Source organism: Patiria miniata, unplaced genomic scaffold (assembly GCF_015706575.1).
Source record: "Patiria miniata isolate m_02_andy unplaced genomic scaffold, ASM1570657v1 HiC_scaffold_7, whole genome shotgun sequence".
NCBI classification, from domain to species: Eukaryota; Metazoa; Echinodermata; class Asteroidea; order Valvatida; family Asterinidae; genus Patiria; species Patiria miniata.
The window spans coordinates 4,111,095-4,236,804 of NW_024037074.1; the positions used below are offsets into that span (position 1 = coordinate 4,111,095).

At 41.0% G+C, this 125,710-nt stretch overlaps 7 protein-coding genes and 1 long non-coding RNA gene across 11 annotated transcripts; 2 read left to right on the plus strand and 6 right to left on the minus strand.

The window, feature by feature from the left end:
- Window positions 1-865: 865 nt before the first annotated feature.
- On the minus strand, window positions 866-29,430 carry LOC119744652 (arginine-glutamic acid dipeptide repeats protein-like). Of its 2 annotated transcripts, none has more exons than XM_038220711.1 (18): window positions 29,272-29,430; window positions 26,122-26,395; window positions 21,112-21,182; window positions 20,268-20,373; window positions 19,371-19,467; window positions 17,059-17,163; window positions 15,825-16,001; window positions 14,785-14,884; window positions 13,968-14,066; window positions 13,251-13,331; window positions 11,978-12,122; window positions 11,753-11,845; window positions 11,111-11,310; window positions 8,987-9,148; window positions 8,309-8,509; window positions 4,676-7,227; window positions 4,176-4,416; window positions 866-3,524 (listed from the first exon to the last, which is right to left on the minus strand). In XM_038220711.1, exons 2-18 carry the CDS (start codon window positions 26,372-26,374, stop codon window positions 2,469-2,471), a joined length of 5,739 nt encoding a protein of 1,912 aa, XP_038076639.1. In that variant the 5' UTR covers window positions 26,375-26,395; window positions 29,272-29,430; the 3' UTR covers window positions 866-2,468. The 2 variants fall into 2 exon arrangements, with proteins under 2 accessions (XP_038076639.1, XP_038076638.1); XM_038220710.1 differs by having other exon boundaries at window positions 866-3,527.
- Window positions 29,431-38,416: 8,986 nt separating this feature from the next.
- Window positions 38,417-58,730, minus strand: LOC119744755 (putative uncharacterized protein DDB_G0274435). Of its 2 annotated transcripts, none has more exons than XM_038220859.1 (2): window positions 58,344-58,730; window positions 38,417-42,390 (listed from the first exon to the last, which is right to left on the minus strand). In XM_038220859.1, the coding sequence occupies exon 2, from the start codon at window positions 42,355-42,357 to the stop codon at window positions 40,702-40,704; it is 1,656 nt and encodes a 551-aa protein (XP_038076787.1). In that variant the 5' UTR covers window positions 42,358-42,390; window positions 58,344-58,730; the 3' UTR covers window positions 38,417-40,701. The 2 variants fall into 2 exon arrangements, with proteins under 2 accessions (XP_038076787.1, XP_038076786.1); XM_038220858.1 differs by lacking the exon at window positions 58,344-58,730 and adding an exon at window positions 50,114-50,652.
- A 6,917-nt stretch (window positions 58,731-65,647) lies between these two features.
- On the minus strand, window positions 65,648-79,457 carry LOC119745464. Its single transcript, XM_038221824.1, has 4 exons — window positions 79,353-79,457; window positions 78,977-79,056; window positions 67,309-67,368; window positions 65,648-66,008 (listed from the first exon to the last, which is right to left on the minus strand). The coding sequence occupies exons 1-4, from the start codon at window positions 79,455-79,457 to the stop codon at window positions 65,909-65,911; spliced, it is 345 nt and encodes a 114-aa protein (XP_038077752.1). The 3' UTR covers window positions 65,648-65,908.
- Window positions 79,458-79,634: 177 nt separating this feature from the next.
- Window positions 79,635-85,359, minus strand: LOC119745465. Of its 2 annotated transcripts, none has more exons than XR_005273628.1 (3): window positions 85,019-85,359; window positions 80,781-81,885; window positions 79,635-80,471 (listed from the first exon to the last, which is right to left on the minus strand). It is a non-coding gene; the product is annotated as an uncharacterized LOC119745465 (long non-coding RNA). The 2 variants fall into 2 exon arrangements; XR_005273627.1 differs by having other exon boundaries at window positions 80,768-81,885.
- Window positions 85,360-88,199: 2,840 nt separating this feature from the next.
- LOC119745466 (cationic amino acid transporter 2-like) lies at window positions 88,200-91,789 on the plus strand. Its single transcript, XM_038221825.1, has 3 exons — window positions 88,200-89,925; window positions 90,192-90,300; window positions 90,958-91,789. Exons 1-3 carry the CDS (start codon window positions 88,243-88,245, stop codon window positions 91,038-91,040), a joined length of 1,875 nt encoding a protein of 624 aa, XP_038077753.1. The 5' UTR covers window positions 88,200-88,242; the 3' UTR covers window positions 91,041-91,789.
- A 1,355-nt stretch (window positions 91,790-93,144) lies between these two features.
- On the plus strand, window positions 93,145-97,858 carry LOC119744530 (UDP-D-xylose:L-fucose alpha-1,3-D-xylosyltransferase MGP4-like). Its single transcript, XM_038220491.1, has 3 exons — window positions 93,145-93,276; window positions 94,662-94,750; window positions 95,999-97,858. Exons 2-3 carry the CDS (start codon window positions 94,681-94,683, stop codon window positions 96,829-96,831), a joined length of 903 nt encoding a protein of 300 aa, XP_038076419.1. The 5' UTR covers window positions 93,145-93,276; window positions 94,662-94,680; the 3' UTR covers window positions 96,832-97,858.
- A 2,460-nt stretch (window positions 97,859-100,318) lies between these two features.
- LOC119746227 (phospholipid scramblase 1-like) lies at window positions 100,319-106,405 on the minus strand. The gene is made up of 8 exons (XM_038223045.1): window positions 106,261-106,405; window positions 105,846-105,923; window positions 105,023-105,099; window positions 103,874-104,004; window positions 103,419-103,539; window positions 102,141-102,243; window positions 101,040-101,098; window positions 100,319-100,370 (listed from the first exon to the last, which is right to left on the minus strand). The coding sequence occupies exons 1-8, from the start codon at window positions 106,391-106,393 to the stop codon at window positions 100,326-100,328; spliced, it is 747 nt and encodes a 248-aa protein (XP_038078973.1). The 5' UTR covers window positions 106,394-106,405; the 3' UTR covers window positions 100,319-100,325.
- Window positions 106,406-111,272: 4,867 nt separating this feature from the next.
- LOC119744355 (phospholipid scramblase 1-like) lies at window positions 111,273-119,802 on the minus strand. Its single transcript, XM_038220236.1, has 9 exons — window positions 119,621-119,802; window positions 117,450-117,600; window positions 116,820-116,897; window positions 114,993-115,069; window positions 114,101-114,231; window positions 113,370-113,490; window positions 112,986-113,088; window positions 112,004-112,062; window positions 111,273-111,580 (listed from the first exon to the last, which is right to left on the minus strand). Exons 1-9 carry the CDS (start codon window positions 119,753-119,755, stop codon window positions 111,536-111,538), a joined length of 900 nt encoding a protein of 299 aa, XP_038076164.1. The 5' UTR covers window positions 119,756-119,802; the 3' UTR covers window positions 111,273-111,535.
- Between the last annotated feature and the right edge of the window lie 5,908 nt (window positions 119,803-125,710).

A 125,710-nucleotide genomic window follows, 5' to 3' on the forward strand; every position in this document is an offset into this window, starting at 1 on the left:
CCAAAAAAGCAAATAGTACCCCACCTTGTCTGTACAATCCAAGCTTGAAGAAAAAAAAAAAGCCGCGTGGCCGCGTCAATTCCGGAACTTTGGTCTGACCAGAGACCGAATATTATTTTTTTTGGCCTTAGCGTAGCATAACATAAACTCTCTATTAAAAACAGAGAGCCTGAACACGGGATTAGAAGAAAAACATTTCGAGAACGCAAGGACGAGGAAAGAGGAAAGCACTGTCTGGAGATGTTCCGAGGAGCTGGCTCAAGCCTCGTTGGCGAAACGAGTGTTTGTTTTAAATCTCCAACCGGAAAAGGTCGATGACCAAAAACGATGGTTCAATGGACGCCTTGCGCAGTACGGTCGTCTCCCGTTCAAGTGAGCAAAGCGTCCGCTTGGCGATAATTCCACGACTATCGATAGTACGTGTTGTGCATGATTCTGCTCATATTAGAATCGGCACCGCGGGGCTATAGGATTAGGCACGCTTTTTATTTCATCATGACAAATTGTTGACCTATCTGTATGCATAGGGCAGAAGTAATCTTCAGAGAAGCTGTACGTGCCTTTTGAGAGAAGACCTGAGACCGGCTGAGTTTTGAAGCACCTTCCATACTTCATACAACTTTGCGTCTGTTCTCCGACATGTATGATATAAGACGGTATCAAATTTTACAGAAAACAGAAGATTGTCGTCTGTTTTGATGTAATCCATGACGTGTTTTACGCCCGAAGGGTGCACATGGACAAGAGGCGAAGTTGTGCCGAGGGTATTGCCCCCAATGGTGTACCAAACGTCTGCATCTTTGAAAAGAAATTACATTGTATACGATAATCAAGTCATTATTCGGAAGCTTCCACAACAACACGCTATGATTTACTTCCATACTCTTTATTACAATTCCGTCTACAATAGTAACTTTGTGCTTAAAAACTAAGTATCATTAATGTACATGTACACGTGTTGTGTCGAGTTGTTGCATTCTTCAAGTAATTCATTCACGATCTTTATTCTATGATACTGTAACTTCCTGTTCCCGAACTTCAACTGCATGCATGGTGCGCGTGATTATGACTAGAGTGTGAATAATACAGGGTGAAATGCACGCACTTCATTGGGCACGGAGGTAGGGAATGGTCGACTACAAATCACTTTACACAAAAACCTAAACACTGAACACACTAACTTTCACAACCCTAATATCATTTTTGTCCGGGACCTTCATGAATACCGCTCATCCGTACGTTACTCGTACTGTGGCGGGTCTGCCTTCCTCATTCTTGCAAAATCCGCCAAAAACTATAAAAACTCTCTGAGGAGTTTGAAGGAAGGATGTAACGGGTGGAGGGGGGGGGGGGGGGTTCGAGGCAACATGGTGTATGTGTACGATATTTTCATTCACTACCAAGACCACCTAAAACACGAATGAAAACAATACATCCGATCGCGAGCGGTAACGTTCACCAATGATTTGGAGCTGCAGGTGATGTTTAGGAATTGAGTACAAGCACAACGTCTCATCACTCGAGGCCCAACAGAATCTGACAAGTGGAACCAGAACTTAACATAAGTACTATTTTCGAAGAGTTCCAGCGGGACAGCACCAGGGTTCAGAATCGTAATTCATTTCTAGAGTTCCAAATCAAATAATACTTCCGTCTAAACAATTTTATATGTATAAATATATATATATTATTCTAAGAATCTCTTTTACGCACTCTGTTAAATAACGAAAGAATTTGTTTTTTTTATGAGAACTGTATTACTATTTACACGTGTCATGAAAACAGTTGTTAAAAAAACCCACAACTTTTAAAAACTAGGGCAGTGCCTTTTTGTCTAATGCTTTCGCAGAACGCCCTTTGCTTCAGCTTAGTGTTTCAAAGAATCAGCACAATATCCACACTGTTTGAGCACTTAATGTGTTTGCACTTTGTTCACAATTTGTCAAACCTCACATCACACAATCATCACGTAATTCAGTAAACACTGCGTTAATGTGATGTTTACTCTACGGGTACACCATCCTCGGACAATTTTCACGCTGCAATTACACCGTGTCAACACAATATCGACACTACGTTTACACGAGGGACCAATACATGCAATTGAGATACGCAACCAGTTTATACCAGTACACTAACTGCATAGAGTTGTATTTTCTTAGAGACAGCTAGTCTGGTTCCCTGACCTGAAAATCTCCCGGCGCCCCCACGTCTAAACTGTAGGTCAGGCAGCCGCCACGGGGCTAAAAATAAACACGACTGTCTTTTTTTCACAGCTCGGCCTCATTTCTGTTTGAAAACACACACATAACGGTGGTTTGATGACTTGATAAACTGATCCCCTCCCAAGAAACTTAACTCATAGTTTGCAACTATTGTTAAAATACTGGCAATAACATTACTGCACCAAAACTAACCCAGACCTTCAGAAGGTCGGGTGAACCTATCAGGGAGCATGATAATCTAATTTATCTTGGCGGGGGTGGAGGTGGATAGGGGTGACGTTCTGACAACATCTGTCGCTGTATGTGCTCATGTTGTATCTGCTGGGCCAGTACGTCAGGTAATGGGGGCCTGTATAATCTGGCATGGGGTAAGGAGGGAGGGGGACCCCCTATAGCAGCAGCTGCAGCAGCCTGGTTGATCATCGGGTGCGGGGGCTGGGGTACGGAGAGAGGATTGGGAGGGAGGTGTAAGGTTGGTTGAAGGACCGCCGGGGCAGGCTGGTCTGGGAGGACCCCACCTTGAGAGAGGTAGGTATGGTGGATGTGCTCTTGGGGATGGAAGTGCACATGGGTGTGTGAGTGTGAGTGCGAGTGATGATGAGGGGTCGGGGGTCGCCCAGCTGCAGCAGCAGCAGCAGCAGCAGCAGCCCTTGGATCACCCATCAGGGCCATGCGCTCAAGATGGATGCGCTCCGATGTCAGACGGTCCACGGAAAAGGCAGAGTTCTCCGGGCCGTGCATTCGTAGGTGGTGCTCCGCATGCGCTCGCTCTAGATTGTGTGCATAGACAGCAGCGTTCAGCTGCTGTGGGGAGGGCAGCGGCTCACCGGGATGGTGAGGGTGGGGAGGGTAAGCCGCGAGGGGCGTCGCCGTTGAGGTGCGCGCTCCAGCGTACTGCTGCTCATAGCCCGGTTTCAATCCGCGATCGCGCATCTCCCGATCCCACAGCTCCATCTCGCGTTCCTGAAGCATCCTCTGGCGCATGTCCCTCTCCCTGAGCTCCCGCTCCACGAGGTCAATCTGGGCCTCCCGGCTGCCCAGGGCATAAACCTGCTCCAGCTGGTACTGCAGCATGGGGTCGGGTCCCATCAGGTTGCTGGCTGGGTTGCCCTGCACGATGACCGAGTGGGGCCGGGCGTACTCGCTCAAGGTGCGCATTGCTGGCATGTCCTGGCCGGGGTATCCTGCGAACCCTGGGGAACCTCTAGGTGGTGGCATAGAAACCTGGCCCTGCTGCAAGCCATACGAGCCAGTCACCTGTGCATCAGCTGTATTGTTCTCAGGGGGCGTATCAGGTTTCTTCTAGAAATATAATAAAACAAACACCATGTTTATTTTCACATATTTTAATAGTCATGTTAGAAATGATGGATGCATTATTTATCGACACTATGACTGCGCGAGCACTCTATGCTTGTATTGATTTTCAGTGATTAAGCACATTGTAATACAATGTAGTACAGGTGCTGATGGGTTAAGCTTAGAAACAAGAATAAATTATTATATTGGTAATCATTTGTCGCTACTAATGACCCTCTGTACAGCCTTAATACTTGCGTTGAGTTGTGTCACAAAGTCGACAAGTCATTCATATTTGACTTGCGCACAAAAGCTTTTCAACTGAGCTAGGACAAAGGCATTCCTTTGTCAATGTGCATTTCCGGCTTGACTTGTGATTCACTAGGATATTCTCCAAGTTAAAAATTGATCATATCCTTGACAGTCACAGGGGTGTGAGTGACCACTGATAAAACTAGCTGAAAACAGGTGAAAGAGGTGTAAAAACAGCTGAACTTTGGAAATATCATATACTTTTGTACACAGCAAGTGGGAAAAAAAAAGCTGAAATCCAAAACAAAAAAAGCTGAAATCAGCTTTAAAGCTGAGATTTCACACCCCTGCAGGCAAGAAACAGACAAACGAACGATGACTATCTGAGAAAAAACTCACTGTCGGCTTGTCAGTGCTGCTAGGCCTCCTCTGACGACCATCATCTTTGGCTTTGGCATCCTTCTCATCCTTGGAGGTAGGCTCCTTCTTAATGACGGTCTTCTTCCCCTCCTTCTCCTTTGCAGCTGCGGCTGCGGCATTTTTAGCCCTCTTGGCAGCCAGTTTGGAGCTGTCCAGTGGTGAGAAGATCATGTCCGTCCGACTGCAAGAGTTAACGCCCCGATGCCAGTGGCGAATGAACCTGCGAACATGACAAAAAAAGTCAGTGAACTGTTTCAGTGGTAACAATGTATCTGCTGGGCCAGTACCATGGAATTTGGGACTGTGGTTTAATAGCAATAGCGACGTGCTGCTCCAACGAAAAGAGAACAGACACTCAAAATATATCTCCTACAACTGAACAAATGGAAACATTTGATACTTTTTATAGCCACATTTCATATAAAAACAATTATCTATCGAAAAAGAGACTACTTAATATAAGGAACGGGTTTGTTTACCTTGCAGAAGAACTGACATAATCAGTTCGATCCACAACGACAGGATCAGGTGAAGGCATCCGGGGATATACACCCTTGTCTTCTTCCTCTTCTTCCTCACTGTTAGATTCTCTGGTGTCTTCCTCTGGCTTTTGGACCTCCGGATGAGGAGGAGCTTCCCCACCTATGACCGACTTTTCAGGTCCAGGCTCCTCATTTCTTTCTGTTTTCAGGAATACAGGATGGTATTTGGATAAGTCAGAAGGCTTCAGGGGCTCAGGAGGTGGCATGGGACTCTCTCTCGGAGGTTTCAAGACACGCTCATTAGACACCGTGTGCTCACTGTATCTGGAATATTCTCCAGACCTGTGACGATCATCAGCAAGTCTCAGAGGCTCTCCAACTTGCCCTAGCTCTCCGACTGTCTGAAGCTCTCCTGACCTTGGCAGTTCCCTTGATCTCTGCAACTCTCCTGATGCAGGGCACTCTGGTTGCCCAATATGTTCTCCTAATCTTTGGGGTTCTCCTGATCTTGGGGGTTCTCCTGATCTTGGGGGTTCTCCTAATCTAGGGGGTTCTCCAGGTCTGAGGAGCTCCCTGGATCCAATGTGGTCCCCGAAACTATGCCACTCGCGATATCTGGGATGCTCTCCTGGTCTAGGATGCTCAGCGGGTCGGATATGCTCCAGAGGTCTTGCTGGGTTGTCTACATGTCTGCAGAGCTTCCCTTGCTGCTCTCTAGGTCTTTGTTGAAGCTCAGGTCTATAATGCGCCATTTTGTGCACTTCTCCACATGAAGTCTCATCACTAAATCTAGGAAGTTTCTTCAATTCTCTGGTGTCTTCCCATCTTTCTCCGGACCTAGGGTAATCATCTTGTCTTGGGTGTCCTCCTGTTCTTGGATTATCAATAAAGGTTGGACGATCTCCTTGCTTGGGATGCTCGCCTAGTCTCAGATGGTCATGTAAATTCCCTTGCTTTGAATGATTTGCTGGTATGTCTTGATCTCCCGGTCTCGGGGTTTCACCAACACCAGGATGCTCTCCAGGCCGCACACTATCCACTGACCTCAAATGATCACCAGGCCTTACGTGCTGACTAGGCCTGAAATATTCACCATGTCTTGGGGGTTCTCCAGGTCGAAACAGTTCTGGCCTAAAATGCTCTCCAAATCGTATCTGATCCCTGGGATGACCTATATGACTCCCTAGAGGTTGACGTCTTGCTTGCTCCCCCAAAGACCTTAGATAATCTTCTGGTGGTTTGGGGGATTCCATTAAAGGCTTTGACCTATCCTCATGGCGTTTGAAATGGCTTCCTAAAGGTCTGCCACGCTCAAGTATGGGATATCGATGCTCTGCACTTGGTGTGTTTTTCTCCCCTGGTGATCTTGAGGGTTCGGCTGAGACTCTTGACTCAGGCTGAGCTCTGGAAAAATCAGGGGATGATTTTAACTTTGGAGATGACCTGTACTCTTCACGAGACTTTGCTTCTTTCTGCATATCAGAACGAGCAGCAAGAGGCTTGGGGCTATATCTAAAGTCAGGAGGCATGCTCGTGTTGCCAGAAGCTCTCAATCGTTCATCGAATACACCCGACTCCTCCTGACATGAACCCGAAGTTGCTTTCAGTTGCCTCATGCTGTCACTTGAGAGCTGCATGCGATCAGCTTGGCTTTTAAAGTAATCTATTGAATACCTTATCTGACCTTGATCTTCTTGTGCAAGCTTTTCCTTTTCAGAATTTTTCGAGTTAGCCTTTTGCGTTTTCAGGAGTTCTGGGGGAGGACCAAAGCCCTCTGACTGGAATCTAGATTTTTCAGCCGGAGGTTTCGAGGTGAAGCCTTCTGACGGAGGGCGTAGACTAGGGACTGGCGGTCTTAAACTGCCATCAGGGAAGTAAAATCTTTCGTTAGAACGAAGATAGTCAATGGGATGTCTGAAACGTTCATTAGGTTGCCTGAAAGACTCCGGCAGCATTCCTTGTTGGTTGCTCAAATTGGAAAGGCGATCTGGTGTCTGCATTCTTGGTGACTCCGAGTTAGAAAGTTCATCCCCTCTGTCCGGTCTCGGTTCTTTCTTTATCAATGGAAGAGGTTGATGCTGATAAGGGTCTTCCCGATCAACCTTTTCTTTTTTGATGAGAGGCATTGGAAGAGGGCGATAATATGTTTCTGGCTTGGCAAGGGATGGACTGCCTGAACTTGGGCGGCCTTCAAAGGACTGTCTTGCGGGCACCCGGTCAGGACTCTCAAAGCGTTGGATGACAGAAAATGCTTGAGACGAGGAGGTTGCATGGCGATTTGCTTCAATGTCACTGTCGTTGGTATCCGTATCAATCTTTTCCTCTTTGACTTTCACCACGGGTATGATGAGAGGTACTGATTCTGCCTGGTCCTGACTTTCGGACTCGGCCGTTGGAGAGGGCGATCGGGATGAAGAGCTGACGTCATCTGACATCCCTTCCCCTTCAGGGTGGCTTGACTCGTCGTTTGCATTTGTGGTGCTGTTGCTGTCTGTCGTTGTTGCGGCATCCTGGTCGTTGTCCGAGTTGGTTTCCATCTGTTCCAGCTCCTGTTGAAAGAAGGAGGTCGTATCATGTTATTCTCAAAACAAAAGTTATGACCCACATGTATTGTATCTGAAAAATAAAAGACCAAGAATTCAGTTCCTTAAGAGTATAGGCAATTTTCCATGTACAAAATGTATATAAATAAGACATGTGGGAACATTTTTTTTTGGGGGGGGGTGTTAGGAATGAGGCAAACGGAGGTTCTGGCCAATTACTTACACATGCAACTAAGTAAGTAAAAATTGCCAGATTTCAGCCACAGCATGTACTCTTATAACATAATTCCATAATTTCAGTGGCAATACATGTTTCTTGACAATAACACATATTTAACTCCATTCCATCTGACTAGGATACAAATCATATGAAAGGTGTTGTTGGTCCCTTTTATTTGATACCACATTTGACGTTGTGATGCTTGTAGTTCTGAAGTTATCATAAATTTTCCACTTTTCAGCCATGTCTATCTTCCGTGGAATTGCTCTAATCCATAATACCCTACCCCCAACCCTTCAACATCCAACTGCAGGTTTTGTTGGAATCTGTTGGAGTGAGTACTGCACTAGTAAACTAATTATGCTTTACATGGGGTCAGGCATACCACCATAAGGCAAAAAAAAAAAGGCTCCGGTTTCTGGTATGGAGCTTGCCCAAAAAGTGGTACGGCGACGCGGCTTTTTTTAACTGATTTTTTTTGCTTCAAATGTCGGCTGATGACTGCAATTGGTGCCCGAGTAAACTTAGTGCAAATATATGGGAGTCTAGAGAGGCCACATAAAGCTTATTCTCGACAATAACCCAATCTAAAAACACGTTAAAATTGTGCAGCAGCAGGATTCCAGTCAAACCAGTGAGTTTGGCGGTTTGAGACATCATCTTTCATTGAAAAAAAAACGTTTTCATTTTGCTGACGCGCATGGCTACGGCGACACGCGCGCATACCAGAAACCGGAGACTTTTTTTTTTGGGTCTAATAAGAATCCAATACTTTGGGTGTTGAGTTTACCATATGGTGTTAGATTTTGCGAGAGTGAGGAAGGTTCATAGTAAATCACTGAAGGGGTTAGGGTTATAGTAACTTACTGGTGCATCTACTTCAGGTGCTCCTGCTTCCTCTGTTTCCTGTTCCTCAGTCCTCATCCCGGATTCTTCCGTTGTCTCTCCTTCCTCGGCCTCATCTTCGTCTTCATCTTCCTCGTCTTCGTCTTCCTCATCTTCGCCGGCTGGTTCCTGCTTAATGGACGGCACTGACGGACTCCCTGGGTGATCTGTACCTGGCTCCTCCTGGTGAGACATGGCAAGTGCATTAGTTGACTGTTGACTGGACCTCGTGTACATATCGTCCAGGCTCCTGGCCAGCTCAAACGTACTTGTTTAAAACCGGCCAAGCACATAATTATTCTCTTATTCACAATCCCTTGAGTAAATTTCAATTCGTAAAATATCTCTTGAATGGAAAGTTTCATTGGCAACATAAATCTCAGAGAGCGTTCTACTTTACAGACTTCCAAGACAATTAAATAGCACCCGAAAATCCAATCCTCTTTAAAGTTTGTTTCTTTCTTTTCAGTCTTTGTGTGTATCTATATCAACTCTGGTATAATCTTTACATAATTCACAAAGCTTCCAAAATGGTTGATTTCCCATTGATGGTGAATTTATAAATCAACTTTGGACAAGGCATAAGCTATTACCGAGTCAGTACCTTTATCATTTTTGTAATTGCATTCTTCTGTGACCTATCCCAGGAGCTCTCCTTACCTTGATTTTCTTCTCGCTAGACTTGCTGCTGCTATCGCTGGAGGTGCTGAGAGAACACGGGGAGTGGCGATGCTTCTCCTGCTTCCGTTCGATGTTCACAGGGCTGCAGGGCTCGCTGACGCTGCCGTGCTTGTTGCGTCCACTACGGAGCGTTGAGCTTACCTGTACGGATGAATAGATGAGGCAGTGTACACAAGATGGTGTACAAAAGACGGCGACCAGTGTACACACCCTACAATTTGCTCTGATATTTTTACTCATTGTTCCTGGTTTCAGCCACATACGCACTCTGAATTTTACATTAGCTGAAAGAGCATTGCACACTAATAACTGTGGATCATTTTCCTGTGGAAATGCAACTCATAATTGTGAATTTCGCGACGATTTTGAGCCCGATGCCCAGCTTTCTACACAAGCAACTGTTCTGGATGGGTACACGCTCGACCGACCCCACAACCAGGATAGAGCCAGCTATTGTGCTTGTAGTCGGGGCCTTTGTCCACGCCATGCTTTCACTTGCTCATAGTGCTATACAAGTACATGTACAACAACATGGCTGATAAATCTCCGAAAGAATCTACAAAGGAAATCTAGAGCTGGAAGGAGCACCAGGTTTGGACGTGTCCCAGTCAGGTACTACCCTAATTATACAACATTCAACTGTGTACTATCTGCTTGTGACGACGTTCAAATCATACCTGTGAGCTGTGGAATACCATGCCAGTGTTCTAACAAATGCATTCTCAGTGTTTGTTTCTTTAAAGGTAGAAATGGACAATTCATCATTTGTGCATTTTCTTTTGTTTGAAGCAATATTGCTCAAAATCTAAAGACGGGTGCTTAACAACTAACCTGATGAAGTTTTAGCTCTGTGAATGCTGCATACTTTGAGAAAACACAATATTCTGGATTTTACTCGCAAAACTACTGCATGCTCTCTTCTTATGCATTTACGTTCATCAAGTTTCCAGAGAAATATCTACGCATGGAATTTCAGAGTACGCATCATGGATACGCAACTGATAAACCTCATGAAGCCAGAGTTGTAATGACTCGAGTCAATGACTCGACTCGACTTGAGGAAGGCTAATAAGACTCGAGTCCCAAAATAAAAGCAAAACTTACTTGCGAAAAATATTTGCAATGACTTACGCTGCGCCGTTCGCGTTGCCAGTTTTTGTTCACGTCACGTTAATGTTCGCGAATAATGTACGTTTATATACAGCGGCAGTCTGTTTCCTTCCTCCATAATGAAACAACAAACATACACCGTGTCGCGGACTCCCACCTTGTGGTTCTATAGCATGTAATGCTAAACCCGGAACCAGACTTAAAAGGCATTTCTCAATCCGTGGTTTCATCATTGGTTTCGGGCGATTTTGAAGTTCTTGGTGGAACGCTGGCTAAATTCATGTCCCGATTTCACACAAAAAAATGGATACGGACGGGCCCACCTTTAAATAATCAGAAACAGTTTTGTATAATGCAATTAGGTTTTAACGTTGTCAGCGATCAGCGAACAACAAAATCTAGACCCGAAGCCAAACCGGTTATAAGACCGAAGTTTCACATCTTCTTATCTGTGACGTGAGCTAGCAATGGAAACTGTTGGTTGGGTACCATACAGCATACTTTATGTCTTTGGATTTCCGTAATAGACTGGTGCCTTGTATTCTTTCTCTCTTGTGTTTGTTGCTTTTTATTGTAATTTAGTGTTCAAATATTTGTGACTCGATTTGACTCGAGCTAAATACTTGACTCGACTCGACTCGACCACACTTTGTGACTCGACTCGACTCGACTCGACCTTGTTGACCTAATGACTCGACTCGACTCGAGTCACTTCTTTAAAATGACTCGACTCGACTCGAGTCACAAAAATCAGTGACTCGTTACAACTCTGCATGAAGCTAATAGCCTATGTGTAATGTGTAGTTCAATCCGGCCACAGAATCATTGTACATTTACAGAGGCCCCAAGCTGTTAATCAGACTAGCTGTCACAGAGACGTAGCTTTGTGCAACAATTCTTTCGCTGTCACTGGGGGACCACCGCGAGTGCATATTTCATTCCTGGATTGATGTGCACAATACACTGAAAAGGGTTATGTCTCCTGATTCGTACCAAATCTCTCTGCCTTCGGCTCCTGAGTTTGTGGCGGACGACGTCGTAGGACTCCCCCTCCCTGACTGGCTTGAACATGAACGCCGGCGGCTCGCGGGGGTTCTCAATGGGCGGCAGCTCGCCGTACTTCTTGAAGCTGAGCCTGCAGTTGGTGCAGAGGAGGATCCGCTCTCGAGACCCGTGGTGCCAATCTTTAGATGCTGCACCAAAAATTCAGTTTATTCATATTTCGTGAAATATTCAAGGACAATTCGTGGAATGTTGCATCCTGGATGGACTGCGCTTGGTAGACGAAAAACAGCCATAAGTAACAGTATTTTTACAAAAATTAATTTTATTACTTTTTAAAACAGTAAGAATGGTGGCACGAAAATGAAGCCAGTAGTTCTGTGAATTTTTTTTCTCTTTTCCTCTGGCCATTATGTGCACGTTGTCCATCATTAACCCTCGCAGACTCCCAAGCTGATTAATCTGGTGAAAACACTCTCTTCTGACAATGAGGAGGCATGATAACATGACGTTAATTCTTTTTTTTAAATCTATCTCACAGAGTTGCAATCAAGGCAATCACAAGTCAGGTTGCAGAGTTGGTTTATAGTTTTATAGTTAATAGTTCTTAAACCTTCTCCAAACTCTACATACTTGTAGTGAAGCAGTGTCGGCAAGCGTAGCTACTGAAGTCTCTCTCGCTGTCATCACTATCCATGTCGCTCTCACACGCTGAGCTCAAATCCACTGTCAGAAAACAAAATGACATTTAAAAGTGGGCAACAATTTTCAGCAAGAAAATCCACTTTAATTCTTTGCATAAGGCAAGCCAATAATTATTTGTGAACTGTGTTTTTAGTTTTTTAAACTCGAACTCACAGAATTCATTAGAGGGAGGCCTGTTGGCTCGGGCACATGTCTTGATTCGGCGGAGGACGCTCTGTCTACGATGTCGACGATAAATCCTCTGGCCGGACGCCTCGGGGGACTTCTTCCAGTAGTAGTAAAACTCTACAAGATCACCCTGTGCGGAAAAACAAGATCGGGAAAGTCTAGTAAAGCCGGTCTTAGACCTAGTTGGTTTCTAGGTAATCATCTGAGTCACATTTTGGAGCCAATCTGAGGCTTACGCAGGTTTTCATCACCGTCCGCCTCGATTTTTACTCCTGTTACGACGTGTCTAGTGGTCATTGCAAAATACGAAGCATCCTTTTCTTTCAATAGCCAGTTTTATGCCATAAAAATACATGAACAAGACTATAATACCGAGACAATGTGTGTCAAATTGTAAGAAAATGCATTGAATTATTATGAATTAGCCTGGAATATTGCAGTTGAAATTTCAAAGTAGCTGTACAGTCCACTGAGTGCTTGTTTTCCTTTAAAATTGCATCACACGTCCGCCATTTTGTTTTACGGTTTAAAAATTTCAAGAGGAGATCTGACGACTCTTAGTTGAATATCAGACGAATATTTACTGTACGCTGACTAAATAAATAAAACAGTCACTGAATTGTGCTATAAATACACCTATGACGGGTCAAACTTACGACATATTCTGTGAAATTGATCGCAGGATGCGTTGCGGCTACGCATCGTAGGGATATGACGCGCCGCAGCGCTGCGATGCATTGTAGGGATATGATGCGTCGCAGCGCTGCGATGCATCGTAAGTTACCATGAGTTTCATGAAATCGGGTGCAGCAAATAAAATTCTTTCTTTTCATGTTCCTTTGAAAAATAAGTCTCAAGGAAACAGATTTTGGTCTGCTTTAACTGTAACCCTCGTAGATCCTTCAAAACCCTCCAGGAAGAGAATATTGCAGGGTTGCAGAGCGTACATAGCAGCAACTGCTGACTTTACATGCACATTTGACACGATGCATTTTTGAAAGTAAAAGTTGGAGTCTTCAGAAAGGTTTCAACAAATTGCTGAGGGAGTAAGGATTCACAGGAAGTTACGGAACAAAAAATGCTTGGGAAAAGTGTTACTAGCACAATCAATTTCGACTTGCAGAGTGTCATATTCTTTCCGTAACTAAACCTTTTTTGTGAAGTGGTCAGAAAATGTCTTTGTCTGATCTGACCGTTATTTCAATCTCTTAAAGACTGATACATTTTTCAGATGAACAAGAGGAAGTGAATGACATACCCGTTCTTTGTGTGGGAGAAGCTCCTTGCGGATGCGGAAGAAATTCTTGCCGTACTGGCGCAGCCCCTTCACAAACATTTTCTGCCAGGAGAAAAATAAAACTTGATCCGGTCAGATGGATCTACTGAGCAGGTAAGAAATTGCTTAACAAATTGTTGTGCTGGTTTATATGAAATGATGGGAAACACCGACCCGATATGAACCGAATGCAGTTTTAGGTCGGGTCGGTTTCGGGTCGGTTTGCACATTCGCTCCTATTGGAAAGCACACATGTAGACAAAGCATGACGACATAACATCACACGGCTTTTGGGCCTCTAACAATAATACCAAAGTATTGATAAAATGTAAATGAAAGTTAAAAGAAATTCTGTGCTATCGTAAAAAAAAAAGATTTAGGATTGAAAACATGTGGGTTAGGCCCCCCCCCCCCCAAATAGTTCTGCTTCCGGTTTCCCTACCTACCCTATTCTGACAGCCCCTACCCTAATTTTTTTTAATTGGAAAAGTGAGGAAAAACACCCAAAAACCATCAATTTGTACCTATTACCCTTCACTAAACGCTGACGCCTTCATATGGTCGTACACAAAAAATTGGCAAAAAAAAATCCCTACCTACCTACCCTATTTTCGAAACCATGTAATTGGAATCAGAACTTCTTTTTTTGGCCTTACTTCTGACAGATTAATTTAAAAATTAATAAATTAATTTCTTTACCGTTTCCTGCTCATTCCACTTCTTATCAACAGAGCGAGGGACACAGGTCTTGACTAGAGCCTGCAGAGCCTTGCCACAGTTGTAACTGTTCTCATGAAGCTGTGAGACAAAGAAAAACAATACAATATCAAATGGTATACAACGTAGATAGCAAACCAGCGAGGTAACAACTCCAATGACTATACCTCATACATATTCATGATCGAGAGCCGAGATCCCACTCATCCATTCACCATGTGTAAATTAGCTTTCATTCCCACTTGAAAAGAGGCTACAAAGCGCCCTCTGCATGTCGTGCACAGACCCTATAGTCTCACCACGGTGACCGGTTTAGCCGATTTTCAGCTAACTTTGACAGAATATTTTTTAAAAACCAAGTTTGACAGAAAATTTGACAATGATTTTTTTTGGCAGATTTCTGGCAGAATTCTGCAAAAATTGTTATTTGACAGAAAACAGCAAATTTGAAAAAAAAAGTGTACATTTGTTTAAAAAAGCTTCAATCCTTTCAAACAAACCCTTGCATAATGGGACAGAATGGCTGGTCTAGGTGCTGAGGTTCACTGGAAACAGACTTCGTCGTGTGGCCGCGGATCCGCGTTAAGCCCAAAATTTACCAATAATTTCACAATAACTTTATGTGACTAGATTGTTTATTATGTAATTTGAATCTCAATTAAGGCAATACTACCAATCTGCATGTGATTTTAAGGGTTTATACTGTATTTCGAGTAAATCTGGGGAATTTGGCAGATTTTTTGATATGCATTTAGCAGAATTTGGCTCTGACCTTACGGTCACCCTGAGTCTCACTTACACACTGCAGTGCATTGATAGTTGTATCATCCTTGGAGGCTACTTCGCATCCTTCCTCGGGTGAGCCTCCATCACACATACCAACAAAAGCTGCCATACTCCTGGATAAACCAAAGCAACGTAACAGGTTTCAAGATAAGCCAGTCTGCTTTTTTTTGCATGTGAATGTCATGATTTGGTGATTTTCATTTTGGGATGAACACAACAGATACATTTACACAGACTTTCATATGGGTTTGAGACTGACTATACTTCTAACGTACATGCGTACCTTGCAGTACATATGTATGTATTCAACACCATTTCTGTGACATTTCCAGACCTCTTGTTTTTGAGCAAGCATTTAAATTTTCAGAGACCAAGCCTAAAGGGTTCATTATTTGATGACGGTTCATTGTATACCGATATTTGAGTCAACACTCAATGTCAGGTAAAAATGTGTTTTTCAGGGCAAAAATCTCACAAGATTTTCTTGAAACCTTTTTAGAGACATTTAGAGACCCATTTCCCCAAAACGATAATTTGGAATCCTCCATTTATCCTAACCACCCCAACTCCATCAAAATCCATCCGCGCCCCCCCCCCCCCCACCCCCCCCATTTTGGTGGATTTTTGGGGACTTGGTCCAGAAGGCCTGGCGTGACTAAATACTGATGGAGTATGAGGGACTTGGGCCTAATGGCCTGAAGCAGTACTAGGGGTATCCGATTGATTTTGCCTAGCTTCCTGTACTGCTATAGTGATAAAAGCCATGTGTAGCAAGTCCTTGAATGTCAACCAGTGCGTCAGTGGTGGATTCCATCATGTCATGTACAGTTTTGTATTGGACGCACAGTGATTGGTGGATTTTAATGGACTTGGTCCAGTTCCTAGTAAAAGATGGTAGTGAGTTAGGTTTAACATAAAAACAACCCAAATGTTTTGTATTTTGAATGTCAAAAGCATTGAAAGGCTTTACTATTTCAAGCCAGACTTGAATCAAACGTGACGCTCCATTACGTGAGATTTGTGTGAGGTCTTGAAAAAGGTCTCGACTAATACCTTGCTGCCTGGAGATACATCTTGAGGTCAATGTCGTGGATGACAGGTCGCCAAGTCAGCTCCTCATGCTTGGTGATCAGCAGACCACTGGGCTGCTTCAGCTTGGGCCGGAGTTCAGGCAGGACGGCCTGGTGACTGGGCCCGACCCGTATCTCCCCCTGGGTGCTGGCAAGACGTCTGGTCAAAATACAAACGAAAGGAACAAATAAGAGCCTTGCTTGACCTATTCCACTTACAAATTTTAAAATGCGATCTTAAGGCTTTGCATGGCGGAGAGTACAGCTTGGGTAGACATTTGCAGATGAACCATATACGAAGAAACTAACTCTTAAACTGAATCAATGCCCAACAACAAGAGGTATTGACTTGTCATTGTGGTCTTTTGTCGGGAGAAAGGAATTGACCAGTTTCCATTTATACTCCAAGACACAATTCGTACACTACCCAGAATAACTCTGAAAGTCATTTTTCACTCCAAAAATATTTCTCCACTTTTTCAATACTACCCCTTCATAAAATGCTTGTACCCAACCCTGCAGTGCGTGGGAAGAATGCGTGCAACGTACACACTCGTACATGTACTTTGCTAAATGTCAAGTATTTTTTTTTTTAAGAGAGTCTTCTGTTGTATACATGTACACGTAGTCGTTAAGCTTTGCACAGAGAATATAGTTAGAAAATAGTGAATGCCATTTGAGTGCTCCTGGCAAATCAAGAGACAGAATATATGGGTGAGCTGAAGTTTAACCCTAACCTTCCCAAATCCTCCAAAAATGCTCTTTGCAAAATGGAGGATTTTGCAGGATTGAGGCTGTATGGCAGAAGTGTGTGGCTGATTTCGGAGGATGCACTGTGTCAAAGTCTATGGTCGGACCTCGAGTTTATGCTCTGCTGTGCATAAATGTAGGCTTAAACATGTATTATACTTGAAATCCTCCGCACTGCTCCAGGATGTCACTGGCTCTGCCTCAACATATTCACAGTGATTGCCGGAGGATTGTGCAGGATTGAGGCAGTGGTCACCTCTCCAAGGACCACATTCACGAAATAACGGAGGATTTTGGAGGGTTGAGGCTGTATTGTATTTTTACATGGAGGTAGTTGGATGATTTTGCAGGATTGAGGTTACATCCTGGCAACCATGCCTAAGGAGTTAGGGTTAATGGAGCTCCTCCTCCTTCTACAGCCTCACCCCTCCCCTTCCATCTATTCAAGTCGTCCACGCCAAACCCACCTTGTCTCCGGGTTATAGCCCAGGATGTAGAAGAAGGTATCCGGCCTGGCCTTGAAGTCCTTAGCATTCTGGATGTCCTTGAAGTGTTTCACATTCCCTTTACCCCTAGATAGGTCCAAAACAACAATGAAGAATAACTGCCTGCATGTCACTTAAAGATGAAGTCCATCATTTGTAATTTGTGGATTTTGTTCGTTTGAAGCAACAAACGTGCTCAAAATCTAAAGAAGGGTGCTTAACAACTAACCTGATGAAGTTTCAGCTCAGCTTCAGCTGTATATTCCGAGAAAACAGCACTCTAGGATCTCAACTTCAAGTCAAAAGTTGCCAAATCATGTTTTGAATTTGGCCTGAATTCAGCGTCCGAGACACGTTCTCACTGAGCCGATTGCAGCTACGCCATGTCGCGCACTGATCCGACGAATTATAGCAACCGCGCGTGCGTGTGTGTTGACCAATGCTTGCTGGCGCTTCGCCGAATATCAAAACGAACTACTATTTCAAATTTCCTACGGTGCGTCTTAAGAAGCACCGTTGGAAAGGCCTTCTTTCGTTGATTACTTCAAAATGACAGCTTGCCAGAAAGAATAATATCACAGGGAGTTTAGTCCACTTACTATCTTTCCACCAAGTATGTTTTTCAACAATAATTACGTCAGTTACTGTTCAGATAGCTGCAAATGATGGACTATAGCTTTAAAAATTCACTATGAACAAATTTCAATCTAAATGCTGGGGTTCTCCGCTCGGTATGTAAGCAATGTACCCGTAGGCCTTTTGGGAACTTTTCTTTTATTTCCAATCTTGCAACAAATTAGGGAGCACTGACATGACAACTGATAGCATGCACTAGTTAACCTCAGCACGGTGAGATTTTACAGGAACATGGTACTTCTGGGACATCGTATAGGAGGTAGATGTACGTGTGTACATGAACAATGTATACGTCCACGTACATACAGTGCATTTTTTGCCCTGGCTGCGCTGGGCTCTTCTAGTCAATGGTAAAACCGGGTTTACAGACACACCGTTGGAAATTTCTGTTAGTATTTTTTTTATCCGGCGAAGCGCGCGCACGGTTGCTATAATTCTTCGATCAGTGCCTGACATTGCGTAGCTCAATCGGCTCAGTGAGAACGTGTCTCGGACGCTGAATTCAGGCCCAATTCAAAACATGATTCAGCAACTTTTGATTTGAAATCGAGATCCTAGAATGCTGTTTTTCTTGAAATATACAGCTGAAGCTGAGCTGAAACTTCATCAGGTTAGTTGTTAAGCAATTTTAGGAAAACACTCCCTTTATGCAAAGTTGTTAGACATATGGGTTACATGTACGTCTGTGCATTTACGTTACGTGTATTTTGGAAACTGGGTATTTGAGAAATGCTGACGGGCATTTTTGGGGGATATGCGCTTATTGACTACGCTGGGCTCTTCTAGTCAATGGAAAAGCTGGGTTTACAGATAGTCTTAAAACGCACTGTTGGAAATTTCTGGTTTTTTTATTCGGCGAAGTGCGCGCAAGCGTTGACACGATGCCCACGCGCGCGGTTGCTATAATTCTTCGGATCAGTGCGTGACACTGCGTAGCTGAATCACCTCAGTGAGAACGTGTCTCAGACACTGAATTCAGGCCCAATTCAAAACATGATTAGCAACTTTTGATTTGAAATCGAGATCCTAGAATGCTGTTTTTCTCAAAATATACAGCTGAAGCTGAGCTGAAACTTCATCAGGTTAGTTGTTTAGTATCCTTCTTTAGGTTTTGAGCACGTTTGTTGCTTCAAACGAACAAAATGCACAATTTACAAATGATGGACTATACCACATACATGTACATGTATGGGGACTATGTTACAGTAAAAATGCACATGACCTCGTCCTGTTGTCAAGGAAGGGAGCCTACCTCGGGAGAAAGTGACCTCACACTTTGGAAGCGTGTAATAAGAAGCTGCAGCAACTTGCTTACTGATTGGACTGACTTGAAATACATCTTGTTAACCCTAACAGAACTCAACCCATCAAACCCCAACAGCATGTATTGTTGGAATCTGTCTGGATGGGTACAGTACCCCTAAACTGACAGTCTTTTACATTGGGTTGGCACACCTCCAGAAACTAAGTCAGAAATATGTGTGTGCAGTTTCCCATTATGGTGTTGGAATCTGCCAGGATGGGTATGGTTCCTAGTAAATCATGCTAGGGAGTTGGGATTAAGGTAAGCAGGCCTGACATTTCAATGCTAGTGGAATTGCTAGGGTTTGTTACGAATATTTCACTGGGGTCAAACCTTTTATGCTGTTTACACTCACCTGAGCAGAGACACGTGGTAGTTCTCTGTGGTGTCCGATACAAAGAGCTCCCTGCTCTTGATGATCGGGTCTTTGGTGACCAAGTCAATCCCAGAATCTAAAAGCAAGAAGAAAACAATATACATCCAATGGCAATAATGTTCACATCTCGTTGAACAAATGTGATGCGATCAAGCTGCATGAGTCGTTTGTCGGGAATTTTTGTGTGGAGATAGATACAGGCCAAAATAGGGCCACTTCATCACATCTCTTGGTGTTCCGACTTCCATAAATTTTGAACTAAAGATGGTATCAGCATGCGGTTTTCACAGCAGTAATGCTGAGATTGTGCTCTTTTGAAATCTGCAATAAATCTATTTTTGACCAGGGTCGACAAACGACTCATGTAGCTTGATCGCATCACAAACATGTTATTAATGCTCACTGATTAAAACATCAAAAGGGCAAACCCCGATATTGAGATATCAACAATGCAATTTTAGGAAAACACTCCCTTCAAGCAAAGTCATTAGACATATGGGCTACATGTAGGTCTGTGCAAATTTACGTTACGTGTATTTTGGAAATTGGGTATTTGAGAAATGCTGACGGGCATTTTGGGGGGATATCCGCTTATTTGAACAACATTTACAATGCTTGGGAAAGAGAGGGAAAAAAGAGGCCAGCTTAGTTCAATATCCAAGGATAAAAGTGGAAAAGTCCACACCTTTTTCTAAAACAAACACTTTGTGAAGGTTTTCTTTTTCGTTACTACAATGTAGTTGTCAACAAAATGCAAGTATACAATCAATAAACTGGAGGGTTAAAATAACCGGCAATATGTGCCTCTTTCAAAAACAAAAAAACACGCACAACCTAAGAAACCAACCAACATTCAAAACACAATAATACGGTTACCGTTTTCAGTGTGCCTGTCTTGGACCAGCAGCTGGTAGACGGAGTCTGGTACTTCAGACTGACGGTAGAACCACTTGACTCCGACGATCACATTGTCTCGCTTACTCTGCAAGATGAAGTGTCAAAAAAATACTTCAGAATTACGCGGATAGAGGATATGCATGTACGTGTACAATGTACTTCCTGTATTAAAAGATCCTATGCTGTCTGTCTGTCTGTCTGTCTGTGTGATGTCTGTGTGTCACGTTTTGTGCAACGGTTAATGGAGAGGCTAGATTATTGTATGGAGGTGCTCAACTGGTATATGCCCCGATTTCAATGTCCTCTGAAGTCACGGTTGGCACAGGAAAAAATGATTTCTTTGTTTTGTTTTGCATTTTTTTTTAGCAAATGTGAATCAAAGGGAGATATCCTCTGTTAGGGTTGAATCTCCTCTTTAAAATGACACAGATCATGTCCTTACATTCACGGTTGACTGAGCGGTGACCAATTTATGAAAGGATCTATTTAGAGACTTGCGCCACTTTTCATGGTGAAATCTCTTTTTTTTCCCCACCTGCCTTGATTGGCAATCATAGCCTTTCACTCTGTGATAAATGACACAGCAAAAACCACAATTGAAAAATGGCGCAATTCTCTAAATAGACCCTTTCTTAAAATTGGTCACTGCTCAGTCAATCGTGAATGTAATGACATGACCAGGGTGTCATTTTAAAGAGGAGATTCAACCCTAACAGAGGATATCTCCCATTGATTCCCATGTGCCCTACATGTACTTCTGTTCCAATTAGCAATAATATGTTGGTTTCGTTTTTTTTTATCCACCCTGAATAAAAACACTTACCACTCTGAAATCTTGTATCGTGCATATGAAATACGGCATATCCGGCCGCGGGCTTTCAACGTACACACTATCTGTAGATCAAGAAATCACACAGGAAATTGGGTGCTTGAAGTACCATGAATAGGACGTTTGCACAAGACACCAAGGAAGCATGTGGAATATGATTTCCACGAACTGACGCTGAACAACATGAACAGGTTCTCAAATGCGTATTTCTTTTTTGGCAAAATATTGAGAAAAAAACTGATTGTTTCATATGAATGGTTATTACAGGTCTTGTTTTCTACAGACATTTTGCATTTTTCAAATTAGCAGCTGTGGTGAGGAGTTATGCCATTTTCATTGAAGTGGCTCATTTTCCAGTCTGCACAGGGAATTGGTTTTGCCTTGTTTAAATGTGTCAATAACTTCAAGTGAGTCAGTTACCATCATGACTAGGTTTGTATTTGTTATTGCTCCACATCAGTATATGATATCAATAAATTTGTTGAACCATGAAACCATAAGAGTGTTTTTGTTAGCGTGTATTCTTTGCTAGCTCTTTTCTTCAAAATGGTGAAACTTTCACCAAATATGTCCAAAATACCAGCCTACAAAATATCTCATTTGCACTTGTTTATAATTGCTACCGGGTACATGTACATATATTTTTAATATTTTCTGTAATTTGGGTCCAGATCATTCTGAATCACCCTGTACATAACGGTACATGTATGACACTGTGTATGTAGGCCTTGGTAATGTTGTACAATGTACATGTTTTTGAAGGCCTACATGTACACACTTCAAGTCTACAAGATTCGGCTACGGTGCAAGAGGTACATACATGTACATGTATGTATAGTACAAATATAGTCGTACACATAAATTACACAAAGTGAGATTTAAGGATGTGACTTTGCATCTATTTTTGTACCGTTTAGCAAATATTTTAAATATCTTTTAAACGTATGAATGTGCATGAATGTACAGTCGACTCTCGTTATAACAAGGTCAATGGGACTAGCCAAATTACAATGTACCTCTTTATAACAGGAATGTTGTTATAAAAGGACAGCGAAACAAAGAAACACAAAGAGAACCCGAGATTTGGGACCTCAGACTTCGCTCTTTATAAGCAGAACCTCTTTATAAAAGCGCTCTTTATAATGAGAGTCAATGGTATGTAATATCATGTATAGCCCTTTCACAAAGGCTGATGTCTGCATGTTACATGTATACATGCATACGTACCGGTATGTCTGCAGAGTACAGGCAGGCATGATTGGCATCAACTATAAATCAACCATACTATACCGGTAGTTGATGATAAATAGCGGGCAGTCACTGACAAAGTAAAAACTTAACTACGTGTATACCCCAAATGTAATCAATCACTGCAATGCTCCTGAGGATTTGTAAATTAAATAGGTTTGAAAATATCGTTAATTAGGCCTATTTGTGCTACCAGTAGGTACATGTACATTCGTATGCACATGCATGCTTCACTCGAAAGGAAGATGTACATGGCATAAACATTATACACATGTACAAGTACAATGTAGGTCCCTTCTTTATTTTCGAGTTTCGTTTAAACGTTTTGGAAAATTTGTAAATAGACAGATTTTTTTTCATCACATCATGTTGTACATCACTGTATGAATGGAAAAAAACTGACAGACGTGTAGGCCTATATATATCAAAGTACCCTCCTTTTTTTTTAATTAAAAAAATTGAACTAATCTTTGAACATGAAGGTTTTTTATATGACAGGGCCATATTACAACACAACATCATAATACTGGTATTTTATATTTGTCAGTAAACATAAACCAATTTTCACCTTATAGTTATACCATTCTACCTCCATGGTTATACATACACAAGTACATTGTACAATGTATGCATGATCGAACTAATAATGCAAACAGTGATGCTCCATTACATGTACAATGTAAATGTATTCTACACAACACCTGGCATGGTAGTATTTTGATGGATTTTATTACTGTACATAAATTATATATGCAAGTCACTACTACATTTCATAATTTCATGAATGTGTAGGCCTATTATGGTGTTGGATTTTTCACACACAAACAGCTTTTGTTAATGCACGATTTATGAGAACCCTTCGGCAACTTCCTGTGGCAAGCCAAGCATTCACTGCACATCTTAACAGCCCCACTGATCTTGGGGGAGTCGGGCGGACAAAGAAAAAGGTTGCGTTTCTGACAAACATGTGCGATGCACACGTAACTGATATCAACAGGAATTTATTTTTTGTCTGGTGTGGATGCATGCAAATGCCTCCACGGATCATGAGGAGCAACAAATTTGTAAATTTATGCTGCAGATTTTGTAAATGTTGTTGAGCAGACACTTGTAATTTACACTGGTCAGGTGTACATGTACATGTAGTAACAGGGATACAATAAAAGTAAAGTAACACTATTGGAATATATGTACATTGTAATTTATGCACATGTATAGGTACCTACAATATATGTAACCCACTCCAGGAAAAGGTGATATCATTGTAAGTCGCAAAAAAATAAACTTCAAGTTATATACACGACTGGAAAGCCCACAACGTAAGCTTTCATTTGATATATATGACACAGCTGTATAGCCCTTCTCGTTGTGGAGATATAACGAATTTGCATATTAATTAGTTCCATGGAGTTCAAATCACACAACTGAGAAAACAGGCTTTGAAATAGCTGGCTCTGTTGTAGATTCGGGCAAGAAAAACTCACTTTTAATATCTTAGCAACAAACATGTTCCTTTTTACTATCACTTTTAAACTTCGGATATTGATTCTACAATGATTATTTTCAATGATTTTTGAAGAAAAAAAAACTTTTTGAAACCAGATTACTATCTTTTGGCTCATTTGCATAGTTTTGGGATGTAAAATACAGAGAAAAATGCACACAAAATAAGGTTATTTTTTTCCCTTTATTCATCGAAATCAACATTTCTGTGAATGAATCCTTAAACTTTAGGTATCAAAGATGTCATTTTAAGACAAAAAAAGGAATTTGGATTTTGACGGAAAATTTCACCCTCTCAACGTTCAGCGGGCCATTACACATAAAGGCATAGCGCGACTTATATCACCTTTTCCTGAAACGGGTCACATACATGTGTTCATGTACATGTACATGAAATGGAACAATAGTTTGTATCACATTCAATGTATACACATTATGAACATTGTAAGTAAAGTACATGTACATGTGTATGTAGTGTGTACATACATGTACTTACAACACGTTTCTGCAGTACACAAAAAAAGTGTATGTTAACAGTACAGTATGTACAGTACATCAAACTGCTTCGTTCATTTCAATTTTTTTTTTAATTCGACACGCTACATGTACAGTACATCTGTCAAACGGGTTAAAATATTTTGCAAGTCTAACCAAAAGTGAAAAAGCTCTAGGTTTAAAATTTTGCAGAGAGGTTCACCCAAAACAGAACCTTGTTTTTTATTCAGGTTCTTGATAATAAATCAGCTGAGGCCGGCTAAAATACTTAAAAGGCCATAGGACAATCTTGTTGCACTTGGCAAGGCAATATTAATACCTACACTACAGGTCATCCATATGACGGTGACTTTTCACACAAGTACACTGTAAATTACTTTTTTGTAATTTAATGTACATGTACAGTAATTCAATGTGGCAGGTGCATAGCACATTAGCAGGAATGCAATGTAGTCAGTGTACATCACGCAGGCATGCAACTGGGAACTTAGGAAAAAACGAGGAAATTATGAATCACACAAGACTTTGTACAGTGTTTTTCAATTTGTAATGGCATTCATGAGAAGTAAAAAACGAGGAAATCAGCGGATCCGAGGAAAAGTTTCATGCCTGTACTACTGGTACATGAATTCATTTTGGCTAAAATCAATTTAGTAATTTCCATTTTTTTTGTTCTGGGGTTCTTTTGTTTTTTCTCTGTTCCAAAATTCGGTTATTATTTTCTTTATTCTGTTTGGTTTACTGGTTGTTAATTTAAATATATTCAAAAATGAAATCCAGAAGTTTTTTATGCACTGTAAATTGTCAAATAACTGCTTACTTCACAAATACATGCACATGTGGTTCAGTACATGTACATGAAATAAAATTGGAACGCCATACGTGTTAATTATAGTTCATCGTGTGCAGTTTTGTCATGTTGACATTTTGTACTCGATACCTTCCAGGTGCCACTGTGATTGATACTTAAAGTAAACAGGAACATTGTAAATGAATGTATGCTGACCAAAAATCCACTTCCAGTCTCAGCAAATATTCAGAGTAATTGCAGAATTCCCCCGCCACTCGAAAATCATCCCCTAAAATTCAACGGATACATGATGGATACCAAAGATCCTATAGCGCCACGTAACGGCGCTAGATACGGAGTGGGATTGAGTCGGGAAGGGAGACAGAGGGCGCTATTTTCCCTTTTAAAAAATATCCTCCAAGGGGATGAATCAGTACATGTATGTGTGCATGTACAATGTAAACTGAATGGGGAGGATCGGAGTCCAATGTAGCTTCCAGGAAGTGGATACCCGGATACAGGGATACATAGTGGGAAGTGCACGCGTATTGTGTGTAGCTGGCCGAAGCTGAGGGTGTTTATTGTGGGAAAACATCTTTGACATCGTATCTGAGTATCAGGATACGAGGCGGATAGTCGAGTGGCGGGGTATTCTGCAATTGTGCTAAATATTCCAATTTTAATTGTGTTCTTAGTAAGTCGAATAGTCGATGGGGGCTATTTTTGCACAAAAAAAACCCTTATCATTCAGTACTCTCATTGGATACAGGGAACATGACTGAAATGGTGGTAGCTATCAGACGATCGTGCTGAGCTATCGGCTGATTGTGTCGCCATCTGTTGATTGCGCTGACGTCAGTCAATCACATTTCCTTTTTGATTCACGACTCTGGAGGATTCTTTTTTTAAAAAGGAAGTCAAGTTGATGATAGTGCATACATTATGTATGCATGTCAACCCTGACTTACCTCCCACAGCATACGTGGTGCTGTGATCCGTTGTCATGTAGGACATAATCTCCCCGTCGGGATTTCGTTTGACGCGCGAGGACAAGCTGTTCTTGCGGCCGCCCATAGGTTTCACAGAGTGAGTGCGCTGATGGGACGACGGGGTCTCATCAGCCTTGCTGGAGTCCACCGAGCGCTTGCGGCGCGGGTGGTGGTGGGTGTGGGGGTGGGCGTGGCCACCGCCCTCCTCTCCGCCTTCTCGTTTCTCCCCCATGACAGAATTACTGCTGAAATGCTGAAAATGAAAACAAAACAATCAAGTGCAGCACCTGTATCACACTCTTTATTGGCTTTACTATAACTTTACCGCTGGTTGCAAATACGCAAGAAAACGTCGATAACGTGAAAGTTGGGGTGTGATGTCGATAATTCACGCTGTCGATTTTCCCATCTCCTGAATACGAAGTCACAACGACAATGCTGGCCCCCAATACTTGCACTTGTACGCATGCACATACTATCATTTCGCTTGTACCGTACCCCCCGCGGCGCGCTCCAAGCGAACCGAAAAATCATCGCTGGATCATATGCATGCACGTTTCAAGTGTCAGGTTGGCTCAGTGCAGAAAGGGCATATTTTTCATCATTTTAGCCAAAAAAACCGACAAAATCCAGCGATGCTTGTTCTGCGCATATTACATGAGTATGTTATGAGATGTAGTATGAAGTTTGGGGGCAAACTGTGCAGCGGTTCTGTGGGAAATGTCTGCATTTTGATGGACGTTTTTGTACTTAATTAGTGTTTTGTGCAGAAAACAATTTTGCGGGGTCCTTAATCTATGAGGCTCCACTACTCCTAGAACTATGAGGCTCCACTACGTGGAGCCTCTTACAAATAGTTCTAGGACTACTAGTAGTATGGAACGCCGTATTATCGCGGTACTTATCACGTTTCTCATTCGGAATAGAGATTGCCCACTAACCTTCCAGAATTGTCCTGTCTTATGTGTAGTATAACTCTTCCTTTTTATATTAATATAAAAAAATCTGACGGGTGGTGTGGTTTATTCCGTGTACGATGCCTGTGAAAATAGACATGCGCGGCGTGTGTGAACGGAGGTGGACTCCCTATTATCGCGGTATGCGGGAAGTGGTTTTTATAATGATCCCAACTTTTTTGTTCATAGTTTATCTTTGACCAAAACACCCCCTGAATAAAGTCTGATATTTTCCCTGTAACGTTCAAGTTGATTAAAGACAAAATGTCTGCAGGATGATTTCTTAAGACCCTGCCCTTCCCCCGAAAGGAGAACACAAATCCCTGAGGCAAGTCTACTGATCTGCGATTGAGGGCGCCATTCACTTTACACGGTGTGCCGTTTTATTTTCGCTAAAGCGCGGTGCTTATTTTGATCCCGTAAAAGTTGTTACGATTTCGCGCTGCAAATATCGTCATTCGACTTCATTTTACATTTGCAGCTGAAGAATGGGAACCAGACAATGGAACTTTCATGGACAGAGCGCATTTAAAGAGTTATGTTAAAATATAAACGGTACCTTTTAGCAGACACGGTGAGGGAAAATTTTGCAAGTTTTGGAAAACGTTAATATTTATTAAAATCGTTAAAAGTCCCGAAAGACACAACATTTTTTAATCATTCTTTTTATACAACTCGGTAGAAAATCCTTGATGACTGGTGAACTGGATAAAAATCGCCACTTGAAGGAGTTTTGACACTGTAAAAAGAGAAATTTCCCATGCCGCGATAATAGGGATGCCGCGATAATAGGGAGTCCGACTATACATATACAGTCATGACAGTGGGCTTTTCACGGAGGAAGGAACATTAATGGCAAGGGGCCTACCCATATGCCTACGTACATTGTACACAGTCATGTACAATAATACATTGTACATGTAGCCTCCTCGTACATGTGGTGGGCCACAACATGAACATGATCGTACACACACCCGTCAGTACACACGCAAATTTACATGTACGCATGTAGTGATGTACAATGTACATGATGTACATGTACATGATGTAGGCCTACATGTACATGAGTAGGCCTATCACCCCTGCCTATGCCTACTGTCCTGTCGAATGTCGGACACTTCGCCCCATTTCCACGTCGCCCCATGTCACTTCGCCCCTAACCACTTCGCCCAATCCCCACTTCGCCCCATTCCCACATCGCCCCATCCCCACTTCGCCCCATTTCCACTTCGCCCCATTCCCACTTCGCCCCATCCCCACTTTGCCCCATCCCCACTTCGCCCCAGCCGTTACATGTAAAAAAAATTCTCATCTATTTTTTTGGCTTAAAAAACAATTTCAACAGATTCACTAATTGCTAACCAACGGAAAGAATTAGCCCATCACCAAATGAACAATTCATAACCAACCTTTCAAGCTAGGCTCTCCCCTACCAAGAAAAAAGCTTGAAGTAAAAGATCCAACTTTGTTCCCAACCCGGCTATACCAACCCGACTCCCACTTATCTGAGAACGACAATACCTTTGACATCCTAATTTCACTCTTGGAGGAACCAATCTCATCTAAATGAAGTTGTAAGTGTCGCATATCAGACAAATTTTGACGGAACATTTTCCTCAAGGCAGTGAGTTCCTTTTAACTCACTGACCCATACCTACGGATTCTTTTGAATCCAGCCGCTTCCAGCGGCTGATGATTCACAAGCCAATAGGAGAGGCGTCTCTGAATGGGATAGAGCCATCATTTCTCTCATCTGTGTCTCGAGCACCTCATCAGAGAGTTTGTATTTTTCCTAAGTTTCTAGAATTGGGAGCATTTATTATCTGGGGTCTTTGGCAGTTTATTTGGTCTGCACCCCTAGCCTTCACCTTTTTCATACTACATGGGGCGAAGTGGGGATGGGGCGAAGTGGGGATGGGGCGAAGCGGGGATGGGGCGAAGTGGGGATGGGGCGAAGCGGAGATGGGGCGATGTGGGGATGGGGCGAAGTGGGGATGGGGCGAAGTGGTTAGGGGCGAAGTGACATGGGGCGACGTGGAAATGGGGCGAAGCGTCCGACACCCGTCCTGTCTATGACTATGTAAACAGACGCGACCCTAATTTTACACAAAGACTACAGAATTTTTCAAGCAATTTATGAGACTTTAAAGGATAATTCGTAAAAAACACTTACTCTTTGCAATGCTATCTTATCGAACAATCATTCTTACATCTACTTTCTCCTTACGATCCCAAATTCTGAGAGAAAACGGCGAATTTTCACCTCATCTACATCGATCAGTTTGATGCTCGAATTTGATATCATTTCCGACAATCACAATGAACGCAAGAGGGCGCTATTTCAGAAGATGTAACGTGTAATGCACGTGGCGCCTTCAACCATTATACTATAGCTGCACTTGCAAGGAAGAAATTTAAAAAAGGGGAAAAAATATATCTCTTGTACGTGGTTATTACAATTATAAATTATTAAAAAATACAATTATAATTAACATTTACGGATTTGTGAATGCTGCGTACCCTGAGCTCTCTTTTTCTCCAAACGAAGTTTAACCATTCCTTGCTCTATGGTTTAACGAACGAATTTTCAATTTGAATGCTTTGTTTCAAAGGAAAAAACCTACTTTATTGCGATTTTGGGTGTCTGCAAGCCTCCAAAAAGGACTTTCATTTTGCGCACAAATGAACCCGCCCTGCGAAGTACTGTTGACTGTCAGTCAATAATTCGAATATTGGGAAGATACTACACATCGGTTGTCGTTCAATGTAAAGTGAATAACTATTGCTATATAGGCAAATAGCAATTGAAAAAAAAAACTGTTTCTGAGAGGAAGTTCCAAAACTGAAATAGCACGGGAATGCATCTCTAAAAAGAAAGAAATGAAAAAGGCTGGCTGGGGTGCTCAGCCCCCCCCCCCCTGAAAATTTGGTTCTGGATCCGCCCTTTCTTTGTGATAACGGAATCATTCGGGACGGACATCCAGTCGTCTAAAAGAAGAGAACCGCCATGAACACGAGTTACCGTTCAATGCCACGCAATTAATATTGGTCTGTCTAATTATTCAAACAAGCTTTATGTTATGTTGATAACTTGAGTTTCGTTAAGATACTTTAATTAAACAAAACACGAAGACACAGTCCAGTGGCGTATATCCGGGGAAGGGGGGGGGGGGGGGGAGGGGCAGACCTCCCTCCTGGCGGAATTTTTGGAAAGATATTTTTTCAGTAACTATTTCCATATAAATGGTTAGAGAGTTCCTGGACATAAAAAAGAAAAGAAAAATAAGCTCCAAAACCATTAGAATGCACCGTTTATTTTCCAGTATGCATAATAATGGTCAGTTTTGAGGATTAAGAGCGCCCCCATTTGGACGATGGGTACAAGAGTCCCCCCGGCTCTTTGATTTTACGGATGCCAAGCGTCCGGAGAAAAAAAAAAATGTCCACATTTCGGCGCGGAAGTGCGGTTCCCCCCGGACGGGTGTTAGTATGAACATACGCTTGGTCAACCCGTGTTCGAAAGGACGTGGCCCCGATCTTGTTCACGGTGAACCCCCGTGCTAAATTCAACGCTGGTAGGCGAGACGATAGCGTGAAAAGACACTTCGCAAAGGTGCAAAGGCTTTTGATTTGTTTTACTGTAAGACCTTCTTTAACACTTAGATTGGAACTGTTAGGTTTAACTGTAAGGTCATTTTACCACTCATTATATGATATCTTAATTGGTTTGAATTCGGATATTGCAAGGCGGTGTTATGGGACTTTCATGCACGACCACCCTCACCTTACCGAATATGACAGTATTTCAGTTGCCCTTCACACCATCTTGTCACAGCTAAATTCATGCATGAGACAGACACTATACTGGGTACAACAGCTGCTCTCCACTAGCTGGCAACTATATTATGCTGAAAAAAAGTGCAAATGGAGAGGTCTTCGGAATAATGAAACTCCCCAAAAACATTCATGGGGAGTGAAAAGAGTAGGTTTTTTTCTGAGCCTCAGGGGAACAAGAGGCGTTAAATCGACGTTTCGGTGCATATTCAAGTAAAAAAAAAAGGAAACCCAAATGTCGGGACCATTGTTTTTAGTGAAGTTCTGATGCAGCACTTTCAAAATCTAGGATATGAAAGCCCAATGAATAAGGCCCCAAAAAGTCTCCGGTTTCTAGTATGGAGCTTGTCCAAAAAGTGGTGCGGCGACGCGGCTTTTTTTTTTTTTTACCTGACTTTTTTGCTTCAAATGTCGACTGATGACTGCAAATGGCGCCCGACTAAACTTAGTGCAAATATATGGGAGTCCAGAGAGGCCACATAAAGCTTATTCTCGATCATAACCCCATCTAAAAACACGTTAAAATTGTGCAGCAGCAGGATTCCAGTCAAACCAGTGAGTTTGGCGGTTTTGAGACATCATCTTTCATTGAAAAAAAAATTTTCATTTTGCCGACGCGCATGGCTACGGCGACGCGCGCGCATACCAGAAACCGGAGACTTTTTTTTGGCCTAAGCTTTCTTTTTAGTACAAACATCATTCGAATCACTCATGCACTTTTCAAATAACGGAATTTTAAACACACCGTTTTTAAAGTTCTGTCCACGGATCTGTATCACAAAATTAAAGATAATTTCAGCAAAATGCCAACTCACATACATCCGTATGTGAAGTGTTTTCGTTTTGCTGAAAGAACACTCGGTTTTTTTGTGATCCGTGGACAGAACTTTCAAACGGTGTTTGTGTTCAAAATTCCGTAACTTGAAAAGTGATTGATTTGAATGATTCTTGTACTAAAATAAAGCTTATTAATGGTCTTTCATATCCTACATTTTGAAGTGTTAGGGGCCTACATGCAGAACTTCATTAAAGTAATTGGTCCTGTCATTTGGGTTTCCTTTTTTTGGACTCACCCGTACTCTTTCTCGTATTATTTCTCCACATTTTACATGTATATAAGGAACAAACTACCTGTAAACCACTAATACAATTATAATTATGGAGAAACAACTTGAGAAACGGGTGGACGTTTGCCTGTTGGCAAACAGGAGAGGCATTATGAAGTACGCCACATGTTAATTAGGTGACATGTGGTTTAAACAGTGTACGCCCTATTCGGTCCTTGCCGACTTTGTACTTCGCAATCTTCATGCGTGCCTACACTTGCGCAAGGTGACTATACCATGGAGCTATATGTTATAGCACAGAGTTTAGCTCATTCCGATTCGTCAGACGCCCTTCGAAGGGTGCTAGCCACAGACCGTTTACCCAGTCCTAATTTCACAGGTCATTTCGCCAGACGATTACGGATGATACGACGTGCATATCAATGACCGTCAAGGCGAACCCGTAAATGCCATTTCAGAGAAGGCGGTACAGCTGCATATTGAGCAAGTGTACTGTGTGAAGAATTAAATAAAGCAGGGACACCGATGTTAAAACAACACCAAACGCCGAATATTGGTTTGAGCCAGGAATGATATAATTTGTGTCAAGCGAGGGCGCTTCGCGTTTGCATGTGCTCAGTGCTTTAAAGTTTTAGCATCCCTGGGTTTCATTCATATTCCTTTACGTGCCAGCTTTTAAAACAATCTATACATGTATTTAATTAGAACGGCGCGAGCGTCTAGAGCAGAAAAGGGAAGCCTCACTTGTTTTCCCGTGGTGATGATGTGCGGCAGAGTTTGAGCATTAACTGATACAACGCAAGAGTGAGTGCCATGTAAACGCATGATTATACGCCAGCCAGCTTATGATCCCTCATGAAGTGAACATTTCTTAGGAACATTTTGTGCGCTACTTGCTAATCCTCTTAAGTGAATGAAAACTAATTGATATTCCTTTTTGGTTAACTTTGTTGAAAAGTGCACTTCTTAAAACATTTTTGTCCATGCTTTTTCGGGAAACTGAGGGTGCTGTTGTCGTGATGTCATTTCAAGGAGACACTATTCATAATCTGTTGAAATAGTGAACCCCCCCCCCCCAAACAAAATGCTCATTGAAAACATTTGTGAGAATGAACTGCCATGATCGTGAACTGACACAACAGCGAATCACTAATGAAAAGCAGGTTGACGACTCCAGCGAAATATCAAAAATTTTGGCAACTCTTTGTGCATATAAACTAATTGCAACATTGCGGTTTCTGCCTGATATGACATCACACTTTTGCTCATGAATATGGAAATTTTCCGGTGCAATGTGCCGTGACAAACTGCATTTTCCCATATACATCGTGTACACAGAGCCAAATTACAATTCGTACACATGAATAATTAATTAGCCATAATTCCAAAACCCTTTGACCTATATAGTCATGAAATTTCTTGGGTATGTTTATGATGAGTTGCTCTATGCATGTACCAAGTTTCATGGGGGAATCCACCCCCTGGCTGAGAGATGGTCAAAATAACCGGGACCTTTTAGGGTTAAACAACAACGGCTATCTTGCGCAAATGGTTTAGCTTCAAGAAACCTCTTCCCGTTGAGTAGTACACACTACTTTTGTCTCGAGTTTGAAATTTGGAGCAAAAAATTGGATGAATAATCCAAAAGAGAGACTGGAGTCAAGTCATGGCCGCGGCACAAGCAGACATGAATGTCGTCATGTTAACGCAATTCTCATGCATGTTTTATCGGTCCTCTGTGGCCACTGTCGCCAAGCATGCCGCTGGGGAATTCACACACGTTCGCACGCTGCGCAAACAACTTGCAACACGGTATTAAAATTTCAAGAAGTCTAAAGGTTTTCACTTTAGAAAGCCTGCAAGCAAGACATTGGGACTTTTCAGCATGCACACTGGCATTGTTATGGACGCTGGCTATGTTCTGCTTCCGTTTTATTTTCCGCCAACAATGCAGGTGTATTGTGATTGCCAGCTTAAAGCCCGGTTCGTACTTCACGCGAAATCATGTGCGAAGCGAAATTCATGTCGTCAACAATGGTGGACGCGCTTCGAACGTATTGTTGACGTCACGAATTTCGCTTCGCTTTCGCTTTCGCGTGAACTTTAAACCGGGCTTAAATCTGCTAACTTAATAAAAGCAGGTAAACGACTCCCCTCCAATTAAAGTATATTTTGTCTGACCCATAATATTCATGAGGCTTTGTATATAGCGTAACAGCCGTCTTTATTGGACCCTATACCTACAACACCCGGAAAAATCAATCAGTAACTACATGTACTAGATTTCTGCATGGTGATATAGGCCTATGGCAGCAAGAATGCAGTCTAGTACCACTAGCATGATTGATTCTTTCGATCTAATAAAACCAGCAATTATGCTTCTCAGTTGGGGGAAACTGGTGGTAAAATAAGAGCAATATCGTATAAATGCCCTCAATAGTGTCGGACTAGGGAAACATGATATGAAAACAGCAATCAAAACACGTGTTGTTGAACTCCTAAAAAAGTTTTATTAATTAACCAAAGCAATTTTGAAACCAGAAAACTTTCTCTAGAAAGGAGAGGACTCCCTTCACACGTTTACTCCTGATATTCCACGCTAGTTAGTCTGTTTGGAAAACAAAATAACATCTTTAATTCAGCTGAATTTTGTCGGCTACAGCCTAACCAGCTTTAATTTTGGCTATTTTGGCCGCCCATACCGTACTGGCACAGAAGGCTGTTGTTTGCAACAGAGGGTTTATACCAGATATCCAGTTTTAATGAGGAAAGGACAACTGACTAAACAGAACAAGTTTTGTGACGTCACCAAAAATCTGAAACAGTTGAATCTTTGTTGATATTTACCTCCTTTTAAATTAACAAAAAGCTGTAGGCATAAATATACTGTATTATTTCTTAGTAATTACATTGATCTTACACAGTGAAACTGATAACACGGATACCAGGGGTCTGAGTATACAATGTCCTTTGTAGTGATAGGCTATACACTCTGACTTCAGTGGTATTCGAATTGCATGGAAATCGATCGCTATTGAAACAACCAGTGCGCCAGGCTGCGTATTTATTTTCAAGGGATGATTTACGCTTCTGGCGCTAGAATAACAGATGATCTATACGATGGATTTCATCAAAGCACAAAGGAATTTACTGGCCCATCACCGAACAGTGTAGAGATGTTGATGGTGGCTTAGTGAACTCCAACAAGGCACGCGCAGCCGGCGTAATTTTTTTCCTAGGAGGGTTAGGGCTTAGGGGCAATGTCATGAATAATTCAGTTTTTCCTTTGAATCATTGCAAGACTTAGGTTCTCGTTTTATTTTCCCCTTAATTTAAAATTATCTCAGTGATAAATTTGGAGAAGAAAAATAGCTGACGAAAATGAGCAGCGACGACGTGGATTCGAACCAGGGATCTTTGTATCCATAAGCTCATCTCGCTATCCACTAGGCTACTGTGTGGTAGCTCGACGACAACCGTTCTTTAAAATGCTATAATGTATTGTAATTAGTTGAGTAACTAACAACAATGCTGTTGATGTCATTGTCCGTTCTCATGGATAAACATGAATTATTCATGACATTGCCCCTAACCCTCCTAGGAATAAAAATTACGCCGCCCGTTTGTGCTCCAAAAACCGAGCACGAGAAAGAACTCGCAGATCACAATGACCCGCACTCGGAGTTCAATCAAATATATTGCTGCAGTCCGAAATTCCCTTGCTGAAACCTGATGTAGTTTTCATCTTGTGTGCTTGGGGGATAGGCTGCCAGTTCAATAGCGTGTTCTATTTATTCCGATGTGATTTCACGAATTCACGCATATAGCTCCATGGTTTATTTGGGATTTCAATTGGAACTTCCTACTCATTAACCATTTACAGTTTGTAGGTTGGGTAAATGCATAACTGGGAAGTTCCAATTGCTGCGATAGTGTACAAACAGCACGGATGTACCCTTTCAACATGCCTTCAACTTGAACTGTTACGTTATGCTTTTGCTTTAACACAAGCTTGCTCTGTGGTTGGTTGAAGTCTCAAATTATGACCCCACGCGATAAAGGTTACCTTCAACATAATGTGCATGGACCAATCTAAAGGCAAATGATCATTTGGGCAATTCCACGGTTACTCACGTTACATTTTTGATGTACTTTTGAGATTCCTTGGGCTGTAATTACCTTACTGAAAAGGTTTAATAACTGTTATCCCCATGGTATAGATAGAGTAGACCTAGACCTACCTAAGCACCAAAGATGACATCCAGAAAAATATGTTATGTATGATAAACAAGACGCACAAAATCGGTTACTGCATGTCCGAAAATGTAACGTGAGTAACCGATTTTGTGCGTCCCGTTTATCATACACAACACATTTTTCTGGATGTCATCTTTGGTGCTTAGGTAGGTCTAACTCTACTCTATTCACCACGGGGATAACAGTTATTAAACCTTTTCAGTAAGGTAATTACAGCCCAAGGAAACTCAAAAGTACATCAAAAATGTAACGTGAGTAACCGTGGAATTGCCCATTTGCATTTATCCCATATAGTAACCTGCTGAATGATTAATTTGGATTAAAGATCGTACTGGTACTAAACACCCCGTGCAATTATTCCGTCTGGCTTGCTGTCATTTAGAAGGAATCAATAAATGTAGGTGAATTCCAACGATCAGTCAATATTATTGACTGATTTTTTTTCTACATGCATATGGAAGAATTGTGTTTCGTAATCAAAAGGTTGTGCATAATGTGTTTTTTCCACAGTTTTCTCGAAAGTGTAATATCCACTCGGAGCTGAAACTTCAACAAGTTAGCATTTTTGATCGTAAACTGCCAATAATGTACGTGCAATAGGATTGCGGTTCCGATTCCGGATTTAAATACAAGTCCATGTTTCCTATGACACCAGATTCATCATGTCAGCCATTCCTTGTATTCCTCTGGGTGAGTTTAAACACCCTATAATATTTAGCATCCCAAGCCCTGCTGCTATACGGCGGGATGGTTCATCAATTATTCATCACTCGACACCTGTGTATTGTACCTGCGTAGGTAGGACTAGACCACCTCAACAATCCCCGCGAGGTACAATTATCAATACATGTACACACCTCCCGCAAAAGGGTACCACGTTACCAGGAAGACGTGTTACGTAAGACGTCGGGCGCGTGGAAACATAACTTCCTGTAGTTTAAAAATAAATACATGTTCAGTCGAGTCTCGTTATAACAAACTAGTACAGACCTAGCCAAATTGTTTGTTATATCAGAATTTTGTATTAAGAGGAACATCAGTCCCATTCATTGTGCACATAAATGCACAGTCGGGACTCGGGAGCAAGGCTTTATGTTTGTTATAACCAGAATTTTGTATTAACAGAGTTTGTACTAACGAGAGTCGACTGTACATGCACTTTTTCAATGGAACATACATGTAATTTCATCACGCCGAAATCTCCATTGCACAGGACACAAATGACATTCCCTGTAAGCGTGTTATATTGGAATATCCCTGACATGATTATTCAAAACAAGGGTCACTGTCTGAGGTACAAACACAACAAAACACACTTAATATTTAAAATCATATAGGCCTACTTTATTTAAAATTATATTGGTACTAAAGCAATCGTTACACTTTGGACTTGGTTTAAAAGCATGCGATCGCATGAATTCGCATGAAATGAAAAACATGTACATGTAGTAACCACAGCATCGGGTTTTGGCAAAAGAAACAATAAAACAAACGACAATAACTAGAACTAATTAACTAATATCCACATCATCATGATTGATTTTTTAAGGGTTTCTCTGTACGGAACATGTAGGCCTATTAATAAAAACATATCAATATTGCTGATATTTTTCCTGCCTATCACTTCCATATACATGTATACATACTTGCAACAACAGATGGTGCACACAAACAAGATACATGTATTGTCATCCCAACTTACATTTTTAATGGGAGGAAAAGTTAAAACATGTCCACTGTCTTTGGTTGGATTTACTCTCTTCATTTAATAATAAATTTCAAATTTAAAAAGGTGATTTTTATGAACAATTAAAAAAAATCATAACAGTTTGTTCAAACTAAGCATTCTTGTCGGATGATTTATTTATGTATTCATATATTTTTAAAATCACAGCGACCTAGAAACATTCGTCCAATACATACTTATGAGCAATTCCGTAAATTTGGACGTACAAGTCATGTCAGACAGTTGAATGAGCTTCTGTTGGTTATGTGAATGTGATACTTTATGTGACATCTTACGAAGCGAAAGCAATTCCAGGTGAGACAAAATGTACTACGACCTTGTAAAATCATGTGATCCGGCGAAGAAAAAGAGCCGGAATTCACGGAGTGGCCCATATTCAGCCATTTCGGACATACGTTACAAAATGATTGATGTTAAGAAAATACCACGGTGTAGAAAATATAACCATAGTCACATGTATATAGGCACTGAGAATTACTTTCATTACGTTAGAACTTCTCCTCCCCTTAACACAACAATATGACATAACAACATAACAGTAACAACAAAAAATAATAATAGAAATAGAAATCAAATTAAACATCGCCTAAACCGACTTTCCTACTTAAATTTTTAAAAGTTATTATAAAATGGATAAGTCAGATCGCAATTGGGGCAGTCAAAACCCTGATTGTCAAGTGTCCGGAAACGCTAAGATCTCGCACGAAACTGTAATACTTCACGCACGACTACTTTACATATAAAATATAAAAATAAATAGCACAGGACGTGAGAGAATATCATTATTACTTACGAGCACACTAAATGGCACACCTGATCACAATTGAATCAAGAACCTAATAAAAACGAAACAGCTGTAATGAAAGTGAAATTTGAATGACAATGGGCTTTACCAGCTGGAGTAAATGTTAACCAGGAGATGTTATACACTGTTTGGCAACAGCTGGTCAAGCAGTCACGCAGCTGTAGCTGAATGACACCAAGGATGACTGCCTTTGTAAATGAACATCCACGCGCTGACAGGTGTCCACCTGCTGTCATTCAGGCATTTGTCGTCTATTAATTGTTCTCTGTGTCTCGCCTAACCAATCGACCCACAAACATGTTGGCTTCAGGCAGGTCAAGCATATTAATTTTCCACTGACTAGACCTTGGAGTCATACTGAATGACAGTAGATATTCCGACTTAAAAGTCGCTTTTAATACCGAATTCAAATCTAAGGCAGGATTTGATTCGGCACGCCGGTGTAAACCAATAATCTGAACCATTGTCATAAATTTTTAATACCCCAACTGACGCAAAATGATATGGTCAGGGCCTGCATTAAGTAAAGCGGGGTGCCATGTTTGCTGTAAAAAAAAACATGTCCTTGGTAAATTTGATATAGCTGTTACAGAGAATACACAACATTTGCAAACATAAAAACTACCCAATTACTATGAAATACCTCACTGGACTTTTAGTGGATGACAGTCTAATCCTGTAAAATTATGGTACCTGGTGTCCTGTCATTTTCCAGAAAAGTGGTATTTTTGTATCTATTTCCAACGCTGGTCGGCCAACCAGCGTTGGACAAAAACCTGGCTTTTTTCAAATACTGCCCCCAATTTACCATATACATGTACACCATTTTGGTTGCAATCGATTACACAATGAACGGGTACATGCCAGGTAGACTGGTTCCCTGAACTTACAATTTCCCGACGTCTACAAATCTTAAGTTGGTCAGGGATCCAGACTACAGGAACATGATTGTTTTTCTTAGTTTTTCCAGCATCTACGAACACAAAACTTCAAACAAGTCAGTGTAACAATATTGACTATAAAATACTAAACCCCCGAAACCATCTATTTCTGAAAATAACAGCAGAAGCAAATGCTGTATATTCCCTTTAAGAGATGAACTTTTAACACAAAACGTATGAGATTGATCAACTGGTGTTAGCACATCCACCATGCAAATATCAAATTTGGCAAACATGTTCATGTATTAGAAAACTGGTCTCTCATTTCTATGCAAGGGCTAAGCACAGATACGCAGGTGCTGAGAGTACGGGCCTTATTCACGAGTCAGCTATATTGAATTGAAAATGAGATAAAATCTTAATTTTTGAAACTTGTGAAGAGAAACGAAAGTGAGTTAGTTTTTAATTTAATTACTTCCAGTCTGCTTCAACGAGTAATTTAAAATGTGTAATTAAAAATAAGGCTGCATTGTGCCTACATAAATAGTCTGAGCCATTCCATTCAACAGTAAACAGTTTATGAAATGCGCGCAGGGAACTCGACACAAATGGCCAACTCGTGAATAAGGCACACAGCGGTAACTTCAATTATTGTCCGATCCAAGGATATCCGGACAGTAGCGTGGACATCCTTCGGGAAATAACTCGAGCGGTATAGCAAACGAACACCTACTAAAAGTAAAATCGATTAAGCTGCAGTTGGAACAAGGTCAAAATATGGGGCAGTAATTAGTACCGAGTTCGGGATTTTCTATAAATCCATCCATGTCCAGCGCATTTACTGAACTTTAATCAGTATTTATCAAAAGAAGTTCGTAAAAACGGCCACAAACTTGCAATAAAAACGCCAGACGAGACATATTTAAGGCATATCAATAAATAGGAGAGTACCATTTTGAATCCAGCAAGTTTTCCTTAAATCGTGAATGCTACAGTTCCCTTCTCATCTCTGCTATAGAGGCACGTCATTTAACTTTCGGACGTACCTCCAAACCTTGACAATATTCACCTTGTTTCTGTCTTTGTCCTCTCCTAAATGAAACGTAATGCTTCCACTTATTTTTCTGAGCGTGTCCTGCTCATTGGTGTAGTTGAGGTAAGTGTCGTACATGCCGTTGTATTTGGGCTCCACATTGATCTTCTTCATGATGATACCAACGAAGGCATCCTCCCAGGGCAGGAACTGCGTGGTAAAGGACGCCTGGTAGATACGCGGAGCTAAATCGGCGGAAATAAGGTAGGCTGGGCCGTTCAAGTACGGTGGGTAGGAGTTTTCCGGATACACGTCTTTGGACGTGTACCATTTGCTCTGTTTGTACCGGATGGGTTTCGTCACATCCTTCCGATTCCCCTCGGCTACACTGCCGGAAGGCGATTTCTCGATGCGGTCGACGAGATTGTACACATTGACGAACATGTCTATGTCCATTTTCACGATGAAGCGGGCGTTGGAGCAGTAATGGGAGGCCCACTTGAGACCCATGATGGTCTTGATTGTCAGGTTGTAGTAGGAGTCGGTAAAGTCCTCCTGGATAATGTCGTGGTAGAGGTTGTTCTCAAGCTCAATCAGTTGTTGGATTTCAAGGTTCCTCTGTCCCAGCAGGAACATGGTGACGATTCGCTTGCCCTTGACCTCCTTGGCACTAGCCCAGGTTTTCCGGATCAATGATCGCATGTAGCTGTCAGAAGGAGCCGTGTAGACAAGGCACAAGACGTCCACGTAGCCGTCTGGGTTGGCGCCTTTCACGCACGCGTCAGAATTTTTCATCATGAAGTTGTAGGGGTGGGGATTGATGACTTTCTCTGAGGGCGAGGGTTCCAGAGAACGTTGTTGCTGCTGTTGAATGCTCCTAGCTAGTTCCTGTGCAGTCCTCTGAAGTTGCTGCTGCTGCTGCTGCTGCTGCTGTTGCTGTTGCTGCTGTTGCTGCTGATACTGTTGGTCTGCCTCGTTCTGTTGAACCGATCGTGGTAGGTGCTGTTGTATGGCCTGCTGTGGCTGTTGTATGGCCTGCTGTGGCTGTTGTATGGCCTGTTGTGGCTGTCCTTGTGCATCCTCTTGCTGTTGACGCTGTTCGTGCTGTTGCTGCGTTTCCTGTTGTCGCTGCCGAGTTTCTAGTTGTTGATGTTGTGTTTCCTTCTGTTGCTGCTGCTGTTGATATGGTGCTTCCTCTTGCCGTTGTTGCGGCTGCTGTTGTGTATCCTGCAGCTGCCGCCCCTGTGGCTGCTCCACTGGTTTTTGTTCCACATGGTGAGTCCTTTCGTTCGTCGTTGCATCAGAGTGTTTTCTCAATTCATCTGTTTCGGAAACCACTTCGGGCTTTTTGAGTGGAGCGTCTGCCTTTTTGGAGTCACTCGGGGCACTCGTATTGCCGTCCTTGCAGTAATTCAACCACTTGACCACGGTCCGCGTCTTGACTTTGGTTGAGCTGCTCGCTGAGTCCTGCACGGCTGGGGTCCTGTTGGCAGCCACGGCGACGGCACATGGGCATTCGCCATCTTTGAGGATCTGGTGGGTGAAATTCACCCGGGTGTCCAAGACCCAGAGCATGGTGGCTGCCCACAGCACGAACAGGGCTGCTGCAATCTTCACCGATCGCTTCGTAATCATCTTGGAGTGGCTTCAGGTGGTCAGCTCCAGATCCTGCATTTGCCAGATCAAAATAAAAACAAAATTATGTCAGAGAGAGACCACACATTGGTTACATTCCTGTGACCGTGCTGGCAGGACCATGCAAAAGAACTTGAAACACATTTTGTTTGCGCCAGTCAGTCGGGTGCGTATCATGCAAATGCAGAACTGGGTATCATTCACTATCAGGGGTCAAGGTAAACGACCAGACTGCTTCTACATTTTCAGGATCCAGAGTTCAATGACTTTTCGGCCACCGTGTCTCTGCCCGTCGTGGCGGGATCCCAATTTGCATGTGTCGGATCTTTATTCGTAAAGCGAATCGAGTCGCTTACAGTCGCCTCAAAAGAAAAGTGCAGTTGACTCGAATGAAAGCGACCGGGAGGGGGGGGGGCAAGAAACCAAAACACGGCACTGCACCTTGTGTTATATTACTTCCCGATGAAATGGAACGATATAGGTGAAGTGTGCACGTACTAAATTGTAAACACTATGTTTAATCCTAATGCATATATTAAGGTACAAGTACAAAGTTCGCACATACGAACTTCAGGCATTTGGGATCGGCTAACGGTTTTCGATTTGCTCTTACGTCACAAACACTGCCAAAGAAGATCGAGGACTATAGAACTGACGACTACCTGTATGAATCAACGGATCATTGTACCAAAAAATTTAGTACAAAAAGACAAGCTCGCCAGATCAATAAGCGAGTTTTGGTGAGCGTATTGGTTATATGCGAATGTTTGGGCGGGACAACCTTCTTCAAAAGGCTATCGATCGTCGGGTTTAGAGAGAGCCAGTAAAGCATTCATGAGTGGGTAAAGCATTCATGCAGAGAGAATGGGGGAAGAAAATCCCCACACAATGAGAGGGATAATTTCCACCCAAACCTACTGACACGAAGGTCAGAGAACAACCATACCAATAATGCAAGCTATCCGTGACCTCGCGCAGTTATTTTCAGAAACCGGAGCAATGGGTCATCAACACGGATAAATTCATTTCAGTGAAAAATGGATCCATTATACTTTCTTTTATGTCGTGACTTTTTGGTTATTTGATATTATGTCGAGTTTCAAGCCATTATGAGTCCAACTTTTTTTATGTACCAAGACAAAGTCCCGGGTACATTCTGGCATCAAATTGCACCCCATAATCATGAAAGATGCAGGAATACAAGTCTAGCATCCTCTTCATTCTGTCGATCTGTATCGACAGCTACGCCACAATTATTTGACTCGTACCTTGACAGGATTTGACGTACATGTATAAACGATCCCAAGGCAGGCTCCGTTTATACGAATCTGTTGACACGCGTGCATAATTCATAAGTGAGTCACACGGGCTGGAACGTCAAATGCAGTGAATCCACTGTCTTTAAAAATAAGGCATTTTTTGTATGTCACACTTATTGCTTGAGACCTTATTAGTTACACGATCTCGTTTTTCCCTGAAAAAAAAAAATTAGATGATGTATTTTACGATCATGCCATATCTTAGTCATCTCGATCCGTCACAAACTCAAAACAATACAGATATATTTTATTTCTTCGGGTTTGTAAAGGAATCATTAGGAATGTCCACATTGATATGTAGGCCTATGGCGTTTTTGTGTGTATACATTTCAACCATGTTGAAACACAGTAGGGGCGCAAGATGCCCAGAGGAAGAAAAACTATGGGGTATTTTAATAAGTCATTAGAATCCATCCCTTGTTTATCGGAGGGATTGTAAACAACTCCCTTTGTATCCTCCGCACAGTTCGTTATTCCAAAATAGTCTGGTGTACGGCAAGATGCGACGATTTTTTGTGTGTCAATATAACCGCGGCAGATAAATGACGTGGTAAGCAAATTTGCATTCTGTGCAATTTTTCGTGCAATCGAAAAAAGTTTTAACACATGACACCTACACTGAAAAATTGCCTGGGCTAATTTTACCTAAGAAAGGGTGGAACGTATTGTATAACCAAATATTTCATTTGTTTGAGTTAGAATTTCTGTAAATTTCAAACAAATCTTGCGTCATACAAGACCAAGTTAAAATTGGTCTTGTATGACCACAATTGACCGCAATGTTTCAGTGTAAATATTCTTCGCTGTCGAAAGGCTTTTGTACAAAATGTTACACTTCAGAACATGATGATCTCTTCAATTGTGATGGTACCCGCTTTGCTTTTGTACGCATACGATGACATTTTCATCCCGAAAGAAAAATCGGCAAAAGTGATGTGCAACATGCGCAGTTGGAATGCCGAATTCAATTATTAGCACACGTATTATGCAATGAAGCTCTATTTATAGACCTCCCCTTTCGACCTGGAACTTCTGCTCTAGTGCTCGCTAAATGAGGCGTAAATCTGTGATAATACACGACCTCGCAATTGCCTTGCTCGTGCTTGACTTGAGTCCAGTCAACTTAGGCAAGCCTGGGTTAATTTTAAAATATATTTTCCGTGCTTATTCTCGGGCGAATATTAATATCTATAAGCAAACAAGAATTGACAGATTTGGGGGAAAAGTTCAGTGCGACATTAGTACTAGAACAACTTCTCGTTCATAACATAATACTAAAGATCTCCTAGGGCCGAACTACATTTGAAAAGAAAAGCTCATAAGCCTAAAGATAGTCTTCATAAAGCCGTTGAAAAGAGCACCTGACGAACCATAAGAGCGAAAATGGCATTACCATTAAAGGGAAGATACAACATTTGCAAACATCAAAAAACAAAATGATCAAATTATCACGAAATACCTTACTGAATTGTTAGGGATTGACAGTCTAAAGCATCCTGTAAAATCGTGGCTCCTGGTGTGCTGACATTTTCAAGAAAAACTGTATTTTTCCAACGCTGGTCGGCCGACCAGCGTTGGAAAACACTGGCTTTTTCAAAAACTGTTCCTTTTTTTTTCATATTTAGTTATTCCGCATTTTCTTTGCAATAGATTACACACCTGTGAAGGGGTACAAACCTGCTAGAGTGATTCTTTGACCTTACAATTCCCCAAAGTCTTTACGTTTCTCCGTTGTATCTTAAGTGGGGTCAGGGAACCAGACTACAAGAAAATGATTGGTTTTCTTGGTTTTTCCAGCATAAACAAGCCCAAAACGTGAAACAAGTCAGTTGAACAATATTTGCTATAACATACTAATCCTCCAAATCCATTTATTTCTGAAAATTGCAGCAAAAGCAAATGTTGTACATTCCCTTTAAAAATACATGTTATCGCACTCTCTCTTCAAATCGTACGTTGTCAACACACAGCAGACGACAGAATGTTTAGACGCACAGCGGGGGATCGGGTGATTTACAGTGCTGATTAAACTAGGACAGAGCATCATTGGAAAAGCAGGTCTGCATCGCCTACACAAGACCATGGAGCTAGGAACTCCATGACGAGACCATTTCTCTTGGGACAAGACTCAACAGTCGCAAAGGTCACGTCATTTTGTACTTCATAAAATTAATAATTCACTCCACAAAAAATATACAGTGTTGTTTCCCTGAAAACACAGGAGACATTTGTTAATAACACATGTTCTTTTCATTCGAGCAATGGCTCGTTCCAATGCAATTCCAACATATGGCGTCCAACATATATACACTTTTGCAAGAGGCCAACTCGCTGTACATGTACATCTGAACTTCTGAAGGCAGATAACAACCGGCAAACCAAAATCAGCAGAAATTACCATTACATCCGGCAACACGCATGACAAATTTTAAACGGTATTACACCAGGTACTAGGTCTCGGATAACCTTTCAATCTTAGTACGTGCAGGTCAGTGAACGTGGCATAGATTTCGGAGCTATTGTGGAGATATTGCATGAAGACTCGATACCATATTGTTCTGTAACATATACCCTACCTGTTTTTAAATATTGAATGTTCCCAACTTCCCACTTTTCAGGGCTTTGCATGTATTCATAACTCATAAGCATATAATGTAAATGAGGGTGAAATATTTACATATTACACAGACTGGATATACTTGTTTGTCATAATCAAAAGCAGAAAGGCTTGACGTTAATGTCTTCACGGCCTGGAAATGGCTTGCACATGTACTTCACAGTATGTGCACATGACGTGGTTTCTATATAGTAAATCCACAATAAAACGTGCTTGGCCATGACCGACATGCAAGTTCGACTTCGATGTCGTGCCGTGGTGCATGGTGTATGACAGACCATAGACAGACTGCATCACACCATGGATCCCTATACATAATAATATAGTGGGGCAGACAGGGACAAAGTGGAGCAGACAGGGGAAACACTTGGGGAATCGTACCTTTCATGACACAAGCATGGATTTTGGCACACAGTCAGAGTTTTAAGAAAGATATTTGGCTAAAGGGCCATCGCAGATTTGTCCTGCTAAATGGGCCAAAAAAAATTGCTAGAATAACAAAATTGCTACCATTGCTTGTTATTCTACCTATTTTTTTTCAAAGGACACATTTCCGATGGCCCTATAGCCAAAATGTCTTTCTCATGACAAGTCGAAAGCCAGGACGACCCAGGCTCAGATGGTCGGATCGGGTGAAGACTTTAACCGGCATGTCACTCAGCAAAGCAAGCAGCATTGCTCTAAAGGGATCCCATTGGCATTCTATCGTGCGAACCACGAAGCGTCAGTTATGACGTGATCGACAACAACAACAACTCTGACTGTGTGTCAAATACCATGCTGGTATCATCATGGTGGTTTTCTATATCTGCTGACTGCCGTACTACAGATATTAATCATCGAGATGTATTTTTTATTTCAGAGTTGGACCAGATCCATCCAAACAAGACAGGTCCATTTTCTTCGCATCCCAAACCGTCTGAGGTTCCTTCTTTCTTTATAATGTAAATGTACTTCACAATTACAACCACAAGCAGTCAATGACCTGGCACTATATAAGAACTGTTTATTATTATTATTATTAGTAGGAGCATGACCGATCGCTTCAATTTACGCCTAGCATTGCTGTGTTAATCCCCATGCCGAAATTGTAAAAGCGAACACAATGATGTTATCCGGCTTTAATTAAAACTCCAAATCTGGCCGGCTAACCCGGGTAATTACTCCTGACTTATTGCTAACATACATGTACATGCATAGGAGTATTTTGACCTCCACACATTTTTTCCTCGCATGCTTGAGAATTGACCTGTCCTCTGAAAGGTCGACTCAAATTAAAAATCTCCAGACAAATTTCAATCAACGACACCGAGGGCATCGGTGCTCTTTTGGTGTTGAAGATTGAGAAGGATAATATTCACCAAGTGACGTGTAGAGGCTGTAGGCTAACAACCTCGGCTCTGCTAATTATTTTGCTTTGATCCAGCACGATCCAACAACATTTCTAGACCTGCACTTTGATTACGTTTAATACCCGTCAAGGACAGATACATTTCATTTCTGTCTGGTCTAACAAAATTAAAAAACAAACAACAGAGTTAGAAATTACTGATGACGGATATGGAACGATTTCCTGTCATGCACTTTTCCAAATTCATCGGACCAAAAAAGGATGTGTATTCATTTCACAATTGTTGGGGTGCTTGTTTCTTTGTTTTTTGATTGTTTGTTGATTTTCAAGCACCACAGTGAAAACAGAAGGACAACATTTTAAGAAAATGTTGTGGATGGCAGATACCAAGCAAAAGCTGAGGCTTGTACGAGACCTGGTTATAGGCTGCCCAACTATTGTTTAAACTTTAGTCAACATTTGCAAAGTTTGTGTACAATTTTTTTCTGGTCAAGTGTTGCGGACAGTATTGCATTGATCCCTAACCCTATAAATGAAGGATCCAACTATTATATGGAGCCTGTTGGATTGAGCAGTAAACCCCTCGTGTACATCCTGATGCAAAATGTTGGATTCAGCAGGCAACTGAACCGCATTATAACGCCATGTTGGACTCCGTTGGATTCAGCAGACAACTGAAAACAAGGCACAGTGGATTGAGCAAGAAACTCCGGTTGGACTCTGTTGGATGGATTTAACAGGGTAGTACTGGGGCCGGGTACCACGGGGTTACACACTATATAATAAACAGGGCTTGCACAATTGAAGTTCCAGTTCCACTTATACTAGGCAGGAAGGAAAGGAAGGAATAGACCTTATGGGTTGCGTGACTAGTTTAAGTTATTAATATTAACAAGTGACAACTGATTTAACCTGGCCTATATCTATAGCGATGCAAAACCATTGCCCTTTAACACCGCTATCCGCCTTCAACATTATGCGGTATTTAGAGAATGCTGAAGAAAAATGGCGCTCACACTCAGTCACAGCAGTGAAAGCGAGAACGTTTCTGGCATTATGCTTAAGATTCGAAAGTTTGACATCTCTGATACGGCACAACATCATGGAGGAATAAATAGAGAAGGTGCACCTCGGATCGGGGAAATTGGAGCCGGCCCCACAGATATTAGACTTCACTCGGAATCAATGAAATAAAGCCGAGCACATCGTCGTGCTGGCACGAAAAACATGACGAGACCACAATGTAAATGTAACACAAACTACCGTTGCTAGAGACTGTGCTTGCCAAGCATTGTACACAGGCCTTCTAGTTCTAACCACACGTTGTAGGACCTTGACTGTGCGCCACCCATGATGACTGAACTCGACCGCAGGTCCATTTAGGCAATGGCCCCCACGCAATAATGCACCGACAGTCTGTGGTAGCCGTACTGTGACAAGTCACGAAACTACAGTCTTGTTGTATGAAACTACACGTAGAGCTGTATTATGCAGCTCTATGACGTACACTGAAAAGCTTAATTTCTAGACTTCGTTTGTGCTAACCTTCAGTCTCCTGATCATGACGAACAGCGCCGCTATTCGAAACGTCCAGTTAAACCATGGAGGAAGGAATGTTGCTAGAAATGGATGGAGCTAGCATAGTTCTTCTCAGAACCACACAACTCAAAAGATATATCATTCACATGGCGTTCAAGTACAGCAAACCTCTCAATCATTGTTCACGTCCACCATGCAAACCTTTATTCCCTTTTAGGTCTCAACTAGCCTAGCCCCATAAATTTTGCCAATTTACTGGACATCTCCGTAAATAAAGGCCACACATGGAACATGTATCCGAATATAGAACGTTGTCAAGTTTTTATTTTCACACACTTTGTAGTTTATTTAAGCACACTCACCCTTTTTAAAGCGATAGAAAATTATTCCAGAAAATCTCAATTCCAACTTGAAATTACACGAAAAAGAGATGTCTGAAAAAGGGGGACAAATTTTCTATCGCTTTAATTAAAGAGGGCGAGTGTGCTTCTAAAGCAAAGTCTAAATGTGAAAATAAAACTTGTCAAAGTTCTACATCATGTACATATTGGGCATGCGCAATTGCGCATGTTCGGGTACATGTTCCAAGTGTGGCCTGTACTGGTCAATGCTGGTAGTCAAGTAAATTGGCCACATTTATGGGGCTACAACTAGTCTAGTTCTGGTTGCTCTATGCATGAACACACGTGTCCTTTCTCTGGACTATGGTTCAACTTCTACCATGGCGCTATAGAATTCTACCCACAGGTTGTAGGGCGAGTAGAATGTGCCATCATGGCCATCATGCCGCATGCACCACTGCACTCGATCGAAAGCACAGAGGGCAGAGTTGGCATATTATGGCCCCAACTATAGTTCTAGTACTAGTAGTACAAGTACATTCTAGTCATGTCTAGTCGTGTTTCTAAGCTTATTGTAAGATATCTTTACCTTAATATACGCCAGGTCTGGTCATCCAGTCAGTTTACAGGCACATTATTCCAGAACACAGATATAGCATTAATGGCCAGACTGATGTTGACGGCGTGGAATCCATGATAAACTACTTAGTCGCCGCAGAGAACAGAACAAGACATCAATAACTGACCAAGTTGCACGCACATCACACAATTCAATGCTTCCCAAGCAAGGGTCTCACTCTCCAACGACCCGGCGGTGTTGTCTCGTTTATTGCTTCTTTGTTACATCACACCAGTCGACACAATTAGTACAACACGATCAGTTCCGACAACCATGACTAAATCACTGGAGTGGCCATGGTAAAGATTGACTGCTGTGTCAGTGTGTGTATTTTTGTTCCGGATTCCACATACCGTGTGTGGAGTGCACCCACGCCAGTCTGGTTACAAAACACGCTAAACGTACGGGCTTGTGGGTGCAGTGAAAGTACATGCACTCTAAACCGTGTACATGTATCCCGATATGTCAACGCTTCTGCACTGTGTGATGGCGCATTGTGATGTGGCAAACATGCCAGGAAGACGGCTTGTGCGGTGTGTACAGATATAGATCTATTGTGCGTAGACAGTCCTGTATGAATGCTTGTTGCTAAGACTGCTAAGACCGGAGGGTCCTCAAAAGGGCTTATCATAGCGGCCGGCCCTAGGCAAATACAATGAGACACTGAATGTCCCCCATTGATGGTTGACAAGATAACGGTTACTTTCAATTGTAAAGCTTAAGTCCGAAGCGTTGGGGACATCTTAAAAACATCTTTGGAACTGTGTAAATACGATCTTAGAAGTTTGATTTGTGAAAAGGGTAGTTTGTGTCTATATCTGAGGTTAAAACAATCATATATTATTTTGTGCGTGTAAACTTTTTAGTACTTTAGGCCTATATGAACGCAATGTTCATGAGGAATCTTAAAGGTAATTAATGTACAACATTTGTCTTTCCTGTAATTTTCAAAAATGGATGAAATTGGGGGTTAGTATTTTATAGCAAATATTTTTTACACTGACCTGTTTAAAGTTTTCTGTTAATGGATCATGTGAAAAAAAATGTTGTTCTTGAAGTCTGGTTGCCTGACCTATACATCAGACCGTAACGGAGCCATTTTATTGATGTCACGTACATGGAACCAGACAAGCCGGTTTGCACCCCTTCACGTATGTGCTGCAAGCAAAATGTGGACTAGATAAATTTGGTGAATTTGGGGCATTATTTGAAGGAAAAAGGCTTGTACAAAACTTCCACTCTTCTTGTAAATGACAGCAAACTAGGCACAATTTCACAGGATGCTTGAGACTAGTATTCTTAATTTAGAGTCAAGTGAGACATTTCATGATAATTTGATAGTTCTGTTTTTTCATGTTTCCAAATGGTGTATATGTTACCTTTAAAGTTGATGTGCCTTGGCATGATACGAGTATGCACATTCATTTCTCAAGGCACAGTCGTATCTATTGAATGTCAACACTTCATAATATTTTGCATGTTGCTGGCCTGCGTCCAGACTGGTATTGTAAGCTTACTCAGCTTCTTAAGCATGTGGGCCGGACGTGTGCACTGAATATTCATGAACGACCTAATAGTCATTGCATTGACATTTAATGATGGTGATTGGTTCTCCTGTTTGCATTATTCATGTGAAGCATCAAACACATATGGTGATTGGTTCTCATGTTTACAAGCATCAAACATGATGGTGATTGGTTCTCCTGTTTTCATTTTTCATGTGAAGCATCAAACATGAAGGTGATTGGTTCTCCTGTTTGCATTATTAATGTAAATCGTCAAACTTGATGGTAATTGGTTCTCCTGTTTGCCTTATTCACGTGAAGCATGCACAACACACGATTCGGCCATGGCAAACCGACACAGCATTCGACCACCATGTATTTTAAAATTTCACCCCGTAAAACAGTTTTGCTCATAAATTGCTAGTTTCTAGAAATAAAAAAAAAATATGATTGAGAGATCGACTTATTAAATCGGCCGTCACTGTTATACTACTGGCATATTTACTTTTTTACAAATTTCGAATAGTTTGCGGCTAGACAGTATAATTATTCAGTTTAGCATGGAAGACTGATTCCTGCCCCTTTTATAATCGACAATATTGGGACAGAAACCAGTCTGAACATGAACAGCGAGATGTATTTGTGTGCAAAAGCAACCCCCAGAAGTCTTCACTTTTGTTAATACCAACGCCAATTTTATTGCGTTAAGCGTTAAAATAACACACTCTTAAGGGGTCAAAACTTGTACGGAGAAAATGCAAAAGACATTTGCTAAACAGTATGGACAGTATAGGGCCTATCCATAAATATTGTAAATAAATTTAAAAACAAAAAATAAATTGAAAAAAACCCTTGAAATCAAACGGATTTTTTTTTTTTACGACTGGATAATTACATCTCTGCGCAATGGATAAAACAAAATAATTTTAAAAAATATGGCATAGCATACTGAGTTTTTCTACTATTGGATAATTACATCTCTGCGCAATGGATAAAAAAATAATAAAAAAACCTTGAAATATGGCATATGATTTTTGTACACGATTGGATATAGTAATTAAAGTAAACGTGTAGTTGAAGACACAACATATGCCTTCGTTAAAACAAAAAGCTAGGTCATCTGGTCCCAGCTGTATGCCTCCTTGCTGAGGGCGTCGACAAAAATATCGTTATGCCTGGGCAAGTGTTAATAAAAAACGGCATGCACGCAGCTGTATTATTACAAGCGTTTAATATATGCAGCATCTTATTAAACCATTCCTTCATCCACATACTTAAACCACCATGGAAATTATCAACTAGAAAATCCTAGGGAAAAAATAAGGCAGGCATTCCGTCGCTCAATTGAGGATAAGTAACTTAACTTTGCGAATCCACATTACAAAATACATGTACAATGTAACGGTAGATCGCCGGTTGAGGGTGGCGGGGTAAGCCATTATCAGCAGTCAAAACGACCCCCCCCCTCAAAAAAAGAGCAAAAGATAACAACTAATGCTTTAAATAAAATATCTAATGCTACGACTTATGCTACAAATAAACCACAGAGCTATTACAATTTAAAAGCTCGTCCATAAACAACTACCAACAAATTAGCAAGGTCGGCTGTTCACATGTGTGCAAAATGCTTATCAAACAGCTGTTAATCCTCCCCCCCCCCCCCCCCCCAATTCTACAAGTTGAAAAACATGCTCTGGCGAGACAAGGCAATTACACCTGAAATGATCCTTTGTCCATGCAGCTTGAGTGTTACGTGCAGTAGTGGTTTTTGTTTGTGTACTTGTACATGTATGTATGTATATCATACCTCTATGTAAATATGTGCATATCACATGTGTTAGTGTTAATTGGAAACTCAGTGAATCACTTATGTGTCACTGACTTTGGGTAGGCACCAAGGCCAACGAACTCGGTCTGTTTTCCTTTCAGAGGAAATGATTTGAAAACGAGATAAGCTGGTTTCTAGATGACCTCTAGTCTGAATCACTGTAAAAAAAAAAAGTTGGATAAAACACTGTTGGGCAATGTAATTTACCCAGAATGGGTATGAAATTATCACATATTGGGTTGAATTGGGTAAAAACTGTCAAACTATTGGGAAGAATTTGCCCAAGAGTGTAGGCAGTTGATAATTCGACCAGCGTTGGTCGAATTATCAACCCATTTTGCCCAACTTTTGTTTTACAGTGTGGGGCCTAGTTCAAACGGAAAGGGCGTTTCTTTTGGGTCTCTTAAAATGACAACCATATACAGAGCTAGACTTAACCACAGTCTTTCGAGGACTAATCCGATTCCCCTCCCAAAAAAAAGGTGTGAAATTTCGAATTCAATTTGAGTTCTCATATCACAACATTAACAGGCAATTAAGAATCGCGAGGAATAACGTCGCAGAGAAAAAAGGGGTCTAAATACGATGCAGACTTAACGGTAAATACACGCCACACCATTAATGCATCGCATCCCGAGTTTCTTCTTCTGCAACCAAGTATGGTCACTATTCATATTACGCATGCGCGAAAGATATCACGTGATACAAATAGTAAATCACGTGAGTCTGATAAGTCATGTGAATGAAGCAATAGGTCCGAATTACTTACTGGCTATGGCTATAAATTACAACGCGCCTATGGAAGCGGCTGCAGCCTATAGCCACTTCCCATAGACCCGTGTGTTATTTCCAAGCCGTAGCCAATTAGTGATTCGGACGCGGCTTATCATTTGATTTATATATCATATCAGACTCGCGTGATTTATTATTTTAATCACGTAGCGGGCCCTCATTTGTCTATACGAACCGTCGTTGAAAACGGCAAGGTAAATTCTTAAAAACGACTTACGTGATTTATTATTTTAATCACGTAGCGAGCCCTGATTTGTCGATACGATCCGTCGTTAAAAACGGCATGGTAAATTCTTAAAAATGATAATTGCAACAGTACTGAAGGTTTTAATCTATGAAACCTTCCCATAAGTTGAATTATCCACAAGGGGAAAAACGGTCAGAACATGTCCTCAGAGAACATTCAGATTTATTACTTCCTTGCACTATTTATTTATTCAAATAATTCAACATGGCAACAAGCATACATAGTAGTATACTTTTCTGTCGAATTCATGTCAAAGTTGTCTTTAAAATCATAGGTAAACATCACATCCTTGTACATGCAACAAAACAGCGTTGTAAATTGACGGATGGTGTACAAAGCACGCAGCTTATTTAAAGTAGTCCGGGCATGCATGATATTGCGATGAAATATTGATGAAGGTACGTGATTGAGTTTCAGCGAGAAGTAATGGCAGCACGCATGGTCGATCGCCCTTGAACGTTGGGAATATCACTTGGTGCTGACTCTCGTCTGGTGCCAACGGGTCTCAGTCCGCGGGGGTCTAAACCTGCGGGTTGTGCAAATTACACGCACGCTAGGGACGAAAAGGGCATTAAGGTGGTTTGGATACCAGACCTAAAATGATGTGACATGCTGTCTAAACCGTGAAGCTTTGTCATCTGAACTCAAGCATGCAAATTGGAACGACTCGATCGATGATATCATAAAATGAATCCGACGGGTCGGAAGAGGGATCGCAGATATTTGACGGTTGTCTGCGGTTCCGTTGACGGCAGAAAAAATGTCAGGTTGATGAAAATGGGGGGGGGGGGGGGGGGGGGTCTTCGGTGAGCCTTAATAATAGGGGTAGCAACTCGGCTTCAGTTAGGCCACCTACACGTTTAGTTTAAATTTGAGTTCGGAACTGACTTTGAATTTAAAATTGAATTTGGATTGGAATTCATGAAGGTGTAGCCAAGGAAGTATGTTTGAATTTATATGTTTGAACTACAATTTCTAACGATATTTCAAAACTGATTTCCAATCCACAGGGGTGGTTGAAGTAATAGCTCATTCTACACTTCTACACCAACAGAGGGCGCGCTGTAAACCGCAAGTATTGGAAAATATTGTGGTGAAAGCCGAATGTAATTTTGACGAGAGTGCAAAAAAACTTGCAGAAAAGTGCGCTTATGCCTTTGAAAAACCTCGACTATTGTCGTTGTTAATGTTCACACTTTAATTTAAACGTGAAACATGCAGCTAATAGAATACAAACTCCACATTAGAGAATAATCACGACACAACCTGTCGCGTCACAATTAAAGGAATTCTTGCTCTTGCAACCCCCCAGCATTTTGTAATTAATTAACCAATGTACCGTAATCATGCATCCCTATACGGCAAGAACGGAGATCTGAAACCAGTCAATGCAAATACAACGAAGTGTCAATAATTACTCGCCAGTAACTTGTTTGCACAATATAATACTGGCTGTCACACCTGTTCATGATTGTTTGTACATCGAATGACACAAGATACCAAACGATAATTACACACATTAAACTGTGCACACACACGGCACGCGGTGAATTCTGACGGAGAAAGACGTACGGGCAGCCGAAATCTTTAATTCTTGCCTATTTTAACCTATATATTGTCTCAGAGACAATTTGCGATTGGGACCAAGTTAACCCGGAATTGAACAAACCATAGAACGCCACTGCTAAAACCAAATAATGTGGCCCCTCCTAAAAAAAAAGTATCTTGGCTGAGCTGTAGCGATGTCCTTGCGAAAGCAAGACTTCGAGTGTGCTCCCAACAAATAGTACCACATCCTGAGGACGCAATACAGTAAACCAGTCTAAGACTTCACCAGGACTTAATCTGCAGAATTTAAGATGGACGCGCGTTTCAACAATTCTTAAGTCGCAAGGCAAACATCAGCGACGGCTCTAGTAAGGAGCGCTTTTGATAAAAGACTCTTATTACATGTTGGCCGATGTTCTTAGTAAGATAAAGTGGCCTGGTCTTGTTCCCTGAGGCAACTCTCATTCTACCAACGCAAGTCGTACGTTTTCAAGGCCTTTCAACACGGTTCAGACTCATATGCATTAAGACTTATTTAAAACGCCAGCAGAAATTGTATACACGATGTAAAATTTACCACAAATTATGCAATTTTACCACGATCACATGATCGCAGTTTTAATTTTCTATTCAACGGAAACCATATCATGTTACCGTATTTGAATAACATTTTGCAATTTTGTTTTCAAATATTGAGTTCGCGTTCGGGGACTTTTGCTTATTTATTAATGAGCATTGGCATTCCTCTTGAATACAACAGTGGATAGTACAGTTATCTCGAATTGTGAAATGATGGTTTTGTTTTGGAAGTAATAACAAATACAATGGTTATTTCTTAAAATTGCCATAGAGTATTAATGATCTTTCGTCCCAAACATGTATCATGCCTTAGTCGGCACCAAATTTAGTGGTCACGGTACCACACTAATCTTGGAGGATCTTTGGGAAGATAAACAAGCTGTTGAGAATGTTTTGTCACTTTTTATTAATTGACACATTAAAGTATTTGCCACGATGCCATATATCTTTCATGAAAAAAAATCAATGTCATTGTCACACTGACTCTTCCCATACTGTCCAATAAAAATCGTATAAAGGTTTCCTTTTGTTCCATTGGATTAATGTCTCCGATGTTGGGCATTTATAGATTCAAACTGTTTTTTTTTCACGCGGATGAGAGCAGTGAAGAAACGTGAAACTTTCATTAAAAAGGGAAGCCGATAATAAGACATGAGACAATATTACTCTCTGGTCAAGCATGTTCAAACATTATCACAGTAGGACTATTTAATGCGGTCATACTAAAAAGCGTCAACACAGCGTCAACACACTCCAAAGCGTCAACACGGCGTCAACACAGCGTAAACACATCCAAAATGCATTAAAAGTGACAAATGCAGTATGGTATGGACAGAAACAAGATTTTGGCTTAAAATCAATAGGTTAAACGTCTGAAAATTGCGATTTTCAGTTCAAGAAAATTGGCTCTCCGTGCCGCTCCGAGATCGGCTGCCATGTTACCTCAGTGGCAGCGCGGACCATACCATTATGCTAAAGGGTGATAGCGTTGTACAATAAACCTCAGTCCCTCACAGATCAGAGAATGGGAGTTGCTGAAAAAATTCTAAGTCCAAACCAACTACCCTGTTGGCGGCTACACGGTCACGAAGTGGGAGTGCAATGGAGCATGACGCATAGTACATACAAGTAGGGCTGAGAATGTTTATTGAGGTCAATCAGCCGTGACCTCGTAGCCGGCTACGAGGTGGATAGATCGAGTGGCGGGGTATTCTGCAATTGTGCCTTACAATTTTATACCTTTTCTGTTAATTCAGAATGTGTTTTGGATGTGTTGACGGTGTGTTGACGGTGTGTTGACGCTTCTGTCATGTGTTGACGTTGTGTTGATGCTGTGTTGACGCTTTTTAGTGCGACCCATTTAATGTGCATGCAACAACGAACTGCACGGAACCTATATGCAGCTCCTTGCTTAACCACGGAGGGTTAAGTATTCAAAATCTCCTTGGAAAATGTGCCTCGAGCAAAATGACAAGAATGAGGGACGGTGCAACCATAGTGCACCAATCGTGCCGCCAATAATCCTAGTTGTTACATATGGAAGGAATCAGCAGAATGGCAGAACAATCATGCCTATATTTAACCAGAACCCTCCGGCAGTTTTACAGTATACACGCACTACTCCAAGATTTCTATGGTCTTGGCTTTCTAGTTACATGGTTACACGCAACAAATCTCAGCCGATGTTGATCTTAGTCTTACCTTGGAGAGGATTGGGCTTTTGTTCGTCGAAGCACTATGACGGTCCTGTGGTCAGGTGGTCGGCAAACTCGGAGCTGGGACTCGGCCCACAATGGAGCATGGAACTTGAAGCAAGCTTCGCCGTGAGTTGGTTGGCTGGAGGGCCGGACTACAAGACAACACTCTGTTCCAGATGCAGCTATTCCGTTGTATGCTTGTATTATTCCAAGCAGAACTTTTTCAAGACGTTACTGGGTCACAACTGCCTAATTGGTCATGCAGTCTCCACATGCTCTTGTTTTATCAGTTTATTCCATCCATACCCAACCACAGCAAATGCTACAGCGTCCTTTGCATGTCGTTGGTGTGATTATGTAATCGCACCCAGACACACACATGGCTTCTAATAGTTAAACAAAAACCCACGCAGTCACTCGGAAGTTGAGTGATTCTAGATTTATTGCACATAAACAGCCAAACTCCCGGTGAAAGGATACCACGTGGAGATTCTGTGCACACGTACGCTTCAGGCTCCGTCGGGGCCCTTGTGCTTTCACGCCAGATAAACATTGATGAACTACCGATAAGCTATTAATTTAGATTTTATGAGCCTGCAAACAGGGCGCCCCCCCCCCCCCCCCTAAAGATTTGTACGGAGGCCGAATGTTCGGAGAAAAAAAGTCAACATTTCAGCATTGACTTGCTGCTGCCCCCCTCCCTCCACCACTAAAAACTGGATCCGCCCCTGTTGAAAATGGGTTCCGTGCGCCAACAAGAGGGCGCGTTTTTACCTTTTTTGAGGTTGCAGATCAGTAAATAAACTGCCATTGACCCCAACGATAAATGCCCCCCCCCCCACTTCTAAAATTCAGGAAAATTATTCACTCCAAGGTTTTCGAGACTCACATTAAATTAAAGGTATTTCATCATCTGTCATTTTCTTTTCAATTTTCGGGGGGTCAACTGATGACTTTTAGGAAAACTTTGCATCCGAAGGTGATCACCCCTAAAAATAGTCCTGAAGCCCAAAACACCGCCATTTTGAAAACAAAAAACGATGCCAACACTCCATTGCAAAATATAGCGCTTTTAGCGCCCCGGTTTCATTAAAATTGCACAGAACTACAAGCTCACAGTCCTTTGCACGGCTTCCATCCATTTTCTTTTACAAACCCTCAAGTTCATGGTCAATATGCTCAAATACTCAGGACATGCAAATCGTGATTTGACCGGTGTAGGCAATTTCGGACCGACTTTAATTACTGGCCTGCACCCATCGGGGGCGCTATTCAAAAGAGATGTTCTTTGACTCAATCGGACAATAGGTGGCGCTTATTACTGCAGCACATTTGCTGACAATAAGGGGTGCACTGAACTAAGCCTTTGAAAACAGTGTAAAATCAACAAAGTGCAGGGTCAAATACAGGCAAGCCGACATCACTGGGGTTCCTCGAACAAAATTTAATGATTGTCTGATACTTCATTTTATCATTTTTTTTTCAATGATGGTATGTCTCGAACACCTTGGAGAGTTGGGAGTATTTTTCCTGAGTTTTTTAAGTTAGGGCATTAACGTTGGGGTCTATGCCAGTTTTGGTCTGCAACCCGACAGCAAGATGGTTCTCCCATTCTTTTGACGGAGAACATGTCTCGCTAGTCCACGTTAACGTTTATGTGAACTTGGTAGGAAACACTCAATTGTGTACGACAGAATGCCCTGTTTGAATTTACCCAACAATTGTTGTGCGATCGATTGATCGGAAGTTGATAGACATCAATTCGCAATTACTATGCCCATGATTGGATGGCCCCAGTCACGACACATAACATAATCGAGACACACATCAAATTAAAGCTTATTTCATCATCATCTTTCTATTTTCAATTTCTTGGAGTAGGCCTAATCTGATGACCGTTTGCGAGAAATTTCCATCCGAAGATGATCACCCCTTAAAATAGTCCGGAAGCCCATCGCCATTTAGAAAAACGAAGTGTATATACACTCAATTGCAAAATAGAGCGCTTTTAGGGCCCCAATTTCGAATTTCCAAGGCGAATATTGTTTGCATTTTGGTCATCTACCATCAACCCCCCCCCCCCCCCTTCCCGGCAGCGTTTTTTTTTTCTGCAGCATACATCGTATTTTAAAAACACACCCTAACATGAATATTTATCCCTCTGTGTGGACACTTGGGTTATCGTAGTGTTTTCCCTGCAATTAAATTTATTGCAACCAACAAAAGTATTGATGAAATTGATATGGGTTCGAATCACAGAACTAACGATCATATATAGTTCACTCCACTATCCACTAGGCCACTGTGGCAGCTCGACGAAAACGTTCTTTGAAATGCTTTCATGTACATGCATGACTGACAGATAACAATGGTGTGACGTCATTGTTATTTTCTTATGAATAATCATCGAACTGCTGAATAATCATGATCCATTGACGACATGTGCTGCAAGCAAAAACACCACTGAATACATGGAAATACCCACCTTTTCAGTATAAAATACGCGAAAAGCCATATTTTCAGCACGCACCTGCACCTTTATAGCCCTTTTTTTCGTCTGGTTATTTCCTCAGCAGATTTTGCACAAATTTGTAAAAGCGCCCTTCCTCTTGCTTTCTGCAGGATTCTTTTTTAATGATGTGAGTCTGCAATAACATCCTGTGTTTTTCAATCAGTGTGAATTAAGGGATTTGGTTTTTATACGAGTCAAATTGTGCTAATTAAGGTTTCGGTTCATTGCACATGATGCGGTTAAAAGCGTAATTTAAACAACCTTTTTAATAATTTCCGGATTTGATTGTGGAGATTCGTTCACAGGTGCACAAAGGGCATAGGCATGGTTTTAATTGGATTGCCACTATAAACAAATAGTCAATTTACCTCGGATTATGATTATAATGATTAAAATATAAAAATATGTTTAGCGTCCCGCCCGCTTCCTATTTGGCGGCCGTCCTTTTTTAACCGAAAAAAGATACATTTTAAACAGTGACATATAATTTTGGCTTCTTTGTCTGTTGAATCTAGCCCATACAAAGCTGGTATGTCATTTCCTGAGTCCAATGGCGGCCATTAAAAAAAACATGGCGGCCATTTTGAAAAAAATCCCGGTCGGGCGGCCATTTTGGAGGGGAAAAAAGAGCCTGCCGCTTCCATTTTTCAAAACGGCAGGACGTTAAACATGTTTTAACAAAAAGGCAGGAAGCTAAACATGTGTTCTAATTTGGCCTTTTAATAGCTTGGATCTCGCGTCACGTAAAAAGACAACCGATGATATAGGTCACGGTTCTGCTTTGTTTGGAGGGGCTCCACACAAAGTGAAACATGATTGCTTCCTGGCGCCAAATGTGATCAGGTGACTGGTTCCAGAGCTGGGGACCATCAACCATCTCTCTCCCAATTTATTGGAAGTGCTGTACAACGTGAGACCTGTAACTGGCAAGACGATCGATCTGAGAGTACGAAGAATCACTCAATACTACAAACGTAAGTGGCTGACATCTTAATAACAGATTAAACAAACGAACAAGATAATGTAATTAAACCAGACGAGATATTTAACTGGCAACCAGTGTAAATTATAGAGGATCGCGCAGTAAAATGACAATAATATATTTTATGTTTCATAAAATCGTATTACGATTATCAGCAACTGTTAGGTGAGCGTACAGTATACATTCTGGAGAGTGACCAAAGATTAAGTTTGTGTGTCGTTATAATCATCATCAATGCATTCATCCAATGTCTTTAGTACTGCAGCAACTTGATCTGTAACTGTTTCAGGCTTAAAAATAAATAGGCCTTAATAAAATTATGCATATGAATGGACGTCTGGTGAGTATAGGTTCAACAATATCAAACAATTTTCTAACTAATATGAACAACAAAGGTCCGAGACGCGGGCCCTGTGAAACACAAGGTTAACAATGGTTTAACAAGCCTGCACCCCTAACGGCTTTTGGGTTTATGCAACATGCTCATCTAAACATGGCTTTTGTGTCTTTCCATATAGGTAAAATAATGAGTTTATAATGTTTGTCTTTTTATTCTATATCTATGCAGCACACGCACGCAGGCGCGGCACAAGTGTGTATTTGCCTGCAATCGGGACTCCTATTATCCCTCCATTTACCAATGCTTTCAGAAGTTATGCATGTGTTACAAACGTAGCCCATTTTTATAGCTGTCCTTGAATGTCATTGGAAGCTATTGAGTTTAGTGAGAATCATATTACAGACAAACTTTAAAATGCCAACAAGACTTTAGAGGAAACATGCAGTGGAAATTCAGCTCATCTTGTTCTCTTGCACATTATGTGTTGCAACAATACATACAAGATCGTAAAACTTGTTTTCGTTGGAATTGACAAGAAAGTGGTAGTTTTTCAATTGTTAGCAAATCCTTTCATCAATACAATCGCATGTAAGGCCCCCCAAAAAGTCTCCGGTTTCTGGTATGGAGCTTGCGGTGACGCGGCTTTTTTTTTTTTTGTACCCGACATTTTTGCTTCAAATGTCGGCTGATGACTTCAAATGGTGCTCGACTAAACTGAGTACAAATAGGCCTATATGGGATTGGGAGTTCAGAGAGGCCACATAAAGCTTATTCTTTAAGTTAAAAATGTGCAGCAGCAGGATTCCAGTCAAACCAGTGAGTTTGGCGGTTTTGAGACATCATCTTTCATTGAAAAAAAAACCTTTTTCATTTTGCCGACGCGCATGGCTACAGCGACGCACGCGCATACCATAAACCTTCCGGAATTGGGAACCCTTTTGTCCTCTTTTGTTCAACATCCCCTTTTGAATGCAGAAACAAACTCATTGTGTCCGCGTCCACGAGGCTCTCAATAGTGGTAAAAACGCGCCCTCTTGTTGGCGCATGGAGCCCATATAAAATTGATCTCTCGCAATCAACAATATTAATCATGACCGCTCATTCCTGAGTAACTACGCAGACCAGTCGCAATAATTCATTATTAAAAGTATCAGCTTAAAAATCTCAGGCAACCGGCGGTAATGGTTTGTATTGACCTAATGTATGCATGGGGGGCGGCAAATCATAAAGTGGAAAGTACATCCTCTACGGTCGGATAATCATTCCTATGATATTAATTCTGTGGCCCCGGACGGTTTGTACGGAGGACGAAAATTCCGGTGACACTGGCCAGCTCATGGGTCGTATTTAACTGCTTGCCCTCATGCTCAGAACCAAAGCCCGAGTTGGGTTGTGCCTCGCTTTTACCGCAAGGCCTCGGCGGTAGCCGCGGCACGATTCTCCTGACGATGATTTCGCTATATATCCCATATGGACATAGGAATCTTTTGACATATGGACATAGGAATCAGCTCATGTCCGTTTCCATGTCTGTAGTTTAACGTGATGCTCTAATTAAACAAAAATACATTTCATAACCAGTTTGTAATATTTGTATCTTGTTTTAAGATTGAAGCAAAGTTGTACAATTCGGACAATTCACAATGCAGAGCGCCACCAATAGTTTGCCACGGAGAGTTCACTTTTTCCGGGGCATTATGGGAGATGGTCGACAAATTCGCAGCGCGGGACATTTGACATTGTTCGGTTTTTTTTCCGGTTAGTAGTTTCGTAAGCGTATGATTCGAGTACATGTTTGCCCTTTTCTTTTCTTTGTATCAATATGGTGATTTTTGGTAAGGCAGCAGAACGCTTTGCCCCAATCTGTAACAAATTAGCTGAAGTATGGGCCATATTTTGTCGACCGTAAACTTGAAAAGTTGACTCTCCATGGCAAACTCTTGGTGGCGCACTGCATTGTGAATCGCCTGAATTGCAAACGCGTGGTCTAATATTGTTTGAGCTTCCCACTGCTTTCATAACCCAAGGGAACATCATGATATTATATTTAGGATTTGAACCGGTATAATGACGGTATAGGCGCGCACATCCTCAAACTCAGACGCACTTCTTTAATAGTTAAGGCTCATGATAAAAGGACAATAATGCACACAGGCTTTCACACACGGATGGAGCACAAAGAGGGCGTCCCTTTTACCTTTTCATGACCATTTTGTTTGTACTTTTTCAAGAATGCAAGTAATGAGGCAAGGGTTTGAAAACACGATTAAATAACAAAGATGACTTGATGGCAGACAGGTGTTTTGAATGAATTCATGAACACTGATAAATTGTTTTTTATGCAAGAGTCAATTTATTTTGCCACTGAACTATATCATTAACAGTACGTTTACGAATGAGAAATCATCAAAGGTGGAAAGGAGATAAGAAGTAATACGTCCAATTAATAACGAATGATTTCAAAGTCCTAGTTTTGTTCAAGGAATTGGATCTTCATTTACAGTAAAAAAACACCTGTTGTGGGAATAAATTTCATCAAAACAGCCTATTTGAGTTTTGTAACAAAGATGTACATATGGCTGTGTAATTTACTGGCAATTAAGTTGCACCAACTATGGCAATGGTCTCAACTATTGTTGGGATGACGTGATGTAATTGGTGCATAACATAATAGCTATTGCTGCGTTGCCTTCGAATGCAAATTTAACGATCGCACCCAAGTACGTGTTGCAGTTTTCTGATCAGGCATTTTAATCTAACCTAAAAAGTAAAATTTGGTGGCTGAGTCTCAATGACTTTTGATTTGAAATTACTTTAACAAATCTGCCAACTTAGAAAGTAACCGTCTCATGTTTTCTCTGGGGCTTGTGTTCCGCCCTTTCCAAAATGTATTTATTTATTTCTTATTTTAACTGGGTAGCCCATTCAGTGGAATCCACTGATCTCCCATGGGTCCCAGTAAAGAGAAAACAATGTGAAGAAATTACAGTTTAAGAGGTGGGAGGAAAAGCCCAGAAGAGTATTCTGTGGAAAACCCACGGAATCAGGTAGGGACTGAAAACCCAATCCACATATTGACCCAGGCGGGATTCGAACCCGGGTCACAGCGGTGGAAGGCGAGGAAAGCACCGCTACGCCAACCTGACTCCCCAAAAAAATCCCCGGATGCAAACGTTTCCATGTCCAAGCGCTGCTTGAACGATACATGCAGGAAGAATATTGATGGTTATTTTAAAAGCGAGTTTTACCCATGCATCACACTGACCACCACGCACTACCGATAACCAAAAACCCAAGAAGAACAAAAACATTAAAGACAGCAATAAACTTGAACACAGATTTATAGACATAACACAGTGGGGAGAATATTAAGTCCGTGCTCGAGCTCATATTATTTCTTGTCATTTAAATGACGAGAAGAATTTATATTTTAGATTCAAATTTGCCGAGCGTTTGATATGTCTGTTTTTACAAATCGATTTTATATATTTTTTGTTTGATGTTGATTTCAATGTTGCTCTAAAATTCAACATCATGAAGAGGAGCCTTCAGACGTGAACAGAACTGTAACGGAATTAATGGGAAAACAGGCTGGAACACGGACCCAGTATTTTTGTTAACAATAAAAAATGAGACAGTCTTCATGATCGGGAAAGAGGAAAACTTAACTAATGTGAAACCCCTTTGTTTAATCCGAATAAAGCAAAAATTCATTGCCAGTATTTCTAATGTTCTTTACTTGAAGGAATTGATCCAGGCCTCCACATGTCCGCAATGCATTCGCCATGAATACAATAAGAGCCAGGTTCTGGACAATCTCTGCGAGTTCGGCAATCTGAAACAGAAACCAACATGGTTGTGAATGATTTGTGTGGACAACCTGTTCAAGGAAGCTTTTAAAGAGAGGTCCATGTATGCCCGTATCCAGGAAAAATGACCATATTATCAGCCTGAAACTATTTCTTTTTATACCACACAGAAAAGGGATTGGTTCTCAATTTCAGATATCTAATTTGTTTCACAGAAAAATGATCTTGAAAAGTTAGCTCTGAAACTTTTAACGCTAGCCAATTTCAACCCCCCCCCCAAAAAAAACAAATCGATAAAGCTCGTTTAATTTAGTACCCTTTCCACCAGTTTTATATGAAAATTTATCATTTAGTCCCCAATACAAGAAGAGTCGTTTGCTTCCCTAAGTTTAGCAATAGCGTTGACATGGAGAAGTTCGTTCAACTTCAAATGTTTATTGAGTTCATCAAATTCGTCGGAGGCAGTAGGCCCTATATCACGAGGTTTATCAAGAATTCAATTTCCTTAATGTACATACATTTATTTATATGTTTGCATTCAAATTTGTTTCTGTGCTATTTTGTTTCAGATTTCAACATGTTCCGAGTGAACAGAAATAAACCAAAATAATAAAAGGACCAGTTCAAAGAATAACAAGGCGATGAAGAACACCACATCTTGTTTTCGTTCACTTTTTGAATTTCAGATTTATTTTTTACTGTCTTCAAATTCAAAACAATTTATATTTTAAGTAAGACAAACGACAGGATGAACCCGTAACAGTAACGTATGATTGCCTACAAACTAAGTTTGTTCTTCGATGATTGTTAGATGTTTCATTGAAAGTAGGCGGTAAAAAGTTATTGATGAAAATGTTGCCTTAAATGTATAACAAAAACAATAGTATAACTACAGCGAAATAGTGGGCGCACAAAAGCAACATGCAATGTTCTTATGCAAGGAAACTCTTTTGATTCTGCAGGGAAAACCTCGTGCATATGAGGGCTTCTGTACGAAAATTACGCAGTGCGATGGTGCGTCAGGTTACCATTATTAAAGCAATTACTTATAATTTAAGAAATCACCATGGGTGTCGCGAGGGGGCAGGAAGCAAAACAAAAAAATAAGGAAAAACAAAAGGGGGGGGGAAGAAAGAAAGAAAAAGAGGTGCAAAGTCATATTGCTGTTAATTGAATGGTTGGTGTGGGCAAAAGTCCCCCTGCCCACCCTCAAACACGTGATAAGTTGAGAATATGTTGGCAAAGAACAGGGATTTTGGGGGAAATATGCTCTGCTCCCCTGTAGAAAGAAATCCTGGCGACACCCATGACCATCACTGAACTTACACGTCCTCTCCGGAAGCCCGGAAGATTCCGGTTCTTGCATCACCTCCTCCGCAAACAAGTCTGCATGACATGAAAAAGGTTTGTGGTGCTGAACTCATGAATTGCACTTAAAGTTGGTGTAAACTTGCTTTTTTTTTAAATTTCAAATTTCCTTCCCGAACGAAATTTGAATTTGAAAAATTTGCGCTGGGGGGGGGGGGGGGGCTGGAACATCTCATGGGGGGGGGGCGTCATGTAGATCAATGAATTTTTTTTGAGAAACTCAAAATCTCAGTGGGGGGTGGGGGCTTTGACTGGGGGGCGACAAGGTTTCATGGGGGGAGGGCTGTCACCCCCCCCCCCCCCCCCCGTGGCTACGCCACTGATCTCATCTATTCAAATGCGCCTTTTCCAGAGGATTGCAAAACCCATAGTTTTCCAAGTCTAGTTCTACGTGGCCGGACTAATGAGCATTATACGTGTACGTGCACGTGCACATTATGGTGCATATTAGAGAGCTCTGAGAGCCATAACATTGGGGAATTGAAGAGATATGGCAATGAACCTCTTGCCCGGACTTGGGGCTTCCAATTCAGAGCATTTTGGATGCAATTGGGCTCGAAAGTGGCGCTATTTTGCCATGTTGTGGAGGGATCCTTTTTCCAGATGGCTACTTTTCCGCTTTGTGAAAAATAGGGGTCATCTTCTTGGAGTGTGAATTCCTCGAAAAGTCAAAGATCAACCCACCAAAAAAAAAAAAGGAAAGGAAAGATGACATGTTAAACATCATTTTACTGTGCAGCTAAAAAATACCTGTGAGAGTTTTAAGTATTTTTTTTTTAAATTACGTATGGGCTTTAGCACTAGTTATTGCACTGTTGCACCCTATTATGCACAGGTAGTAACACAGCTCACACGTAGGTATGCACATTATTCACTGTGTGGACTTCCGAAGAAAAAAAAATGTTCACATAAACCAGGTAGCATCGTTGTGTGGACTTGCCCACGTCCACACAAGGTTTCCCCTCTCTGGAAAACAGGTTTAGAGGCATTTTGGGATAGGTTGATCCGTAGCAAAATGAGGAGAAACACTCAAGGGAATCATAGAAAAAAAAATAGTTTGAAAGAGTTTTCACAGTTTGAGTAAAACACGGATCCTAGATACCAGGATAAACGACTGTTCTGGGTGCTTATTCACAAAGCACCCGTAAATGTTTGCGTTGCGGGGACCCGTAAGTGGATGTTAAGGGCACGTAAGACTTGCGTTAAGTGGTATTCACGAAGCACCCTTAGAGTTCCCTTAGTGGACCCGCATGTTGCGGGCACCCGCAACTAATTGGTTGAACATTAAAAAAACACATGCCAAGACATTTTATCCCATTTCAGAGTTCTTGCTCGTAGAGTCGATTAAAGATAAACTTGTCTTTGTTTTCTAAGCAAACAATCAACACCAATCAAGCATGTCTTTAAGAGCATGTTCTTCCACTCATTTAAAGAAAAAAAATGAATCACAAAAATTTACCAATGCTTTCAGAAGTTATGCATGTGTTACAAACGTAGCCCATTTTTATAGCTGTCCTTGAATGTCATTGGAAGCTATTGAGTTTAGTGAGAATCATATTACAGACAAACTTTAAAATGCCAACAAGACTTTAAAGGAAACATGCAGTGGAAATTCAGCTCATCTTGTTCTCTTGCACATTATGTGTTGCAACAATACATACAAGATCGTAAAACTTGTTTTCGTTGGAAGTGACAAGAAAGTGGTAGTTTTTCAATTGTTAGCAAATCCTTTCATCAATACAATCGCATGTAAGGCCCCCCAAAAAGTCTCCGGTTTCTGGTATGGAGCTTGCGGTGACGCGGCTTTTTTTTTTTTTTACCCGACTTTTTTGCTTCAAATGTCGGCTGATGACTTCAAATGGTGCTCGACTAAACTGAGTACAAATAGGCCTATATGGGATTGGGAGTTCAGAGAGGCCACATAAAGCTTATTCTTTAAGTTAAAAATGTGCAGCAGCAGGATTCCAGTCAAACCAGTGAGTTTGGCGGTTTTGAGACATCATCTTTCATTGAAAAAAAAAACTTTTTCATTTTGCCGACGCGCATGGCTACAGCGACGCACGCGCATACCATAAACCGGAGACTTTTTTTGTGGCCTAACCAACTGCAAATGAGATCAAAGAAAGTCGTCGCCTGAAATTCCCCTCGCAGTTTAGGTTTAACAATAATGCGAATGACTTATGTCCTTTTGGTTTGACAGCACTTGATTCACGATCCCGGTGGTGCAGCTAAAAATAAATGTTGTATAGGCTATTAAAGATTCAGAAACTGCTGAAATTTCCCTCGCAGTTTAGGTTTAACAATAATGCGAATGACTTATGTCCTTTTGGTTTGACAGCGCTTGATTCACGATCCCGGTGGTGCAGCTAAAAATAAATGTTGTATAGGCTATTAAAGATTCAGACAAACAATTTGTGAAATGGTTTACAGTTATGGTTACGAGAAAAAAAGGATGGCGTGCAGGGTTGAACTTGTGTAGGCTTAGGCCTATTCACACTACCTTAGTAACACGCAGGCGTTTATGGTAAACATACATGTTTATATATAAACACAGTGCATGTTACCAAGGTGGCCTGAATAGTAGGATGTATTTTTTAGAGATGTGTGATGGAAACACAAGACCGATTTTTTTTATGATAGGAACACACATTGCAAATGTACTTTTTGAATTATGAAAATTTGTGTAAAAAAGGAGAAAGATTGCAAATTGCAAAGACTAAACAATTAATGAATTGGAGAAGTGCTGGCTATGCGCTGAAACATGTATTTTGATGGTCCTTCTGAGGGAAAATTATTTAATATACCAAGTGTTGCAGTTTGCTCTGAGTGCTGCACTTTTCTCTATATCGATTGTGATTAAATGTATTCACACGTGTTCGTTTTAAGTTTTTTTCTGTTGTTTTAAAATATAAAATAATAATTATGTTACAGTTGTGTCAGTCAAACTTGATATTATTGCCGAAATCAATGTAAATAAAATTGTCTCTTTAATTAGGCCTATATCTCGGGACAAGGCTTTCCATTGAATTTGTGTTTTCGTGATTTTCATTGTAATTGCAGGGAGTCAAAAAGGGAAGTCAGTTGCATTTTCTCCTTTTTTTTGGGGGGGGGGGGGGTGAAGTTTATAGTTAACATGTAAATTCAGTATGTGTTTGGTCATCCGTGGGCCATGGGGTACATCCGTGTCGAAGATTGGGGGTGGATATGACCCCAAATCCTCCACTTGTGGAAATTCGGGGGCGAAAGGGGGGAGGCTGGACACACCAGAGGACGTTAGGGGGCTCTGTTCATGGAATATATAGATTTTCCCAGCCAATTTCCTGAAATGTTCATTCACTTCCGAAAATCGGTCATTCATTTTCATCTGAATTTGAGAATCGCTCTGAACACGCGTTTCATGCATTTTCGCTATCAGAGCATTCGATTTCATTTCCATTCAATCAATTAAGCACATTTCGTTTATGCTCATTCAGATTCGTTAACAAGACTTCCTTTTCGCTTTTAGAGGGCGATTTCAAAAATAAGTCATTTTATTTCACTTTTAGTTTCATGTTATGTGATGCAATCTGCTAAGTTTGAATGAGAAAAACGCACTTTATATTGCACATTCACGAAATTGTACTCCAGAACTCTGCGCGAAAAGGTATGCTCGCGTAAATGAATGCACAGGTAACGTAATTGGCCGTCTGTTTCTCAAAACCGAATGCACGGACAATGAAAACGATTGAACTTTCGTTGAATTGAAATGGGATTAAAGACGTGCATTCAAATTCAGACGAAAATGAATGACCAATTTTCAGAAGTGAATGAACATTTTAGGAAATTGGCCGGGAAAACCTATTATGGGCGCTATTTTGCTTATGTCGCACAAGGAACTCCTTGTCAAAAGTGCATATGAACAGTACAAACATAACTCCTTCAAAGTTACCCCCCAAAAAAGCTTTGAAAAAACTAGTGGCGACTGCTAGTGTCCAAACAAGCTGTTTAACATGATAAACAAGTAAAAAGTGGAACTTACTGCAAGAAAATAAAGAAAAGTTTGATATATATTTGTACACAAAGCTGTAGAGACACTTTTGTTCTGCTTTGAATGACATCACGCTTTGGCTCATGAATATGGAACTGTTCAATAGCATAAAAATTGAAATGTTGAAATTTCTCCCTTTTACTACTACAAAAGAAGGTTGAAAGTCATAGTAACATGGCAAGAAAGCTGTTTTTTTTTATCTATTTAAGTAATACAAATTTTTTTGCAGGTTCCCTTTAATAATTGAACTCAAGACAGAAACCACTGTCAGAATGTGTGCTTTCAGTATATAAGAAACAAGTTAGCTCTTTTTTTTTTTAAATATTGATGGTGATTTTTGTATCCTTTCCCATGCTCTCGTTCATTCAGTGGAGGTGGGAAAGTCCATTTTTCATTGTACTCAATGGGTGTTCAGTTTGCATCACGTGATGAGTGGTAAACAAGTTTGTGATCGTTTTATTGAAATAGACATAACTTAGGATTAGACTGTGCAATTTAAGTGAAATATTCACACTTAAAATCCCATAAGATGTACTTCGTCCCATAAAAAAGGGCGGCAGTTGCTTCCCAAAAGTGGAGGACATACCTATTACGGCATGGAGCGGGCCCCGAATTTTTGTTTGGATTCTAGATGGTTGCTCTGTGGTGCGATCTGAGTCAATTTCTGAGCACTCAAACCACTTTTGTGAGCAAAAGATAATGTTTTAAACATCATTTTTTGAGTTTGGAGTCATTGATCAGCTACTATAGAATCATTATGTAGCTACAATTTTTATTCGGGGATAGAAAAGTGTGTGTGTGGGGGGGGGGGGGGGGGCAACGATATGACATCCGCCACTTAAAAAAAAGTGGGGGGGGGAGGACTTGTCTCCCACCGATTGACGCCCATGAAAATGGAACGCGCCAAATATTTTGAACACATTTTTCAAATTCGTTCACTTTCTTTTTAACTCATCCTATAGTTGGTTCAACCGGTCACGGAAGATGAACCGGCACGTCGATTCAGTTCGTAGATCCAAAATACATGCCAAGAGTGCCGCCATTGTGACAATCGAGATGATCCACGCAAGTTGTGGTGTGCTTGCGGGACGTCTGGATGTCCCGCAAATGTACGGGTGGTTTACGGGCACACGCAGATTTAAGGGGGCTTCGTGAATAACGCGCAAGTGCTTAAGTGAGGGTTGCGGGGAAGTTGCGCGCCCGCAAGCATTTACGGGTGCTTTGTGAATAAGGACCCAGACGTCCCGCAAGCACACCACAACTTGCGTGGATCATCTCGATTGTCACAATGGCGGCACTCTTGGCATGTATTTTGGATCTACGAACTGAATCGACGTGCCGGTTCATCTTCCGTGACCGGTTGAACCAACTATAGGATGAGTTAAAAAGAAAGTGAACGAATTTGAAAAATGTGTTCAAAATATTTGGCGCGTTCCATTTTCATGGGCGTCAATCGGTGGGAGACAAGTCCTCCCCCCCCCCACTTTTTTTTAAGTGGCGGATGTCATATCGTTGCCCCCCCCCCCCCCACACACACACTTTTCTATCCCCGAATAAAAATTGTAGCAACATAATGATTCTATAGTAGCTGATCAATGACTCCAAACTCAAAAAATGATGTTTAAAACATTATCTTTTGCTCACAAAAGTGGTTTGAGTGCTCAGAAATTGACTCAGATCGCACCACAGAGCAACCATCTAGAATCCAAACAAAAATTCGGGGCCCGCTCCATGCCGTAATAGGTATGTCCTCCACTTTTGGGAAGCAACTGCCGCCCTTTTTTATGGGACGAAGTACATCTTATGGGATTTTAAGTGTGAATATTTCACTTAAATTGCACAGTCTAATCCTAAGTTATGTCTATTTCAATAAAACGATCACAAACTTGTTTACCACTCATCACGTGATGCAAACTGAACACCCATTGAGTACAATGAAACGTGGACTTTCCCACCTCCACTGAATGAACGAGAGCATGGGAAAGGATACAAACATCACCATCAATATTTAAAAAAAAAAAGAGCTAACTTGTTTCTTATATACTGAAAGCACACATTCTGACAGTGGTTTCTGTCTTGAGTTCAATTATTAAAGGGAACCTGCAAAAAAATTTGTATTACTTAAATAGATAAAAAAAAAACAGCTTTCTTGCCATGTTACTATGACTTTCAACCTTCTTTTGTAGTAGTAAAAGGGAGAAATTTCAACATTTCAATTTTTATGCTATTGAACAGTTCCATATTCATGAGCCAAAGCGTGATGTCATTCAAAGCAGAACAAAAGTGTCTCTACAGCTTTGTGTACAAATATATATCAAACTTTTCTTTATTTTCTTGCAGTAAGTTCCACTTTTTACTTGTTTATCATGTTAAACAGCTTGTTTGGACACTAGCAGTCGCCACTAGTTTTTTCAAAGCTTTTTTGGGGGGTAACTTTGAAGGAGTTATGTTTGTACTGTTCATATGCACTTTTGACAAGGAGTTCCTTGTGCGACATAAGCAAAATAGCGCCCATAATAGGTTTTCCCGGCCAATTTCCTAAAATGTTCATTCACTTCTGAAAATCGGTCATTCATTTTCGTCTGAATTTGAATGCACGTCTTTAATCCCATTTCAATTCAACGAAAGTTCAATCGTTTTCATTGTCCGTGCATTCGGTTTTGAGAAACAGACGGCCAATTACGTTACCTGTGCATTCATTTACGCGAGCATACCTTTTCGCGCAGAGTTCTGGAATACAATTTCGTGAATGTGCAATATAAAGTGCGTTTTTCTCATTCAAACTTAGCAGATTGCATCACATAACATGAAACTAAAAGTGAAATAAAATGACTTATTTTTGAAATCGCCCTCTAAAAGCGAAAAGGAAGTCTTGTATTAAACGAATCTGAATGAGCATAAACGAAATGTGCTTAATTGATTGAATGGAAATGAAATCGAATGCTCTGATAGCGAAAATGCATGAAACGCGTGTTCAGAGCGATTCTCAAATTCAGATGAAAATGAATGACCGATTTTCGGAAGTGAATGAACATTTCAGGAAATTGGCTGGGAAAATCTATATATTCCATGAACAGAGCCCCCTAACGTCCTCTGGTGTGTCCAGCCTCCCCCCTTTCGCCCCCGAATTTCCACAAGTGGAGGATTTGGGGTCATATCCACCCCCAATCTTCGACACGGATGTACCCCATGGCCCACGGATGACCAAACACATACTGAATTTACATGTTAACTATAAACTTCATCCCCCCCCCCAAAAAAAAAGGAGAAAATGCAACTGACTTCCCTTTTTGACTCCCTGCAATTACAATGAAAATCACGAAAACACAAATTCAATGGAAAGCCTTGTCCCGAGATATAGGCCTAATTAAAGAGACAATTTTATTTACATTGATTTCGGCAATAATATCAAGTTTGACTGACACAACTGTAACATAATTATTATTTTATATTTTAAAACAACAGAAAAAAACTTAAAACGAACACGTGTGAATACATTTAATCACAATCGATATAGAGAAAAGTGCAGCACTCAGAGCAAACTGCAACACTTGGTATATTAAATAATTTTCCCTCAGAAGGACCATCAAAATACATGTTTCAGCGCATAGCCAGCACTTCTCCAATTCATTAATTGTTTAGTCTTTGCAATTTGCAATCTTTCTCCATTTTTACACAAATTTTCATAATTCAAAAAGTACATTTGCAATGTGTGTTCCTATCATAAAAAAAATCGGTCTTGTGTTTCCATCACACATCTCTAAAAAATACATCCTACTATTCAGGCCACCTTGGTAACATGCACTGTGTTTATATATAAACATGTATGTTTACCATAAACGCCTGCGTGTTACTAAGGTAGTGTGAATAGGCCTAAGCCTACACAAGTTCAACCCTGCACGCCATCCTTTTTTTTCTCGTAACCATAACTGTAAACCATTTCACAAATTGTTTGTCTGAATCTTTAATAGCCTATACAACATTTATTTTTAGCTGCACCACCGGGATCGTGAATCAAGCGCTGTCAAACCAAAAGGACATAAGTCATTCGCATTATTGTTAAACCTAAACTGCGAGGGGAATTTCAGGCGACGACTTTCTTTGATCTCATTTGCAGTTGGTTAGGCCACAAAAAAGTCTCCGGTTTATGGTATGCGCGTGCGTCGCTGTAGCCATGCGCGTCGGCAAAATGAAAAAGGTTTTTTTTTCAATGAAAGATGATGTCTCAAAACCGCCAAACTCACTGGTTTGACTGGAATCCTGCTGCTGCACATTTTTAACTTAAAGAATAAGCTTTATGTGGCCTCTCTGAACTCCCAATCCCATATAGGCCTATTTGTACTCAGTTTAGTCGAGCACCATTTGAAGTCATCAGCCGACATTTGAAGCAAAAAAGTCGGGTAAAAAAAAAAAAAAAGCCGCGTCACCGCAAGCTCCATACCAGAAACCGGAGACTTTTTGGGGGCCTTACATGCGATTGTATTGATGAAAGGATTTGCTAACAATTGAAAAACTACCACTTTCTTGTCACTTCCAACGAAAACAAGTTTTACGATCTTGTATGTTTTGTTGCAACACATAATGTGCAAGAGAACAAGATGAGCTGAATTTCCACTGCATGTTTCCTTTAAAGTCTTGTTGGCATTTTAAAGTTTGTCTGTAATATGATTCTCACTAAACTCAATAGCTTCCAATGACATTCAAGGACAGCTATAAAAATGGGCTACGTTTGTAACACATGCATAACTTCTGAAAGCATTGGTAAATTTTTGTGATTCATTTTTTTTCTTTAAATGAGTGGAAGAACATGCTCTTAAAGACATGCTTGATTGGTGTTGATTGTTTGCTTAGAAAACAAAGACAAGTTAATCTTTAATCGACTCTACGAGCAAGAACTCTGAAATGGGATAAAATGTCTTGGCATGTGTTTTTTTAATGTTCAACCAATTAGTTGCGGGTGCCCGCAACATGCGGGTCCACTAAGGGAACTCTAAGGATGCTTCGTGAATACCACTTAACGCAAGTCTTACGTGCCCTTAACATCCACTTACGGGTCCCCGCAACGCAAACATTTACGGGTGCTTTGTGAATAAGCACCCAGAGCTTTAGTACAAAATGCACTCTGTGGACTTGCCTTAATTGGTTAGACGCTTTAGTGAGTGTCAGTTCGTGAAAACAAAAATTGACGTGTTTTGGGAGAGTGCGCGCACACACTGCGCATGCGTGCGCGCACTCTCCAAAAACACGTCAATTTTCGTTTTCACGAACTGACACTCCGTAACGCTATTGCATGCGCGTACTCTCCGAAAACACGTACATTTTTGTTTTCACGAACTGACACCCTGTGCAGTGTCACTTCGTGGTAACATAAAACACCAGAATTGACCAATTTGTTGAAAATTCATTAGTAAAATTTGCTTATTTTAAATGATTTCAGCAATTTTAACTTCGTCATGTTAAACTTCACGATACAAACTGCTAATATCGGCAAAAAAAGAAAATTTGAGTTTTAATTTTTTTTGTACACATGTGATGCAGAGGGTGTCGGCTCGTGGTGTCGGTGACGAAATACTGAATAAATATTGGGGAATGTAAATCGTGATTTGGCCGGCGTAGGCAATTTTGGACCAATTTACTGGCCTGCACCTACAATCCTGGCCAAATCTCGCTGGGCCCCCACCATCCCCCCCGGCCCCCGATCAATGTTGTCTCTCGCGGTGTGTGCTCCATCAGCTGGGAACAACATTGACCGGAGGAGCGGGCGGTGGGTGACCGTGGCAGGCTCAAGAAGTGTCCCAACTTTTTTGGCCGGGATTGTAGGTCCCGCTGGCCTCGAATTCGAATAAAAGCGGGACACCCCTAATTCAAAAGTTGAAATTAATTAATTGCTTACTTATCGTTGGCTAATTTTTTTCGTGTGATATCTCATTGGAAAGCTCATTACTAATGTACTTTTTGCTAGAAAATTATCAACTCATTTTGAAAATCTATTTTTCGGGGTGCCACACCCAAAAAGCACGTATACACCAACTTTAAAGATAACAACGACATTTATCACAGACATTGAATGAAGAAAAGAACCGGTTGAAGTGTCAAAGCATTGAACATTTGAAACTAAACCGAACAAAACTATTATTTTTTTTACTAAATAAACCTTGGAAATGCAAGTTTTATACTTTTTCGCGGAAAAATCCACAACCACCAAACGTGACCATCTTACGGCCCACTTTAAAAACGGTGTGTAAGCAATGAAGATCGTTACAATACCTAAGTTTCATTTTTATAAATGCAAATACGATGCAACAAAACCAGAAGTTAAGCAAACGGATTTGAGAAATGTTGGCAGTGGGTGTTCTCTCCTCTACAATGAAAACTTAAACTTATTTTAATGTGTGTAAAGCCTATCAGGCTTATCAAAGATCGAATCCAAATGTATTTACACCAAGCATTCGATAGGCCAACGGGGTTGTGCGAATGAGGAAAAAGAATTCTTCAACAGGTCGACCAAAAAAAATGCAACCCTGAAACGTGTGCCTTTTTGTGATGTGTGATGTTTTGAGTATCAGATTAAAGCTGGGAATTTTGTATTTCAAATACAAAAAAAAAAAATTCATGAAAACAGCACTTTTGGGTTGCTGAGAAAAAAATGTCAATTATATAAAAGAAGTCAGTTTTCATCCATTCCAAAAGTGCTTCAAACAGTGAAACATGGTACTGTAAGCCCACTGTGCAATTGTCTTTCATTGTGCAGTTTCTTTAATATTTCGACATATTTATGATGCTGAAAAGGTTTAAAATACGACTAAAAAGGATAAGCTACCTGTTCAGGTGGAAAATAAAAGGTATTTTCATCAAATTAATATGTACTCTTGTCATTATGTGCCGTGTTGTTTGTACGGATTAGGACACAATGCGCTACATGGATTTCATGCGCATAGCTATAGGTACAGTGTAAATCTCTTAACTGTGGTAATGCCATTGGAACGGATGAAAAAAAATCACTTCTTTGACATAATTGGCATTTTCTCAGCAACCCACTGTGCTGCTTTCATGATTTTTTTTGTTACCGTTTGTGAAAGAAAAAGCTCTCAGCTTTAATCTGATATTGTTACGATCCAAAAAATCTCCAAACTATCTGTGAATGGAAATTATTCAAAAAGCCCAAATTTTAAAAGAAATCAAATCTGCCCGTATACTATGTGTATAGGTCTGTCCTATTTTACAAAAATTACTGTTCTCTAAGTCTCTAGAAACTTCTTACAATTACGTGAGTTTCCAAATATAATCTTACACAGCTCTAGAAACTCTGGAGAAAGTTCGATTCATTGATAACGTCCGCCTATTGGGGTCAAACGCGGCACACACTCGGAAGCGAACAATGGATGTGTTTGAGGTGATGTAGAAATTGGGTGAGAAATGTTACGTCTATACGTTTTGGTATTAGTGGTGTATCCAAACAAAACAAAATCACCGATCACGTTTTTGAAAAAAGGCAAATGTTTCAGGGTTGCATTTTTCTCTCGGGGGGGGGGGGGGGGGGCGCATAACCCTGTATGTCGGAACCGTAGGGAACATGGAACATTGAACAAATTAACTTACCGTCTCTTTCTGCGAAACTCAAGGCACATCCAACGACCATCAGGAGAACCAGGCACATGTAAAACTTCATTCTGGCTAATCTAGAAAGTGAAGGAAACAAGGACAGAGAGTATAAGAGACGCGTGGTTGTATCGCCATGTTAAGTGCACAAGTGTGAACCTTTAGCATACAATTGGGTCATTCGTTTCCCCCTCTCCTCCCCAAGATTAATATGGCTGTTGTGCAGTTTGTACTTATCATGAAATCGCTCAGATGCAGTAAAAGTATGCACAACGCGTTTATCACGGTCGTTTTATACAGGTAAGTCATATTAACGTACACCCGTGATAGATTATCGTTAATTATGAACCAATTTAATAACCAGGACATTTTTTACCCAAGCTACTGACATTATCATATCTTGCCACGTTAATCTAAAGCTAGCGTGTGGCTGGAAATACCCCTGCATATTTTTTTGCAAATCGTTCACTACAGCCCCCATAAATATATCGTATAGAATTAATGAAAGGGCTCATGCTGAAGCGAGAGACTGACACACAATGGGGGTATTTCCAAGTAGCTGCAGGTACTGGTACAAAGTTGTACCTAATTCAAATGAGGACAATGGGAACCTAGACTTTTGGCGCTGCATTGAGTGTGCCTGTTGAACCTTTTTCAAACAAAATGTCTGCGGCTTTGGTTTACGTGCGCCTGGAAATCCACATGCACATTGTGTGCAAATCGCTCCGCTCATGTTGCAGCGTACGCTTAGGGTATACGCGGGGGTATTTCCAAGTAGTCAGGCACTGGTAGAGAGTGGGACCTAATTCGAATGAGGACAATATGGGAACCTAGACATTGGCGCAGCTATTACATGTGCCTAGAAATCCCCTGCTTTTGTCTGGAACCCGATGTTCAAACAAATATCCGCGGCTGTGGTTACAATGGAGCTATAGAAACAACCTGGCCCAGTCATTGTACATTTCCGAGTAACCAGGTACTGGAAATACCCCTGCACATTTTATGCAAATCGCTCGCTACAGCCCCATACATATATCATATAGGAATGAACGCGCTCATGTTGCAGCGCACGCTTCATACATGTAGGTTACTATGGGGTATTTCCAAGTAGACAGGAATGGTACAAAGTGGGACCTTCTTCGAATGAAGACAGTTATGGGAATCTAGACATTGGCGCAGCTATTGGGCCGTGTACCTGGAAATCCCCTGTTTTTGTATCGAGCCTGCGCAGACAAAACTTCAGCGTCTCTAATTATACATATCGAGGTATGGAAACATGCCCCAGACACTACAATTGAAACGGCGATAACATGTCAGAGACTCGATTTAATTTTAACAGCAATGTGACTCAACTTCCCTCGACTTGACACTTGTACCCTCATGGGTCAACTTATGGTGAATAACTTATTAAGATCAATGCATATTTGCGAAACTCAAGGCACATCCAACGACCATCAGGAGAACCAGGCACATGTAAAACTTCATTCTGGCTAATCTAGAAAGTGAAGGAAACAAGGACAGAGAGTATAAGAGACGCGTGGTTGTATCGCCATGTTAAGTGCACAAGTGTGAACCTTTAGCATACAATTGGGTCATTCGTTTCCCCCTCTCCTCCCCAAGATTAATATGGCTGTTGTGCAGTTTGTACTTATCATGAAATCGCTCAGATGCATTAAAAGTATGCACAACGCGTTTATCACGGTCGTTTTATACAGGTAAGTCATATTAACGTACACCCGTGATAGATTATCGTTAATTATGAACCAATTTAATAACCAGGACATTTTTTACCCAAGCTACTGACATTATCATATCTTGCCACGTTAATCTAAAGCTAGCGTGTGGCTGGAAATACCCCTGCATATTTTTTTGCAAATCGTTCACTACAGCCCCCATAAATATATCGTATAGAATTAATGAAAGGGCTCGTGCTGAAGCGAGAGACTGACACACAATGGGGGTATTTCCAAGTAGCTGCAGGTACTGGTACAAAGTTGTACCTAATTCAAATGAGGACAATGGGAACCTAGACTTTTGGCGCTGCATTGAGTGTGCCTGTTGAACCTTTTCAAACAAAATGTCTGCGGCTTTGGTTTACGTGCGCCTGGAAATCCACATGCACATTGTGTGCAAATCGCTCCGCTCATGTTGCAGCGTACGCTTAGGGTATACGCGGGGGTATTTCCAAGTAGTCAGGCACTGGTACAGAGTGGGACCTAATTCGAATGAGGACAATATGGGAACCTAGACATTGGCGCAGCTATTACATGTGCCTAGAAATCCCCTGCTTTTGTCTGGAACCCGATGTTCAAACAAATATCCGCGGCTGTGGTTACAATGGAGCTATAGAAACAACCTGGCCCAGTCATTGTACATTTCCGAGTAACCAGGTACTGGAAATACCCCTGCACATTTTATGCAAATCGCTCGCTACAGCCCCATACATATATCATATAGGAATGAACGCGCTCATGTTGCAGCGCACGCTTCATACATGTAGGTTACTATGGGGTATTTCCAAGTAGACAGGAATGGTACAAAGTGGGACCTTCTTCGAATGAAGACAGTTATGGGAATCTAGACATTGGCGCAGCTATTGGGCCGTGTACCTGGAAATCCCCTGTTTTTGTATCGAGCCTGCGCAGACAAAACTTCAGCGTCTCTAATTATACATATCGAGGTATGGAAACATGCCCCAGACACTACAATTGAAACGGCGATAACATGTCAGAGACTCGATTTAATTTTAACAGCAATGTGACTCAACTTCCCTCGACTTGACACTTGTACCCTCATGGGTCAACTTATGGTGAATAACTTATTAAGATCAATGCATATTTGCGAAACTCAAGGCACATCCAACGACCATCAGGAGAACCAGGCACATGTAAAACTTCATTCTGGCTAATCTAGAAAGTGAAGGAAACAAGGACAGAGAGTATAAGAGACGCGTGGTTGTATCGCCATGTTAAGTGCACAAGTGTGAACCTTTAGCATACAATTGGGTCATTCGTTTCCCCCTCTCCTCCCCAAGATTAATATGGCTGTTGTGCAGTTTGTACTTATCATGAAATCGCTCAGATGCAGTAAAAGTATGCACAACGCGTATATCACGGTCGTTTTATACAGGTAAGTCATATTAACGTACACCCGTGATAGATTATCGTTACTTATGAACCAATTTAATAACCAGGACATTTTTTACCCAAGCTACTGACATTATCATATCTTGCCACGTTAATCTAAAGCTAGCGTGTGGCTGGAAATACCCCTGCATATTTTTTTGCAAATCGTTCACTACAGCCCCCATAAATATATCGTATAGAATTAATGAAAGGGCTCGTGCTGAAGCGAGAGACTGACACACAATGGGGGTATTTCCAAGTAGCTGCAGGTACTGGTACAAAGTTGTACCTAATTCAAATGAGGACAATGGGAACCTAGACTTTTGGCGCTGCATTGAATGTGCCTGTTGAACCTTTTCAAACAAAATGTCTGCGGCTTTGGTTTACGTGCGCCTGGAAATCCACATGCACATTGTGTGCAAATCGCTCCGCTCATGTTGCAGCGTACGCTTAGGGTATACGTGGGGGTATTTCCAAGTAGTCAGGCACTGGTACAGAGTGGGACCTAATTCGAATGAGGACAATATGGGAACCTAGACATTGGCGCAGCTATTACATGTGCCTAGAAATCCCCTGCTTTTGTCTGGAACCCGATGTTCAAACAAATATCCGCGGCTGTGGTTACAATGGAGCTATAGAAACAACCTGGCCCAGTCATTGTACATTTCCGAGTAACCAGGTACTGGAAATACCCCTGCACATTTTATGCAAATCGCTCGCTACAGCCCCATACATATATCATATAGGAATGAACGCGCTCATGTTGCAGCGCACGCTTCATACATGTAGGTTACTATGGGGTATTTCCAAGTAGACAGGAATGGTACAAAGTGGGACCTTCTTCGAATGAAGACAGTTATGGGAATCTAGACATTGGCGCAGCTATTGGGCCGTGTACCTGGAAATCCCCTGTTTTTGTCTCGAGCCTGCGCTGACAAAACTTCAGCGTCTCTAATTATACATATCGAGGTATGGAAACATGCCCCAGACACTACAATTGAAACGGCGATAACATGTCAGAGACTCGATTTAATTTTAACAGCAATGTGACTCAACTTCCCTCGACTCGACACTTGTACCCTCATGGGTCAACTTATGGTGAATAACTTATTAAGATCAATGCATATTTGTTTATATGTACAATATTATATTGTTGTCTGTAAATAACAGTTAAAAAAAATACGACATTATGGTTGTTCATAATGTGTCAATGACACCGTTTGTTTACAGGTATATTTGGAAATTTCTCTGAAATTGTTACATAGTTTTATTAGGGTCACTGTGCCATGTAGTATGTACATGTATACTTAAGAACTTAAAGATCATTAATACTGAGGTTTGGCAATACAACTTCAAGTTGATACCTGGGAAAAAGGTAAATTCGTGCAACTTTAGGGTAAAATTGTATCCATTTTGGATCTTTCATAAGGCCAAAAAAAATTAATTCTGCTTCCGATTACATGATATTTAAAAATATGGTAGGTAGGTAGGGAAACTTTTGTAGGCCGATTTGTTGGTGTACGATCATATGGAGGTGTTTCCCCGGGTATCAACTTCAAGTCATGGGCGTCGCGAGGGGGGGGGGTAAGGGGGGCACTTGCCCCCCCCCCCCCCTGGAAAAGCAAAAAAAAAAAAAAAAAAAAAAAAAAAAGAAAAAAAAAAAAAAGAAAAAAGAAAAAGAGGCGCGAAGACAAAGTGGTGTAAATTTAATGAGTGGGGGGGGGGCAAAATGTCCCTGCACCCTCTAAAACTGAAATCGAGAATGTGTTGAGAAGTACAAGCATTTTTTGGCAAACAAAATTTTTGCCCACCTCTAGAAAAAATCCTGGCGACGCCCATGCTTCAAGTTGATACCTGGGGAAAAGGTAAATTCGTGCAACTTTAGGGTAAAATTGTATCCAATTCGGATCTTTCATAAGGCCCCCCAAAAAGTTATGCTTCCGATTACATGGTATTTAAAAATAGGGTAGGTAGGTAGGGAAATTTTTGTTTGCCGATTTTTTAGTGTACGATCATATGGAGGTGTCTGCGTGTAGTCAAGGGTAAAAGGTGGAAATTGATGGTTTGGGTGGTTTTTTTTTCTCATTTTCCTATACAAAAAAATTGGGCAGGGGTTGTCAGCACAATAGGGTATAGGTAGGGAAACCGTAAAAAGATCTATTATGTTTTTTGGCCTAATAGTCATATTTATCAATTCTAGATGCTTTAGAAATATTGCTTTTGTAAGTATAGCATCCCGAAAATGTACTTGCATAAAAAAGTAACACTTACGATTTATGCAATTAGGCACCGTTCCCAAAAGACTTTCAGGTGTCCCTCCTTTATTTTCTAGGGCTTGACGAATAATCTGACAAGTTCGGTGCTTTGAACCACACGGTCTAGGCACGTGACTATTATTGTTATGTTCACATACAATTGAATTACACCATACACACAGACATGTTTACGTTACATACCCAGAGTGGACATAAAACCCGTTTGAAAAAAAACCTAGGGCCTACAATGTCCGAGGATTTGGGCATGTGGTGTGATGTGCTGCATACATCGTACTAGATGTGTACATGTTTATCCACATCCACGACGGTTCTCATCAAAGCCGGTTTGGCAAGAAATATATCGCATACTACATGTACACAGTATACTGGGCACGTGAGTGCAATAGCCGAGGCTTAACGTTTCGTGTGCGTTGGTAGAGGGGAACTGGTATTTAACAAGTTGTCATTCAAACAAACATGCCCAACCGATCCTTGTACTTTTCATGTGAGGGCAATTCAACATTTTCTTGACTTATGTTAAAACTAGAAAAACGGCAAAGTGTCTGAGCACGCTGCTGCCATAACTTTTGTTGTAAAATAAAACTAATTTCATTAACAGTGCTGAGGTATGTAGACAATTATATCTAGACAATCTTACTTACGCGATCAGGCGTCGACGATAATGGTTGGCTAATGTTCTCCGGTTAACAGTCAGCTGTTGCACCGCCACACATCAAGGCCTCGATGTTACGATGAATTTGATCCAGATAGTGTGTGATCATACACCTAACGTGTTGACTGTGTTGACAGAGTTGTTGCGTGCGGCTAAATCCCCCCCGCACATTTTATGCAAATCGCTATACATCCCCATAAATAGATCGTATAGAAATAGCAAAACGGATATACATGTAGGTTGGTTACCGTATGGGGTATTTCCAAGCAGTGGTTTCGTGCCGTGTGCAAATTGCCATGCTAACCGACTTATATCTCACGATTGCGGACGTTATATGAATATCTCGCCTTTTTATAGCAGCAGTCGGGATTCTAGGCAGCCAATCAGCATTAGTGGGTTGCCGCCAAAATGCCAGGCCAATCCGTAGGCAGGAATACGTATTGATTGATGTGTGTGTCATTTTATGTCGCGGCTTCAAAAGACAAACATGAAAGTTTAGTTTGAAAATAATTTTCCCTCCTCCTCCCCTACAATCCTTCCTTTGTAATGTTGTGCAACTGGTTCGGTTGAGAAAGAGGTTGCGTTTTTTTGTGCCAAATAAGAAGTCGATCACCCAATCTTGTTTGGATATGGAATTAGCTAACTTCAATAGGATGGGACATTTCGCTTGTACATATACCTTTAAAGTTTCATGTGCTAGATGTAATTTTGTAATGTAACAATATAGCGCCGTGACGGCCCATTCCCTACCATACCTGGGAGTTTATCCTTATTGTAAACATAAATGTGTAACAAATAGCCCGTGACATCCCACACGGATTATACCGGCCGCATATTCCAGCGGTTGGAACAATTGATTGTAATTTCAGAGATGAAACTTTTCCGATTTTAATCGGAAATCCGACTTTTTGAATTTTCCAACGAAATTTCCGATTTTCTTACAGTGTGTCCCACAAAATTTGATTTTGTAACGATTTTTTTCGCAAAATGTCATTTTATTTAAATCATAATTTCAAAGAAAAGTCGATGAAAAGTCGATGGAAATGCATGTTAAAATCATCGCGAACGTAGTTTTAATCTCTTTCACCAGTCGTTATTGGAGTGTTTCAACGGTAGAAACACAGGGCATAACACTGATCGGAGCCTTCTCTGGCTGGACAAAAGGTTTACCCTGCGCAGCGTTTACTAAAAAAATGTTTATCAGAACTCGCCAACGGGGGCCCTTTGGGCTACAGGTACTTCCCCGCACTACGTACGCAAGACCCTTTTCATGTCAAAACAACAAAAAGCCACGTGCCAGACAGTGTCCAGGCAGTTGCCAGATAGTGAACTTGAAAGATAATTGACTGGCGGCTGTGGTTTGCGGCTATGAAGGGAGATGGCTGTGTCAAGTTACAGGAGTTTATAAATGTTTCAATGAGACTTGGCAGGAGGCCTGGTCGAAAGTTTGTTGACACGGCCTGGGTGAAGCCCTGGCTGCAAAGTTCATTGAACCAGCTTATTTGGCAATGGTTGAATGAGGATTAGATGGAAGGTGACCGTCATTGGCCCTCAATTTTTTTTTATTCAAAAAATTCGGTCACCTGATCGCAAACTGGAACTTGGTCACTCTGCGGAGATAATAAGAATGGGAATGCGCTTATCTTGTATCGGTTAATTGGCTCGACACATGATCGAGGGATGGACAGAGTGTTGGTATTGTGGAGATTGTTCGACCTTTTTTTATTATAAACCTCAATTCTTATTGTTACATGCATTTTTTAAACTCTCATTCCCAGCAAACATACCGCAATCGGCCCAATACTGGCTTGGTACAGGCTGGCAACGGCACACCGTAAAACGATGGCCGTTTCACGGCCAGGATCACGCCGATACTGGCTTTGTACCGTCAGCCGTTATGCTGCCAGTTCAATGTCATCGGTAACAGGCCGTACTGGTGTCACATGAAAATCCGACTCCTTTGAAAATCGGACCCCTATTTCCCTATTATTGGTTGATCCCTCGCACGTGACAGGTCACCCTCCCGAAACGATTAAATAGCATAGTATCGTACTCACGCGTGCGCAGTACTACCAATGAGTCCACATTTCATGGAGTCGGATATTCACGCTACACCGGACCGATTCAGGCAGAGTTATCAGGGGGCGGTCCTATAGGTCTATAATTGACATAAATGGCCCGCCCCTTATGCAAGTGCGCAACACAACAATGCAGCTATTGCTCTTGATCACCCACTTTTTACTACAACTAGATCAGCCTTGTCATATTAGACAGACTGTCAGCAAAGTTAGCAGATGCAAATTTCGGAGAAACTGTTCGTTGAAGGTGCACAGACACAACTCAGTGTAGATTCTGAGCAGGGACGAAGCGAGGCCGAGTCCATTCCGGCACGAATCCACAGTTCCAAGTCCATGCTCTGCAACGGATATCAATCCTTTCAATTCCCAAACTGTGCTGGACTATTGGATTGGACTTGCGATTTACATCATCGCGAAGACGCATAGGCCTACACTCTAAACAGTCCTGGGTCAGACTTGACCAGGAAAAGGGCCATGTGGTGTCTGACCCTTTTTGGGGTCAAAAAAGAACACACAGGTCTGGGTCAAAATAACCATTTGATGCTACATGTCCGGGTCATTTTGACCCGAAAAGTGTCATTTTTGACCCGAAAAAGTGTCATTTTGGACCTGGAAAAGGGTCAGGCCCCACACGACCCTTTTCCAGATCAAGTCTGACCCGGGACTTTTTAGAGTGTATATTAACGAATCACAAACAATTTCAAGGTTGTTTTTTTGTTCATGCAACGTTTGTCCAACAATGTTTGTAGCTGAAGATAAGTACTGAACAAAAGTCTCAAAATTGCACGGAGAACACTTTCACATACATATTGTTAACATACTATAACTTGTAGCGATTCAAGACGAAAGTGCGGATCACACGTTGCGCCCAACCCTAATAGGCTACCGGTACGTGTATTGTTACATACGAAGTGGACGGCAAAACCCATGACAAAGATTATATCCTCTAGCGTGTTTTACAACAACTTTTTTATGTAACTTACACTTGCAGCCACAAGAGTACAATCCTAAAAGCAGGTAATTTTAGTTGGGAATTTGGTCTTTTCCAAAAGCTCGTGTTCCATTAATGACACAAACGCTATACCTATATTTTCTTTCTTCATTTAGTTAAGGTCGGTATTTACAGAGCTCCGCCATGGCAATGCTTCAGAGCTGCATTGACATTTGCAGCTCCTTCTTCAGAAGACGAGGGACTCTTAAGGAATCGAACTCAAGCCAGCTTAAGCGATGCCTTACTGCTGCCGACCTAACCTTCGTTGGCATAGGAGCAATGCTAGGCTCTGGGGTCTACATCCTTCCCGGAGAAATAGCCGGTGAGATGGCGGGACCGGCGGCTGTTCTGTCCTTTCTCATTGCCGGACTGGTAGCTTTGCTGAACGGCTTTTGCTTCCTAGAGTGTGCAGGACAGATACCGCAGACGGGAGCAGCCTACGTCTACGCATACGCGTCACTCGGAGAACTGGTCGCCTTCTTGGTCGGCTGGAATGCCATAGCAGCACGAGTCATGTCCCTCGTGTATGTAGCGCAAGGATGGAGCGCCTATTTCGACGACGTTATCGGAGGCCACATACGAAATTTCACCATTGAATTTGTTCTCCAGGGCGAGGAATGGGACGCACCTCTTCTTACCAACTTTCCAGATTTCACAGCCGGTGTTGTGATACTTCTCGGAAGTATCCCTGTCGTGTGGGGTGTGGACATCTTTGTCACTGGCAACACTATCTTGGTGGTTCTGAACATGGTCGTTGTTGCTTTGGTTTTCGTGGTTTCCATGGTCTATGCAGACTTGTCACTGCTTACAAAGCACGGGTTTTTCCCTTTTGGCTTCTCTGGTGTCATGAAAGGTGCAGTGGCAGCATCTGTAGGGTTCTGTGGATTTGAGGCGATCGCGCTCAGCTCTGAAGAAGCCCATAACCCCAGCAGAGGCCTTCCCATCGGCCTCATCAATGCCTTCGGGGTGTCATTCTCAGCTTTCATTGCTGCCACTCTGTCGCTCACCGTCTTAAGCGACTACAAAGATATCCAACCAAAAAGTTCGTTTGCGTCAGCTTTCGGAATGATCGGTGTTGACTGGTTGAGGTATATCGTATCCCTCGGTGCCATCAGCAGTATGACGGGAGGAATTTTGACTCACTCTTACTGTCTGTCTCGATTCGTCTACCCGATGTCACGTGATGGGCTGCTCCCTGCCCTGCTTGCCAAAACCAACGAGCGAACCAAGACCCCTATCTGGGCCACCATGTTTGGAACATCCCTGGCCGTCATTTTCAGTGTAGTGATGGACTTTGCGAGTGTGATTAATGTCATATCTCTCTTGTATTTGACGGAGTTTGCAGTAGTTTGTTCTGCTGTAGTCATTCTGCGCTACAGTCCCCGTGCACGGAGTGGCTATGTATCCATGGACGGCAGAGATGAGGATACTGAAAACGGAACCAGCCGTGATGAGATGACCGAAATGAACCCACACGACCAGATGGTCACCGAATCGAATGCACTGATCGACCCTCAAAGCAACGGAAGCGGCACCGTCACACACGGGATACTTGACTGCCTGGCAAATGCTCAATTCATCCCAAAGCCAATTTCTTTCATACTTCGGACGATTAGACGCCACCCAAGGAGAACCGTGATTTCTTCACTTGGTTTACATGTGATGTTCGGGATCGTCTTGGTGGCGCTGTTGACCTACAAGATGGATGCATTTAAGCAGCTTGAGGGCGCTGTTGTATTCGGGATCATTGTGAGCGGCGGTGTTTCTGTCGTGGCATGCTGTCCTCTGTTGTTTGTACCTCAGTATGATGCGGACATATCGTTTAAAGTAAGTACTTTATCGTTTAAAGTATGAGACTCCCATTTAATGTTTTTTTAACCCGTGCACAATGGAACATTTTGACCAATATAGGCCTGTACCAATTTTCAAATGTTGCCCTACACATATGATTTTCCCTTTTGTTCACGACTCACGACACCAGAAAACACAGCCATACGGACCAAATCAAGGACATAAAATGACTAACGATTACTGCTTTCAACAGTCTGTTATACTGTTATAATACCAATCCAATTTTGGCAATTATCCCCCAGATTCCTTTGATGCCATGGTTACCGCTAGTTGCCTTACTGTGTGACATCATTCTTATCTTTCAACTGGACGGCCTCGCCTTTGTCACAATTCTGATTTGGATGTGTTTCGGTAAGAAGGAATCGAAACATGTACTTCGCACTCTTGCTTAAAGGCGAACATTTATAATAATTGTTTACTGGAAAAACAAGGCATACTGCATGCAAACCAATGATCTCCATATACCAACGTGGAAAGCCAGTGCATTGGATGCAACACTGGAGAAGGAAATATCCCTCTGACTTTGCCGCTGGCTACCGCCGCAGTTCTGTCTGCAGGTCATCGCCCCCTTTAAACAAAATTGCAAATTAGTAGTAAAGTCAAGTCGGTGAAGAGCAAATATGGCACATCAGGCCGGCGTTTATTCCTGAGAATATTTCTATTACCCCTGGATGGGTTGCCGTCTCGTAAAACACATGTACACATTTAACGAGAAGGTCCGATGGTCATGAAACTTGGTGGGTAGTATATGTGGACCACTTATGTTAGTATGTGGACCATCATTATGACGACATAGGTGAAATGACAGATGCTGCTGTGAGACTTCCTGTAGACTATGTTCTTCCCAGGTAATCGTGAAATTTCTTACTCCGCTTTTACCGAAAACTGCTGATGGGTGTTTGACGTCACAGCTTTGATATTGAACCACACGTTTCACGGGGCATACAACTATTTCAAATGAGTGTTCGGATACCAAACAAAATTTTCTCTCTTTTTTTTTTCTCTTAGGACTGCTAATATATTTGCTTTACGGAATAAAACACAGCTTGGCAGCAACGAAGTGTGAAGACAGCAATCTCAACGGCAATTGAGCAGTGGCTTTACCGGACCAGCGGTAGAACGTTTGACTTCTTGGGGGATCTGAAAGCATCATCACAACATCACATGACACAACTGATTTCATTCCCTACTCGTGGTAATGCTACCCTGGACAAGATTTTCACCAATTTTCCTGTCCTGTTCAAGGAACCTGAGAGACTCCCACCTCTGGGAGCTAATGATCATTGCTGTGTCCTCCTCTCGGCGGTCTGTGAACTCCCTCAACAAAAGAAGGGCGCAACAAGCTTTCGACCCTACGGAGATTCTTCTGTGCGTTCGTTTGGGCAGTGGATAGTCGACTACGACTGGAGCAGTGCACTCACTGACTCATGTACTGATTCAGTGGGAAACTTCTTGCCTACAGTTACAGATGCCTACAATTTCCATTTTCCACTGGTTTGTCATTGTTCTGGTTTGTTATTTGGCTTGTCGCTGTAGTCAGTTTTTTCTATTTGTGCTTTTGTTGGGTTATTGTAATGCTTGTTTGTTTGTTGCCTGCTTGTTTGTATTTTATCAATTTCTCTTTTTCTTTTTAAACTACTTGTATCTATAGGGATCGTAAATGTAAACTTCGGTGTGTGTGAATAATTGAATGCCTTGTATATCATGTCTGTTTGTTTGGTTCTCTCTTTTTAATCTAATTGTAACTGAAAGGACTTTTATGTAATGTAAAATGTGATGTGTGCAATGTTTATACATGTAATGCATGTCTGTTTGTTGTTGTTTAGTTGTTTGTTGGGTGTGTTTGCTCGTTTGATGTTGTGTTGTGTGTGGGGGGGGGTTAAGGGTTGTGTTTGTGTTGGTGATCTAAATGGTTTGTGTGAAACTTTTTACCTGTTTGTTTTTTTCAAAATCATCTGTTGTATGGAATGTAAATTTTCACCTTTGGTGTGTGAATTTTATGCTGTGTATCATGTCTGTTTGTTAGTTTCTCCCTTTTAAATGTTACTGTAACTGTGACGATATGAACTTATAGCCTGATTTTGTAAATATTGTAATTGTCAGCATTTATGCTGTTGTGTACAATATATTTTGTTTTTAATAATAAACCAGAATAAAATCACAACAATAAGCCTTTGTACTGATGACGTCACACTTTGTTTACGTGTGTGCTTTCCTATGGTGCTCAGTGGACCGTGGTCCCCCACTGGCTCCATAGGAAAGTGCACATGTATCAAAGTGCAACGTCTTCAGTAGGCCTACATAGGCTTATTCACATACGGATTTGTGTGAATTGTTTTCGTTTTGCTGAAAGAACCCACGCCATTTTTGTGATCCGTGGACATAAGTTTAAAATGGTGGTTTTTAAAATGCCGTATAACTTGAAAAGCACATGAGTAATTTGAATGATTATTGTACTAAAAGATCGTTTATAAATTGGGATCTCATCAGTCTAGATTTTGAAAGTGCTACATGCAGAACTTCACGAAAATAAATGTCCCGACATTTGGGTTTCTTTTTTTTTTTTACTCACCCTGTACATGTTGTTTGTACAGTATGTTCCTCCTATGTAAAACTGGAGTGTGTTCTGCTTAAAGTTTGTCTGCTGTTGATGGAGTCATTGATTTTTGTCAGAGTGTACTCTAAAGTCCACTTAATTAATTCACACTGTATTGGTTCTAAGTCTTTGCTGTTCGTTTCTATTTTTTTTGGCTCAAGGTTTAAACTTGGTTTAAGTCTTTAGTTTTGATTCTAGGGTTGGTTGGTTATTGGTCTTTGCTGTTCTTGTGAATAAATTCTTTGGGTTTTTGTTTTTGGTTTGTTTGTTTAAAAATCTGAACGTTTGTTTCTGGTCTCTGTTAATTCAATTTCCTCGCGACCGTTCCTGTCAAAGATCAAAGAGTTTAGTTTAGTTGTATTAGCTTTAGTTTAATTCAGTCTCTGACCTCCTGGTAAAAACATATGCATGTTGTACTTCGACCTCGAACATGTTCGTTGAGGGCCACCGTACCAGCAAGTCAAGTCAGTGATCCGGTTCGTGAGTAAAAACGTCATACACGCGCGCGCACCATTGATTACTAGCGCCCATTGGATACACACTTGCGTTAGCTTCCGGTTCCATTGGTTCCAGTAGTACTGAATGACCAGTGGGCGTGGTTTAAACTAAAGTGACGTCACATTAACGAACCGGATACTGGTTTTGGCCGGCGAAGTCATAACAAACGGATCATCGTTTCACTGATCATTGTTTTGACCAAACCACCAGGCTTCTGACTAGCACGTTGAAAGGTAAGACATTCAAAAATCATATTATTTGTTCGTCGGTCCAGCTGGCCATCATAATCTGTTTACATCTCCAACCGGCCACACGTTATGAGAGATAACCGCTTGCTTTCTTTGTGTCGCGTTCGTTGTGACAAGTTTGTTGCGAAAGGCGTCCGGTATTTCTCTTGCTCATAGTCATTTTGGGCGAGGCCCAACAAGGGTGTTCTAGGAAATAAAAATCATGCGAATGTAGGCATTGATGACCTTTAAAAATCAACATCAACTTGAACATTCAACTTTGTCAATTTGACAAGTGGCTTAAAAGAATGATATTTCTTCCATGCGCCATTATTGATTTGAGGAAACACAAACAAACATTAAATGAATGAATGGAGGTTCAATACAATTAAGATTTCTCAAGTGTCATAATGCGGGTTTTTTTTAGGCATTTGCCGTGTATTTGTGCATGATTTTCTAAAAAAAAATCCGGGGGGGGGGGGTAATCCCTCCTCAAATAGACCGGCCGGATGGAATTGCCCCACACTGTAAAGAAAAATGCCCGCCGACCGTTTTTTTTTTGGTTCTTTTTGTTGTGGGGGGGGGGGGGGTTAAAAAGTATGAAAATATTGCCATTTTTGGTCGGACCATTTTCTTAGGACTATGAGCAAAATTAATTAATTGTAGGCCTACTAAAGCGTTTCTAAACATGCTCTTTATTGCTTGTTTCCCCTTAAATATTCTGTTTTCAAATAGTTACTGGTCTTATTTCAAGGCTGAAAATATAAAAGCACGTACTTTTGCGCAATAATTACTGCATTTATTAATGTTAATCGCGAAAAATTAATATTAACCAAGATCACACAGTACAAAAAATACCATAGTTCGTATGAATAAAAACTGGCATTTGCATTACAACCAGTTTCTTTAGGATTTACTCGCATTTGTAGCTGTATGAATAAACTCGCATCTGAATGAATACAAATGAGAGTCGTGGTTCTGTAGCGCGACGGATCCTCGCGGAATGGACTTGAAAAACCTTCTTTTTTTTCTCTTACACTACTCCGTTTATTTCTCACAACATTTTTACACAAAACATACTTCTCACAATATCACTATTACATCAAGACTACAAAAGGGATCTTTTTTTTTTTTTACAAAGAAATGGCATTCGATGGACAACTTCCATCATGTGCACAACTTCTGACAGTATGGATCAATTTCAGTTTTTCTTTTTATTTCGGATGAGTGGAAGAACATGCTCTTTTAAGTTAATCTTCATCGGTGTTTCAGGTTCGATTGTTTTGTTTTTTAAGAAGCAAAAGTATACATTTTGGGTCACCCTTTTTTAACTTAACCTGTATAGCCGAGCATCTGATATTCTCTTTTGTTTCTATCTAATTTTCACATAGTTTAGTGAACGAAGTCATCATGGCGAAAATTCGAGGCAAAATTTTGGTTGTTTGGTACCTTACCTTTTCCATGTGCATTCTTTATATTGGTAAGTAACATTACATAACTTCGAAAATTTAGTAGTTTGTAGTTGGTTTCTTTTCAAAGTGTCGGGTTTCTGGAGATGGAGGGTTGGTTGAAGATAGAGGTTATCTTTTTCGGTTTGCGGTAACACCATGGGCAATAACTACTGTCGCTAAGTGGTTACTTAGAACTGATAAGAGTTTGTCCTGTCCTGCTTATTATCAGCTTTCGCTCCATGTAACAAAAAATGACGGATACTGTAGTAAATGTTACTACACCATCAGTAAATGTTTGACATTGTAGTACATGTACATTTTACTACAAAGTATCAGTCAATTTGTGTAACATTTTCGGTTGGTGATGCACTCTAAAAAGTCCCGGGTCAGATTTGACCCAGAAAAGGGTCATGTGGAGCCTGACCCTTTTCCGGGTCAAAAATGACACTTTTCTGGGTCAACATGGACACTTTCTCGGGTCAAAATGACCTGGAAAATGAGTCACACAGTGTAATTGTGACCCAGAAAAGTGCCATTTTTGACCCGGAAAAGGGTCAGGCCCCACATGACCCTTTTCCGGGTCAAGTCTGACCCGAGACTTTTAGAGTGTACATTATCCGTTGGTTACTACATTTTCAGTTGTAACACAAAATGACCTGGAAAATGAGTCACACAGTTTAATTGTGACCCAGGAAAAGTGTCATTTTTTGACCCGGAAAAGGGCCAGGCCCCACATGACCCTTGTCCGGGTCAAGTCTGACCCGGGACCTTTAGAGTGTACATTATCCGTTGGTATACCTTTTTCAGGTGTAACACATGCTACGCATAATCAATTTATCCTCTCTCCTCATCAGAGACACCCACTCGGCTGTAGTCGACTCTATCAAAAGTCCTCTAGTTTATTACTGACGAGTTGATCACAAGTCAATCCCAAAGTGAATTTCATTTTAGCATTTTGGTCCCTTTCACTTGATGCAGGACTTCTGAATTGATATGTATGTGACCGAACTTTTGATGGACTTGTAGCGATGTCATAATACACTGCATCCTGAGTATGGACAGAACTCACGTGCGGCATAGTCAACATTTCAATTTAATCCCTGATTTTAATACATTACAAAAAGAAACTATACAGATTATCTGTTAACACAATAAATGAGACTTATTTGATCATAAACGTTGGTGGGATCACCCACAATTTGTATGAAAAAGATTGAACAGTGTTACACAATGTTTGGTATAAAAAACTGTTTTTATTGTATCACATTATTTTACAGCCTATTCGACGATGTACTTGGCGTCATCTGTCCATTTGGCGGAGACCCGTCTAACTTTCAAGCCGACGTTTGGCCCATGCGCAAGAATGGTGCTCACTACAACGAACGCGGCCTACTTAGAAATGGCCGAAAACATGCTGACAAGCATCCAGCTAGTTCGAACCCCGTCTTTTCCCAACGTAACCGTTATCGCCGAAGACGAGCAGTCTTACGAATACATGACAAACCTGACGAAATTCCACCAGGGATTGATTGTGCAGAAAACCAAAGCGGGAATGACTTCCTCTGAGAACCTCAAGGTGAAAACTAAGGAACACCAGTACCAACAATTTGTTAAACGACGTCCACGGTATGTACTGGAATTTCTTGAGAAGGGTTATGATGTGCTATTTGCCGACGCCGATACGTTTTGGCGCAAAAATCCGTTCAACGATGACGATTTCAAGGGGGACTTTGATATTGCTGCGCATGACGAGGTGGATCGTCCCAAAACGCCTTTATTTTGTGCTGGTTTTGTCTATTATCGCCCAACAAATAACACAATCAGCCTGGTAAGGGAGTGGGTGAAATTGTTAGATACAACAGATAAGAATACCTTAGATCAATTTGTTTTTAACAGCCTGATCAACAGGGAGCTAGATAAGAATGTCACCGGGGGGTTGAAAATGAAGACACTGGATCCTGTCAAGTATCCGGACGGTAAATTGTACTATCGTGTCCCTGGGTGGAGAGACGAACACATTAACCAAACGATTGTAATGCATTTCAATTTCCTTCATGAACTTGATTCCAAAGTGGAGAAGATAAAGAAACTTGGATGGTGGTTAGTTTAAAATTATGTTAAGGTCGTTAAACTGCCTTAACATACTTGGGAAAAAAACATAAACTTAAAAGGTGAATTTTTTTCACACGGAATTAATTATCCTTTGCAAATCTCAAGAAACTGAGTTAATAGAATTAACATGCCATTTGACAACAAATCAAAGTTAGACTTTTTGTCGTCAATGTATTGTCAGAACGCAGTCGACTTTCCAGAGAACTTCATGGGCGGATCGGGGGGGGGGGCACAACGAGGGTCATTGCGCCCCTCCAAAAAAACCCGAACCCATTCTATTAATTTTTTTAAGTGACGTCGTAAACGTGGCGTCATAACGGTCATAATTGCCTCAGATCGCACCACAGAACATCTAGAATCTATTTTTTTCGGGGCCTTTATGATACCGAACCCCACGCCGTAATTTTTTCACCCATTTTTTGGCGACCAAAATTGTTTGGGCCCACCCCCAAATAGAAATTGTGTGTTCTGGATTCGCCCTTGGAGAACTACGAAGAGAAAATGCAGAAATAGGCTACATACAAGAGGGTTAATAAAGGGTTAGCATGTTTAAATTATGAACATCGTTAGCGTGTTTATGGGCCCTTTAAAACCAGTAAATAATGAGAAGAAAAAACTCACCGCAGGCATTTTCCACATTTTGATTTCTTGTTATAAATATATTCTTTGTAGGCGCTGTGAAGCATGTACATGATAATTGTTTAAAATTAGTATTATAATAATGTACTTCTCACTTTATCAATTTTACAGTTGGATTCGACAAGGCTCTTCTTCATTACAATCAAGATGCACGGTAATTCTGTATTATATCTGCACATATACATAAAGGATTTTCTTTAACTGTCAGGGTGCAGACATGCTGTAGTTCGCTAAATAATAAAATTATTTACGGACTTTCTGCAGGTCTGGTAGCTATGTTAGTCAATGAGGAACGTTATATTTACCGCTTTCTCGAACTGTGTCCAATTTAACATTCATTATGTCGCCTCGCATACATAGATTGTATACGGACTTGTTTGTTTGTTTTATCTAATACAATAAAATTATAGAGTATAGCATAGATCTTAATATTTGTTCAGCTTCTACCGATGGTTTGTCATTTACGTCTCTCGTCTGACTGCTTGTTTTATTATTATTTATTATTTATTTCTTATTTACCCTGGGGAAACCTCTCAGTGGTACACTGTTTTCCAGAGGTGCCCAGCAATTATACAGAAAAATTCATTCAAAATTACAAATACAGAAAACACTAAAAATAGTAAACAGTAAAATGCGGGGTACATAAAAACACTTAAAATATAAAAAAAAAAAAAATCACGGACCAGCCAGCAAAAACAAACAATATACAGATACACACACCCCAAAAAAAATGCACTGCAAAAAAATCAAGGGCACACATGCACTGCTTGAAACTCTGCGTTCAACCTGAGAAGACTACACTTAGCGGGAATATACAACATTTGCATTATCTATTTGTAATTTTCAGATTTGCTACTATCTGGTAGTTGAAATTGCTGCATGGCACACACACGATCTGATACACCGTGCCCTCTGGAGACATGCACACAATAGGGAACAAAAGATTGTATACGTCTCCACAGGGCAATTTCTACGTCTCCACAAGGTTTTCACGAAATCGATATATGGATTTTACTCAAAAACTAGGAATTTCCAAGATATGTTGATCCGTTGCATATGTTGATCCCTGGTAGAGTTTAGAAAAGGGATATTAAGTCCAAATTCAGCCAAAGAAATTAATTCTGGTTAAAATAAGCATTTTTAAACTGTACTTTCAAACTCGAAAACTGTAGTACACGAGAACAAAGAAATGTCTCCACAAGAATACAAGTTTCAGTATGCGTGCGTGCTTAACGTCGGTATTGAGTATGTGCCAAAAGGCTGCCACAACAGTAAGGAAAAAATAAACCCAAAGCCTTCGCTTCGAAGTAGTACCCAATTGGAACACGGCTCAATTCTACATGAAACTTTGGTTTTTGAACTCAGATTTTTTGGGAAATACTTTCCGTTTAATGCCCTTACCGCGCCCTCATACTCATGTAACTGCCTAGAACAAAGCCAAAGGTATTACATTGCTGAAAGTTAAAATAATTTAATCTAAATAACTTAATCTAATGAATTTTTCTCTGTTAGTTATTCTTTGTAATGGATTTTAATCCTCGTTATATTCTATGTTTTTTTAATGATGATACAGCCCATTGAAAATCATCGTGGAGGTGACATGGCTACCATCAGAAAATAAAGTTATTATTATGAATAAAATACATTATTTGTACAATTTAATTTCAAACAACATATACAAACCATATTTTCCAATATACATTATAAGACAGCAGTAGCGTCTTCACCAACACAAACGAGCGTAAAGATGAATATTTAGGTCCCTTAATATTTACTACTCTTTAACAATGACCTAGATTTTCCATGAGCGTCATCTTTCACATCTCATCGTACCGCAGAGAAAAGGGTGTTGCTTCCTGGCAGGTGTTTGAAGTCACTGAAAAAATGTACCAACAAAATATCGTCACCGACACCACGAAGTAACACCCAAAGTCCACTTCAGTGTTACTTCGTGAAAACTGCAAAATGACAAATAATTGGTTTCACGAAGTGACACATAATGTCAGTCAAGTCAGACACCGGCGGGAACGATTTTCGCTTTCACACTGTTAATGTTACGGATACTATTTGGATTAAAGCGTTTTAAAACGTTTGACAAGAATGTAATTAATACCTATTCGTGTAGGATTACAGACAATTTTAATCAAAAGCCTTCAAACTGGTGGGAAAAAAGATGTGTGTCACTCCGTGCAATCGAAAATGACCGATTCAGCGCATATTGTAAATGAGTGTTACTTCTTGAAAACGAAAATGACCGATTCATCCCACAGTGTACACGAGTGCCACTTCGTGAAAACGAAAATGACCGATTCAGTGCACATTGTACATAAGTGTTACTTCGTGAAAACGAAAATCGCTTTGTTCAAAAATACGCGCGCGTAGCGCGAACTCAGGTCCACTTGGGTGTTACTTCGTGGTGTCACTGACGATATGTCAGACAGAAACGTTTGTATTTACAATCTACAGTCAGCCATTGAAAGAGTTACAACGCCTTAAGGCATCTCTCATCCGTAGTAAGAAGTACTTTTGTTAATACGATTGTACTTCGATCTTGTACACCTCTTACCGGCCTCAATTAGCTTGTTTCTGCGATCGACTATCTTAAAAGAAACATTTTGTTTCTTATTCACATTGAAACAAAATGTGAATAATACGGCGAATGTACGAGGAGGTGGGATTTTTAAGGTCTAAGCTCCCTCTTGGTACGCCCCCCCCCCCCAAAAAAAAAAAAATCTGAAAAAGACAGCATATGCCTGTTGGCAAGAAAGGCAACATACACATTGAAATGGTCATTGACACTAAGGAAAAGGATAGTGGGAAAACTTTACTCACATGTTATTCAGCGCCTCCAGTTTAGCGGTTATTCTTACTCTTGGGCTTCTCAAAATACATAAAATCCTGGAAAAATTATCAAAACAAAAAAAATACCGGGTGAGTCAAAAAAAAAACGAAACCCAAATGTCGGGACCATTGTTTTAGTGAAGTTTTGCATGTATCATTTTTATAATCTAGGATATGAAAGCCCAATTCATAAGCTTTCTTTTAGTAGAAGAATCATTTAAATCACTTATGTACTTTTCAAGTTGCGGAGTTTTAAACACTACCACCGTCTTAAAGTTCTGTCCACGGATCACACACATCCTTATGTGATTTGTTTTCGTTTTGCTGAAAGAACACTGAACTTCTTGTGATCCGTGGGGAGAACTTTAAAACGGTGTTTGTGTTTAAAATTCTGTATCTTAAAAAGTACATAAGTGATTTGAATGATTCTTGTATGAATTGAGCTTTCATATCCTAGATTTTGAAAGTCCTACATGCAAAACTTCACTAAAACAATGGTCCTGACCATTGTTTTTTTACTCACCCTGTAGAATAACTAAAGAGTGCAATTGAGCTTTTATCCCCAATTTTGTAGTCGAGAATGGGCTATTTTCTTTTGCTGATCGGAAATCTCATTAGGAAAATAAACAGCACTTGGATACCTTACTGCTGTTAATGATGTTGTTAAATGGTAGGCGCATTGTGTCGTTTGTATTTCAACTTTGAAGATATTGGAATCCTACTCACAACCAAGAAAACAGCTCCTAAAAGGCAAGCCTTCATCTCTACAGTCAAGTCCATCGGAACTTTAGATGGAAAAAGAAAAAGTCATTTTATAAACAATTAAAAAAAACATATTTTGTGAAATGATGGGGGAATTTCAACCTAGAATTATATGAAATGAAATGCTCTTATTATTATTTTTTTTTAAAGTAAAATTCAAGTCAACATTACCTTAATAAATATGAGGCTTTTTTATGTACTTTGTGCGACCATAAAACTGGCCAGGTCGCCGTTGGAGGCTCAAAGGAGGCTGATCATGGTTGCCTAGGTCGTTCAAAGGTGGTACAAAGGATGTTCAGACATTGCCATGGACGCAACTGTTGCCGCAAATTTTTGAGCATGTTCCAAATCAGTCGCAAAAAGGTCGCCGAGGAGGTTGGTTGCTCAAAGGTGGCTCATAATGAGGCAGAAGGAAGGCACAAGCATTGCCGTGGTTGCAGAATGGATGCACAATGGTCGGCCAATGATCGCCACATAAAAGATCCGTTCTGTTGCAAATTTTACCGTCAATCTGGGCGATATTTCTGCCTCCCTTTTGCCTCCCTTGTGCCTCCTTTGGCCGACCAATAGCGTGCATTGATCGACGATATGGCGACCGCTGTACATGTGCCACCATTCGGCGACCACGGCAACCCTTGAGCCACCATGGTCGTAGGTTGCACAGGGGAAGCACAAGGGAGGCTGGCAAGTGGCTCAGTGGACGCACAGGTCGCTCGTAGCTCGACATGCCCTTAAATTGCAGTTTCGTGGTTCAAGGGAGGCACACGGATCGCTGGAGCAGTTACATAGAAACAGGATTTTCTGGGTTTAAACGATCAATCGAAGCAATCCTAGAACATTCCCAAAACCAAAACGTTTGAACATTCAGTCTTTGCATGCACGTTTACAAACACGTGCGTGTACTGAACCTATGGGACTTGTTAACCAATCACGTAATGTGCAACAACTAACGGAGCTCCTCGAACTCCGCCCAGTAACTAACACACCATGGATTAACCATTAATACTATACGCATGGCGTCACAAATAAACTGGTTCTAAGCTCACTTTCCGTCACGGTACTTACAGGAGATGGCGAAGTTGTCGGCGTTGGTGTAATGTTCCTTGATGATCCCTCCCCACTGCTTGCTCAGTTTACCCATCTCCGTGCTCAAGTCTGGGCTCATGACCTTGGGATGGAAGGGCATTATCAGAATAAAGAGGTTGGCATAGACCTGAGACACAATGACGTCACGCTTTGTTTGCAAGTGGGTTTTCCTGCCTGCCAAGGGTCTATGATATGCGAGCAGATTCGGCGATTAGTGAATGCAGAACAAGACTGCGTCTCGACCTCGAGATACTGACCAATCAGCGGGTTTTTGCTTACCGTTGTTGTATTTAATACCAAAAATTGGCAATCAAATTGAACCATAAACAGCTTAGTCCACATTTCTGCTCGAATTGGCGTCACAGTTTCTAAAGTCGTCTCCCATTGGCTTGCGCGCGTGGTTTCTCTGATCACGTGAATATCTGTTCCGCAGACTACTTTCCCGTCGTGGCCAGGGTCAATTTCTTTGCGCCGCTTTGTGAGCGGGACGCGATATTTTTTTCAGTGCCACACATTTGCTATGGGTGTATATCGAAGCACATTGCGTTGCAAGTCAGGTTCTCGGACTATCTTTCACCGAGAAACGAAAATCCTACGAACCAGAAATTACCACAAGAAAATTGTTCCAAGTGACTAAAAAACCTTTTCAGTGGGATTGGAACCGTGACCTAACGGATGTTCAATCCAAAGTAGTATCCAATAGACTACAGCAGGAACTCGCTCAAATGTATAGCGCCCTCCTCGTAATTCTCTTTTTCATAGTCACTGTGTGGTATTGAGGAAAACAAAATCGCAAGCGGGGCAATTTGATAACAACAAACGGACAATTTGGGGCTTCATATAAGTTGTTGTCTGAAAACCTCTTTTCCCCGGTCTATTCGGGCGATTCACAATGCAGTGCGCCACCAAGAGTTTGCCACGGAGAGTTCATTTTCCCCCCAGTGCATTGTGGGAGATGGTCGACAAATTCGCAGCGCGGGACATTTGAAATTGTTAGTATTTTCGGTCAGCGGTTTCGTAAGCGTATGATTTGAGGATTTGTTTCTCATTTCTTTTCTTGTTATCAATATGGTGTTTTTTTGTAAGGCGACAGAACGCTATGCCCCAATCTATGACATATGAGCTCAAGTTGTCTACCGGCACTCATTCAAATAGTCCATGTTTTGTCGACCGTAAACTTGAAAAACTGAGTCTCTGTGGCAAACTCTTGGTGGCGCACTGCATTGTGAATCGCCCGAATTAGAGAGAGATTCTTACGTTGAAGTCGATATCATCGGTGCAGCAGACGTTCTGGCAGAACCAGAAGGGACCTTTAATCTTCAAAACCTTCTCTTTTGCCACGTTAAGAATGTCGTAGTTTGGATACCACCAACTTTGCCTATTCACAACAACAAAGCAACACAAAACACATTATTTTTATTTGTAACTGATTCATTTACTATACTGTGTAAGTATTTTTGTCATTCACATAATAAGCAAGTTCGGCAACCTGCTTACTTTTTTTCCAACCTCATTTCCAATAGTAAGCCCTGGATAGGAAACTTTCTTCCTGTATCCTGATTCGATATCGCAATTTGCTAATAATGGATTTATATCGTGTAGTTGGTGTTGGTATTTCCAACGACCTTGATGATACCTGCATCGAATTAGGCATATTTCGGTTCTAAACTTGGAAGAGAATATTTGTTTTGCTGAGAATGTGTTAAACTTACGACTGTCTGACGTAACCGATGACGTTGCCGGCTGGTGCCTCCACGGAAATGTCTGCGGCCACGCAGTCGCAATTGGCGCACCAGCAACAGCCACCGCAGCACTTAAACTCACGGTTCAACCGAAGCACCTCCTGCAACAAATGTTGAGTCAATAGAAAATTGAAGCAGCGGCACGTCTAGTTTTCTTCCGTCGTTTATTTCTCTAAACATGTTGAGTACATGTAGGATTTCTGCTCAGCATTTTTTGTCAGCTCTGCACGTTCTCCGTTGAAGATCAACATCACTAAACACGCTCAAACTAACTGACATTAATCAACTCCACACGGGTATTTTTATGTTTAAATTTGTTAATAATCTTCTTCCTCATTCCTTCTCTTCTTTCTTTACCTCAGTCCGAGATACTCACAGATATTCTACTAGGTGTCACAATAAGCACAATTTATTCCTACCGTTCACTCGCACAACTCATTCCCTGAGCACTTTGAAATACTATGGCCTGCGTCTTTGGAATACTTTGGACAAATCCATTCGAAGCCAGTCGTCCGTTGGCCAATTCAACGAAATTATAAGAGGATCTTAATCTCAAATTATGTAACGCAGCTTCTTTGATCTCATTGGCTATTTGCTAAGGTTTTTAGTCTTCCCTCTCCTCACCATGTTTATTGTTTTCAACAATTTGTATAGTTGTGTGTTTGTGTGTTCTTGTCTTGGTTTGTTCGCTGCAGTCTCGTTATTGTTTTAGTCCATGTTTTTGTCATTGTGTACGTTTCTCGTGAATCTCTTTGTTTTTTCGGATTATAAGTTATTTGCACAAGGCATTTCTGTACAAGCTTCGCTTCAAGAAAATGCCTCCGTGGCTTCTTTTGTATTTTTTTTCAGATTTTATATTGATTTAATTTATTGAAGTTTCATTTAATTATTTCAGTTTATTTATTTCCTTTGAATTGTTTACTTCATTTATATTTAGTTATTTGGTTTACTACTATGTGTCAGAAAGCACGGAAATAAATCTAAATCTAAATCTAAATCTAAATCTAATCTAAGAAGAATTCAAGTCGACTTTGATGTATCTGGCAAAGATGTTTGAATTATAATAATCAATGGTATCAATATTTAAATATGCCCTTTGTATTCCTATGGAGATACTACCTGGTTACTATTGTCAGTAATGTGCATCATAAATCCACGCTTGCCTCCACAGCACTGCCGCACGCAGAAGTTGGATTCTGAAAATATTCACCACAATAATTGTAAGAATAATATTGATGTGAAATCTAATTTTTTAATATTTGCAAAATTCTAGTTGTTTGTCGGATCACTGTCCTTATCTTTGCACTGAGCACCAAAAGCAATATCAATCATGTCAGTTTTGACCCTGCAAAGGGAGGAGAAGTCCGCAAACCATTCTCTTACCAACTAAGGCATGCACATTATGGTCACTGACAGAAGAACAAAAATTCCATCAAGGCATGCTGTCAATTTTAATACGGAGGCTCCCTCTATTTGCGAAAGAAAATATCTTATAAGATATCTTGTGTTCAGATAATCCGCCATTTAGCAGTACTTTTTTCACAATAGCTTACAAAATGTTTTTGCCATCGGAGGGGCTTGGCGTTTGTTTATGGTGTAAATCGAGGACACTTAAGTGCAACATCATCGATGAATCGAGGACAGAAACCGAATCGAGGACTCCTATGTTCGAAAACGTGTACAAAACCAATGACAGCTGTTGCAAAAAGGTTGAAGTACAAACAAAGGAAAAAGGAAGAGGAAAACAAATCCTCTATTTACACCATAAACAAACGTACGTGTGTGTGTTTGCAGTGATGGTGTGCCCGGATTCGTCAATAAATGTTTCTCCTATGAACGGCGCCACCTATAGTGACAAATGGTGTTCCTAATTCAGGATTTTTCGTCATGCGTCCCCAGTCTTTGAAACAAATGCTTGTGAGTTGATGAGTGTCTCAAATACCTTCATGAGCGAAGTAAATCTGCTGGCCAAGGCTGTTCTTCACTTGGTACCGGTTATTTGTTTCGTAGTTGGTCAGAACTGTATGGAAAATAGGATGATTGAAGCTCGTGATTTCATTTGTATATGGGGAAATAGGCAATGTCAAATAAGTTGTTAATCTCTCTCATAGGGCCACTCAAGGCGACGGCTACACAAATACGGGATCAAAAAGTAAATCTAAGTAACTTAAGTAGAGAGTCAGGTTTTGATGTCACGCTTATAATCAATTGAAAACGTGATACAAGTAAGAAGTGCATGGTGATGCTGTGCGTCGGAAGGAACTGGATGAATACTTCCTAGAATTTGATTTGGGAGCAACGACTATAGGGTTGGATCTGTAGTTTTATGTATTTACAATTTTTTTTTGCGAACTTACTCTCGAAGAGTTCAAGGTGTTGATGGACCAGAAGCTGATCAATCTGGGTCAGGTATTCTAGACCAGGTGGACAGCCGGGTATTGGTTGCTGGTGGGGCATCCACTGCATCTGCCCTGGCTGCGCGTAGCCCATAGGCTGCTGACCAATAACCTGATAACGGAAATACAGGGTGATTAAAAATAACGAAATCCAAATGACGGGACCATTGTTTTAGTGAAGTTCTGCATGTAGCACTTTCAAACTCTAGGATATGAAAGCCCAATTCCTAAGCTTTTTTAGTACAAGAATCAGTCAAATCACTCATGTACTTTTCAAGTTACTGAGTTTTAAACACAACCGCCGTTTTAAGGTTCTGGCCACGAATCACAAAAAGTTCAGTGTTTTCAGCAAAACGAAAACAAATTTTACAAGGATATGTGTATGAATCGTTTTCGTTCTGCTGAAAGAACGCACACCTTTTTTGTGATCCGTGGACAGAACCTTAAAACGGTGGTTGTGTTTAAAACTCCGTAACTTGAAAAGTACACGAGTGCATGATTTGAATGATTCTTATACTAAAAGAAAGCTTATAAATTCGGCTTTCATATCCTACATTTTGAAAGTGCTAACATGCAGAACTTCACTAAATCAATGGTTCCGCCATTTGGGTTTGGTTGGTTTTTGTTTACTCACCCTGTATACATGAATTATAAGTCTGCATGAGTGCTGTAGTCGACGTGCTTGCGCTTGTGATGAATCACAAAGATATCTAGTCACACAGTATGGTCCAAAGTAAATAGGAAAAACGTTAACAAAGGCCGCCCTATAAAATATTAACTTGACAGCATTGAATTTAAATAACTGAGGGAATGACTTGTGACTGACTTGTGACTGACTTGTGATTGACTTGTGATTGACTTATGATGACTTGTGACCAATCACCAGATGCCCGACTTCAAGAGTGAGGAATCGCATTCGCCAAGACGTCAGTGATCGAACGCGATGGTTGCATTGTTGTAGAGTGCCCTTACACAATTTTTTTTTTTAACTTTAATTCTCGCACTATACTAGCGTACGTCTTGGGAATCTTACAGCAATGGGGGCGTGGCCGTTTTATGTGAAACTAACCGTTGGTGTAAATTTTGATATCTTCGAACAAAACGGCGGCTACCCATTCGATACCGGTAGTCCGCGCGAGGGGGTACGGGTATCACTGCGTTGCATATCTAATTAGCGATGCTTGATCACCGCACCTAGAGCGTATGTTTACAATCGTCACGCGAAGACTATAAAAATTGTCCCCAAAAAGACTCAAAAAGGCGCGCGTGACTGACTATAACCATTTCGCGATCGCTGATTGGTTCTCTAGGAAAGCCTAGCGAGAAAATAATAAACTCCATAATTCGCAGGCGCGCTAGTCTAATCATCCCTTTAGATGTGCACGATCCACTATCGATCGCTAGCGCCCTGGCCAAGACTAGCTTGGACTCTGCAGAGACTGTGTTTACATGAACTGTTTCTCCAGCACTACGTTTCCTCTGTTTCTCCCTGCAACATGGCATGTTAAAATTGAGGTATTTAACTTACTGGCGGTGGCATGGTTCTCATTTGCACCTGTTGTTGTTGCTGATGAGAGACATATCCAGGCAACGTAGTTTCTGGTCCGGCAGCCATTGGGGCCTGAGGCCCCGGTGGCATGGTTCTCATTTGCACCTGTTGTTGTTGCTGATGAGAGACATATCCAGGCAACGTAGTTTCTGGTCCGGCAGCCATTGGGGCCTGAGGCCCCGGTGCTGGGCCGGCTGAGGGAGCCTCAACCTTCGTCTCGGAGGCCATGTTTTATCTTGTTTTATCTTTCTCCCCGCACCGTTGTTCTGAAGCTGAAACCCGCATTTGCAGGGACAGTTGGCATAGAAACGCAAACTGAGCTGGTACCGGGTCTGGGCAACAGGGGTCAGAGTCCATTTTGCTCTGATCATATTGAAATAGGCCGGTGAAACGTTAACTTGACCGATTAATTATAAATGGCGTGACACTTCAATTATTAGTATATGTAGTTTGGGGATGTCAACAAAGTTAGAAGATGGAGTACTTCATCACAAAAGCGATTTTAGAGAAGTATTTAAATTCGCAGACATGCCAAACCTTTGAATGACACGAGGGACCTTTTAAAATCCTCAACAGATAAAGACAGCGTAAGGTCTTTAGTTTTAACCCTTAAAGGGCTGGGTTATTCAGTGACCACCTCTCAGCAGCCCCCCCCCCCCCCCCAGATCTCGGCCATCGAGTCACGAAAAATGTGAAACTCTCTACATGCATAGAACATGTCATCTTGAACATTCCCAAGAAATTTAATGACTAAAGGTTAAAGAGTTTTGGAATTATGGCTAATTAATTATTCATATGCACGGATGGTAATTCTGCTCTGTGTACACTATATGACGTATATGGGGAAATTCAGTTTTCACGGTGCGTAGCACCGTGAAAACTGATGCATGGGGAAATTCAGTTTTCACGTTCGCTGCGCGGCAACCCGTGGGCTGATTTTTATGTTTTTGGTATCAAAAGATGCGCAAGGCTCGAGGCTAAAATTAGAACAGTTCGGGTTGCGAAAAAAAATCAAGACTATTGCAGAAAAAGTTGAGGGGGACGGATTCCGCCCCGGGCCCCTTTAGGGTTAATACTGATATAAATTCGACTGATGAGAAAAACAGCACAAATCTTTTTCAATTTTTAATCACACCTTTAAAACCTATGCGGTGACTATTTCATAACTTTCCTGTTGGCTGTTGCAGCAATTAATTATCATAAAACATCACAGGAGATGTCGGACCGAGAAATTGCTTTATTGACTAGACATGCCACAATGAAGCCACCGTAGATTCAGCACTAGGCTCAGCATGGTCGTCACATTGTAAGGAGTACACAGGCTCGGGCTGGCGTCTCATTGAGGCTGCATTTTTATTAATATTCTTAAGCATTTTTCAAAATATTTTAACGTATATAAGCTTATTCCAAGAATTTACACTAATGTTTGAAACTTTCCACAATATCGAGCAATCTGTTTAAACTATATACTCTTGTTTGAAATAGATTACTCTTTTATATTTAAGACAATTTGGTAGTTATTTTGCACACACAACACGACTGTAGGAATTAAGGATTCCTCGTACTCTTCAAATTAAAACAAATATCAATCAACTCTCCTCAATGCATTTCAGAAATGAACTATTCCAGAGCGATAATAGTAATTAAGTACACACTTTGTTTTTCTACCATTAAAATTAACAACCGTGGTTAGTCCAACGTATACATCTGAAAACCATTTTGTTTAGGTCAGAATTTGAGGCTTTTGTATGTTAACATTGACAATAAATTCTTATTTTTTTAACATAAAATAACCGTTCTTAATATTAAAATCAGTGTGGAGTCGAGCATCCTCGATTACATTTTAACATAAACTTCCACACTTGCCTGATCAGTTTCATCTTGCCTATACTTCTACTCTCTTTCACTCTGTCTATACCTCAATTTGAAAATTTATATACAGGGTGAGTAAAAACAAGGAACCCAAATGTCAGGACCATATTTAAATGAAGTTCTGCATGTAGCACTTTCAAAATCTAGAATATGACAGCCCAATGAATAAGCTTTCTTTTAGTACAAGAATCCTTTAAATCACTCATGTACTTTTCAAGTTATGGAATATATTTTAAAATATGAAATATATTTTAAACACAAACTCCGTTTTAAACTTCTGTCCTCAGATAACAAAAAAGGCAAGTGTTCTTTCAGCAAATGAAAACAATTCACATAGGGATGAGTGTGAATTGTTTTCATTTTTGCTAAAAGAACACTTTTTCTGTGATCTGTCGGGAGAACTTTAAAACGGTGTAGATGTTCAAAATTCTGTAACTTGAAAAGTACATGAGTGATTTGAATGATGCTTGTACTACAAGAAAGCTTATTCAATAGGCTTCCAGATCCTAGATTTTGAAAGTGCTATACATGCAGAACTTCATTAAAGAATTGGTCCTACCATTTGGTTTACCGTCTCCGTATTTTTGACTCACCCTGAATGTTTATTTGTGGACAGTTAAGTACGCATCGGAACAAAAAGTATATACACATTATGTAATCTCTATGTAGTCAACTTTCAAGCAGATTTTAAATTATCAAATAAATGTCAACTTATAGATAAATCCATTTCTCTTTTACTGTAACTGGAGTTAACTGTTTATGTTCAGAATCCATATTATGTGCCACATATAAACAAATCATGATTTTCATAATTCTTGTCGGCACTGTAATATGAAGAATATTCACGCCAGGTCCTTTCTATGTTCTTATACTTCCGGGCGCTTCTATTAGAAACAAAAAAGGGGCGTTACACGAATTCAGGGAATAGGGAGAATTTTTTAAGGGAATAGAATTCCTTCTAACGACCAATCAGAAAAAGAAAGGCTACTATATATTTGAAACTCTTATACAAAAAAAAGGGAAAGAGAAATAAATCTCCGTATCGATCTCCTTGGGATGAAGGCATAACAACGCAATAACCCTGCCATCCCAAAGCAACGAAGAGAGTTCGGAGAGAGTGTTCGGAGAGAGTTCGGAGAGAGTGTTCGGAGAGAGTTCGGAGAGAGTGTATCAGCAAACTTCGCACACTAAAAAAAGTGCCCGCCGTTGATAAAAGTTCGAGTGAACGGAATAGGTTATTAAGTTAATTATTTTTTTCGACACAAACCCTGAGCACCATGAGGTTAGCATCATCTCGATTAACGTTCACTTTTAAGTATTTGTCTCTTCGCTCGTCTATAGTGTAGATTTTTTCCCCTAACAACTGCGAGCATACAGGCCTTTTGTGTCTTTCTGCGCCCCTGTTTTACGAAGAACTTATCTCTATATTCCAAAGAGTGGAACTTCACTCCATTCGAGTGGAGATTCACTCCCACAGTCGGAAACTGGGGACTAGACGCTTTAGAGTGAAATTCCTTCAATCGTAGAGATCGAGTTTTCACTCGAGCTTCGACTGAAGTGGTATTTTGTCAGACTAGTCCAATAAAAAATGAGAGTGATTTTCACTCTAAAACGTCTAGTCCCTAATTTCACTCTTTGGAATCTGGAGAGTTTAACCATTATTCAGCTAGACTTCAACATTGGTATACAAGGAATATTTTGTCATTGGTTCAAAATATTATAAGTTACAGAAGTTCCACGTAAAACAAAAAAACTTCAATTAATTTGTTGAATGTCGTCAACGCCGTCGTCGAGTCGCAAGGTCCTCCCTCCAGTCTAGTGACGATTGTTGTTCTTGGGCTGCTCGAAATACATGAAATCCTGAAGTAAAAAATGGAGAAAATGAAGAAGAAATATTACAAGTGGGCTATTATTCGTGTGAGGGCAACTTTCATATAAGATCACTAAAAGTAACCGACCATTTTGATGAAAAAACCTACTTTGACTAAAGGTCGTACTGGTTCTGAGAACCTCGTGAAATCATTCCGGCTGGTCAGTCAATTGAATGATATTTCTTTTTTAATAAAGAGTGTTATCGACAAAATCGTGTTTCGTAATTAAAATGTTGTGCATTGTTTTTTTCCTCGAATAGTGTAATATCCACTGCGAGCTGAAAACTCAACAGTTTTGATTCTGAACAGTCCTCTTTGGGTTTTGAGTGGTGTTATTATCGGAAACAAACAAACTACATGAAAAGCAAAATGATCTTCTACGTCTATGCCGCTGTTGGAAAATCACACTCACCACCAGGAAAACAGCTCCCAAAAGACAGGCTTTCATATCCACGTTCAAGTCCATGGGAACTGACAAATGGAAAAAAGGAATTTTTTTATTCAAAAGTGACCTTTGAAATGTAATCCCACTCCCACTAACATTACAAACTGTTGCACCTGACCAGAAACTCTTTTTATTTTACAGTTGCCAAATAAACTTTTCAAACCTCGAGTCAGATTTTTCTGAAACAGTAAGACATAAAAACAGCTGACAGCTTTAATCCGCTGGGTGCAAGTTTTAATGTTCATCGGCAAAATGTTGCCTTTGTCCCGTCAGTGGTGGAGTCGAGAATGACGTGATGCCACGATATTGCGTGTTGTCTTAGTGCCAGTGCGATGTGATAACTTTCCTCCAATGAACGCCATGCCGTTTACGCGTTCAGCGTGTGACGTAATCGTGAACCCAGTGGCGCAACCAGGATTTAGTTGGGGGCGCCTATTTTTTTTGGTCAAATTGTTTAGATGTTCACTTTTTTCAAATTTTTTTACCCAAGATTTTGGCCACAGACTTTTTTTGGGGGGGGGGGACCGGATTATTTTGACGTTGGTGGCGCCACTTACACTCCTATTATACTATTCGAAAATAGGCCACATACATATCACCAAAGTCAAAAAAAAAAAAAAAAATACCGACAAAATATCCAAATTCACAACCTCTTGGGGGGGGGGGGCTCAAGCCCCCGAGGCTCCCCCCCCCCCCCCCCATCAGGGGTCTTCACAAAATGTATCGAGGTATCCGGGCCATATGCGCGTCCATAAACCCGATTAAACTGGGCTTAGTCTTCAATTACAGTCGCATCCGACTATAGCTTTTTGAGGGTGTGATCTGCAATGCCTAGAGTGCACACCTATGTTCCCCAATACCTATGTTCCCCAACCCTAACCCTAACACTAACCCTAAGGGTTTGGGGCACATAGGCATTGGGGGAACATCGGGTAGACCCCATACTTACAGGTGATGGCGAAGTTGTCGGCCTTGGTGTATGCTTCCTTGAAGATTCCTCCCCACTGCTTACTCACTTTGCCCAACTCGGTGGTCAATTCCGGATCCATGATCTGAAAAAATATCACAAGACGCTTTACTTAATGCCCCTTGCTTAAAACACTTTCACTGACAAATGAGATGGTGGCTGAAAATGGAAATTTATTAAATCCTCAGAACTACTAGTATCACAACAACAAAATTGCGGTATCAAATTAAAGCGGACAACAAGACCTTTTGAGTAGTATGTCAGTGGGATGAAATGTAGTTAAGTGTGTTTTTTGGGGGTCAAACCCCTGATTTTTGGCTAAAATCGAGGATTTCAGGTCCGGTAGTCATTTTGGCATTTTTTTACCTTAAAATCAATGTCGTCGGTGCAGCAAACGTTTTGGCAGAACCAAAATGGTCCGCGTAGCTTCAGGACTGTCTCTTTTGCCACGTTCATGATCGTGAAGTTAGGATACCACCAACTCTGTCTGATATTAGAAAGAGGAATGTGCAATTATTGGATAGTGCTGAGATAAAAGAATCATAAACTTTGCTTGACACCAAATCATGAGTTAAAAATTTAAAGCACTACAATACGAACCAAAACCTTCAGAAAGCAAGAAACAAATTTCACCGAAAAGGTTATGTAAGACTAGGAAGTGCCACATTTGGCTTTAGGTTAAAGGTCATTCTGAATCTTTGCACTTGCTCTATGTGCCACCTGCGGGTATTGAGAAGACCACTCTGCTCTGTGAAACAATTAATACATATAGCTTACCATACAGTACCAAAGTAAGCATATAATATCAAACTAACTCAACCGTAACGTGCCCGGACTAATTTTATGGGGTTATGCCAATATTTGGAACTACGTACATTGACCCTCGTTTTAATCAATTAATAGTTCATCTATTATGTCGAAAAGTAGAGCTCTGTACATGAATATCTGAACAGAAAAAAACGAACAAGTTCTACTTGAAAACAACAGTAGATTTTGTTGTATACATAGCGATAGTTAAACACAATGAAAAACAAACATTTCACTTGGCCTTAAAATGCTTCAGGATAAACTTAATTAAGCTTGCTAGACTTATTTACGATTGTCTGACGTAGCCGATGACGTTGCCGACTGGTGCCTCTACTGCAATGTCTGCAGCCGCGCAGTCGGCATTGGCGCACCAGCAGCAGCCGCCACAGAACTTGAACTCACGGTTCAACCGAAGCACCTCCTGCAACCAAAATAAATGGACAACAGTGTGGTCAGCCATAATTACCTTTTCTAATTCCATTTCTCTAACACTGTAAAAAGTCACGGGTCAGATTGGCCCAAAATCGAGGTTCTAAATTTGACCTATTCAGCCATGTGGTTGCGATGGCGATTTCTATATACGTCAATTTATTATTGACCATACATAGTATCGGATTCCTGATCAAATCTGAATAGGGCGTTTTTGAGTGTTTTTGGTTTGTTTTGTCTGTGTTCTTTTTGTTCATCTATATGAAGTTAGCTCTTCAAAAGGTATGCACTCGATTCACACTCTTGAACCATCGATAGTGTTTGCCAAATGAAAAAAAATCAATAGTATAAATCACAGCAAAGGGGCAATATTGACGGAGACGTTTGTTTCATTTGACTTCCACCACCCTTATTAGATCAGAAAACAACATTATCAGCTTGTTGTTCCGTGATTAATCCCCATCCCAAAGTCTCAATTTGTGTGTGTATATATACATGTATGTAAAGTAATATTTGAGGCTTTGCATGGTGGAGATACTAAATAATGAAAGGTTTGAGGAAACACCATGTGCGAATAATTTCTCAACTAAGAGAATGGTTCTGAAAAGAACCAGAGGTATAAACTCGACGTTCCGGTCAGTATCCGGTCAGTATGCTCTGACCGTCTTCAGAAGAAACATGTATGTAAAGTTTCCGAGGGACCAATAACATACTACTGCATGGCAAATTATTGCGTTTAGGCACAGCTATTACCTGGTTCATATTGTCCGTAACGTGCATGAGAAATCCACGCTTGCCAGCACAGCACTGTCGCTCACAGCATCCAGATTCTGCAAATACCCGACACAAGAACCATTGAAATACGCCAGAAATTACAAACGTTGATTTCGCACACAGTAGTTAAAATAAACCAACTACCCTTTATAAAAAATGTACATCCAACGTTTTGCATTAAAGGATCCATGCAACGAATTGTTCTTAGGAACACATTTTGTGCAACTGTCTCTGAAATGCCCGAAAACTATTTGACATCCCTTTTTGGTTAATGTTACTGAAAAGTGTACTTCTTTAAACATTTAACATTATCCAGGCTTTTCTGGACAACTGAGGGTGCTCAGACGTGATATTGCAGGAAGACAATATTCAGTTCAGGGGATTTCTGTTTAAAATGTGAACCAAAATGTGCGTATTGACAACAAAATTCTCAAGGAGTGATATAGAAGAGCAACACTGTATCACGCTGTACTGTGCAAAGGTACACGACGAGCACAGTGTTTATCTAACCTTTGTATTTGCTTAATTCAGTATTCAATACAAAAATTTCCATGCCAAACACCACAGGTGGAGTTCTGTTTGACGTCAGTAAATTAATCATTTACGGCCTTATCAGGGATAACAAAGCAGAAATATACCACAACAATGCTTAACAAGTGCTTTTTTGGGCGTGATAACAGCAACGTATCTAGTTTCAGTTTAGGGGTTGCCTATTTTTCTTTTCCGCTGGTACCACCGCCCTATCCATGGCCAAGGGCGATGGTGACCTTTTTATATTTTGGAGGTCTTATCATTATGGAGAGATTTTGAATAATGTAATCGGTGATCCAGAGAGGTAAACACGATGCCCGTGTGATTGAATGTACGCCATAAATAACGCGCCAGTATTCAAGCTATTTGTGAATTCGTTTTGTTTACAGCAATTTGAGAAACAAATCAGCCGTCGCAGTGTGTTACAACTGCTAATGTTGTAACCAACAAATAGCGTATCACCAACCGCTAATGTCACAAAAATTGACCGATATTGTATCACTAACCGACAATGTAACAAAAACTGACCTAAATATTACTGCACTATCAGTCAATTGTTGTTAAATTATCGGTCATAACCAATATTGTTAACAGAAATTGACCGACAGTGTAGTAACATTTACTACACTTTCTGTATATTTTTGTTACATTATCGGTTGGTGATACAATATCGGTACATTGTTGAGACATGATCGCTTGGTGATCCGTATATCCGTTGGTTACTACATTATCAGTTGTTGCACAGGGGCCAGTGGATATGGGTTGGATCACCTGTGGCTTCAGAACCACTTAAGCTTTCCGGGTAGGTAGAGGGGACCGTGAGCTTTAGTTGGCCTCACGTTTTAAAATTCAAGAGGGGCGACCCCTTTGACCTTAGGAGCGAATCGTGAAGGAAAGGGGGTCAGTAGAAAGCAACATCCATTACAAAACACTCAGTCGTATTCACTCCATCTCTAGTACAATGTCTCCCTCTCTGGTATTAAAATGTAAATAATGTCTCCATTTTTTAAGGACACACGACACCCATGTTCCCCGGCTCCACAAGTGGGTCTGGAAATTTCCGATTTAGGCTTTATGGACTACAGTTCCAAACGAAGCCCAGGTGGTGGTGGGGGGGGGGGGGGGGGTTAAATATGAAAAAATCAGTGTGGGGGTCTACTTTGCAAAAAACTATACATGTTCTGCAATTTCCAAACTGAACCGGACCAACCGGTATTTTGTGTCAAATGAGACGCATATTTTTTAAATCATTGTTTATTGGGTGTAAATCAGTACCTTCATGAGCGAAGTAGATCTGCTGACCAACACTGTTCTTCACCTGGTATCGATTCTCGGTCTCATAATCGGTCAACACTGCAAGAAAACATCCAGTTTTACTTGTAACTAAGAAGAAATATGTCTGTTCTTATCGCTTTAGTAGCTGACCCAGGAAAGGCCAGACGCGGATGCGTTGGACGCACTGAAGAAAGCATCTCTTCAATGCAAAACAAGTTTAGTTATACCACGGCTCAACACAAATGCCTTACCATATTGTTACTTCTAAAATACAAAAACATGAAAGTGTGAAACCTGTTTTACAAAGTTCAGTATGGGTGCTGCAAACGCAATATTTGGAGTTGCAAAATAACATAAATTGTTCTTTATACTATTTTACTCCGCGGTTCTTTCATGACCAACGTATTTCTTTGTAGGAGAGAGGGGGCTTACTGATAGTGGACAATGACACAATAAAACTGAGTCAAATGGCATTCCTGAAATGTTTCATTAGAATGTGACTGATTTTGGCAATGGCTTTTAGAAATAGGGGAGGCACCCATCCAACTTTGAAGTCCTTTTGTTCATTAAGTAATGCAGCTTCTAAAATTACATTCCGAAAGAGCATCCACACATTCTTTGGTTACTCACTTTCAAAGAGCTCCACCTGTTGGTGGACCAATAGCTGATCGATCTGGGTCAGGTACTCCAGGCCAGGTGGACAGCCGGGCATCGCTTGTGGGTGCGGCATCCACTGTATCTGCCCAGGCTGCGCACTCACCCCAGGTTGCTGACCGGCATACTTTACAGAAAAAAAAGAAATATAGTGACCGCATATATTGGGATCCCCCGCAGTGCAACCCAAATGCATATATGGGTGGTTTTGTTTTGCAGAGATGAAATAATTATCGAGAAGAAAAAGTTGTCTGTCAAAAAGGATATTCACATAAAGGCTCTACCGATCTAGATTAAAGGATTAATTACGTCCTGGATGGAATGCACGAAATTGGGCTGCAAAACTCGTTTTAAACGAAATGATTTTAAACGGTATTTCGAGGGGTCAACATTTTGACTCCAAAAAATCGAGTTGAGTGCTATAGTTGTGAATCCTGCCGCACACATACTGAAATGTGTATCCTTGTGGAGTCATTTCTTTGTTCTCGTGTACTAAAGTTTTCGAGTTTGAAAGTGTTCTTTCAAAATGCTCCTATTTTAACTAGAATGAATTTCCTGGGCTGAAATTCGGACTTAATACCCCTTACATAAAATACTTCAATTTGCGAACGATCCATGCACACCTTGGAAATTCCCTTCTTTTTGAGTAAAATCCACATATCTATTTCGTGATAACCTTGTGGGGACGTACTTATAGAAATTGCTCTGTGGAGACAATACAATCTGTGTTCCCTGTTGTGCACATGTCTCCAGAGGGTACCGTGTACCAGATCACATGTTTACGTTAAGTAGTGTTAACATTCCTTTGTTTTCGCGTAGTTACGGAAAACCTGTGTACAAAACTCATTTTACTCACACTATGGAAACTCTTTCAACCCAATTTGTTTTCTATGATTGTCTTTAGTGTTTCTCTTCATTATTCCCACTGATAAACCTAACCCCAAAATGCCTCTAAACCTGTTTTCCAGAGAGGGGAGCACAGTGTGGACGTGGGAACGTGGGCACAACGTCGCTGCTACCTAGTTTATGTGGACCTATCTTTTTCGGAAGTCCACACAAAAGTGAATGTAATGCTTGTACACCCATACTCATGTTTACATTACATACCCTATGTGGACATTCCTTTGTTTTCGCACAGTTAAGGAAAACAGGAGGAAAAAAATATTTTACCCACACTGTGAAAACTTTCTCAACCCAAATAGTTTGTCCTGATTTCCTTGAGTGTTGCTCTTCATTTTACGACTGATGACCCTGTTTTTTGGGTGATCTAAACCTGTTTTCCAGACGGAGGGCGAAACCTTATGTGGACCTGGCTTAGTCCACATAACGTTCACACAGCCTGCATTATTTTTGACCTATTTTGTTGTCAGGTCCAGATGGTAAGGTTGGTACACGCACAACGTGTATCATACATTGAAGGGACACGGCTGGAAACACGTATGCATATGCCACGAAATGTCCACAGCGTCTGATGTAAAGAAGCGGTTTTTCCGTCTTTAAGTTTCTCGGGAACGGTAAGACATTAGAGGTTAGTATCCTTTTAACTAGACCTTTTTTGGATTCTAGATGCTCTGTGGTGCGATCTGAGGCAATTTCTGACCACTTTAACCAATGTTTTTTTGAGGAAAAGATGGTGGTGTACTCATTGCCTGCCTTTATTGCGATGTCACATAAAAAAAAAAAATTGGTTTCGTTTTGGGGGGGGGGGGGGGCCATGGCCCCCTTTGGCCCCCCCCCCTGGATCCGCCCTTGAGCCAACTAACCCATCAACAGCTTAGGCTAATGTCTGCTCGAAATGACGATTTCTGCTCTAAAGTCGCGGGGTCACATACAATTTGCATGCACATACATGTATTATATCAGACGTTGTTGCGGAGCTTGCGGGCTCCGTCGAACAACGGATGATACTCAGTCTACTAAGAGGCAGCAGGATATCCTTAAAATACCAACTTACACTGCAATTGGCCCGTGCCCACTTTTCTAGAGACCAACATGAACCCGTTAAATGTTAAAAGGCAGAGGCGGACTGTTGCGCTTCGACTGTTTACATAATAGGCACAGTGCATAATGACATGTTTTCCCCATAATTTTTCCATTCGATAATGGCGATGAAGTAGCTTCATAAACAGTTTCATAACCCGACTTACCCCGGGTTGCATGGCCCCCATCTGGACCTGAGGTTGCTGTGGCGAGACGTAGCCTTGCGGGGCCCCGGCTGCCATCGGTGGCGGGGCGCCCGGAGCGGGGCCGGTCGGTGGAACACCGTACTTCTCGGAAGCCATAATTTTACTAGTTTAGTGATGCCAACGTTCTATCAGGCGACAATAATGTTCACTTGGGCCGGGAACAGGTTAGCGCACGTATTGCTCTGCGTGGAGTACAAAAGGGGTCAGAGTCCAAGTTCAACTGCGACAACACGCCTATATATAGACTGGTCCCCGTTTATTGCATATTTACTATAAATGTTCGGCAGATTGACTTTCTTCCAGTCTGCCCGTTTAAAGCACCAATCTTGAACAAGTTGGCGACCACACACACGAACGAACGAACTACAAATATTCTGCTGTTTGTTATGTAATATTGCAGTAGACGGTTGGAAACTGTCAATTATTTCTTCATTTTTTTATTTTAAACCTTAACATAGACATAAACAAAAAATATATTTATACATAAAAATGAAGGTTTTAATGTTCAGGGACTGTCAATTGTATATAAAATTAAGAAACATTGACTTGATGAGACAAAACAGAACTAGACCAAATAAAAAGACGAACCAAAACCGAAAATACGAGACATGAATGAAGCCATGTCTGAATGTGTAACTGTACAGTAGAGAGGCAAATTGTATGTGGAACTGACAAAGCGTGTTTCCTTCATTAACTGTTGTTGCAGTAGTTAACCCAGATTTTGCTTTAACTTGACTCTAAAGAGACGACTCATAACAGTCCGGGCCGCGAATCTTTTTTTCCCCAACGACATCCGTTTCCCATCTTTTGATTGGTCCATTCCATGCATATTTAATGCATTATTCCCCACAACATAAATCCAAGATGTTGCTTCCTCACTTTAGCTATTTAAAAGTTTAAATGAGAAGAAGTGAAAAACGCTCACTGAGATTTGAACTCGAATCACCTGATTAGAAGTCAGGACTACTTCCAACCAGTCCACGAATCAGCTGCCAATTGCTGGTGATTTATACACATTATTCCGTGTTATATATAGCTTATTCTCTAAAGCCACGGACATCATGAATATGCATAATGCAGAGCGAGAGAGAGAGAGAGCGCCCTCTTTTGATATTGTCCGATCTCGTGAAAACTTCGCTTCCGGGTCAGAAATGATACAGGGCTGCCGCGTTTCCAAAGCCTCGTCAAGCTTGCCGTGCACATCAAGTGGTTTCGAAAAATGCAATTAACTATACGTGTAGTTGAAATTGGTTTCGATATTAACAATGCATCGAAGTACTTATACTAATTAATGGTAGACTGTATGATGTGCAGTACAACGGCAATGCGAAACCCGGAAGCCCGATTCAGCAAAAGAAGAAGGGAATAATACCTGGAACAGCACCATTCACTGAAGGTATTCGGTTATTATTATGTTAAACGTATAACATAAGTACAGATTCTATACCGCCATGGATGAATAAAACATTTTCCTCGGCCGTGACGTAAGGGGTTTAGTATACAGTTCAAAGAGGCACAGTTTATTGTATATCTACTGTTGTTTTGACGAGCAGGGGAGTTGCCAGAAGGATGTGGGGTTGTATATACCCCCCCCCCCTTCCACCACCACTCCACCCCATCCCACCGCCACCACCGCCATTTGTCGTTCTTGTTTGCAATATTGTAATTCATGTCGCCCAAATCATTGAAGTGTTGGATAAAGAGGCTCCACGTTGTGCCGGTGGTACGGGTTATGTGTCATTTAATCGGTATATTGGTTGGGATGCTTGTAAAAGGTCATCATTCTTGTCGGCAGAATCGCGTAACCAAAAATGAGGTCGCCAAAAACAGAATCGCAATTGAGGTGGATCACCAACAGCGCCATCTAGTGGCAGGTGAAAACTTCTCCCATCCACCCTGACGTGCAGCCCTTGGCGTCTAGTCTTACCATGTCATGAGACTTCCTTTCCCTATTAATGGGGAAGTGGTTGACATAATTTGACTTGTTAAACACGAAAAAAACCAAGCTATTTGATGGCCATATTTGCTCCTGTTTTCCCACAAATGTTACTAATGTTAGATTGGACATCATGATGACAATCGTTGAAAATGAGTGTATTTTTTGGGTTTCTTTTCTTAGTTCATTGTGAAAGTTTTCATGCATGGATTTAAAACCATATGCTGTGGACAAGGAGGGGGTCTGTTGTCTCCCAATATCTCGAACGAGACATATTATGTGGCGGCCGCCACATAATAAGTGGCGGCCGCTGTACAAAACATATTTTCACACGTACAAACAAATATATTCAGACTTATTTTTTTTGTTAGTGCGCAGGCGTAAGGTACGTCACAAATTAACCACTAGTCGACTAATGGTCCTTGCCCAAACTTGGCCATAGTCTCTGACTCATCCAACTTTGAAGTCTTTTTGTTCATTAAGTAACGCAGCTTCTAAAATCACATTCCAAAAGAGCATTCGCACATTCTTTGGTTACTCACTTTCGAAGAGTTCCATCTGCATTGATTACTGAACTAGTACATTGTATATAATTGTGCCTCTCTCTAGCAAGGGTTAATCTCACTCAGACGTAAGTGTCATTTTCACCTTAGATTCTCATTGTTTATGTACCGTATCCGCTGAAATATATCATTTTGTTAAAAAAAATATTTGAACACCGTGTACATAGCACATGTGGGCTATGTCTGTACTTCAACTTTAATCAAAATCTGTCCTTTTCGATTTCATTTATTCGTTGTATTATCCAGTAAGTGTGAAAAATGTCACCCAAATGTCTCTCGTGACTCTCTTTCGTAGTGTATTGATGGTTGTTGCATGATCTTGGAACAATTGCAAAATACTCTGTGCTGCCAGGCTGGTCAATAGTCTGCTCCCTGACATATTGGCAATATGTAAGGAAGCAGATTAACTAATTAAATAGCGTTTACAGGTTTACAACACCGTCTGCAAATGGTGCCCGACTATTCTGTGCAAAATATGTGGCAGCCCAGAAAAACTACATAAAGCTATATACTCGATCGTAACCACATCTCAAAACACGTTAGAATTGTGCAGCAGCAGGATTCCAGTCGAACCAGTGAGTTTGGCGGTTTTGAGTAATCATCTTACAATGAAAAAAAAAATAGTTTTGTCGACGCGCATGGTTACGGCGACGCGCGCGCATACCAGAAACCGGAGGCTTTTTTGGCCTTAGCTTCGATGTAGGATTATTAAAGATTAAGTATCATTTCCAACTATACCCATGTGCGCGCTACTCATTTTTTGACAGATAGGCCTAAGCCTTACGCGAGAACCTTCCGGATTATATTTTCATTCCTAAACTGTGAATCATCAATAGCCTTAGTATTAAACACGTTGATATTGACCGACTGATATTTAGCATTCCATTTTGAATGAGTTTGTAAAACTAGTCGTTATTGCTGTATGAATAATAACTCCATTAATGGAAAGGTTTTGGCATCCCGAATGATAAATTACACTTCGTAAAGGAATTTTCCCAAATACCCCATATTGCCAATATAACGACTATATATAGCGACTATATCATTGCTTTTATTAGAACTTCCCCGTTCCCTTTTCCGTCTTCTTTTAAAAACTTGTCATTTCTGTTTGGGTCTTTGACTGGGGTTGATTGTAAAGCAATGAGTCGAATGCTTCCGTGCAAAATGACAAACTGTTTAATTTGTTACTAACGTTCTCGATGTGAACCTTCTGCTCCTTACTTTGAAGTTTTGGTAGTTTTATCTTTATATTAGGCTGCCTTTGCCATACATATTTGAATTAGTCAGTGATATTATGCATCCCACACTTCCGACGGGATGGATGGAAATGACACTCATAAAAATTTAAATCAATGGAAATTTATCCGAGTGCTCTCGCACGTACTTAATCCCTACCATCGGTGGACAGAACCGGTGGAGAGACCGTGGCTCGTGGTTGATACCTTAAGCCTGGCTTGCAGTGTTCAACTGTCTCTCTTCGTGCTATTTTCAAAGTTTTCAGTTTTTAAATTGATAATTTTCAAACAAACAAATGTTATTGACTTTTAAAGGAGATATCTTAAAAAAAGCCCACGTTTAGTTATGGAATATTTACTGTACACATTTCGAATATTGTTGCGGCCCGACAATATTTCAGGCGTATGTTTTTGTGCGTAATGAGGGCAAAAACAACCAAAAGCAACAGCTTGTTTTCAGAGCGTTGAAAATGTAAAAACAAAAGTGCGTAGCTTTTCCCATTTCAATAAATCGTACAAATTGAAAAATAATCAGGAGACAAAAGTCGATACTAAGGCAATGATCGTGACCACAACTTGAACCAATATATTAGGTGACCATCAACTAGACAGGATACAACAAAGCCAAAACTTTGGTCTCCAAAAAAAGTGGGTTCACAAATTCACGGCCTACATGGAGTTCGGGGCCCGCTTAAGCCAACCCCCCCCCCCCCAAAGTATGGATTCTAGATCCTCTGTTGTGCGATATGAGGCAATTGCTGACCCCATGAACCATTTGTTTTTTTAGTAATAGACGGCGGTGTACGTAGTGGCTGCCTTTTTTTGTGACGTAACTGAAAAAATCGGATGCTTTTTTTTTTGGGGGGGGGGGGGGAGGCATGTCCCCGTTGCCACCCGCCTTTGGGCCTTCGGCACACCGCACACCCTCCGCCCCCGGTAGTAACCTCTCTGGGTCCGCCCATGAATTTGACTAGTAATGAATAGAGATACCGGGTTTTTTTAATCGTGAGAGGGGCACTGTTGCTTTTGATGGCCAGCTCGGTGACCATTTTATTCGCGTGAGGAGCAGCACTTTTATTTTTAAGGCCACTTTTCCCTGAGAGGGGCATAATTTTAATGTTAAGAGCGGGTACTAATAAAATTGTGCTTTAAAGGGCAGTTTTATATACATCTCGAGAAGTTATCGCAAAAGGAGCACTATTGTTTTTATGGCCAATTTTCCATCTCGAGAAGGGCACAATTTTATAATTGCGAGAGGGGCATTTGTGCTTTCGAGGGGTAGTTTTCCATCTCAAAAAGGTGCACAATCTTATTAATGCGATAGGGGCACTTGTGTTTTTGAGGGGCAGTTTTGCATTCAAAAGAGGAGTCAATTTTATTTCAAGCGATCGTATGTTTTTATGTGTGAGTTTGAGGAGCAGTTTTGTTTTCATCTCGAGGGGGCACATTATTTTATAACCGCGAGAGGGGCACTTTTGTTTGCCAGGATTTTTTTCACTCGATCTTTCAATAGGGGCAAAAGTTCATACCTTTCCCCTGAAGGTTTTTCTTTTCATTGGAAAGTTTCATTGACGTTGCAAGCATTCTGTACTCAGCATTAACAAATAGCAAGGTTCACACACACACACACATCCCCAACCTAATAGGAGTGGGACGGGCTCTCATTGAAACTAGTCAAGCCAGACGCCAATTCCAGTGTAGTTTCGTTTTAATTAAAAAAAAATCATTCATGCTTTACCCTCTGCAAGTTTTTCCTCATAAAAATTCAGTAGACCGATAAATCCTTGCCTAGCCCCAACATAATTGCCATCTACCGATCATAAGGCCACCCCAAAAAAATAATCGGTCTCTGGTCAGACCGAAGTTCTTGAATTGATGCGGCGACGCGGGGTTTTTTTTTTTGGTGGCTTTTTTTTTTCAAGCTTGAATTGTACAGACAAGGTGGGTACTATTTTGCTTTTTTGTGTCCTCATTATACATTGGTGTCCTCCATAATTTGCCTTGGTGTCCTTTATCATTTGCCTTGGTGCAATTTCCCCATTCCTTGGTGCTCCTTGGTACAAAAATTTGAGGAGGTGCGGCAATAGAGGGCGCTGTTGTAGCTTCCGTGTTAATTTGAAGAAGAAAAAAAAGGTTGACGCGCATGATTAAAATCGACGCGCGCGCTGACTAGAGACCGAGTATTTATTTTTGTGGCCTAAACGTAAAAATGCATTTGGTCTTTTAGTATTTTATATTTGCCATTCCCTGTAACAAACAAATGGCAATGGAAATATATTGAGAGCTACATCGTTTGGTGAGTTAGAACTATGTGAAA

Excerpts from the sequence above, each read along its gene's own strand:
- LOC119744652 (XM_038220710.1), bottom strand. The coding sequence starts at position 26,374 with ATGGGGGAGAAACGAGAAGGCGGAGAGGAGGGCGGTGGCCACGCCCAC. Across the intron at positions 12,123-13,250 it reads TTCTCCCACACAAAGAACGG|GGTGATCTTGTAGAGTTTTA; the intron begins GTATGTCATTCA and ends TTTTCCGCACAG. Across the intron at positions 4,417-4,675 it reads TATGTCAGTTCTTCTGCAAG|GTTCATTCGCCACTGGCATC; the intron begins GTAAACAAACCC and ends TCATGTTCGCAG.
- LOC119744755 (XM_038220859.1), bottom strand. The coding sequence starts at position 42,357 with ATGATTACGAAGCGATCGGTGAAGATTGCAGCAGCCCTGTTCGTGCTG.
- LOC119745464 (XM_038221824.1), bottom strand. The coding sequence starts at position 79,457 with ATGGGGGCTGTAGTGAACGATTTGCAAAAAAATATGCAGGGGTATTTC. Across the intron at positions 79,057-79,352 it reads TGATAATGTCAGTAGCTTGG|ATTAGCCAGAATGAAGTTTT; the intron begins GTAAAAAATGTC and ends TTCACTTTCTAG. Across the intron at positions 66,009-67,308 it reads CGGGCTTCCGGAGAGGACGT|ATTGCCGAACTCGCAGAGAT; the intron begins GTAAGTTCAGTG and ends TTTCTGTTTCAG.
- LOC119745466 (XM_038221825.1), top strand. The coding sequence starts at position 88,243 with ATGGCAATGCTTCAGAGCTGCATTGACATTTGCAGCTCCTTCTTCAGA. Across the intron at positions 89,926-90,191 it reads ATGCGGACATATCGTTTAAA|ATTCCTTTGATGCCATGGTT; the intron begins GTAAGTACTTTA and ends ATTATCCCCCAG. Across the intron at positions 90,301-90,957 it reads TCTGATTTGGATGTGTTTCG|GACTGCTAATATATTTGCTT; the intron begins GTAAGAAGGAAT and ends TTTTTCTCTTAG.
- LOC119744530 (XM_038220491.1), top strand. The coding sequence starts at position 94,681 with ATGGCGAAAATTCGAGGCAAAATTTTGGTTGTTTGGTACCTTACCTTT. Across the intron at positions 94,751-95,998 it reads CATGTGCATTCTTTATATTG|CCTATTCGACGATGTACTTG; the intron begins GTAAGTAACATT and ends ATTATTTTACAG.
- LOC119746227 (XM_038223045.1), bottom strand. The coding sequence starts at position 106,393 with ATGGGCTACGCGCAGCCAGGGCAGATGCAGTGGATGCCCCACCAGCAA. Across the intron at positions 105,924-106,260 it reads ACACCTTGAACTCTTCGAGA|TTCTGACCAACTACGAAACA; the intron begins GTAAGTTCGCAA and ends TTTTCCATACAG. Across the intron at positions 104,005-105,022 it reads TTACTGACAATAGTAACCAG|GAGGTGCTTCGGTTGAACCG; the intron begins GTAGTATCTCCA and ends CATTTGTTGCAG.
- LOC119744355 (XM_038220236.1), bottom strand. The coding sequence starts at position 119,755 with ATGGCTTCCGAGAAGTACGGTGTTCCACCGACCGGCCCCGCTCCGGGC. Across the intron at positions 115,070-116,819 it reads GATCTACTTCGCTCATGAAG|AATCTGGATGCTGTGAGCGA; the intron begins GTACTGATTTAC and ends GGGTATTTGCAG. Across the intron at positions 113,089-113,369 it reads CCGACGACATTGATTTTAAG|ATCATGGATCCGGAATTGAC; the intron begins GTAAAAAAATGC and ends ATATTTTTTCAG.